We start from the raw sequence: 140,654 nt of genomic DNA, 5'->3' as shown, positions 1-140,654 counted from the left end.
GCAGTGGTTGAGAGTCCGCCTGCCGATGCAGGGGACACGGGTTCGTGCCCCGGTCAGGGAAGATCCCACATGCTGTGGAGCGGCTAGGCCTGTGAGCCATGGCCACTGAGCCTGCGCGTCCGGAGCCTGTGCTCCGCAACGGGAGAGGCCACAACAGTGAGAGGCCCACGTACCGCAAAAAAAAAAAAAAAAAAAAAAGAGGGTTGATTGACAGTTATGAGGATAATTCACTTATCTGTGTAATCTGCCTCTTTAATAAAAATGAAGGCTCTGTGAGGAGCTCTAGATAGATAGGTAGTTAGATAGGTAGATAAATTCTCCAGTGCTTAACCCAGAGCCCAGTACATAGTAGCTGTGCAAAAAATTCTTACAGAATAAATAAATGAAATGATGAAATGCAGTGCCTGGACTTCTGAGATGAAGTGTCACTTGATGACGTGCTGCCACCTTCTGGTCACTGGGTACCTTGCCAGCCATTTCCAACATTCCATTTCCCCATCTGCCTTTGGAAGGATGCACCCGTCTCTTGCCATCACCTTTCTCAGTTTACAGGGCACTTTCCTGATGGCTGATTGGTTTGGGTTTTAACAACAACCCTGATTCCTATGTTGATTCCCATTTGACCAGTAAGAACCATGAAGACCAGAGGAGTTATTTACCAGAATTATCTCTCCCTGATCTCCACATGCTCACTCCGAGCCCCGCTCAACCCTCCACAGCCTGGTGTGGCTTCCTCCACGCACTGTGGCTGTTCTGGCCAAAGTCTTCAAGGGCACCCTCGTGGAATCCAGCAACCCCTTCCCCTCCATATCTCACTCTGTACAGCACTGTACACTGTCAATCTCTTCCCTCCTCTAAGTACATCCTTCCCTCAGCATCTTCCATTAACTAACTCCTCCCCAGATTTTCCCCTGCCTCCCTGGCTGCTGCTTCTCCTCTGCTACCTCTCTACAGTCCACCTTCCCCAGGGCTGTCCTGAGCCCACTTCTCCTCACAGACTCCTGGGAGACCACCTCCCTCAAAGCCTCGATTCCCACCTGCACACAAGTGGCCCACCAGGTCTCTGTCACCAGCCCAGTCTTCTCTCCCACCTCCAGATCCGTTCATCCAGCCCCTGAAGACGGGCTCTGCCTGGAGACCCTGCACCTCATGCTCATCTTGTCCAAAGTCAAGCTGTGGTCTCCCCTCTCTGCCAACCTCCCTGCCCTTTCCCTCATGCCCATCACCCAGCCTAGGGAATGGCACCCCCACCCACTCACTTCCCCAAGACAGAAGGCTGGGGACCACCCCTGAGTGCTCCTTCTCCTCACGGCTGAGTCCACTGAATAGTTGTCAGTCTGCTCCCTCAAACCATGCACCAGGCACTCAAGCATCTTTTAGCTCTTTTAGGTCTTGTCTAGTCTACGCCCTCGGCATCCCTCCGACCAGCCCCTCCTCCCCTCCTCTCTGCCACCACTAACATCTTCATCATTCAGAACCTGGGCCACTATGACAGGCCCTCATCACCAGCCTCCTGTGACCCAAATTGCCCCTGGTTAAAACCCTTCAGGATGGGGCCTAAACTCCTTGCCTGGTATCCACAGATTAGCCGTGCCTGCCACCCAAGACCAACCTCCACCCTCTGCCCATCCACCCTGCCCTCAAGTCACACCATGCACACCTCTGTGCCTCTGCCCATTCTCTTCCTTCTGCCTGGAATACCTTTCTTTCATCTGCCTATATCTAAAACATCCCATACCCACTGTACAGACATGGAAGCTGAGGCTCAGAGCACTAACATAACTTGTCCAAGGTTGTAGAGCTGGGAAGTGGTGGAGATGAGGAACCAAAGGAGGATGGTCTGAAACCTGCTCCTTTCACTCCAAAGCATCCAGACTCTGCTGCAAGCCTCAGTTTCCCCAAGTGTAAAATACAAGCAAGGAAAGACCCTGGGCTCTTCCTGCTCTGACTTCTTCCCTAACCAGGATTTCTTGATTCGGGGATGCTCCGAAGCTCTCTGGTGGTGACCTGGGGGTACTAAGCACAGCTGCCTAGGATCCCCTAGCCAGCCACTCAGTAGAGAATGCTTGGGCCAAGCTCTGAGCTGGCTGGGCTATGTTACACATGGACAGACAGACATGGTCTCCTGCCCTCCCTCCCTCAACTGCTCCAGTTTCCATTCTCTATTAGTTTTCTGTAGCTGTGTAGCAAAATACCACAAACTGAGTGGCTTAAACAATACCCATTTGTTAGCCTAGTTTTGTAGGTCAGAAGTCTGGCACAGCAGGGCTGGCTTCTCTGCTCAGGGAATCCTAAGGCTGAAACTAGTCCTCATCTGGAAATCAAACTTCTGTTCCAAGCTCATTCAGGTTGGTGACAGAATTCAAATTAAAAAGTTCTGCTGTGTGAAAGACAATGTCAAAAGAATCAGAAGATGAGGCACAGACTGGGAGAATATATTTGCAAAAGGCATATCAGATAACAGACTGTTATCCAAAATATACAAAGAACACTTAAAACTCAACAGTAAGAAATCAAACAACCCAATTTTAAAAATGAGTCAAAGACCTTGACAGACATCTCATCAGAGAAGATACACAGATGGCAAATAAGCATATGAAAAGATGCTCCACATCATATATCATCAGGAAAATGCAAATTAAAATGAGATATCCCTACATGCCTATAGAAATGGCCGAAGTCCAGAACACTGACAACACCAAATGCTGGCAAGGATATGGAGCAACAGGAACTCTCATTCATTGCTGGTGGGAAGGCAAAACTGGTACAGCCACTTTGGAAGACAGTTTGGCTGTATCTTACAAAACTAGACATACTCTTACCATTCCATCCACCAAGCATACTCCTTGGTATTTTCCCAAAGGAGTCAAAAACAGATGTCTACACAAAAACCTACACAGAGATGTTTATTGCAAATTTATTCATAATTGTCAAAACTTGGAAGCAACTAAGACATCCTTCAGTAGGTAAATCAATAAACTGTGGTACATCCAGACAATGGAATATTATTAAGCCCTGAAAAGTCATGAAAGAACCTTAAATGCATATTACTAGGTGAAAGAAGGCAATCCAAAAAGGCTCTGTATTATACGATTCCAACTATATGACATTTTTTGAAAGACAAAACTATGGAAACAGCAAAAAGATCAGTGGTTGCCAGGGGTTAGAGGGGAGGGAGGGATGAATAGGCAGAGCACAGAGGACTTTTAGGGCAGTGAAACCACACTGAATGATTCCATAATGATGGATACACGTCATTATACATTTGTCCAAACCCACAGAATGTACAACACCAAAAATGAACTCTAATGTAAACTATGGACTTTGAGTGTCAATGATGTGTCAATGTAGGTTCATCGATGGTAACAAATGTACCATCTGGTGGGGGTGTTGATAGTGGAGGAGGCTGTGCACTGTGTGGGGGCAGGGGGATCTATGAGAACTCTGTACTTTGCTCTCAATTTCACTGCAAACCTAAAAACTGCTCCAAAAAAAACAAAGTCTATTTCAAAGGAAAAAAATATACACTGGATTTGGAAGGCTCAATTCAAAATAAAGAATGTAAAAATATCTCATTAATAATTTTTATTGATATATGTACATATGATAATGTTTTGGAAATTTGAGTCAGATAAAATATAATATTAAAATTAATGTCACTTTTTTCTTTTTGCTTTTTACAATGTGGCTACTAGAAAATTTTAAATGCCTTATGTGGCTTGCATTGTTTTTCTACCGGGCAGCACTGGTCTAAATCTTCAAAGCAACCACATGACATAGGCACATTATTATCTCACAGGTGGGAGAAGTTAATGTAGCAGACGCTGCTAGTGCCCCCAGATCCCTCACATCTCCCAGGGGTCACTTGCAGCTTCAGTGGGCAGTCCCTGTACAGGCTCACAGAGTCCTAACCTCAAACACGCGCATCCCTCTGCCTGAGGGGCAGACCAGAAGTCCAGGGTAGCTAGTGCTTCTGGGACCAGCCCTCAACCAGTGGGGTGAGGAAGGGTGGATAAATACCCCAGCTTCCTCACCCTGGGTGAGGCGTGTTCTACACCAGCTCCCAGAGGGTCCCCAGTGGTATCGAGTCCCAGCTGTCCACAGAAGTAATCTGCTTTCCTTCCCCTCCTCACTTCTTTACTCCCTCACCACCTTCCTCCCCTCCCAGTGAAATCACTTGCACCCAAATGCTCCTCTCAGGCTCTGCTATTGGAAGATCCCAAACGAAGACACTAGAATACAGAGAGCTGGAAGACTCTCAGAGGTCGTATAAATAGGAAGAGACAGGCTGGTGATTTGATACCAGCAGTCTGACACCAGATCCCACACTCAGAAACCACACCTCGCTACCCCTCATGCCACAGCCATGACATTCCTATGGGAGGAGGGTAGACACTGTGCCCTCAAATCTGTCCAGCTTTGAGCTGACCCCCAAGCAGAGCAGGAAGTGCCTTCTCTAGGTTCAGATGATTTTGTCAGGAGGCTGAGCCGACCTGTCTCCTGCAGCCCTGGAAAGGACCCAGCCTGGCCTGCCCAGAGCTGTCTCTTGACACCGTGTCTGCTTCCCAGATGGAGGGAAGCCAGGACTCCCAGCCAGTGCTCTGAAGGGCACTCGTCTTTGGACCAAAAGGACACACTGGGATCTGGGACCTGGGAAAGCTGGGGGTGGCAAGGATCCAGGGGAAGATATATGGAGCTTACTCATTAATTGAGCTTATATATGCTGGGCACTGTTGCAAATGTGCTGTGTGTGTGTGTGTGTGTGTGTGTGTGTAATAAGTGTGTATTCCTCACAGCAACCTTCTGAGGTATACACTATTATTATGCCCATTTTATAGGTGAGGAAACTGAGGAACAGAGAGGGTAAGTAACTTGCCAAGGTCACACAGCTAATAAGTATCACAGATAGGATTCAAATTTAGGCAGTCTGGCTCTTAACCATTCCTGCATTCTGACTCTCCTGAAACTTTTGGTGAGTCTACTGCCAGCTGCTCACTCTGAGCTCGGCCTGAGTACCAGTTCTCCTGGGAGACAGGCATGAACTTCTGACTAATCCCCAACTTTAGCAGAGCCCCACTCACTTAGAGGGATGGACTGACAGAGGAATGTGCCCTCAGGACTGGAAAGCAGTAAGCTCCAGAAGGGGGGCTGTAATCACTGGAAAATGACACCCTTCCCTCCTACCCCCTCCCCCAGGGCCCCTCTGCCTTTTAACAGAGATCAATTAATAAGCACAGCGATTCAACCTCAGTGTAATTATTTATACCCAGCCTCATTCCCCAAATGATTTGAGGGGGCTTAAAAAGATAAATTCCCAGCATCTCCACCAAAGATATTCTGATAAATAATGCCTGGTTCATTGCCTTAACGGCCTTGTCACTGACACCCTGATGATGTGATACTGTTAGATCATTACACATAGGGTGACCAGCTCATCCTGGTTTTCTTTGAACTTTCCCAGTTTTAAAACTGAAAGTTCCTTGTTCTGGGAAACCCCTCAGACGGGCAACAAGGACAGTTGTTTACCCTCATTACATACACAGGATACAGCCCACAAAGTCTACTTGCTAGAAGACTCAAAATTTAGCTCTGAGTTTCCTCAGAGCCAAGGCAAAGAGGGAAACACCGGGACTTCCCTGGTGGCGCAGTGGTTAAGAATCCGCCTGCCAATGCAGGGGACACGGGTTCGAGCCCTGGTCCAGGAAGATCCCACATGCCGTGGAGCAACCAAGCCCGTGCGCCACAACTACTGAGCCTGTGCTCTAGAGCCCGCGAGCCATAACTACTGAGCCCATGTGCTACAACTACTGAAGCCTGGGTGCCTAGAGCCCGTGCTCCGCAACAAGAGAAGCCACTGCAAGGAGAAGCCCGTGCACCACAACAGAGAGTAGCCCCCGCTTGACACAACTAGAGAAAGCCTGCGAGCAGCAGCAAAGACCCAATGCAACCAAAACTAAAAATAAATTTAAAAAAACCCAGAAAACAAAACAAAAAAAATCAGGTGGTCATAAAAAGCCTCTTTCTTAATATTGAGGCCTGAGAAATTTCTACCACACTTGTGGTGAGTACAAAAGTGGGTTCCCTCTAGGCACTTTTCTTACATACGTAGTAACAGCAGGCCCTTCTATAGCACATGCCATGTGCTAAGCACTCTCACAAAACCTTCTCATACGTGAATTCATTCAAGTCTCAAAACCACTCTAGAAGGCAGGCACTGAGGCTCCTCTTTCCTTGGCCTGAGAGGATGCACGTCTCCCTGCTCTTCCCAGGGAGAGCCAGGAGTCCACGGAGCAAGTGGAGGGGCAGGGAAAGCAGCAAGAGGGAAGAGGCCACGGATGGGGGCTTCCAGATGCCCCTCTCCCCGCCCCCAGGCCAACACTGCCTGCCTGACATTGACTCAATGGAAAGAGTGAGCAGTGCCTGGTGTCACTCCCTGGCACCAGAGGGCATACCGCATATCAGAAGGAAGATCCTGTTCTGCCAGGTAACAGAACGCACCTGCAGGGCCTGCAACACGGAGCCTGGGCAAAATGCCTCCTTTGCGTGTGCTCTGCATGGTCCCCTGACACCCCTTACCACACCGCCCTTCCGGACCAAAATGCCAGGATCTCTTGAGCCTACTAAGCCCCTTGGACTCTGGGCAGAAAAGGAGGCGGCAGGCGTGACCCCCTCCCTAATCCTTCTGTGACTGGGAAGCTGATGACTCCAGGGTCAGAAATAACCCCCGAGTCAGCTCCCCGTGTGCCGCCCCTCCCCTCCCCTCCCCTCCATTCCCAGAAAGCCTGGGCCCTGAGTCAGAGGCAAGAGCCTGAAAATAAACAAGGATCCAGATAATCTGCTGTGAACACCACAGAACCATGCTGTGGAATTCCCTGATAAATCAGGGACCCAGTGAAGAACTGAGGCCTGGAAACACAGATGTCTTTCCCCCAGATCCAGCTGCATGTACTCAGGGCCGAATATACCTGTGCTGTGGAGGGATGGAAGAGAGAGGGGAAATCTTTAGTGCAGAGGGAGTTGGGGAGAAGGAGGGCTGGGCTTTACTCTCAGGGGTTTCCAGGCCAGGAACTGAGGAGGAGGGCCCCAGGCCTGCCCTCAGGGGGCCTCCAGTCTCGTGGCAAGGGGGACACACAGCACATTTCAGGAATAGTCAGAGGCTGGTCTGGAGTAGGGAGGTGGGAGCTGGGCCACTCAGGTGTCAGATGCCCCTCCTTAGTCATGCCCTCAAAACGGTCTGGGACACCCGCACCCCACACCATGTCTGAGTCACTGACCCCAATCCTCAGATCGGACCAGGATGAATGAAGCTCTCCCCTCCCCACTCCTCTTCCCCTCCCCAACAGAAAGGACATGTAACTGATTCCCGGGACAGACCAGTTAACTTCCACAAGCCCTAAAAATAACGGAACCACTTCATACTCTGAACTGAGCCTCCCCCCACCCGCCCCCCCCTTGGCCCACCCCCTAACCAGCCAGATAAAGGCAGCTGCTGCGGCTGGCAGGGGACAGAGACCTGGAGCCAGGGCAGCAAGAAGGCATCTGACAGAGCCGGCAGAGCAAGACCAGCCCCAAACAACGAGAGGAACAACAGCCCCTTAGGCCATACCTGCCACAGACCCCAAACCCCCATCAGCCAAGCAGGACCCTCGGGTGAGTAACCCGCCCCTTTGTCTCTCCACGGAGGGGCTGGCTCTCCATGCTGGGACGCCCCCTGGACCCTCTCAGGGTAGCATGTATGAGGGGCAGCTCTGGGTGGGGGAAGGAGGGTGAGGGGCGTGCATCTGGAGGCAGGTGAGTGGAGGGGTCTGATAGAAAGATTCCAAGAAGAAGTTAAGAGACAGTTATCGTGAGCCCCACGGGGGCTCCCAGAGTGGCTGCCACAGGCCTGAGGCCTGCAGAGGGGCAGGTTCCAGCCAGCCTGGCATAATCCAGAAAGGCTTGCGGGAGGAAATGGCCTGGGGTTGCAGTTTTTAAAATACAGGTATGGAGCTCCTCAGGCTGCAGGGCTTCTTCCCCGGGAAGCCCCAGCTAGGCCCAGTGTCTAGAAGAAAGCATAGAGGAGGCGGGGGAGGACATGGAGGCTGGAGAGGGGTAAGTGGGCCCGACTCTGCACTGCTAGGACAAGTCCGGTGCCCAGCTGCTGCGGGTGAAAGTCTTGGCATATCTGGACCAGGAATGTCTCCCCTGGGCTGGCCTGAGCCCAGCTCCCCAAATATCATGGCCTAGGGCCTGGGGTGGGATGCAGGCCATTGACTTGCCCAGTTGGAAAGCCCTTGGGGAAGATCTGGGGCGGGGGGGGACGCAAGGTGGGGCGACCAGATCTGAGTCTGTCCAGATGTAGAGATGTGTGGAGGTGCTGGGCCAAGAAAGAGCAGACCTGGAAGCAAAAGTAGGGGTCTCCCTGAGAGGCCGGCCCAGCCCTGGGAGGCCGAGCTCAGGGACATCCACTGAGGCTCAGGCCCTGCCCTAAGTCTGGTCCCAGTTCTGAACTCTGCCCTCACCCCACCCCTGTCCCTGCCCTCAAGAAACGCGGTGGGAAGGCCTTGCTACCACCTGGCGGAGCCTCCTGGGTCACCTCCTTCCCATCTTGCGGCCTGTTTCCCCGTCTGAACAGTGAGGGGGTTGGGCTCAGTGACCTCTGTGGGTCCTCAGGTCTGCCATCTCTGGACTTTGTGATGCTGACAACTTGTGACCATAGTAGGGATTCTGGAGATTCCTGGGGGTGGGGATGGGGTGGAGCTGTTGGCCTGTACATGCCATCTGCTCAGGCCACCCGGATGACAGGACAGGGAGGAGTGGGGACAGTTGAGGTCTGCCTGTGGCAGAGGGTCCTCATGAGAACTCAGAGACTAAAGGAAGCACCCGGAGCAGGTAATGAGACTCGGGCTGCCGGCTTTAGACGTCACACTCCTTGGGGCTCGGATGCCTTTGGTGGACGTGTCGGGGTGGGGTGGGGCATGCAAGGCTCAGTTTCCCCCCTTCTGAGGCAGCCGTGAAAAGAAAGTCCTTCCCCCAGCCCCAGGTCGCTTCGGCCAGGAGAGGGTTCTAGCACTGGTCATGCTGTAGGCCAGGGGCCTGACACCAGCTCAGGAGGCAGGATCAGGGAGCCCAGGGCAGAGGAGGAGATGAGGTGGGCCCAGGCTCCCAGGGTCCCACTGGCTGAGCCTGACCTCTCCCCAGCGCAGGGCTGCTGTGCTGAGGCCAGGACCTCGGCTATATTTAGCACCGAGTGTGGAGCAGAGCAGTGGGTCAGGGGCAGTGAGAGGGGGAACGTGCTTCTCACACTTTCCCTACTGGCCTCTGGGGGCTGTTAGTACACCTGTTCACAAGACAGATAAGACACCTAGGACAGAGACCAGAGAAGGGCTTGAGCGGTGGGAGGCCATGGGGGGCAGGGATGGGAGGGGCCTTGGTGGAAGCTGATGGGCATGAAGAGGGAGAAGGAAGAGGAGCACAGGAGATTCGGGTGGCACACAACTGGGGATGAGGGTCCACGAGTGAGGGGCGGGGCTATCTCTGCAGGAAGGCCCTTGGTCGCACTGCCTCCCCTCCCTGTGGGTGTCACCCTCACACTCTCCTGGGGTGCCTTCCGGGGAACAGAGGGACACCACTGCCACTAAGAAAGCTTCACACTCCCTACCTATAGGGTCTAGGAACTCCAAGCCAGCACTGCCTGCCCCTCATTCGCCAAGATCTGACTCTGGGCCTCTTCTTTAAGTAAGAGTGGTTGGGCCAGAAGATCCTTGAGGTCGCCCTAGCTCAGATCTTCTGAGTCTTGGCACAGAAAACCCCTAACTAGGATTCAGAATCAGGCTCTGCCTAACCATGAGATACAGGATGAACCCTCACTCAACCTCGCTGCTTCCGCTGTAGCTCGGGCTGCTGGCCCCCCGCTTTGCCTCCCTGGCCTGGGAAGGGTGAGTGGAGCTGGGCAGGCCACCCGCCTTGCCCCCCTCCCCCGTGAAAGTGACAAGCGCGCCCTCTGGTGTTACAAAAGGAAACATAACTGATGACTATTTCTCTCCGTGGAAAATAGTTACCAGTTTAGGGACCTGCCTCTCCCTGACTGGGACCCCTTAAATCAGAATTCCCCCAGGCCACTCACCTGGGAGTCTGCTAAGGAAAAACTGATTTTGGCAAAGGCAGGCAAGGATGGGCATGTCCAGTTTTCCCACTGGAGGTTTGGGCATCCCTTGGCTGAAGGACAGAGCTTCAAAGCCCGCAGTGCCCTGTTTGCTCCCTAGCAAGCCAGGTGATTCTGGGGAAGCACCTTGATGGATGGCTCCATGTGCATTAAACTCAAGACTTGTCATATATCAACCACGCAGGTGGCAGGGTGAGACCCAGGTGACATCTGGAAAGGGAGGGGGTCTCTAAACACATGCCACAGCAGGGCTACTCTGCCCCTGGGCCCTGCTCCCTGCCATTTCTCCCAGCAACCAGCCCCACCCCACCTAAAGCCCCCCACCCCATCCTCATCTCTGCCCCCTCTCCTCAGAAGGATGGCCGACGCTCAGACGCAGGTGGCCCCCACCCCAAGCATCCCAGTGGCAGCTACGGAGGACCTGCCTCTCCCTCCACCATCTGCTCTGGAGGATCTGCCGCTGCCGCCACCCAAGGAGTCCTTCTCCAAGTTCCACCAGCAGCGGCAAGCCAGCGAGCTCCGCCGCCTCTACAAGCACATCCACCCCGAGCTCCGCAAGAATCTGGCTGAGGCTGTGGCTGAAGACTTGGCTGAGATCCTGGGTTCCGAAGAGCCCACTGAGGGTGATGTCCAGTGCATGCGCTGGATCTTTGAGAACTGGCGGCTGGACGCCATTGGGGACCATGAGAGGCCACCTGCCAAGGAGCCCGTGGCCGGTGGCAATGTCCAGGCCACCTCCCGCAAGTTTGAGGAAGGCTCCTTTGCCAACAGCACAGACCAGGAGCCAGCCGGACCTCAGCCATCTGGAGGGGACGTCCATGCAGCCCGCTGGCTGTTTGAGACGAAGCCACTGGATGAGCTGACGGGCCATGCTGAGGCACCAGCAGCTACAGTGAGGGAGCCTGCAGCCAGTGGAGATGTCCAGGGTACCAGGATGCTCTTTGAGACACGGCCACTGGACCACCTGGGCTCCCGCCCCTCCATCCAGGAGCAGAGCCCCTTGGAGCTGCGCTCAGAGATCCAGGAGCTGAAGGGCGATGTGAAGAAGACGGTGAAGCTGTTCCAAACAGAGCCACTGTGTGCCATCCAGGACGCAGAGGGAGCCATCCACGAGGTCAAGGCCGCCTGCCGGGAGGAGATCCAAAGCAACGCGGTGAGGTCTGCCCGTTGGCTCTTCGAAACGCAGCCTCTGGACGCCATCAACCGGGACCCCAGCCAGGTGCGGGTGATCCGGGGGATCTCTCTGGAGGAGGCGGCCAGGCCCGACGTCAGCGCAACTCGCTGGATCTTTGAGACACAGCCCCTGGATGCCATCCGGGAGATCTTGGTGGACGAGAAGGACTTCCAGCCATCCCCAGACCTTATCCCTCCTGGTCCAGACGTTCAGCAGCAGCGGCATTTGTTTGAGACCCGAGCACTAGACACTCTAAAGGGGGAAGAGGAGGCTGGAGCAGAGGCGCCACCCAAAGAGGAAGCGGTCCCCGGTGATGTCCGCTCCACCCTGTGGCTATTTGAGATGCAGCCCCTGGATACACTCAGAGACAAGGTCCAAGTGGGTCACCTGCAGCGGGTGGGACCCCAGGAGGGTGAGAGGTTCATGTACGAGCGTCTATCCAGTGATGGTTCCTCAGCACTGTCCCTCTCTCAGAGTGCCCCCCAGAGGGATGGGGTGAAGGGAGACGTGAAGACCTTCAAGAACCTTTTTGAGACCCTACCCCTGGACGGCATCAGGCAGGGTGAAGCTTCGGCCCATGGGAGCATAAGCAGAGCAGAAGGAACTGATTCTGCTGGGCAGTCCCAGGACATAGGGTCCCCGGTGTATGCCATGCAGGATGGCAAAGGCCACCTCCATGCCCTGACCTCTGTCAGCAGAGAGCAGGTAGTCGGAGGTGATGTACAGGGTTACAGGTGGATGTTTGAGACACAGCCCCTAGACCAACTAGGCCAAAACCCCAGTACCGTCGACGTCGTGCGGGGCATCACCCGGCAGGAAGTGGTGGCTGGAGACGTGGGCACTGCCCGGTGGCTCTTTGAGACCCAGCCCCTGGAGGTAATCCACCAACGGGAGCAGCAGGAACGACGGGAAGAAGAAGGAAAGCCTCAGGGAGGCCCTCAGCTTGAAGCATACCCCAAGGGCGATGTACAGACCATCCGCTGGTTGTTCGAGACATGCCCAATGAGTGAGTTGGGTGAGAAGCAGGGGTCAGAGGTCACAGATCCCACACCCAAGGCCAAGGCACAGTCCTGCACCTGGATGTTCACGCCCCAACCCCCAGACAGACCAGAAAGCTCCAGGGAGCAGCACCTTGAGGTCAGCCAGGTCCAGCCTGGGAAAAGACAGACAGACAGACACGTCTTTGAGACTGAGCCTCTGCAGGCCTCAGGCCATCCCTGCAGAAGGGGGCTTGTGCGATACTGCAGCAGAGTGGACATCCCCTCAGGGCAGGTGTCTCGTCAGAAGGAAGTTTTCCAGGCCCTGGAGGCAGCCAAGAGGGAAAACCAGGGATCCAGGGTAATCCCTGAGCCCATCCCAGCAGGCTCTGTGCACAAGTTCACCTGGCTCTTTGAGAATTGCCCCATGGGCTCCCTGGCAGCTGAGAGCATCCAAGGGGGCAACCTCCAGGAAGAGCAGCCCATGGGCCCCTCAGGCAATAGGGTGTGGGAGAGGCAACAGACTGCAGCTGAGGGGACCCTGCGGACTCTGCACGCCACGCCTGGCATCCTGCACCATGGAGGCATCGTCATGGAGGCCCGAGGGCCAGGGGAGCTCTGCCTTGCCAAGTACGTGCTCCCAGGCCCAGGGCAGGGCGGCCCCCACGTTCGGAAGGAGGAGCTGGTGCCTGGCGAGCTTCCCAGGATCGTCCGCCAAGTGCTGCGCCGGCCAGACGTGGACCAGCAGGGGCTGCTGGTGCAGGAGGACCCAGTGGGCCAGCTTCGCCTCAAGCCACTGAAGCTGCCAGCACCAGGCAGCAGCTGGAAGGTCGAAGACATGGACCCTGAGTTCCAGCAGTTGCTGGCTTGTGGCCTCGGGACCTCGGTGGCGAGGACTGGGCTAGTGATGCAGGAGACAGAGCGGGGCCTAGTGGCACTGACCGCCTACTCTCTGCAGCCCCGGCTAACCAGCAGGGCCCCCCAGAGGAGCAGTGTGCAGCTGCTGGCCAGCTGCATAGACAAAGGAGACCTGAGTGGCCTGCACAGTCTGCGGTGGGAGCCACCGGCTGACTCAAGTCCAGTGCCAGCCAGCGAGGGGGCCCAGAGGCTGCCCCTGACTGAGAGCATCATCCATGTTCCCCCACTGGACTCCAGCGTGGGCATGAGGCATCTGAGAGGGCCAGGGGCCACCCCCTGCCCCACACAGGCCATTGGAAAGGCAGTCCCTCTGGCTGGGGAAGAAAAGCAGGAAAGCAGGTGCACTGGGCAGAAAGGGATGGAAGCTTTGGGAAAGTCAGATGGAGCCACGACTGTGCCCCTGGGACCCAGGTCCCCAAACCTCCAGGCTGCCATGCAGAGTCTGCGAATGGCAACAGCCGAAGCCCAAAGCCTGCACCAGCAAGTTCTGAGCAAGCACAAGCAGGGCCCCACCCCTGGAATCGCCTCTATGCCCTCCCAGGATAGTCTTCTGCAAGTACTGGCCACAGCCACTGGGACTGCCCAGAGCAACACCAGGCCTCTGGCTGGAGGTGACCCCAGGATCCCAGCAGCCCCCAGAAAGGTCAGTGGGGAACAGAAAGCACTGCCTGGAGGGCTGCCTAGGGGGTGGGTGACTATTCAGGATGGCATTTACACTGCTCACCCCATCAGGACCTTTGACCTACCGGGGGATGTCTGGCCTTCTGAGACAGGAGCCTTGCCAAGGGGCAGGGAGACTGCGCTCCCGTCTCAGGCTCCCAGCCCACTCCTGGAAGGCCCAGGTCAGAGTCTCGGGCCTGGGCAAGAGGAGCCTGGGAGCCACACACAGAAGGCCTGGGGACCTCCAGAGAAGGTGATAGCAGGACTCGGCCCAGGGGTCCTCCAAGCTGCAGAGACCACCCTGAAGGCTGCCCCTTTAGCCCCCCACACTCTGGCCTCTGGGCCTCAGGCTGCAGGTGCCAGCCTGCACTCCCATAATGCCTCTGTTCCGCCTCCTCCTCCTCTCCCAGCTGCTGTGACGGGACCTGACTTCCCAGCCCAAGCCGGCCATGATGAGAATTCCATCCAGCAGGCCTCTGAGCCCACACAGGACCCCCTTCTCCAGTCCCACAGCAGCGCTGCTGGCCAGAGAAGCCCTGGGGATTCACAGACAAAAACCCCGAAACTGGAGCCCACTATGCACCCAAGGAAGAAGCCCCAGCTGCCCCCCAAACCTGCACACCTAAGCCAGATCCCCCCACCTCACTGGCTGCCCAAGCCCTCAGCCCTCTCTCCCAGCTCCTCTAAGGAGGTGGGGCAAGGAAAATATAGACAAGGTGAGACTGGTACAGCTGACCATGACCCTCGGCCAACCAAGGTCCCCACCACTGCAGGCCAGGGCCAAGTATCGCCAGCTGGATGCTCCACTGGACAGAGCCAGCACAGCCCCCAGCATGACTCCAGCACCGTGGCCCCCAGGCCCACCAGAAGTCAGGCTGTGGGCAGCAACGACCAGAGCCCTGAGCCCCTCAAGCTCTCGGCTCTCAGCAGTGACCCCACCTCACCACAGCAGGGCCCCAGCCCCTCAGGAGAGAAGTGCACTGACGGTTCCCAGCAAGGGGTCCCTGAGAGCTCCAAGATTCTGCAGAGAAGCCAGAAAGAGCTCCAGGGCCTCCTGAGCCAGGTGCAAGCACTGGAGAAGGAGGCCAAAAGCTCTGTGGACGTGCGGGCACTGAGGAGGCTCTTTGAAGCTGTGCCCCAGCTGAGAGGGGCCCCTCCAGCTCCCGCTGTCCCCAACAAGCCCGAGGCCTCAGTGGAGCAGGCCTTTGGGGAGCTGACAAGGGTCAGCACAGAGGTGGCCCGGCTGAAGGAACAGACCCTGGCCAGGCTGCTGGACATCGAGGAGGCCGTGCACAAGGCCCTCAGCTCCATGTCTAGCCTCCAGCCTGGGACTAACACCAGAGGCCATTCCCAGGGACCTCTAAAGGACCACAGTGCACACAAGGTCAGTGTCACAGAGAGCAGTAGAGTCAGGCCCAACTGCCCAGGCCAAGAGGTCAGGAGTCAAACTGCAGTCAAGAGCCAAACGGAGGTTACATGCCACACTGAGGTCCAGGGTCAGGCCAAGGTCAGAAATCACACTGAGGCCAGAAGTCAAGCAGCCCCAACCACCCCTTCTACTCAGAGGCTGGAGACCTTGAGAGAAGAGTCAAGCCTCCCTCGAGTGTTACCTCCCAGCAGAGATTCACCCTCCTCCCCAACCTTTACCTCCATCGAGTCAGCCACTAGGAAGCTTCTGGAGGCTCCCAGCCCCAGGTGCAGCCTCGAAGTCTCAGTGAAAAGCACACACCTCCCCCAGGATGTGGGCCAGGCTCAGCCCCACCAGAAAGATGTCTGGGACAAGGCCGGGAAGAAAGAAGCCACCCAGTGCTCCGGACAGCCCCGGCATGCCCCTGCCTCAGCCAGCCCCCCGCTCACCAGGCGGCAGAAAAGTGTTCTGGAGCTGCAGACTGGGCCCGGTGGCTCCCAGCACTATGGAGCCACAAGAACAGTGACCGAGCAATATGAGAGGGTGGACCAGTGCAGAACCTCAGTGCTCACCTCCCCCACCACGGTCACCACGCCTGCAGAGCCGCCCAGGGGCCCAGGCCCCCACCTCGGGCTCCACGCCTCTCCCCTGATGAGGCAGTTCCTGCACAGTCCAGCCGGGCTCAGCACAGGCCTGGCAGAAGCTGGGAAGGTGTGTGTGCCCTGCGGCCACTCGCAGCCAGCTGCCCAGTGAGCCTCTCCGCCTCCCACCACAGCCTCCCACCCATCCCCAGGGCCCTGGGACGGAGGTGGGTGCCTACCTCCTGCACAGATGAGGCAAGGACCAAAAAGAAAGGGCATCTTCTGAGACTTGTGGGCAGTTTCCCCTTCGTCAGTTCTTGCAAAAGGGGGGAAAGAAAAGTTGGGAAGAAGCCCCTCTGAGTAGCTCAAGCCCAAGAGCTGGATGGGGGCTCACAGCTGCTCGCAGAGGATGTAATCTGTACAGGCACACACGCTCCTCTCACGGGCCTGGCCCGCGTGCCAACACGAGTGAGTATGCACGCCACTGCCTGAGACAGAACCCCGTGAGTGACCTTCAGCCTTCATTTCTTTTAATACAAGTCAAATGTTCTCAGTCTTCTGCTCTTTAATTCCTGGCGAGGACAGGGCCAGCTGCACTGGTCTCTGTTTCAGATTGACTAGGGCCCCAGAAGGGCCCCTTCATTACCATCTCCCTCATTCAGCGAGTCATCCTGGCAGCACAAAGGTCATACAGAAAAGGTCGGCGATCACCAATGTCCCTAGAAGTCAAAGGTTCTCTCCACCCCCAATGCCCCTGACTCTGTACCCCAAATGGGAAGGATACAGTCTGAATAAACCCAAGTTTTATTCCCTCCTCTCCGTGTCTAACCGTGCATCTGTCCCAGAGTCTGGGTTGTCACTGTAGGGGGAAAACAGCCACACCTCCAGGTGCCCTGTGTTCCTGGCAACAGCAGTGTTGGAAAGCTCTGAAAAGCCACCCCTTCTTCTACCATCTTGTTTGGGAACCAGAAAGGCCTGCCCATCCCCCATTCTCCTTGCTCCCCATGCCCCAACACATACATACACTGCTGCCCTCTACCTTGGACACCACCCTGGAGTGGAATGTGAACAGAATCTTGCCCCAGAGTGGAAGAATGGCCCAGTCAGCCCTGGGAAGGAGGGAGGGCCACAGCCAGGAGAACTCCAGTGGCCAAGACGGCTGGGCCACCTTCCTCCTGGTCAGGCCAGGTGCAATGTGCAGAGCAGAGGTTCCTGGGAAGGGGAAGGCACAGATCCTGGCCTGGAAAGTCAGAATGATCCGGTGAAGGGCCCTTTTCCACACTTGCAAAAAGCACTGAGCACCTGCTGCATGCCAGGCCTGTTCTAGGCAGCTGGGACACAGAGGTGAGGTCTAATGGGGTCATACACTCAGGGAACTGACGTTCTAGAATGAGGAGGCAGAGAGGCTATGAATAAACAGGAAAACTCAGTTCAGGAATAAGGGTGATGCGCCTGACTAAGCCACTCTCCCACTCTAGGGTAGGAATCTTAAAACATGACGATGTGACAGTGACAGGTGATTACCTTAGAGAGTGTGGCCGAGGCACACCCCTCCAAGGGGAAGAACGTTTCAACTGAGGTCTGAATAACAAAAAGCCAGTTATGGGGGCTTCCCTGGTAGCGCAGTGGTTGAGAGTCCGCCCGCCGATGCAGGGGACACGGGTTCGTGCCCCGGTCCGGGAAGATCCCACATGCCGCGGAGCGGCTGGGCCAGTGAGCCATGGCCGCTGAGCCTGCGCTCCGCAACGGGAGAGGCCACAACAGTGAGAGGCCCGCGTACCGAAAAAAAAAAAAAAAAAAAAAAAAGTAAAAAGCCAGTTATGGGACAATCAGGGGGAAGTGCCAGCTAGGCAGGGGGACGAGCACATGCAAAAACCCAGAGGTGGGAGTGAGTGTAGTTCCTGGATTGCCTAAACACCCTTCCGTATAGGTGGACAACTACGATTGTCCACCCCTGCCTCCCCCGACCCCCACACACATCCTGGCCCCGATAAGGTTAGGTGGAAACTTGTCCATACTTTGCTTTTGTTGAACAGGTAGGCTCCCATCATACCACCAGCCCAGGGATCAGCCCTCCACACCCTTCCCAGCCCCATCATTGCCTGCTCCACTGACAGGGGTTCCTCTGGGGCAGCAGAGCTCTGAGCTGGAAGCAGCCTGTTCCCTGGAAGACTGGTGTGTATAAGCAATTAAGATAGCAAATCGGCCTACCTGGGCCGGCTACACATCTCGCTATTACCCCCTCGCCACGGGTCCCCCTCCCCCATCCTCTGTGGGATCTCACTTGATTACAGGGCCCAGCAACTTATGGCATGACTGTTCTCAGTGTTCTCATTTGTAAAGTGGGCACGATTATAAGTGCCTACTATTGTGCAGATTAAGTGAATTAATATATGTAAAGTGCTTGGAACTATGCCCAGCGTCTGGAACTCAAGGCTGTTCACTTCTCCTACTGTAATTATTAGTTTTAATCTATCTCTTGTTCTCACCTCCAGGTGGAGTCCCTGTCTCGTTCATCTCAGTATCCTTACTGCTTATCACAAGTGCCTAGAAGGCACTGCACGAATGTCAAATAAATGAACCCCTGGGTGAATTAAATGATTGAGTAAATTTACTGATTCATCCAACTAACATTTATTGAGCACCTACTTCATGCCAGGTTCCATCCAGGGTGCTGAGAATAGAGATGAACATGGCAGAATTTATCCCTGACCTCATGGAACTTAGAGAGGGAAAACAATATGTTATAAGCAGAGAAGGTAATTTTAGAAGGGAGCGATACTGTGAAGGAAATAAAAACGTCAGCCCACGAGAGGAGAACTGGCAGTTACTTTAGCTTGCGTGGCTGGGGAAGGCATCTCTGAATGACAAGAGGAACCAGTCCTAATAGCTGGAGGTGGCGGCCTAGGGGGAAGAGTGGGGAGAGGTTGGTGGATGGGTAGTGAGCGCACCGGAGGCAGCACGCGAGAGCAGCGGCCGCTCGGTAAGGCCTCGCTCAGTGCCCTCACAAGCTATCACACCTGCCGTCACACCTGCTGCCGAACCCCAGGCACCACCTCTCCTCCTGCCAGGGGAGTGGGCGGCATTTCCACGCGGGCCGACTGGGGGCGGAGCATGCGGCGCCCAGACCCCGCCCCTAGCCTGGAGGGGGCGTGTTCCCACCCGCCGTCGCCAAGGTGCCAATGACATCACCTCGGCCGCTGGGTTCGGAACTTTTCGGGCGGCTGTAGCCGTTGCTGGGAAACACCAGGCAGGCGCGCAGCCAGGGGCAGGCTCCGCACGGCAGACGCCGGACGCCAGTACTCGCCCTGCTCGGAGCCTCCCTCCCGGATTCCAGAAGGATGCCAGTTCCGGTCCTGACCCCTGCCGCGGCCCCATCCAGGACAGTCCTGCCGGCCGGGCGCCTCCTCCCTTCTCATTACTCTGTCACTGCCTGTGTTCCGAGCTTATCCAACAGTCCTCATCTTCACCGCCATCACCCTGTCCCAGGCCACCATCCATCCCCCCTTTCCTGGACCACTGTCATAGCCTCCCAAGTGGTCTTCCCTTTGCCCTGTCTTTACAGTCTGTCATCCACCTGGCACCCAAAGCTCTTATCAAGAGTTTACCAGACCAAGTCACTCCTTTATAATGCCCTCCACAGGCTTTCGGCTCACTCAGCCTGAAATCTAACTCTTCTCAGGGGCCTGTAAGACCAGAATGCCTTGCCTCTCAACCTTCCTCTCCAGCTTCATTGCCCCACTCTCTTCCTCACCCACATCCCCCTAGTTACACTGGCCTTCCTGATCTTCACAGAACACACCAAGCTGATTCCTGCCTCAGGGCCTTTGCACCTGCTGTACCCTATGCTAGGAAGTCTCTTCTGCAAGATCTTTAGTGGCTGGGCTCTTTCTCACTCACATTCCAGTTCAAATGTCTCTCCAAAGAACTTTCCTGATCCATACCTCCTCTGCCTCCCCCACCTATCCCGACACCCACCCACTCCCCATCTATAGCGGCCTTCCTCCAAGTTATCATGCTGTGCTATTTTTGTTTGTTTTCCTGAGAACCTATCACAGTAGAAAAGTATCTTGCTCACATATTTGCTTATTGTCAGTGTTCTGGATACTATTCCTGCATGGCAAACCACCCCAAATTTAGTGGTTTAAAAAACCATTTTATGATGCTCATGAATTCTGTGGGTCAGGAATTTGGACAGAACACAGTGGGCATGGCTTCCCTCTGTGCCATGATGTGTGAGGTCTCAGCTGGAAAGTCTCAAAGGGTGGGGGTAATATGACAGCTAGAGTCTGCAAACATCTGAAAACTCACTCACTCACTCACTCAAATGTCTGGCAGTCGATGCTGGCTACTGGCTGGGACCTCAGCTGGAATGTCAGCCAGAACACATATGTGTGGCCTCCCCGTGTTGCCTGGGCCTCCTCACATTATGGGAGTCTCAGGGTAGTTGGACTTCCTGCGTTGCATCTTGTTTCCAAAGGCGTGTGTCCCAACTAACAAGGCAGAAGCTGCATTGCCTTTTATGATCTAGTCTCAGAAGTCACACACAATCACTTCTGCTGCATTATGTTGGTTACAAGTAAGTCACAAGTCTGTGTATATTGAATGGAAGGGGTATTAGACACTACCTTTTGATGAGGAAGAGGCAACGTTCTAGAAGAATATGTGGCCAACTTTGGAAAGTGCCATCTCCACAGGCAAATCTCCCTCCACTGGAGTATCATCTCCATGCTAACCACTTCTCATTTGTTTATTGTTGCATCTCCAGTGCCTAGAATGGTACAAAAGCACATAGCAGGTGCTCAATCCATGTTTTAGAGTGAATAAATGAAGGTTTGTCTTTCAAGGAGTCATTTGAGCCCAGTTCTTCTCCCTGTAAGTATAGTTCCTGTCCCAGCCCTTGATTTTGGCCTGGTCTGCTCTGGAGGAAGCCCAGTGTTTGCGTTGGAAGGTGGGAATCACGTATAGTTTTTTGTTTGTTTTTTGTTTTCTGGCAGGGACTGCAGGTTGGGGGAGAAAAGGCAGTTATTGGGGATTGAGCAACATGTAGCCAAATGAGATTCTGGAACAGTGTTCTACTGTAAAGGGTGTTGAAAACCCAGTCTGTTTCTTCTCATTCTGAACTCTGGAAATGCCCAGGTGAGGACTGTGGTTTTGTCTTCTGGGCCATCTGGGCAAGAGGTGGCCCTGAAGCCACCCACACACCTATTAAGGTATGCAAACTCTCCCTGCTATGTGACTGGTGAAGGACCCTCCATTTGATCTTCCCGAAGTCCTGAAGCCGGTACAGTTTCTCCTCTTGTTTTCTCCTGTCCAGGAGGGATGAGCCAGAGAAGTCAACCCAGGCTTCTCCAGGCCCCACCTCCTCACATCAATCTGTGGCTTACCCTTCCCCCTCCCTTCCAACTCCACTGTGGCTCAGGAAGAGTTTGGATGTCATTACAGCAACAGCGATCCCAATGCCCTTCCCACCTCCAGTGCCACCCCCAAACTGTCAATCCTCCAGTCGAGCCCTGCAATGGCTCCTCACCACCTCCGCCATAAAATCCACACTCCTCACGTCATTCAAGGCCCTTCTTGTTCAGCTGCCGCCTGTGTTTATAGCCTCTCTCACTCCATTCCCCCAAGAGAATCAGACCTTCCAGGTCCTTTAATGTTCTATCCAGGCTTTGTCACACCACCCTGGCTTTGTCCAGGGTCAGCTTACCCACTGGGCACAGCAGGCATGGATGGAGCCTCAGGCCCACAATACTCGATGGGCCCATGAAAATATTCTTCTTTTAAAATCAACAGGAAAAAAAGAACTTTGGGGTAGAAGAAAATGGTTTAGTATATATATAACATTAGTAACCACCACAGTTATTAAATATATTCTTAAATATTTTTTTATGGAGGAAGGAGCCCATGAAAGCCCAAGTGCCTAGCGCTTACGAAAGTCATAATGCAGCCCCCCTCATTTCCCCCTCCGGTTCATTTCTGTAAGCTTGGCGTTGAAGACACAGCTCTGAGGCAACCTTTTCAAGGAAGCAGAAGCCATAGAGGGTGTCCTTCTCTGACCTCTCAACTTTATGCAGTTTTGTACCTTGGAAAACGCCGTTGTAAACTTTCGGTTTTGTACGTGTCCCCCCTCCCCCCCTACTGTTGGTATCTGCGAGTCAGCGACACACACACACTTTTTCTCCCTCACGAAGGTACCCGCTCCCCACCTGTGGCAGAGCTGCCAAGTTAGACGACTATCTAACTTCGGAAGAAAATTCTGGCAGAGTCTCAGCCTGGGGGCCCCCGGCAACTGGCCCCTGGTCCCAAACCCGTAGCGATGGGCGCCGGGACGTTAGTCCCGGGTTGGCGCGCGCACCCGGCCGCGGTGGGTATGGGGGGCGTGGGGGGCGTGCGGGGCGTGGGGGGGTGGGGCCTCGGGTCTAGCTGGCGGCCGCTCGGCCGCACGCCGCTGGCAGCTCCACCCACCCCCGACCGGAAGGAGGAAGCTGTCTCTGAGCGGAGAGCTCCGGCCCCTCCCCTGACGCACACCCTTCCTCCTCCCCTCCCGCCTCCCCCGTTAGTTTTCTTACGAAAAAGTGCTGCTGAGAATTCCCAGAAGGTCCCGGATGTGAAGTCACCGGCGTGAGGTTACCGAGCTTGGTTCCAGGAATCTGAAGCTTGTGGGGGAGGAAGGAAAGCGCCGAAAACAGGGGAGCAGGGGGGAGCAAGTGGAGCCGTGGCTATTGTTGGCGGGGGCCCCTTGGCTCCCCTGAGTCCCACGCTTGTCTCCAGCTGGGTCTTCTGACCCCAAGAGCGGTTCCAAGGAAAAAGATGCTTCACTTTTCCCGTAGTATAGAAATGCCAGTTGAAACCAGTATACTGATCCAAAAGGAGTGTTTATCCACTGCTGGGAGGCGGAGGGGTAGGAGAGAGGTGGAGAACAACCTGGCATTAGGATCAGAATTTTAAATGAACATACCCTTTGACCTAACAGTTGCGTGTACAGTAGCTCTATCACCTACTAACTAACCTTGGAAATCATACAGTATCACTTCTTGCACATTTTGTTCATTATAGGTCACTAAGGCTGGCCCATATTCAAGGGGAGAGGAATTAGATTCCCTCTTTTGATAAGTGTGAAAGAATTTGCAGCCATGTTTTTAAACCATCACAGCTGTTATTATTGTGGCCCTTAGTATACTCTAGCTTCTAGTAAGTGAATTATCTCACTTCTTACCTATCAGCTCCACGTGGGAGAGCAAGGATTCATTTGATTCGTTAAGATCTCAGCCCCTCATCGCTCCCCAGTGAACCTAGGGCCCTGTTCACTGCAGAGCTCGATAGATGGTATAGAAATGAATTTCCTCTTGCAGGAGCTGGCCGTGGATATCGTGCTCCACTTCCATTGGATGACATCCCTGTTGGCCCCATAGAAACCATCATCAGCACATGTGAGAATTGTGAGCGTAAGGGGATATGAGTGGGGCATGGCAGGGTCTGCTACAGACAAGCAATTTTGTTCACATACATTTCATAAATGTGAGATCAGTGATCATTTCCACAGAAATCCCATTACCTTTGTAATCATCATCATGGTCTTGTAGGCACACCTGTACCACGAGAAGTGAGTTGGCCAGTTCAGCTCAGTTCATACTAAAGAGAATGCCATGGAGTCTAGTTCAACTTGCTAAGAGATTTTTCACACCATTTACATGTGATTGTTTACATGTGTTATATTTCCATTTTATTGTTACTATTATATGGTAGTATGGCCCCAAATCATAAAGATGGATCAGTAGTTCAAAAGAGGTTCATTAAAGCATAAAAATAATATTGAAAATAGCAAAAAAAATATTGCAATATAAAATATGATCATATATACCAGAGTAAATGAGTGTGTAGAATGAGATAATTTTACACAAGGAGAAAAAGAAGTGTGACTCAGAAAGACAGATATGGGAATGAATATCCGAAGCTGGGATTCTATTAGCTGGTAATCATTTTCTCTAGCCCTGGAGGCATCATCTCTTCTGAAACTTTGTCAAACAGTGGCAGGAAGCCCACTGAGACTTTTGCATCCTCTTCACATCAGATCCCGTAAGCTAGTTAGAAAACCAATCAACTAAAATAATAATGTCCAGTGTGGTCAAGATACATTTTGTCACTAAAGACAGAGAAAAGATCAAAACCAGAGAGGCATCATTAAAGGTGTCCAACTTACAGTGAAAACCTACACACTTCAAACTATGACATGTAAATTGAGTCATAGGCTACTGAGGAAAAGCAGAGCAAGCTCCTGGCAAGATTACTTGATCAAACAACACTCTTTTTTTTTTAATTAAATGAGTCTTTTAATTTACTTGACTTTTTAATATTTTCATTCTTTTTTTAAAATAGTGATTCCTTTTCTTTTTTATAAATTTATTTATTTATTTTTGGCTGTGTTGGGTCTTCATTGCTGTGCACGGGCTTTCTCTAGTTGTGGCCAGTGGGGGCTACTCTTCTTTGCGGTGCGTGGGCTTCTCATTGTGGTGGCTTCTCTTGTTGCAGAGCACGGGCTATAGGTGTGCGGGCTTCAGTGGTTGTGGCACGTGGGCTCAGTAGTTGTGGCTCGCGGGCTCTAGAGCACAGGCTCAGTAGTTGTGGTACATGGGCTTAGCTGCTCCGCAGCATGTGGGATCTTTCTGGACCAGGGATCGAACCCGTGTCCCCTGCATTGGCAGGCGGATTCTTAACCACTGCACCACAAGGGAAGTCCCCAAACAATACTTTTGGATGTCACATAAAATAAATGGCACATAGTGTGAAAGAGCAATGGCTGTCCTAAGTGAGTACTAGCAGACAGTTGGCTTTGTTGTTGAATACAAACCACTTGTGACAAACCTTGTTCATTGTTGATCCAGAAATTTATTCCGTCCCTTCTTTCCTGATAAAAGATTCCTGATTTTGATCCATACACCAAGGTCTCCAATCTCAGGCAATTAATTACAAGTGGTCTAAATCAATCATGACAAGCCCATTTCCCACTTTCCCAGTCTCCCTTGCTGCTACATGAGACCCAGTTCTGGCCTATTAAATACGATGAAAAGTCTGCTGAGGGTACTTCTATGAAAATTTTTGGTTTGGTTTTTTTTTTTTTTTTCAGAAAATGGGTATACGTGCTGGTACCCCCCCTTCCCCCTTCTTCCTGACTTAACTATGGTCATGATGCCTGGACCTGGGCAGCCATCTTGCACCTATGAAGCAACCAGCACAAGGTAAAGGCTGAGAGAATTCTAGAGACACCAGCACTGACATTATTGAATGTCAGTGGCTGCCACCTTCCAGCCTTCCCGTTACAGTACAGAAGGAAACTGTAGTGAATTCTCTATTATTGGTAATTGAAAGCATTCCTAATGGGTGTGTACCACTGATGTGTCAGCTTGCCACATATTTTCCAAAAACACAGGAAGGAAATGTACCTGCTGACTTTTTGTTCTATGTATCACTGAATTCCTTTGCAAGATTAGATGAATGAGCTTCTGGCTTCCAGTTGGGTTCAGCCATGGGGAGACCCAGCAGGGACAGGAGAGGGAAGCGAATGAGATCAGGTATTTAGTCCTTTGGTTTCCTGCCTGTGAGTCTCCATGGGTTGGATGTATCCTCCAGTGGGGGGCCACTGGTCCTCCCAAGGTAGCCAGCCCACTCAGTTCTCTCCCTTCTAGTGACCTCTCCCTTCCCCCCACATTTTCCCTTCAGGTCTATTGGTGGTAACAGTTTTGCTGCTGCTCGTCCAGGTTATTGCACCATCCCTTGGGGTGCTCCTATACCTACATGTTTGTAAGTAGTACCATTGTAAATAAGCTTTCCTAAAGTGATCCTGTTTTGAGAGTGCCATTATCTGATGGTACACTGACTGTCAGATTTAAAAGAAAACACACACACACAAACACAACTTGTATCTGAACACCAACCACACACTGTATTCACAAAGACCAGCTGTCAGGCAACAATCTGGCTCCTGATCTCGATATGTGTAGAAACAAATAGCAAGAAGAGTCAATGCCCTCTATTCATGCCTCTCCGACTATGCCTTTTCAGAATACTGTGTGGAGAAATGGACAGCAAGTAAAAGACACTGTTGAACAAAGTATGCTGGCTGTTGAGGGAAAGATATTCACATGAGGTTTTGAAATAAGAGATGAGATACAGCATCCCTTTGTGGTACCGATAGCTCTTTGGCACAGGTGGCTCGCTCACTCAAGAAGCATCTCAGTGGCACGTTCAGTATCTTGGTTACCCTGAACCTTTGGCTTCAGGGCGAGACTATCACTATTTTTCATGTTGAGGATATCAAGAATTTTGTTTTGTTTTTTGGTTTTGTTTGTTTGATTCTGAGGATATCAAGAATTTGAAGACAGAACTGTGGTGCCAAGGCTCAGCCTTTGAGAATATGACTCTTTCCCTACATTTGAAGGTTTTCTTCTCTTGGCAGAGAAATAAATCAATATAAAGGCAACCACTAGAAAAATTAAAAACAGACTATAAAACTTCAAATCATCAGACAAAAATACAAACACATGTGAGCACACACATACATATCAAAGAAAACAAAAAAGTATGCATGTAAAACATAGAAAACAGAGGAAGCATTAAAATAGAAAACACAGCAGAAGATAAGATGACAACAGTAAGCATAATACATGTTATATCAAGAAATGTAAATAGAATAAACCCATATTATAACAGAAAAAAAGATTATGAGATCATAAAACAATGTTCTATTGTATGTTGTATAGAAGAGATGCATCTTTACCAGAATCACTCAGAAAAGTTAAAAATAAAATATAAACCAAGGTATACAAGAAAATACTGAGCTGAGGCTGCAATGTTACTATCAGTCAAGGTCAAATTCAATATAAAAATGCTAAATGAGAGAAAAGGAAGTTAAACAGGAAAGACAGCAGTATCCACATTAAGAATCTCGTTTTTTGAAATCTCTAGGCACCAGATAGCATAGCTTCAAAACCAAGAATAAGATATGAGAATTGAGAATAACAGTATACATACAGAAAATATAAATAGAAATTGGATGAGACATGAGTACATTTTAACTGACCTCATCAGCTCATGACCTAGTAAGAAACAAAAGATAAGGAAGAATGTGGGGAATCCAAATAGTAATTAGTAATTAAATATGATAGAACGTGAGGTGCAAAAATCTCAAATAAAATACTAGCAAATATAAATCAACAATACCTTCAAAGAATCATTCATCATATCCAAGTAAGTTCCTTCTAGTAATGCAGGTGGTCCAACATTAGGGAATTTGTAATAAAACTGACCATATTAATAGTTCAGAGAAGAACTATATAACATCTCAATACATGCCAAAAAGACCTTTGAAAAATATCCCACATCAATTCCTGCTTAAAACAAACAAAACCATAACAGAATAGCTAAATTATGCATAGATGATATGACTGAAAAATGCACAACCATTACAGACAATAAGAGAATTCAAAATGATGGCAGTTTAAAAGCTTAATATACAAAACTCAGTAGCCTTCCTCTACATAAAAAAATACAATTTACCAGAAAATATAATAGCAGTTGCACTTATAATAGCAATCAAAAAGATAAAATATTCAGAACAATATTTAAAAGACATATAAGGGCCTTTATGAATATTAAAATTATACAGGGAACATTCTATACTGACCTTTTGAATAGAAAGACCCAATATTATAAAAACATCAATGCTCAATTAATGTATCAATTCAATGTGATTCTAACTAAAATACTCACAGGATTTTTAGGTGGGGAGCTTGTCAAAAAATGATATGAAACTCAAATGGGGCATTAAATAAGGGGCCGGGAAAGCCATGAAAAAGAAAAGTAACACGATGGGGCTACACCTATCAGATGATAAAACACATTATGAAATTGTAATTTGTAAAGCAATTTGGTACCCAAAGATGAAATAGACAACCCAGTGGACCAGAGTAGAGAACTAGAAACAGACTCCAGAACACATGAGAATTCAATTTCTGTTTAAGGTGACATTTGAATTAAAAGAAAAAGGTGGTAGGAAAATAACTCATTTGGGGGAAAAAATAAAATGGAAACCCTATACCATACCTTAAGTCAAAATAAATTCCAAATGGATAAAGAATTTATATATTTAAAAATAAGACCGTAAAGGGCTTCCCTGGTGGCGCAGTGGTTGGGAGTCCCCCTGCCAATCAGAGGACACAGCTTCAAGCCCTGCTCCAGGAAGATCCCACATGCCGCGGAGCAACCAAGCCCATGCACCACAACTACTGAAGCCCGTGGGCCTAGAGCTCGTGCTCCGCAGCAAGAGAAGGCACCGCAATGAGAAGCCTGCGCACTGCAACGAAGAGTAGCCCCTGCTCGCTGAAACTAGAGAAAGCCTGTACGCAGCAACGAAGACCCAACGCATCCAAAAAAAAAAAGACAAAAAAAAAACACCATAAAACTTTAGAGAAAAGAATGGGTGAATTTATTTGTAGTATTCTGATAGGGAATGCAACACACAAACACCAGGATCCCTAAGGTAAATATTTAAGAAATTTGACTACATAAAAATTTAAAACTTCTGTATGATAGAACATACTATCCACCTGGGTAAAAAGCAAACCAGGATTAAGTGCCACATGTGTGACAGACAGAAGGGCTCATCCCCCTAATCCTCAAAGACCTAAAACAACACAAGTAAAGAATATAAACCCATGGTTTAGAGGGAAACACAAACGGCTTATGAGAGCCTCAACTTCACTCATAACTAGAGCAATGCAATTAAAACAGTAAGATCTCTTCTTAGTTTCTCCTATCAGATTGGCAGAGATCAATAAGTTTGATAACACTCAGTGCCAGGGAGGGTGTTGGGAAACAGGCATGTTCAAATACTACTGGTTGAGAGTAAAATTGGTGCAACTCTGGGAAGGGCGATTTGGCAATATCAGTCAAAATCCTTTGACCCAGAACTTAACTGCTCAGATTTTCAATCCACAGATCTACACTAAAAAGTCTTCCAGTTTAGATGAACAAGAATGTTCAGGAAATGTGCTTGAAGACGTTCCCCTCTCCTGGGTTTTGCTTTCCACAGCCTTAGCTCAGTGGGTCCCAGTCTTTGATGTGCATCAGAATCAATGGAGGGCTGGTTAGAATGCAGGTTGCTGGGGCCACGTTGCCAGAGTTTCTGATTAGTGGGGAGGACCCAATAATCTTCATTTCTAACAAGTTCTCAGGTGATGTTGACACTGCCGGCCTGGGAGCCACACCTTTCGCCTGTTTGAGGGACTAGGGTACGTGGAGGGATGGGGGGTTGGAGAGATGAGTTCCTTTGAGGGAAAGGAGGAAGAGGCAAGGTGGAGAGGAACAGGATGCTCCCCAGGACTGGGCAGAGGAGGAGGTGGTAGGGTGAGGTTATCCCCAGAGGGATGTTTGAGCCTCCTAAGGAGACAGGACTTAGTCCGAATTCCCAGTCTCACTAAAGACTCCTCCCTTCCCTTCCCACAACCAAGGTTGGCTCAGAAACAGCAGAGCCCACCTACTCTCTCTGGATCCATAGGCGTGGATAGCGGCATGCTACCCATGAGCAGAAAACATAGACTGAAGATCAGAGAGCCAGGCCATCTGGGACAGAGAAGCCATCCCCACTCCTCAGACAAACTTTGGAGGCAGCATATGGGAGAGGGTCCCTGCTGACTGAGGTTGAAGTTCTCCTTGGAACTTAGCTGCTTTGATTTGATTTTGAAAAATAATATTTTTTCAGCCAGGGTGCTGGGAAAACTGGCTATTCACATGCAAAAGAATGAAGCTGGACTCTGACCTTATACCATATACAAAAATTAACTCAAAATTGATCAAAGACGTAAATGTAAGAGCTAAAACTATAAAACCCTTAGATGCAAAAACCATGAACCTCCTTGTACCTAAGAATCATGGTGGAATAAAACTCTTATAGTAATTTAGATGGAGAGAAACCTAAACAGCTGAACCTGACCTGTGAGCCCCAGGTACCCCTCACTGGTCAGGAGGTAGACTTACTGGTGGACAGCTGAGAACAACTGCACCCCTTTCACAGTTATGGCACTATGATTGTCATCCCCTCCTCCCCTCCTTTTATCAAGGTTAGACTTACAAACAGTGACGTAAACAAATCTTAAGAGTAGACCTTGAATTTTTACATATGTATATACTTGTCCAAGCATTGTCCAGAATAAGATATAGAACATCTCCAGTACCCCAGAAGGCTCGTCACCCTTCCTAGTCAATACTCACCAAGGTAATATTATCTGTCACTGTGCTTTAGTTCTGCCTATTTTTAAACTTCATATAAATAAATGGAATCATAGTTATTCCTCTTTCGTGCTTGGTTTCTTTTACTCAACATAATGTTTTAAAGATTCATCCTTGTCATTATATGAGACAATTGTTTGTTCTTTTTCATTGCTGTGTAATATTTCATTGTATGATAAATCGTAGTTGTTTTCAGTCACCTATTGGACATTTGCGTTGTTTCTAGTTTCAGGCTGTTATGAATAAAGCTGCCATAACATTCTTGTAAGTGTCTTTCGTGGACATAAGCACCTTTTTTTCTCTTGGGAATATACAGAGTAGTAGAATTATAAGATCATAGAGTCTGGCCTTAGTAGGTACTGCCAAATTATTTTCCAAACTGTATCAGTTTACCTCCCAACAACAATGTATGATAAATCTGATGAATTCACAATCCTGCCACATTTAGTACTTAAAAAAAAGTCCTTTTAATTTTAATCTTTCGGATGGAAATGCATCATTAATTTTTAATTTAAAAAATATCTATTTAAAACTAGTAGTAATTTTTTATTTACCTAAAATTGGGTGGTCCATGGATGCTGAATGTTTGAGAAACTTGTGGGACTCTCCAAAGTATTCAAAAATTCCCTGAGGGTGTGTGGGTGTGTTTCTGCCTATGCATGTGCCATAGTCACAGATGGATGCTGCTCCAGACCCACCCTCCTTGCCTTGGAACAGACCCTTCATTTCCCTACCAACAGGAAGAGCTTACTTGTGATCCCAGAGGAAGATGTTTCTCATCACCAGCAACATCTGGGGAACATCTGGTGAGCCCATCCCAGGACAGGGGGATGCTTTTCTAGAGAAAACACATCACTTATTTGATTCTTTTTATTCTCCTATGTTTTCCCTTATTTTCTCTTTCTTTTCCTGCCTCCCAAACCCTGTCAACCACTGGGCTCCCTGCTCTAAGCCCCCATTCCAGCCCTTGCCAACTCCCTGCTCTGGTCTCTGTCCTGTCTGGTTTCCCTCATACACAGCCCAGCAGGATGCAAACTGAGACAACCTGAGAGACCCTCATTAACTAGTGCTCAACACTACCCAGTTCCCTGATCAGCAGGCAGCATCTTCTAGAAACTAGCTCAAGGAATGTTGAAGGTAGTGGAGTTCTCTGGTCTAATGCCCCCATCTTACAAATTGGAAGACTTGAGAGAGAGAGACAGAGACAGACAGACAGACACACACACACACACACACACACACACACAGAAAACTAGAACTCCACTGTAGGTCACAGAGACCTCCCTGTCTCCTGAGAACCTACCTAGAGGATTAGAGGCAGGAAGGAGGAGGCAGTGGAAGAAGTGATTCCTTGGGACCAGCAAGGTCTATCACCCAGCAGCCACAGGAGACAGTGCAGCTGAGTATTTGAGGGGGGTGGGAGTGCGTGGGTAGCCATCCGCCTCATAGCCCTAAGGGCTGAGTCACCTCTAGCAAAGGACACAGCTTTGTAGCCTTTCAACTCCCTCCAGAGCTGTCTCACCCACATCCAGGGCTTCAAGGTACCAGCTGTCTGCTGATGACCCTTCCATCCCCACTTCCAGCCCTGCCCTCTCCTTGATCCCCAGCTCCCTGTACACGTTTACTGCATAGACAATTTATTCAATATGTTCTTAATGAGCACAAGCACGAAGGATAGTCAGACATGGTCCCTGCCCTCCCAGGGCTCACAGACAACTCACATGGAAATGCACAAGGAAACCATACAACTAAGTGGGTGCAAGGCAGCTGCAGGCTGGGGAGTAGCATCTTTGGAAGTTTAAACCAGGATGAGCAGGACACACCCCAAGAACTGACTGCTGGCAATCAGGGCTGGAGTGCAGTTATCAAGGGTGTGGGGTGGAAATGCAGAGGTAAGGGTGGAAGAAGCTTATGGAGGTACAGAACAGAATACCTCGTGTGTAAATTAAAACTAGGTTGTAGCAATGTTACAAGCACAATGTGCAAGTAAAAATACGTGCACTCATTAAAGACAAAATGGAGGAGCAGGGAAGTGAGTGGGGCATGGGAGTTTGAAGAAAGAGGTGAGGTTGCAAAGGTGGGCAAGGACCTGATTATTCTGGCTTTGTAGGCCCCACAGAGTTGAGACTTCATCCTGAGGGCACTGGGAAGTCACTGAAAGGTTGGCTCCAGCTGTCCAGACACCTCCCCCCTGCAGGCCGCCCAGGTACACACATTCAAAGCATCCAGCAAGAACAGGGGCTGTAGCTTCCCCCAACCTGCGTTCCTCCTATGGTTCTTCCTTAGAAAGGTAAAGGGCAGGCAGACCCCTCCTGGTCCCCTCCACATACACACCTGTGGCTAGAGGGGCCCTTATCATCTCTACCCCAGATACCATCCAGGCAGGACAGGTCACCCCCACCCGCCACCTGGAGTGAGGTAGAAGGGAATCCTGAGGGCTGGGCTAGTCACACACAGTTCTTCTAGGACAGTCAGAGAAGAACCCAGAATGCAGCGGGAGCCAGACTGGGAGGGGGGAGGGTCAGGCTCCCACGAAGGCTCCCTGGAGGAGGCAGTGCAAGCTGAGACCTTAAAGGCGGTGGGGTTCTGGTAAGCAGCCAGAGGGCAAGAAGGCGTTCCAGGTGAGAGGAACACCTGCAGGGAAGGTGTGAGGGTAGAAACGCTCAGGGCACGCGTGGTGGGTAGGATCTGACCAGCGCTTGGGAAGAGGGGCGGAGGGTGGGTTCCTGGGCCAGAACTCACTGCCGGGGCATGCACACACTTTCCCCGGCGCAGTAATACTGGGAGAGTTGGCCCCTACCCAGGAAAGGCCTTGGCGGGAGCAGAGCGGGCAGTGGGCCATTTTAAGTGGCCAGGGTTTGGCTGAGAAGAAACCAGCCTTTTTTTTCTTCTTTTTAAAGAGAGGGATCGGGTGGCGGTGGGGATGGGGATAAGCTGGTTATAGGAACCCCTAGCTCAGGGCTTCTGCAGAGTCTCTGGCCCATGGGCAGAGGTGAAGGTCGGGACCAAGGATGACCTTCTCACCCAACCCCCTATCTCTACTCCCATCCCCCACCCGTTTCATCCCCAGAGTATACTTTCCAGGCGATCTGGCGGTGGGGGGTAGGAAGGGGGCAGAGGAGGGAACGTTTGATGGGATTATAGTAAACTGCCTCGGCTGGGTGGCGGTAAGGGCGTGTAGGAGGCCTGGGCTCTGCCACCGCCGGGTGGCCTGACGGACGCTCCGCGCTGCTCCGGGCCTCAGTGTACCAATCTGTAAACGGGGGCCGCGAGCAGAGGTGGGGATCTTCCCGACCTGCTCGGCCTGCCGGGAGTGTCGGAGACTCCCGGAACGCGTGCGGGAGAGGGCCCGGGGGAGGGCGGCGGAGGGGCGCGGGAGAGGCTGGGGGCCGAGAGCGCCCGCGGCGCTGGCGCGGGGTCAGAGTCCACAGGGAGGCCTGGGGCCGCTACGTTGGCTCGGGCCGTGGGGGTGCGGTGCCTCCGGGGCGGGGGGGGCGGTACCACCGGGGCGGGGCGGGGCGGGGCGGCGGGCGGGAGGCCCGGCGTGCGTCAGCGCCGTGAGCCCCGGAGTTTTCCACTGACGAGGAGGGCGGAGCTACGGGCGGGGCCAGGCGCAGCCAGTCTCCTGCCGCCGCCGCCGCTGCCGGACGCTCAAGCGAGGGGCTGCTGGGCCGACGGTTGCCCACCGAGCGAGCGAGCGCGCGAGCGCGGGGTCGCAGCGCAGGGGGCGTTCCCGGCCAGGACGCGGGTCGCGGCGTTGCCCTTGGCGAGCGTCCGGATCGCAGGTCAGCACCGTGGGCTCCGGGCCGGGGGACGGGACCTTGAGGAGGGGGTGTCCCACACGGGACGCGCTGCTTCCCGGACCCTGCCGTTTGCCCCCCGCCACTTTGAGCGAGTGCCGGGGCGGGGACAGCCCGGCCCCGGACGGCGCGCCACGGCCGGAGTCCGGGTCGGGAGACCGGGAGGCGACAGTCTCAGGTTTTCCGCTCCCCTCCCCCGCCCCGCCGCCGGGACCCCAAGAGGTCCCGGCGCCCCGAGCGTGGGGCGGGTGGCTGCCGAGCCGTGGTTACGCGCTGGCGGCGGGCTGGCGACGGGCGCGCGTCCGCGGGTGAGTTCCCTTTTGACCCAGTTGCCTGAGAACTTTTCAGAAGTTCCTCGCATGGCCGGAGCAGGTGACATTTGTCGCCTTCCTCCTCGGGCTCCCCCCGGGGGCGGGTGCCGGGGCTGCGGCGAGTGCCCGGCGTCAGTCAGGGAGGGAGTGGAGGGGTGAGAGTGGAGTGAGTCTCCGTGAGTCACGGACCCCGGGAGGGAGGGAGGAGGAGGGATTGTGTCGTACGCTCACCTGTTTGTCAGTCACCGTCACACGCAGAGGCCACCGCTGTGAGTCACGGGCGCAGCTATACAGGCCACCCGCGGGCACATGTAGGCTTCTCCCACGCACGGCTCCCTCCCCAGCACGTACTTCCTACAGGTCCTCAGTTTCCCCTCCCCGGGGGCCCTTACACCGGCACGGCACTGTTGAGATGCCCACACTACAGCAGCCGTCACACACTTAGTCACTCCTGCTCCCTGGCACAGTCACACACAGCCCACACTCCTGACACAAGGGGGTCCCTCCCGGGCTCCACTGCCCACTCGACACCTCCACTCAGATGTCTCACAGTCCTCTGGAGCGGAACTCATAGCTTACCCCCAAATCCTCATCATCACTGCCTTCTTTGGTCCCGACCTCCAGAGGTCACCAGGTTCCCTTCCCCTTTCTCCTAAGCCTTTGGCTTGTCATCTCTCACCTAGCTCTGGCAGCTTGGTCCAACTGGTCACACCCCCTTCTGTCCCTTGCTGAGCCATCTTTTTAAAATGCAAATCTGGTATTGTCACTCCCTACTTCAACCCTTCTGTAGCTTCCTGTGCCCTCAGCCTGCCCTGTCAGCCCTGGCTTCCTGGCTCCCTGGCTCCTGAAGCCCCCTCCCAGGCCGCCCCTTCCCCCTCATCTCTCTGCCTCTTCCTCTTCAAGTCCCTCCCGCTTCCTGTGCCCCCCTCTCTCTCTGGAACTTTTCCTACATCCCATCCTTTACTCCAAGAGATCTGTCCTCACCCCCAGCTGTACCCCTCCCACCCTCCATCCCAGCACTCAGCACGGTTTGTAACTCATTATACTCCTCCCCACTAAACTCAAAGCTTCAGGGGGGCAGCACTGGTCTGTGTCTTGCTCCCTGTATGCCCAGGTGTGTGACACAGTGCTTGGCATGTCTTAGGCACTCCATAAATATTTGTTGAAGGAATGAATGAATGAGAGTGAAGGGGGCCTCGCTTAGGTGGAGGAAGCAGTCTCTGCCAGGTGCAGTTTCCTTTCTGCAGGAGCAATTGCCTCATGTAGCCAGCAAACGTTTGGCACCTCCCCAGTGCCAGGCCCTGGAGGCCAAGGCTGAGGAACTGTCCCCTCCCCCGGAGATCACTTTTGGAGGGATGGGTGGGGGAGGAGTGTGTCAAGGCTTCCTGCCTGCCCTCTCTGGGCTCCCCTGGCTGCCTTTCTAGCCAATCCCCGTGGGGGCCTGAGGTGCTCAGAGGTGCTCTCTCCTTCTGCCAGTGAGTAGTTCCTGAGGATCCGAGGTCGTCTGACCCCAGGTACCTAGGGGGAGCTGGCCTGGCCTGGCCAAGGCCTGGGACTCTGAGGTTAAAGGACATTCTTCAAATTCCTGAAGGAGGGTGGAGGCAGCTGAAGGTGCCCCCTTCCCAATACCAGCTCTCACTGGGGGCCAGGGCATTGGGACTGCTGTGGTCGAAGAGGAGTTGATGTGACTTTTCGGAGGCCTGGGGATTCCTGCCCCCAAACAGCCTTTGTTTGTTTGCCTGGTACCCAGGGTGAGGTGGCCTTCCCTCGGCTCACATGGTGTGGCCTGAGTGTGTAGATAGTTGTGGCTAGTAGGGTGGGGAGGCGCCCCTCCTCCTCTTGGGCTGTCAGCTTCTGTGAGTGGTGATGGCAGGGCGGCCTGATTCTCAGGGCCCAGGCAGATCCCGGAAGAAGCCTGGTTCTCTTCGATTCAGGGCCTGTCTCCGGGGCTCCTTGGGGGTGTGGTATTTCTGTCTGAGCAGGCTCCTGGGAATTGCTTTTCCTTCCTCCAGGACCCTCGGAGGGGGCTGTGCTCACCCTGGGAACGGTGCCACGGTCAGGATCTTGATTCCTGGGTAGCTGCTGAGGGCCCCTCCCCCACCCTCTGACTCACTGTCTGACACTTTTCTTGGACTCTTTCACTATCTTTCATTCCTTTTCTGACTTGGCCTCTCCTGTCTCTGGCTGAGTCTTTTTGTCTCATCTGCCTCTGCCTCTCTCAGCCTCTGGATCCCTAGGTCCGGTGGCCGAGCACAAGAGCCAGGGGCTCTTCCTCCTCCCCCAGTGTCAGGGAGGAGATGATTTCCCATTTCCAGGTCTGCAGATTTTGCTGGGTGCTCATCATTAGAACCTGCACCACGGGCTGTAGCTTTCCTGTGTCCCCGTTTCCCTGTCTCCAGCCTTGGAGTTTATAACCCCCTCACCTTAAGCTCCCATTCTGTAGACATCCCTGAGGCAGAGCCAGGGTGTCTGGCTTGAACCTGCTTCCTTAACACTCCTTCTATTTGTTTACTCTTGGGGAACCTCCTGAGATGCCTGTGTTGGCACCTGCCTGCAGCCTGAGCTTCCTTTTCCTGCTCTCAGAGCTACCCCCTTCTGGGTGCTATTCTTGCTCAAACCCTCAGGCACAGGTTGGGGGATGGGCACGTCCTCCCCTCCAACTAACTGTGACAGGAGCAGGAGGAGGGCACACTGACCAGTGGGCCCCCGAGACCTCATGTACCTAAATCGTTTCTCTGTGCATACCTGATCTGCAGCGTCAGCTGCCTACCTCTGATGGTCCTCAGGAGCCTTCTCTGTGCCAGACTCTATTCCAGGCACAGGCACAGTGCCGATCAGGCCGAGAGGCCTTCAGCCTGGCATGAGGGAGATGAGCAGTGAGGCCATTGTAGGAAGGGGCCTTAAGGGCTGTGAAGGGGGAATCCCAAGAGCCCGCGGGAGCCCAGAGAGGCATGTAGTGGGGAGGAGTGAGGGTTTCAGGGAGGCCTTTTTGGAGATGACTTCTAAAGGGGAGTGAGGCTGGGTTCCAGCTTGTGCAAAGGCCAGGAAGTGAGCAGGTCATAGCCATTTGGGCAACTGCAAGTTCAGCTGGAGTATAAAGTGAGGGGGGTGGGGAGAGTCTTGCATGATGAATCTGGAGGGGAGGCAGCAGCCAGGCCTTTCTCAGCCTCTTTTGGAATTGTGGACTTGATCCTAAGTGCTCCCCTTAGGGAATGATTTTCTGCATGGGGGTGACGGTAGATAGACACGTGGTTTAGTAAGATCACTCTAGGGTAAAGAGTGGCTGCGGGCAGAGGGCAAGAACAGAGGCAGGGGACATGGGTAGTAGCAGTGGGACAGAGACATAGGGGTAACAGACTTTCAGAATTGAAGGTGACATACGTAAAATGCACAAAGTATATGAATCTTATGTGTACAGTGAGATGTTTTAGACACTATGGAACCACCACCCAGATCCACATAGAATATTTCTAGACACCCCTCTCCCCCGACCCCCCCGCCCCGGGAAAATTCCCTCATGACTGTCCCCAGTGCATGCCCTTCCCACTTGCTGGATAATCACGATTCTGAACTGTATCATCACTGACTGGGTTTGCCTTTTCTTGAACTTCATTCACATGTAATCTCGTGTCTGGCTTCTGTCACTCAACATGATATCAGTGAGATCCATCTGTATTGTGTGTATCCAGGAGCTCTTTCTTTTTTTCTCAGTGTAGAATGACACATTCACCAAGCATTTACCACTGTTCTAAGAACCTGACATGTAATGATTCACGTAAACTTCCCATCCCTGTGAGGTTGTAAGACAAAGAATTGAAGACACAGAAGTTAAGGAACTTGCCCAGGGTCACCCAGCCAACTGATAGCCAAGCCAGGGTTCAAATGTAAGCAGTCTGGTTCTGGAGCCAAGGTTTTCTTAACACTATGCTGGGTGGCCTCCGTGATACCTATCAAGTCTGTGCCTGGCCTTGTGTGGCTTAAATGAGCTAATGTGTACTTCCAGGACTGGGTGACTGGATGTGGATGGAGGGAGACAGGAAGGAATTGAGGATGACTGCAGGTTTCTGGCTTGAGTAAGTGGGTGGGTGGCAGTGCTGTTACTAAGATAGGGAACACAGGAAGAGGAACAGATGGCATGGGGGGTGGGGAACAGAGACAAGGGGTTCGATTTGGGGCCTGCAGAATTTTGTTTCTAAGGGGTGGCCAGGCAGAGAGACCAAGTGAGCCTTTGGTTCGGGGGAATCTCAGGCTTAGGCGTGTGATTAGGACGGCATTCAGCACCCTGTAGACAGCATCTGGAGTTTGGGAAAGGATGGGGCCTCCCAGCGGGATTGTGGTGGGGACAAGATGCGTGGGTTGTGGTTTGTCCTTGTGTGTTTCTGTGTCTGGGTGCCTCTGTGCTCCATCTGCTTGTGTGTATGTGTGTGTATGCCTGCCTCTGGGCCATGAGTTCCTGCATCTCCTGTGAGAGCCTTCAGGTCAGCTGAGAGCTGGGTTGTGTTTGTTTGTGGTTTGACCCGGGGGTGGGGTGGGGGGTGCCAAGCCTGAGAAATTATTTGCTGAGAAGCCCCCGGAAACACCTGTGTATCCTCCTTCCCTGGGCCCGCTGTTGTTGGAGGGTTGGCAAGTCGGGGAGCTTCTCTTGCTGCTCATGTGCCTGTGGGGAGAGGCTGTCCCTGGGATGAATTTCATCTAGCAAGTTGGTTGACGGCATACCGCCTGGGTCTGGGATCCAGAGACTTTGTGGAAGGCTAGGCAAACGGGGATAGGGGTGTTTAGAAAGGACACCTGAGTAGGGGAGATCGCCAGCCTTCTGGTTGGTTTTTCCTGTTCACTCTCATTTCCTGTGATGGCAGTGGGGGAGGGGCTCCCCAGCACTGGGGCCTCTGCATCGTTTCCCCTTCCTCCTGGTGACCTCCTGGGGCCCAGCCCTGAGTGCTCAGGAGGCACAGAGAGACAAGGTAGCTGGGCTCAGCCCTAAGGACCGAGTCATTTGGGGATTCCCAAGCAGTGGAAGGGGTTGTTATTTGCTGCAGCATTTCAGGGAAGGAACCCCAAGTGCCCTCCACTCGGTTGAGGCCAGCCAAGCTGTGGGAATCTCTGGTTGCACTCCTGTGGAGGGCTGCGATCCTTAAAGGGGAGACACAGCGAGCAGTGTATCCTGGGGTGCTCCAAGTCACCCAGCTACGGACGGGAGAGCGTCGTCTTGGCCGGTCAGTTTTACTAGAAGACGGTTTTTTTTTTTAAGGGGAGAAAATAATTTCCCTAGGAAGTTATTTCAAACAAACAGGGTTAGATATTGGAGTGGAAGGCAAGATGAAGGTGAATTTTGAAGATCAAACAGGAGATGCTAAAGAGACACAAAGCCCAGGTGGCTCTGGCCCCAGTCAGGCCTGGAGGCCGGGGACTTCTCTTGTGGGCGGGGGTTTCTAAGGGAGAGTCCGAGCAGCTCCATCACAGGGAATTTGGACGCTGGAAATCGGGGCTGGTGTCAAAGCCACCCTGTTCCCTGAGTCCTGGTCAGCCTGGCCCTGAACGAGGGCCCGTTGCCGGGGTGTGCAGGCGGCGTGTCTGTGGGTGTGCTAGGGGCAGGAGGAGGAGGAGGAAGAGCCACTGTACGAGGGCTGTGCAGGCTGTCGGCGTGCGCCCAGCCTCACACACACAAAGGCACACAGATGCAGCTGTGTGAATCACCCAGCCAGTGAGTCAGCCCCAGGATTCCTGCCGGGGAATGAGCGTGGCCAGGCTGAGGTCTGTCGGTCCATCTGTCGGTCTGGCGTGTGCGTGCGTGTAGGTGGGTTACAGGAGGTAGAGGGGAAGGTGCCCGGTGCTGTCCCAGGAAGGCTTTGGGGCAGAGGTGGCGGGAGTCTGTAAGGGCCAGAATGAGGGTTTGGATCTCAGTGCTCCGTTTGGTGCAAAGAAGCCTACTAGAGACATGGCCCTGTCACGTAGGGCTCCTCGGGGAGGGCCTGGGCTGCCTCGGAGGGTAGGTGGGAGAGGTGATGACCAGGGCTGGGTGCCCACCTCCTGCCCTCAGGCCTGCCACCTAGAGCTTTCCCCTTCCTGTTCCAGGCTGTCTGTGCCCAGACCCCAGAGTACCCCTCACCACCATGACTGGGCTGCTGAAGAGGAAGTTTGACCAGCTGGATGAGGACTCCTCCTCACTCTGCTCGTCCTCCTCCTCTTTGTCCTCCTCGGGCCGCCACTCTCCCTCCTGCTCCCCGAGCTCTTCGGCCTCTCTGTCTTGGGACTCGGATGAGGAGGGCCCCTGGGATCAGATGCCCTTGCCTGACCGCGACTTCTGTGGCCCCCGAAGTTTCACCCGTGAGTCCCTTCACCCTGGGAACCCATTACACCCCTCTTTCCTTCCTGAAGATGAAATTGGGGGGCCCTGATGAAGTCGTTCTGGCCTCTGGAGGTCGTGTCCCCATGGCTTTAGCTTCCCTACTTGACTCCCCACCTCATCCACTTCCTGTCCTACAGGGGTCACTTGGGAATGCCCCCTGTCCAGAGGCACTTGGGTCCAGCTACATTCACCTTTAACCTTGGGACTCTCCAGCTTAGAAGTCATCATGTTCAGGGCAGGGCTCCTCAGTGGCCCTGGGGCCTTCCCGCCCAGCTCTGTCCCTCAGTTCCTGTTTTGTTTCTCCAGCTGGCTCCCTATCCTCTACCAGCTGAACTGCCCGAGTCCCACACCCCACGCTTCTGTCCTGCGGGGCCTGTCAGGCCGGTCCCTCGCCTAGCAAAACGCTGTTTGGCTTTGCCTGAACGCAGTGAAAAGGTTTTTTCCCAGTTATTTTTTCAAGCTTGTGTAATTCTGATTCCAAACTGACAAAGATGGCCCTAGAGCAGTGTTTCTCAACCTTATTTTTCATTATTGCACCCCAAACCCCAAGGAGCCCATTGAGACATTTTTCCCCTGATCCTCCCCACCATGATGTCTTAATACCACAGATATGTCTATTTATGTACTATATGCATATCTGTACATTATACATGAGAAAGTATAATTTTTACCAGATAGAATCTAACAGTACATTAACTGACTAAACTACTATGGGTTTACTCTAGAAATACAAGGATGGTTTAATACTATAAAATCTAATCATTTAGTTTACCAAATGACTATGTCAGAGGAGGAAAAATATAAGAGCCGCTATAGATACTGAAAGAATATTTGATAACATGTAATATTCCTTCCAGATAAGACCCTCTGTATGATAAGAATAAGTAAATTCTACCCTAAATGATAAAAAAAATATGTCTTAATCTAAAACCTGGCATTACAATTAATGAGGAAATACTGGAAGCAGTCCCACTTAGGAACAAGATGAGGACACTGTCTGTCACCACTGTTAGTTGACATTGTTCAGGAAGTGCTAGACAATTCAGTTAGCAAAGAGAATGAGAAATATACTGGATTGGGACAGGCAAAATTGCCATGATTTGCAGGTGTTCGACTACATGATAAATTCAAGAATATGTATACAGAAAACCTATTAGAAGGGAATTCCCTCAGGTAGCTGGGTACAAAATTAATATATTAAGTTTAACTATATGGAATTGCTAAGATTTGATTATTTCATGGTAGCTTCTTATGGTTCAACCTAATAAAAATCAATAATATACCAGTATATATATCGAATATGCCAATACATAGCTTACTAATCAACATACTTAATAACTTATAAAGGGTAGACCTTTCTAAGCTTGTTGCAAAATGCAGAAGCTATAAAGGAAGAGCTCAATATACTTTTGATTACATAAACCTTAGAAATTATTTCGTAAAAGCCCAAAAGCAAAAATAAAGGACTAGCAGAAACTAACACAACATTGTAAAGCAACTATACTCCAATAAAGATGTTTAAAAAAAAAAGGACTAAAATATTTGCACAGATAGGTTAGATGATTAATGTCTAATATTGAATATATATAAAAAGCTCCTACAAATAAATTTTTTAAGAACTATAGAGGGACTTCCCTGGTGGCCCAGTGGTTAAGACTCCGTGCTTCCACTGCAGGGGGCACGGGTTCCATCCCTGGTCAGGAAACTAAGATCCCGCATGCAGCATGGCGCTCACCGCCTCCAGCTACAAAAAAAAAAAAAAAAAAAAAAACAACTATAGAAAACTGTGCAGGGGAGCTGTAAATGGCTACTAAAGATGGGAAAGATGTTTAATGCTCTCATTTGGACTGGTAAATAACAATGAGCCAGTGTTGACATAGGGTGATGTTGCATTTTACCAGCTCCAGTGGCCAGGCCGGCTCCTAGGCTCAGATCCATTTTTTTGGGGGGTGGGAGGGGTGTGAGGAGAGAGGGTTCAGCATCACCTCCTGGGGGTTAGGCCCTGCCTCACGAAGAACTAATGCTCGCCCCTCCCCTGCCTGCCTTCCAGCCCTGTCCATCCTGAAGCGGGCCCCCCGGAAGCGCCCAGGCCGGGTAGCCTTCGATGGCATCACTGTCTTCTACTTCCCTCGGTGCCAGGGCTTCACCAGTGTGCCCAGCCGCGGCGGCTGCACCCTGGGTATGGCCTCCCGCCACAGTGCCTACCGCCGCTTCTCCCTGGCCGAGTTTACGCAGGAGCAAGCCCGGGCACGGCAAGAGAAGCTGCGCCTACGCTTGAAGGAGGAGAAGCTGGAGGCGCTCAGATGGAAGGTGGGGAGACCCTCTGCATGGCCCTCGCCCCAGGAGTTGCTCTGAAGTCCTAGCCTTGGGGGGACAGGTGTCAGGGTGGATGCTGATTTGCTTGTTGTGTTTTTGGGAGGCCTGTGGGGCTGTGATTGGCCTGATCAGGGTACGCTGCCAAATTATCTGCAGGCAGATGGGTATAGAAGGTCTTCTGTTTGCTGCAGGGCTGGGGACGTGGTGCCTGAATATGCCCGACCTCACTGGGGAGGGGGAGTGGATGGGACACCAGAGGTCGGTGTTTCTGTCTGGGGGAGGGGGTTTGTCCACGAACTGGGGAATGACATGAATAGGAAACCTGTTTGCAAATGCCCTGAGGGTGTTTTCTTGGCTGTCCCATTCACTATGGCATCCACAGTGCCCAGCCCAGAGAGAGTAAGCACGTGGCAGGGGGGTATTTATCAAGTGACCGATGCTGCCAGAAACTGCATCCGTGTCTGCCTCTCACGTCCCTCCTCTCTTCTCTGGACACAGCTTTCGGAGGCCGGGGTACCCAAGACGGAGGCCGACCTGCCGCTTACAGTGGACACCATAGATGATGCCTCTGTGGAGGAGGATTTGGCAGTGGCCGTGGCAGGTGGCCAATTGGAGGAAATGACCTTCCTCCAGCCCTACCCAGCCCGGAAGCGGCGGGCTCTGCTGCGGGCCTCGGGCGTGCGGAGGATCGATCGCGAGGAGAAGCGAGAGCTGCAGGCACTGCGCCAGTCCCGGGAGGACTGTGGCTGTCGCTGTGACAGGGTCTGTGATCCTGAGACCTGCAGCTGTAGCCTGGCGGGCATCAAGTGCCAGGTACGGAGCCAGGCGGGGTTGGGAAGGCGAGCCTGAGTCAGGGGCTTCTCCGGGGTCCACCGGATCCTCACCTGCACCTCTGCTTTCTTTGCAGATGGACCACACAGCGTTCCCCTGTGGCTGCTGCAGAGAGGGCTGTGAGAACCCTAAGGGCCGTGTGGAATTTAATCAGGCACGAGTTCAGACCCATTTCATCCACACGCTCACCCGCCTGCAGCTGGAGCAGGGGGCCGAGAGCCTTGGGGAGCTGGAGGCCCCGGCCCAGGGTGCCACATTCAGCCCTAGCGAGCAGGTCCTGGCCCCCACGTTCCCGCTGGCCAAGCCCCCCGTGAGCAGCGAGCTGGGAGACAACAGCTGCAGCAGCGACATGACCGATTCGTCCACAGCATCGAGCAGTAGCGAGGCCCCCAGTGGCTCTGCCCACCCGGCCCTGCCCGGCCCCGGCTTCCAGCCTGGAGTGGACGATGACAGCCTGGCTCGGATCCTGAGCTTCAGTGACTCTGACCTGGGTGGAGAGGGGGAGGAGGAGGAGGAAGGGGGTGTGGGCAGCCTGGACAACCTCAGCTGCTTCCACCCAGCTGACATCTTTGGTACCGGTGACCCCGCTGGCCTGGCCAGCTGGACCCACAGCTATTCCAGCTCCAGCCTCACGTCAGGCATCCTGGATGAAAACGCCAACCTGGATGCCAGCTGCTTCCTCAATAGTGGCCTTGAAAGCTTGGGGGAAGGCAGCCTCCCCAGCCCCCCGGTGCCAACCATCACGGATGCCGGCCAGAGCAGCTCAGTGGACCTGAGCTTGTCCTCCTGTGACTCCTTCAAGCTGCTCCAGGCCCTGCCAGACTACAGTCTGGGGCCCCACTACACCTCCCAAAAGGTGTCTGATAGCCTGGACAACCTCGAGGCGCCCCACTTCGCCCTGCCTGCCTTTTCTCCCCCTGGGGACGCCAGCACGTGCTTCCTGGAGTCCATCATGGGCTTGTCTGAGCCAGCCGCTGAGGCCCTGGCTCCCTTCATGGACAGCCAGTTGTTTGAGGACACTGCCCCAGCATCGCTGGTAGAGCCTGTGTCTGTGTGAGGGTTAGGGTGCCTTTTCCCGGCCCCAAGAGCCCTGTTGCTGCTTTGTTGTAATTGGGGGCTCCCTGAGGTCTGTCTGTATGTAACGGTCTCCCATTGGCTGGCTCCCATGTGGGCACTCCTAATTTTCATGCAACACTCTGGATTTATTTATTTATTTTTGTAACCTGTGCTGAAGCGGGACGGGGGGGCACTTCCCCTTTCAGCTGCCTGGTCCCCCATATGCCCACACCCTCTCTTCCACTTCCATGGCCGTGCCAGGAGCAGGAAGAAATGTGGCTCCTCTGGAGCTTTGCAGACTCCTTTTCGGTCTTGTATGATGTTCCTAAGCCCAAAGACAGCCACACAGGGCTGAAATCAGCCACTTCTTAAGGCTTCTTCTGCCACCCTGAGCCCTAGACTCATGGGTGGCTGAATCCTCTGGACTGTGAAGACTATAATTTATTTCCATAATTTATTTGGAGACTAGGTGGCTGGCAGGCTATGCTAGGGTCGGGGTGGGGCACTGACCCCTGCGAGTCCCTTTGCCTTTTAGTCCTGCAGCCCTGCCCTCGCCGGGACTTTGGTGTAGACCAGGCATGGATTTGAGCCCTCCATCTAATGTGGCAGCTGCCCTGCTGCGGCTGGCTGAGCAAGCCGGGGCTGGCCTGGGACCGCATCTGGGCAGGGGGAGGGGCTGGGCTGACCAACCGTGACCAAAACCCTCTTCTGCCCCACGCATCCCCCTCTCCTTCCTGTCCTCTGCCCCATCTTCCCCCTCCCCAAAGGCTGCAGCTTTTATTCCAAGCCCGTCAATGTAGGAGGGGGAAGCCGGAGGCCCAGAGAGGGCAAGGGGCTGCCCCAGGGCCTGTAGCACGCCCCTGACCACTCAGGGCTTTCCAGGCACGCACTCCAGCCTGGTCCACCTGCCTGTACCCTAAGGCCAGTTGGCCAGGGGCGAGGGGTGGCTCCTTATGGCTTTCATGCCCTTTGTTTGCAGATGTTGAATTTCACATCATAGTTTCTGTATTGTCCCTGAGTATTAGGACTGTAATTTATTCATTTTTCTGTGTCTGTGCCAAGAAGCCCAGGCTCTGGGCCTGCCCTCTTGCCTAGGAGGCCTTGCCAGCCTGCGAGCTTGTGGGAACACCTTGTACCTGAACTTACAGGTACCAATAAAGAGGCTCTATTTTTCAGTGTGGTCTGTGTTTGTGGATCTGGGAGCACATTTGTGGGACCAGGAGCACAGGTACACCCTCAGGTGGCAGTGAGGAGGGAGGGGGAGGGGGAGACAGGCCCTGCTGGGCAGTATGGACATTGAGGCTGTGTTCGGGATAGAAGTGGGGGGCACACTGGGCCTCTTTCCATGCCAGCCAGTCAACTCAGAGACAGGAAGCCAGCGAGAAGACGCTGGCCGGGCAGATGGAGCAGTTTTCCCCTTGGATGAAGCCATCTCCATTGGTCACCTGGATGGTGGTGGAGAGCAGCAGGGCAGTCTTCTGGGACAGGGCTGTCTGCGTGGGATGGGTGTGGGCTGGCTTCTTCCCACTCACCCGCACTGAGCTGGGGCCTGGCCTCGAGGGTGAAGCAGGCAGTGGGATATGGCCGGTGCAGGCCTTATGTGGGACTGAGTGGCTGAGGTCCTTGGGGACTTGAGCACCAGAAGCTGCAGAACCTCATCCATCTGCACCAGCCAGACCTGTCTGACCTGTCCCTGGCAGCTTGGGCCAAAGGCCAGAAGAGCAGGCTGCACCCTGCCCCAGGGGGCCCCAGTCTGGGGGCTGGGGAGCAAGGTTGACCTCCCCTCTAGGAATAATAATGATTTATACAAGTGCTAGGAGGGGTCACCAAAAAGACCTGACTTGGGTCTCCGTTTTCTTGCTCTAATTCTCTGCCTGTGCTGGGAACCCCTTATTTCCTCTCTATGGCTTACTGGTTAAGAGCACAGACCCAGAGTCCCAGGGTTCGAATCCCAGCTCTTATACTAACTAGTGAGGTGACTTATGCAAATGACTTCCCCTCTCTGTGCCTGGGTGTCCCCCGTATTGTCCAAATAATAACGCTGCTTATCTCACAAGCTTGCTCAGTTCATACGCACCCAGTGCTCGGAGGAGTGCCTGGAACATGTAAGCCTCGGGTGCATGTTTGACTTCCCATTCTGTTTTCATGTGTCTGCTCTATTTCTGTATGTTTTATCCTCTTTTTTTGCCAGTTCTGTCACCCTTTAGGTATCTATCGCTTGCCTCAGGATATGTGTAGACATGGTCACGTGGTCATGTCGTCAGTGGAGTGGCCGTTAGAGAACTCATGGCTTGGAGTCTGGGCTATGGTGGGGCCGCCTGTCCCTGGTACCAGCTTAGGCAGGGACAGCCAGGTCTTAGGCGTCTCAGGTTGGAGTATTCTGGTACATCAAGTTGTCTCGTGTCCCCTCTCACTGATCCCTGGGAGCCCTATTGTAGAGATTGCTCCAGCACGCATGATCCAAAACCTGGGTCTCTCCAAGGGTCCTGAGGCTCTGCTCTGGCCAGCCTAGGGGTCTGGGTGGCAGTCCCCGACAGCTCCAATACTCTGGCTGGAAGCCCCTGCAGGCTGCTATCCCGTGGCCACATCCCATGGCTGGACTGAGCCTACCCACTCCCCATCTAGGGCCCCAGGGTCACTTGGGTTTTTTTCTCAACATAATCCACCCCAAGAAACTAGGTTGTAAGGCAGATCATAATAAAGGCAGCTGGCTTCCCATAGGAAGGATGGTGGTAACCTGGGGAAAACGTTCCAGAACACTGACGCATACCAAAAGGCCATGCACGAGGTCAGCAGTATGCTATAATGACAAGGCTCGCAGCCACCAGGGACGACTTAGGCTGTTCTAGAAGGAAGGGGCCTTTACCCGTTCACTGTTCCCAAACCTTAGTCACTGGACAACTTCTCTTGAAAACGTTGCCATATCTGCATTCTACTCATACTAAGTATTTTACTTTATATCAATTATATCAATATGCTTAAAAGTTAGAACCATTCTACGTAACAGCACCCGCAAATGCATGAGTTTGTTGTACTATTTTTTCTATAAGGATGATACTTAAACACATAGTTATTAAACTTTCAAATGTTTGCTGTATATTAGCAGGGATTTGTACCATGATTTGGGAACACAGAGATCTAGTCTAATTTCCTGCCACAGATGGGGACACATACCCAGAGGGGAAGGTCACACAGGGAGATTCTAGGCCTCCTGACTCCCAGTTCAGAGTTCCTTCCCCTGAGGTCAGACTGGCCCATTACTGCCATCCTGCAAAACAGGAAGAGAGGTATTGGGAGCACACCAAAGGTGACCTCTGTCACCCTCTTGCCAGTTACAATTAACACTATTCATCTACACAGGGACCCCTGCTTTTGTCCCCTGAGGTGTTAAAAGTGTTCCTCGAGGAAGAATTAGTTGGTCACTGTCTTTTACTAAAGATGAAGTAGGAGCTAGTTTTTCTTGGGATCTATTTTCCTGCCAGAGGCAAGAGTAATCAGGGTTTGTCCCAAACTGGTAAGGACCAGCAGACGTGGGCTGCAGACTTGGGGAGGGGGAGGCAGAATGCATGGACAGAGTGGGCCTGTTTGGGCCCCTGCCAGGGAGGACGCAGGGGGCAGCTTGGCAGAGAGGAGCAGTTGCTTCTTTAATCCAGGATTCTGGGGACCAGACAGGAGAAGAGAGGCTTGTACGGGCCAACATAAAAACATTAAAATAGCTGTAGGGTATTTTTTAAACCACCTCTTTGTTCCCCTTTGGCCTCTGAGAGTCTGGGATAAAAGTGGGGCCCATTAGAAGTTGCCCAGTGAGCTCAGTGGAAGCTAAGCTGGTTGATAGCTTTCTTCCCCAGAGCAAAATTGCTTCTTGTACCTTAAAAACATAAAGCTTTGGGACGTCCCTTAGACCAGATTAGGCATGATTCAAATAAACCATACACAATATAGAAATGGGAAGAATATGTCATTTTCTGACTCTCTTCTCCACTGACCCACTTCCCACCCCCTCCATGAAACTTCTGTAGGTTGATAGTTTCCACCCACCCTGGCTCCCACTGACCACAGCTAGGGCCTCAGAGACCCTTGGGCCTTTTCCAAAATTTCTTCTCTGATTCTGGGGTAGTTGGGGTGCTCCTTGAGGACCTGGGACCGAGAGAGAAAGGGTGTGAAGCACCAGGCAGGGCTCCCTGCCACTGCAGCAAGCCCCCCACCACTGTCGGGGGCTTACATCGTGGCAGACTTCGATGGCCTCCACGAATCTCTTGTCCTTCAAGTAGCTGAAAGCGAGTTTGAAGCCTAGCCAGGGGCAGGGAGAATGCAGACAATGGGTGGCACTCCGACGGCCTGAGAACCCCTCTGGTTCCCAGAACAGCCAGAACATAGGCCTTGTGTTGCGGGGTGAGTTTGTTGGTCCTCCGGCCCAGCACCCATGCGCGCCTGCCTGGCTGCCTTACCGCTGGCAGGGTTGCCATGATGGCTGTACTTCCAGGCCAGCTCATAGTTGGTGGCTGCGTCCTTGTACGACTGTTCTCTCTCCATGATGAAGCCCATGTACTCGTAGGCCTTGCAGCAGGACTGCAGGGAAAGCCGGTCAGAGCCTCTGCGGAGGGGAAGCCACATCCCATCCCGGTTGGGGCAAGGGATGGGCGGTGGGTGCATTCACCCAAACCACTCAGGGACTCCAGCAGCACTGCCCACTTTGGCGAGGGGTGAACTGTGTACCCTCTTCTCAGCTGTGCCCACTCTGACAGGACCCCTTCCTCCGCAGTGCTCCTGCCCTGACCTGCAAACACCCCTCCCGGCCCCACCAAACCCTCCCAGCACGCTGCCCCTCGACCCCATGAACCCTTCCCATCTCTCCTCCCCATTCCACGGTCCCCCCTCCCGGACACCGTGCGCCTCCTCTTGCCTTGCTCCGCATTCCCATCCTGCTCTGTGGTCCGTGGGAACCCTCTTGTCCTGCCTCTTCTCATCTCCCTCCTACCCCCGCATCTCTGCCCCCGAAGCCCATGTGCCCCTCCCCCACAGCCGTGCGCCCCTTGCCTTGTTGTACTGCATGCAGCGCCGCAGCAGCTCCGAGGCCAGGTCGAACTTGCCGCCCTGGCAGTAGATGTCGGCCAGCAGGAGCCAGCTCTTCTCCAGGTCCTCGGCTTCGGCTAGCGTCCATGGGGCCTTGGCCAGACGCTTCAGCTGCGTGCGTGCTTTAGGGACCTGCTTCAGCAGCGCGTAGGCCTGTGCCACGGCCAGCAGGGCGGGAATGCTGTCCTTCTGTGCGGGTGGGAAGCAGGTGTTGCCTCGCCCGGCCCTCGGCCTCCCCCCGCCGCCTGCCCACCCAGTGGGCAGCTGGTGCACCTCGGCCTGGGCCATCTCAATGAAGGTGCCCAGCGCCGCCTCCATGTTAGCCTTCTCCCTGGTGGCCAACAGGCACAGGCTCTGCAGCAGCCGCAGCTGGGTCCAGCCCCAGGCCGAGTGCGGGTAGAACTCCCGCAGCAGCTTCTCAGCAGTGCGCACGCCGTGCTGCTCCAACTCCTTCCTGTCGGTGGAGCCGCGGGCATCGGATGCCAAGCCGGAGGGCAGAGGGCGCTGGCCTGCCAGCCTGGCCCTCGCCTGGCCTTGACCCAGAGGCCGCGGGCTCTCTCCGCCTTCCCCCAGGTCCCGCCCCTGCCCTCGCCGGCCAGCCGGGCCCTCACTTGCTCTCAGTCACCAGGTTCTCGAAAGCCTCTCCACCCACGATCTCGTTGTCTGGGTTCAGACAGAGTTGCACCATGTAGTAGGTGGCGCTCTGGCCCCACGTGCTGTCCTTGCGTGCTTTGTTTAGGAACTTCAGGGCTTCGTTGGGTTGTCCTATGTGCCTATAGTGGAGGAGAGAAACACCAAGAATCAGACAGGGAAACTGAGGCCTGAGGAGTACAGGGACACACAGGGGTCACTCTGTGAATCTGCACAATGCAGGGGCAGGATCGCTGGTCTCCCTGCTTCCTGATCTGGAAGCTGAATTTCTGCTTCCCTAGCAAACGCCAGCATGTCCATTAGGGATGGCCTCCTGCACATAACTGCCAACATACCCACCCCAACCCACCAGCAGTAGATGCCTCTGCAGTAGTTGAACCCTGGCTCCAAAGACACCCGGCTGGACACCTTCTTGGCCAATTCAAAGAAGGCAGGGGCGTCCTCAAGTTTGCCACTTCTTCGTAGCAGATCGATTAGTTTGTTCAACACAGGAAAATTGTCTAAAACAAGAGAGCAGAAACCTTCAGGCTGTGATAACCAATAGCTGAATCAGGCAGGGAGAGGCAGAGAGGACCAGGAAACACTACCCGTCTGGGCTGAGCAGGGGCAACCCAGTGGCTCCAGTGTCTCCACTGAGACACAGTAAAGTAGGTACTCTTATTGTTCCCATTTACAGATGAGGAGACTGAGACACAAAGAAGTTAAGTAATCTGCCAAAGGTTACAAAGCTGGTAAATAGAAGACCAGGATTCAGACCTAGACAGTCTGGCTCCAGGACCCGAACTCCTAATAGCTGTGATTGCTGGGTGACTCTGCTGTGGGCCTGGCTTGGGCTCCACCCTGAGCCTCGTGTCTGGCCCCTTCCCCAGCAAGAAGCAGTGGTTTTATGTTGCAGTGAGTGGGAATGGAGCTACACGTCAGGGGAGAATTTCTAGCTACCTCTGGGTGGCTCTGACCTCAAAAGGGCACTTATGTTGAGCCCCAGTGTCTATGATTTGGGGATAGACAGGCTGTCTTGGGTCCAGTGCCAAGCACTGCCCTGCCTGAGACCAGGAACTGGCCCCTTGGACTCGGGAAGGGCCAGCACGTTCCACTGGGCCTTTATCAGTTTCCTGCCTCTCTGGGAACAATCAGAGAGGAGGGGGCTTCCTCTGCCCAGTCAGGAAGGAGGGGAGAGGGCCCACCCTTCTGCGGGGAGAGCAGCCCTTGCTTGGTGGGAACCGACACAGGCAGTCTCAGTGGGTAGGCTCGATGCAGGCAGTTACCTGGCGCTTTCTCCAGGACTTGGTGGTAGAGGTTGATGGCAGCTTCGTATTTCTGTTTTCTAAACATCAGGTCAGCCATCATCTGTCAGAAAACATGCGATGCTGGGACAGCAGCTTGCATGGGCATGGCAGGGAGGCTGTCGTGGGAACGGGGTGGGTAAAGAGGGAAAGTAGGAGAGGATTTCCGAGGTAGCCTCTCTGGGCGCTGGGAGAAGCTGCCACAGGAGAAGCCGAGAAGGCGGGGCAGCCTGGGACGGGGAGCGGGGGGCAAGGATGGAAGTAGGAAGGAAAGGCTGGAGGTAGACATGCGAGGAGCTAGGCCCTCCACCCCCGTCTGAGAACTACCAGCTCCAGGCAGCGAGGTGGAATGGGGGCTCCCCACCTCCGCTGGGGCAGCCCTGAAGGTGGTCTGGGTGACAGGGTGGAGAGGGGCAGGACTGGGGATGGCTCGTCCCACACACTTCCCGAAGCCCCAGGAACCTGTCCCACCCCTGCCTTCAACAGTTGGGTGTGGTTTCCCCCGGAGTGAATCAGCCTCACCACCTCCCCTCATATTGGCCCGGGAGGTCGCTGCTGCCCCCTGCTGCCAGCCCGCCCCTCCCATCCGAAGGGCAGCGGGTCCAGTGCTGAGTCCTGCTGCCCGACAGCCCCTCAGGGCCGGGTCAGCCGGGCACCTGGGGTTACGGGGTTAGGAAGCAGCCCGCATGCGGTCGCAGGGACCCTGGGGAAGGCAGAGAAGAGGGCCCGGAGCCTCTTACCATGGAGGCTGTCTCATGGTTCTTCTCGGTCTGCAGGAGGATGGCACAGTGCTGCTCGCATAAGTCCAGGTGGCCCTGCAGCAGGTAGAGCCGTGCCAGCTCCAGCACCACCTGGACAAGACCAGATACAATAACTAACCAATGCACATCATGGGAAAGCTCAGGGACCGATGCCTTGTTCTCTCACACCCAAGTTCTATCAGCTGTGCCTTCCAAATATGTCTCTGATCCCCTGGGATGGTGTCTCTGGCTTTCCCCTTCTCCCACTCAATACTCTAGTCACACCGTGCCTTTTACTAACTAACTGCTGAGAGTCAGGGCCTGGTTTACTCATACTCATCCTTCAGCTTCAGGTCCAACCTCATCTCCTCTGGGAAGCCCTCTGTGCCCCAGACACCGGGACAGGTACCCCTCTTCTGAGCTCTCGCAGTGTACTGAGCCCCATGCAGGTGTCACATGGTATGAGAACTGCATGTGTACTTGTCTGTACCCCATGCCTGAGGGGGTAGAGCCCGTGTCTTGCCCCACTGCATCTCCAGGGCCTAGCTCAGTACCTGGCTTGCACATACTGGGAATCTGTTAAATGAGACCATATTAAATAAATGAATGGGTCTGTCACTAGGCTCTTCATCTACCCTCCGCCTGTGAACTCCAGCCACCATTCCCTATCTGAAGCCACACCTCTCACAAGACTTTAAACCTCCTTGGAAGCTTAGCCTGGGCTTCATGTCCAAAGAGCCCCCAGCAGCCACACTCTCATTGTCTCTCCATCTGCAAGGGGGACCTGAAAAGGGCAGACTTGCAGCACCTTTCAGCAACACCTTCCCCGCTCCACCCTCCACAAGTGGCTGTCCAAAGCGAGGCCTCCAGGGGACTTCCCTGGTGGTCCAGTGGTTAGGGCTCCGTGCTCCCAAAGCAGGGAGCCCGGGTTCGATCCCTGGTCAGGGAACTAGATCCCACATGCATGCCACAACTAAGAACCCGCGTGTGGCAACTAAGACCTGGTGCAGCCAAGTAAAATAAATAAATATTAACAAACAAACAAACAAAAATAACAAAGTGAGGCTTCCAGTCTTGCTCCAAGGGCTGTGGTGGGTGAGGGCCCTGGGGTCAGCTGGAGCAGGCCCCCCTGGCACCAGGGGTCTGTGCCCCTTGCAGGGAGGCACAGAGAAGGAACTGGCCTCCGTCCCTAGTCAGGGAGCTCTGCGAGGCTTCGTGCCCCAAGAGAAGGAAGAGGGTCTCGCTCTTGAGGACCCACCTTATTTCAATCCCCACCTTATTGTCAATGGGTGAGTAGGAGAGGGCATCTTTGTAAGACTGCACTGCCTTGGCATACTCCTTCTCTGCCAGGTAGTACTCCCCAGAGTGGATGCAGATGGAGGCTGCCAGTTGCTTCTGGGAGGGGATCATTTCTGGTTGCTCCAGGGGAACACGCTTCAGGATCCGAGACTGGAGGTCCATGGCCTTGGGAAAGCAGTAAACTCTGCATCAGAAACCCAGAGCCTGATGTGCCAGATCTCAGGCCAATTCACAGCAAGTCCCCAAGCTCTCAACTCAGGGCCAGCTGTCTTAGCAAGGGCATCTCAAGTGCCCTTGAGCAAATCTGGGTCACTCGGGACAGGCAGGGCCACTGGCTGAGTACCCAGGAGGTGAACTGGCACTGCCTCTGGGGCAGGAGCAGAAGCAAAGGCACTCAAACAAAACACTCTATTGTACTTGACTTGTTTACCTGTTTCCATCACACCTTGGTACTCATTGTGTCTAATTTGCTTCAGGTGTCCTACAGGCTAGGACAAGCACACCGTAGGTATTCAACACAGGCTGTGTTTTGATGGGTGCATTTGTTCTGAATACTGCCCTGCTGGGAACTTGAGGCGGCCCCCACAAATGTCCATGACATACAGTGATCAAGTGAGTAACCAGAGAGCATTGAGGCAAGAGGAAATGAGGATGCCAGGGTTAAGTTTTGGGAAGTGGGCACAGATCAGCCCCGGGTTCCTTAAGGGCCAGACTGAGGAATGGAAATCCAGAGGGAAACAAGGGGATAAGTCACCTCAAGCAGTCCGAGATGTTCTACAACCACAGAATACACCCCAGGGGCAAGTGCCAGGCCATACCCTTGGGTAGAAAGAGTGAAGGAGTGGAAAGGATGGCCAGGAGTCTCCCAGCAGGAGACTTTGGGCTGGGACAAGCCAAACCTGGTTCAAATCTCAGCTCTACCACTTACTAGCAGTATGACTTTGGGTACATTTCTTAACCTCTTTGAGCTTTATCTGTTAAATAGGAATGTCACAGTGCTTAGCTCAAAGGGCTACTGTGAGAATTAAATAAGAAAGCAAAAAGCCTAGTACAGAACTCAGCACAGAGCATTCAATGCATGGGAGCCTGCTGGCGTTATCTATTATTATCACCACAAGCATCCTTGAGGACAAAGGCACTGTCTTACGCCCTGCATTCTCCAGCCCAGCCCAGGGGGCTTAGAGCACTTCCGTGCACAATCAATAAAAGAGCAAGGCTGGGGGAATAAATGCAAGGTGGAGGTCGGAGGTGTAAACTAGATCCTCTTTTGAGGACCAGGCCTGGAGCCTTCCAGGCCTGCAGTCCTATCCTATCTTCAGCTCCCATCAGGAAATGGCAGATAAAGAGCTTGAGTCTACTTGTCAATTACCTTGTTCAAAGTGTCCATCACATCTTCTTTCTTATGGCTCTTGTAAACCTTTGCCAGCAAAAGCAAGCACTTGACATCATTCATCATGGATGGGATGTCTTTGACTGCAAAATGGAAACTCAAAGTAGCGTTTTCTGGCCCCTGGGAAGCGGGGGCTGGGGGAGGATGGAGGCTGGGTTCAGCGCCCCAATCAGTGCCGGCCCCCTGCCCCATTCTGCAGGAGAAGAGGGTGCGGGCCGGGGGCAGTCTGTCTGCTCGAAGGCTAGGGGAGTGAGGATGCTGACTCACCAAAGTCATGATCCAGTGCCTGCTTCAAAACTTTTTCTGCTTTGTTGAACTTCTTTAACTTCAGGAGCAGTTCAGCCAGATCGCAGCACAGAAAGTCCTGTCCGCTAATCTTCTGGGCGGCCTCATAATAATTAATCGCCTTAGTGCACACAGGAAATATTGGCATCAAGTCTGGTTTTACTCGCAAGCACCTCACACCGTGTGCACACCACCCCACTCCCCGCCGCAGCCACCGCGCCTGTGTGCCCCTCCAGATCACAGAGGCCTCAGATGCAAAGGCCTCCCTCCTGGCTCAGGGCCCGAGCCTTAGCCTCGGCAGGTGGTGGTGGGGGGTGGGGAGTTGCTGAGTCCTCCCCTTGGCACCCTGTTCAGCGGGGTCTCCCCTCCCACCCAGCCTCCCACCCATGCACCCTCCTCCATCTTCCCTGCTGGGCCGGCCCTCCCCACCCCTTCCCACCCCAGCCCAGCCTGACCTTGGTGTACTGGTGGGTCTTCACGTAAGCTTGCCCAATCCTGCTGATCAGGGATGCGTCGTGTGGGTTCTTTCTGTAGGCCTCGTCGTAGACCTTGAGGGCCTTCTCGGGCTGGTGGGGAAAGGGTCCGCAGTCTCTCTCTTCCCTCTCACTGGAGAAGTAAGTTTGTGGGGGGGGCCACTTGGTGAGGTCATGAGACCTTCACTCACCTCCTGAATGTTCATGAAAGCATCACCCAGGAGCAGGCTGGTGTGAGGGCCAGGCAGATGTTCACAGAGCTCCCTGCAAAAGTAACCCAAACCTTAGCTCGGCCCTGTGCATCCTTCCTATTCCTGAATCCATCTCCTCTTCTTTCCCACTCATTCTGGCTGACGTTCTTTCATTTACTCATTCATTCATCACTCAGTACTTATTGGCTCAGATGAGGCATGGTGCTAGCTCCCTTAGTTCAGCCTCTCCTCATCTGTCATCTGGACCACAGCTGGCACTTCCACCCACTGCTCTGGCCTCCACCCCCAAACCCCCAGACCCCTCTTCATGAGGCAGCCTGCTCTTTCTAAACCTCCAGTGTGACCATGTCACCCCACTGCTTATTGGTTTCCCACTGTTCTTGGCATCACCTCCCCTTCCTCCTGAATTGCCTCGATAGAGTTTTGCCTGAGGAAGGGGACCAGGGAAGTGCCCTTGAAGTCCCAATGTCAAATTGTAGAGACAGTAACTTGGGGCTTCCAATCCCTGCTCTCCGTCCTCCTTCGCTCACATTGGTACATCTAAGTCACTGAACATTTCCTCAAGGACAGGCAGAGCCAGGGGCCGGGGCAGAACCATGGTTCCCACCAGGACGTGATCCATAACGGGGGGCAAGCAGGGCTCAGGGCAGATTCACCCCTGTATCCTCACAAGTCAGCCGCAAGCTGGTCTGCCGGACCTATCATACTCAAATTCTAACCCATGGGAAATTCCCTACTTTCATCAAACACACTCTGAGGACACATTCTGAAGACCCAGGGTGAAGAAGACAATCTGGAGAAAACACTCCCTGAGATGCCACTGGGGCTGGGGCTGTCAGTGCACTGCCCAGGGCTCACCGGTAGCACCCGATGTAGAGGTGGACGTCCTTGTGGGTCTGCAGGTAGATGCTGGCCATCTTCTCCTTGGCCTCCGTGTAGCAGGGCTGCTTGGGCGTGATGTCCCTCAGAATGCTCAGTGCCAGGTCCACGTTCCCCTTGCTCAGGGCCAAATCCACGTTGGCGATGGTGATGCGGATCTCCTCCGGCGTGCCACTGAACTCGTTGATAGTGTCCTGCATGACCTTAGTGGCCTCGTGCTAAGACATGGGAACCCAACAGACCCTCCATTTTCCGTCACCCACCACTCCTGGGAGCCAAGGAGAGGATGGCCCACCTCCACCTCAGAGCAGCAGGAAGGAGAGAGAGCCCCTCGGTATCCAGGGCCACTGTTCCTGGAGGGCAGGGCCAGCTGAAGGGCACAAAACCCCTGACTGTAAGAACTTGTTCCCGAGCATCTCAAAGTCTGTTGGTGATTCCTTCCTATGGGAGACCTATGGACGCCTCTCCTTGTACCTTCCTGCTTTCAGTCAAAGATATTTTAACGTTATGGTATTGGGCACATAAAGGTCTATTCGAATTATATCTTCATTGTATAGGTACCCTTGATTATTCTAACAAAGTTACTCTCTTTGCCCATTTTGGTGCTTCCTGCCTTTGCCCAGCCAGACCTTCCAAGGTCCCAGGGCTGCCTCATACAGTTGAGCAGGTTGTACACTGCAAAACTTCAAGGGGATGTAACTGGCACCTACCGGAGCTGTGCATTACCCAACCCGCACAACCACCTGTGGTGGCCCTGGTGGGCCTGTGTGCTCCACCTCCCTGAGATCCTTATAGGGACAGTGATGTAGGCAGGGGACAGATCATGCAGGACTCAGTAGGGTTTGGAGTTTATCTTGAGGGTAATGGGAGCCACTGAAGCCTTTTAGGTAAGGGAGAGGGATGCTCCCAGATGAATAAAGGCTCAAATAAAGCACAAGGAGACATCAGCCAGAATTAAAGAGCCTTGTTCCCAGGCCTACCCTGGACCTCCAGCATGCCCCAGCACCAAGGGGAGAGAGCAGTGCATTTCTTACCAGCTCCCCATTCATCCGGAGAGCATCTGCCAGTTCCAGTAAGATGGACACCCGCTCGCTGGGCCGCACAGAGGGCCCATGGAGCTTCTTGTTTTCTTCCATCTTCAGAATTGGTAATTTTATGATCGTCCTCAGTGCCTTTATGGCTTCTGGGTAGTCTCCAGACTTGTTGAGGGCCCTGGCCTTGATGAAGTGGTAGAGGGGGTGGTCTCGGACCTAGAGGAGCATAAGCAAAGTGTGGGGCTCCAGCTCCCAGGGGGGAGAAGGCCACAGGAGCCCACTGAGCCTGCTCCTGCCTCTGGGCCAGCAGAAGGGGCTGAGGGATGCAGGCAGCTCCTGAGGCTACTCTTCGGAAACAAGTGGGGGCTGACGCTAGCTGGGCTGTGGGATGCTGAGCAGGTGACAGGGCATAGGGCACCCCCACCTGGAAGTTGTAGCTGACGCCCAGCTCCAGGCAGTGGGAGCACATGGCAAAGTTGCCCTGAGCCAGGTAGATCTGAGCCATGAGGAGGCAGGCGTCCACGGAGGTGGCATCCAGCTCCAGGCAACGCTGCAGGGTGCTCTGGGCATTCTCGAATTCTCCTAGAAATAAGAAACAAATCTCTACATCCAGGGCTCCTTGGGACTCTCAGGACCCACTATGTAAAGGCAGAAGGAATTTTACATGTTCTGTTACCCAGAAATACCCAAGTTGGGTATTTTATCCAGTTCTGTTCTGCTTGACTCAGAGGTTTCTTCCTAAAATTAGAACTACGGTTTTCGCCTCGACCCAGACAAAAGCCAGGAAATTCAAACCTTGGTGTGACACCTCCCTTCTCTCTGTACCCTCAGGGAGATGGCTAAGTTACTTCACTGCTCCATCTGGAAGCTCAGGGGAACACTGAAGTCTCGATTCCCACACCTAAGAGCAGAACAAAATCTAATAATAACAGCAACCATAATAGCCACAACTTAAGAAGCACCTGCTCTGCGCCAACATAGGCAGAGCACTTGAGAAAGGCTGGTTTAATGTCTGCCCAGCCCTGCAAGGTTGGTATTATGATGCAGGACTGAAACTTCAGTGATATAGGTCACTCAGCTTGGAAGGGAAAAAGTCAGTATTTAAATCCAGGCCTATCGGCTCCCGAGACTGAGCTCTGAATGCCTTGGCACGTTGGGGCTAAGAGGCCTCCCTGCAGCCAGGCTGGCCCTAAGCAGGCGGCAGTGGCAGCCCAGGAATGGGGTACAGTGAGCTGGGGGGAGAGCCCTCCTCCCTCTGCAGCCAGGTCCCTCAACAGCTCCTGCTTGGGGGGCATCACCAGCTGGTGGGGAACACCTGCTTCTGGGTCCCAAACTCCCTGCTCCTTCCCTTGTGCTGCAGAAACGTGAAGATGTCACCATGACAACCTAAGCAGCTGGAGACCTTGCTTTGTCCCTAAGGGTGCTGGCAGCTGCCAGCACCCCTGGGTGTATGTAGGGGTGGGGGCGGTTTCTGCCCTCCCCTTGTACCCAGGAGACCTTCAATAAGTGGGTAAACCTGGCAGCCGGATGAACACTAGGAGGACCGAGGATGAAGACCGGGGAGCTCTGGACAGAGTGTAACCCACACAATGCAGAGCCAGAGGACACAGGCACACCACGGCATTCTGGAGCCTTTGGCCGATGGGGGTGAAAGGCTGCAGGGAGCAAGGACTTCGGAGAGGACAACAGACCCCCACGGAGGGTTCTCCCCCTCTTTCCCTCTCCCTCCAGAATCTCGGCCTTGAGATGGGACAGGGTGGATGGGGACTGTTCTGGCTGCTGGAGGCTCTGAAAGTCTAATGGTACAGGGTCTCCCCTCCTCACAAGGCCTTCCTGACCACCTTTTAAAAACTGCAACCCTGGGACCCCCACACGCCCTCCCCGGCTTTCATTTTCTCCATTGCACAATCGTGCCCTAACAACAATACTACATTTACTGTCCAAGTCCCCTTACTAGAACACAAACTCCACAGTGGAACTTTTGCCTGTTTTGAGTACTGCTGTCCCCCAGGATCAGAGCAGTACCAGCACGTAATCAAGTTCAGTGACTATTACCTGGCACAGATCAAGTAAGCCAGGGGTCCCCAACCCCTGGCCACGGACGCGGCCTGTTAGGAGCCAGGCCGCACAGCAGGAGGTGAGCGGCGGGCCAGTGAGCAAAGCATCCTCTGCTGCTCCCCATCGCTCGCATTACCGCCTGAACCATCCCCCCCACCCCGCTTCTTCGTGGAAGAAAAACAACTGTCTTCCACGAAACTGGTCCCTGGTGCCAAAAAGGTTGGGGACCGCTGAAGTAAGCTATCAGCAAAAGGGCGGGTTGGAGAGACCCCTGCTGGTGAGGAGTCAGGAAGGTGTCTGGGGGTTAGAGGCTGGAAAGAGTGGACCCGCCTCCTGAGGGTATGTGTGTGTGGACTACCCCCGGCAGGGAGCCTGCGGACACTCACCCAGGGGCCCTGCCGGCCATGAGGACCCACAGGCTCACCTGAGAGATACTTGACCTGGGCCATCACATACAGCGGGTCGATCAGGGCTGGTGCTGCCTTGACTACAGGATTCAAGATCACAGAGACTTGCTTAAGAAGTGGAGACACAATCTGGCCTGGCGACCGGGGCTGTAGGAACACGGGGGTCTGGCTGTGCGGTTTGCCCTATTCCAACGGAGACTCCTGGAGTGCTCAGAAAACACTCTCACAGTGTTTTACTTTTTTCCACATGTATATACCATCCACTCTGTACCACCTAGTGCAAGAGCATCAGCTCCCAAGAATAGGGACTTTCTTTTGTTCACTGTTGCATCCCCCCTACGTAGCACGGCATCTGGCACATGGTAGTGCCTTCAATAAGTATTTGTGGAATGACATTACAAGGCACTGGGGGAATATTAAGGCGTATGAGATATGATCCTTGCCCACAAGGAATCCTGACTGTCTGGGAAAGCCAGACAAACAAGAAAAGACCAACATACTTCTTAGAAGACGTCTGGCAAAAAGGGAGCCCAGTTCTTCTCTAGGATAAATGCAGACACAGGGGCCAGTGCCCTGCTCTTCCAAGTGCGGTACCTGGACCAGCAGCATCGGCATCACCTGGGAGATGCAGGGCTTGTGCCCCACTCCCTGGCTGACTGGTGTGCTGCACGTGCAAGTGTGAAAAGCACTGGGCTCCCCAACCGCCAGAGGCTCAAGCACCCTGGTGACTTGCCAGGTAGGTCCTGCCTCCGTCCAGATCTGTCCTCAGGACCAACCCCGCTCCCACCCCGCCGCCATGAAGATGCACTCTCCTCTAACCTGCTTGGGGCAGAAGACCAAGTACTCCTTGGCGATGCAGACCAGGAAGAGGGGATCAAGCCTTTCAAAGTACTCGGAGCTCAGGGGGAGGGACTGCATGCTGGAGAAGTGCAGCTCAGCCGCTTCCTTCAGCAGTGCTGTGGCCTCCTGCTCTCCCTTGTGCTTCTTGGAAGCCAGGAGGGCTTGGAGGAAAACCAGCACCTGTGGGAGGCAGGCCCAGGTCTTGGAAGCAACACCCTCTGCGCAGAGTTGCCAGAAGCCCGGGCTGTCCTGGGTGCTTTACTGGAAACTGGGGGTGGGAGGAAGGCGGGGCGGGGGGCACGATCCTGGAGCAACCCCAGCACCCAGAGAGCTCTGACCTCGGACTTCCCAAGGGACTGCTGCACCTCCTTCAGGAATTCCAGCTGGTGCTCAGCCTCTTCCAGGTGGCCGTCTAAGATCTGGCACCAGATGACCCCTGGGATGGGGCAAAACTAGGATGAGCAGCCAGCTCTGCAGCAGAGCCAGCAGTCCAGCAGGCCAGAGGCAGGGATGGGAGGGTGGATGGCAGGGGCCCTTTCCGACATCTTCACAAACTTAAGAGTGGCACATACTCACGGTAAAGAATTCAAATCATAAGGCAACGAAAACATCCCTAGCTCATGTTCTGGCTAACTGTGTCTCTCTCTAGAAAGAACCAACACGAACAGTTTGGGGTATATGCCTCCAAACATCTTTTGAAACATTTATATGTTATTAGCGTATACCATGTTTTCCCATCAGTTCATATAAATCTACCCCATTCCCTTTAATCATGACATAATATTCCACTGTGGATGTAACCGTTTATTTAACTACTGCCCTACTGAAGGACTCCTCATTTTACATTTAGTTTGTTTTCAGTGTTTAAATATTACAGTGCCATGGTCTACATTTGTGTGTGTTCTAGTTCCTGAAGTAGAGCTGATGGGTCAAAGGGCACGTATATCTAAAACATTGATAGATAAGGCCAACTTGTCCTCCAAGGATATCTGAATTAATATTCCTGCCAAGAATTTGAAAGTGTTCTTTCTTTCCTCACAACCTCACAAACATGCTTCACTCTTTACCAGGTTAAAGAGTGAATAGTAACTCATTTTAATTCACATTTAAAAAAATTTTTTAGGGAGAATGAACATCTTTTTATATATTTAATGGTCTTTTCTACTGTGAATTTCCTCCTGATAGTTTTTGCCTGTTTCTCTTTGGATGGATTTCTCTCTCTATAAGTATATATATATATATTTTTTTCTCTTTATTATTTATATTCTCTTTATATATAGACTTTGTTACATTTTCCATTAGTTTGCCTTTTACCTTTTAACTATTTTATTGTGCCTTTTGCCATCCATTAGTTATAAATTTTTACATAGTCAAATTGATCAAATATTTTCCTTTACAGCTTCTGAGTTTGTGGTTAGGCTTAGCATCCCCCAGGAAACCCAAGTCCAATTTAATTTTTATGTTGAAATACCTAACTCATCTGGAATTTATTTTTGAGGACAGTGTGAGATGGGCATTTACCTTTATTTTTTTCATAATGGAGAGTCAGGTGTCCAATCACAAGTTATTGAAACTCTATGGGTTTGAAATGTCATTTATATCATAAGACCTGTTTCTATCCCATTTATCTATTTGTTTATTCCAGTGTTAGCCTCAAACTGACTTAACTGCTTTTTTTAAAAAAAGCATTTAATATTTATTTATTTATTTATCACTACGTTGGGTCTTCGTTGCTGTGCGTGGGCTTTCTCTAATTGCGGTGAGCAGGGGCTACTCTTTGTTGCAGTGCACGGGCTTCCCATTGTGGTGGCTTCTCTTGTTGTGCAGCACGGGCTCTAGGTGCACAGGCTTCAGTAGTTACAGCATGCGGGCTCAGCAGTTGCGGCACCTGGGCCCTAGAGTGCACAGGTTTCAGTAGTTGTGGTGCGTGGGCTTAGTAGTTATGGCTCGCAGGCTCTAGAGCGCAGGCTCAGTAGTTGTGGCGCTTGGGCTTTGTTGCTCTGTGGCATGAGGGATCTTCCTGGACCAGGGCTCAAACCCGTGTCCCCTGCATTGGCAGGCGGATTCTTAACCACTGCACCACCAAGGAAGTCCAGACCTAACTACTCTTGTTTTGAGACATGTTTTGATATTGGGAGGACAAATCCCTTCTCTTTCTATTCTTCTTTTACAAGATAGTCCTTGGTCATTTTGGTGCAGTTATTTCTGTCTTCCTAATCACCAAATTTGTTTTCAATTATATCCATCCCACTATTTGGCTCATCTATGGAATTTTTTACATTGCAATAATCATATTTTAAATTTTCAGCAACTCTTTTTTGTTCTCTGTATTTTTTCCAAGTAGCATGTTCTTTACTTACTGACATAATACCCTCTAGAGCCAGGCAACATGGGAGGTGTTTGGGGGGGAAAGTCTTTTCTGTATCTGGCCTTAACTTTGCTCCTCAGAGGGGCACTACTTTGCATGTTCCACTTGGTCCCTTTTTCAAACTGCTAGTAGATTTATAAATGGACAAGCGTGATGAGTATTAGCATCTGGGGCAGATTTCCCAAATTGTTAAGGTCACTGATTTTCCCGGACAGGCCAGATAAGATGCTTGAATCCAGGACACACAAGAGTGGGCTCGGCCTGGGCTGGAGTGTGTGGATTTCCCTTTTGGCTGATCGGCTGGGGATCTCCCTTGAATGAGGAAGTGGGGAAGGACTCAGCCTGGTGGAGGAACATTTCAGGGGATTTGCCTATGTGCCAGGCATCCAAGTCTTTTGGTCCTTCATGTCCCTGATGGTGGTGGGACATCATGGGGCGGGGGGCTCTGTTTTGTTCCCTCTTACCCCACCACCTGGTAAGACCCTCCCTGATCCCATTCTCTGGCCCTCAATAACCCTCCTGTTATCTCAATGACTACCCTATGGCATGTTTTGCTCCCAGCCTCTGGGGACCCTGAGCTTATGTTTTAAAAATTTTCTTTTTCCTGGAGCCCTTTGGGGAAAGCTGATCTACTCATTTCTTTAGCTGCCCCAACCCATGTTGGCTTATGGGTTTCTAGACCTGCTTGGAGTTTCCATTTGTTGGATGCAATCTGCTTTATATCTTCTAAAAATGAGAAGTCCTTCAAAGTTCCTGGTCCACCTAAGGCACCTTTCCCTGTTTCTGGGGCTGCTACAGGGACTCATTATCTTTTTAAAAGGTCGCCCATGACTTTTGTGGGATTTGGGGAGGGAGGAAGAGGCGATGACAGATGAGTCAGCCTGACGTATTGAACCAGAAATCAAGACCAATCACTTGGATTGTTTTTTTGATTGTGCTGCACAGATGAGGAACCTGGAGTGTAGATAGAAGTGACTTGCCCACGACTCCTCAGAGCCAGGGCAAGAAGCCAGCCTGCCTGGAGCACTGGTCATGAGGCTGCCCCCACTAAAATCAAACACTGCTGCTTCAGGATTCACCAGAGACCACAGATTTGAGGGCTTTGTGTAAAAATGAAAATCGGGCTCTGGAAAATTCATTTGACATTTAGATAAAGCGGGAGGGAAGCACTGGGACAGACAGGGAAGTAAAACTCTCAAAACTGCTCACTCTGGTGGCCTTTCAGCTCAGTGGCCTGAAGAGGGAGGGTCTACAGAGGTGAGGCTAGAGGCTTTGGGGAGGGGTGCTCTGGCAGTAGAACCTTCTCCCACACTGGCCTGGTGAGGCCTGAGAGGAGGCAGGGCTGACTGAGCGTAATGGGCTGCGTATGGCTATTGGAGGTCGGCTGTAGATCAGAATGGCTTTGACCACTTTCGAGAATTCCTGTTCCTCTTACATTTATACTTGTAGATTCGTGGACAGGCACCCCATCATACAACACAGCCCCAAACTCACACACACCCTGGGGAGAATGCTTCCCAGCCCACTCTCTTCTGGACCCACAACGGCCACCCTGCTTGGCTCCCAGCCCCCGTCCTACCACCCCTCGCCCTGCCCCGCCTGCACAGACCAGTCAAGGCAGCCGTGCTGCTCTCGTCCAGTTTCATGGCCTCCGAGTACCACAGAGATGCCTCCTTCACTTGGTCCTGCAGGATGAAGAGGTAGCCCAGCTCTGTGGCCACATGGGCGTAGGAGGATGTGGCCATGAAGGTTCGCTCAAGGAAGCTACACACCAGCTGCAGAATTGCCTGGTGCCTCCCAGACTGCAAGGCACAGACACGGGAATGGGGAAATCAGTCAGGCCAGCCTGTCTGAGCATGGCCGTGTCACTTTGGTGGGACTAGGGGGTGCTCAGGAGAGCCCAAGAGGTACCCTGTGTCCAGGCAGCTGGGTCCGGGTAGCTGTCCACCTCCCAGAGAACCCCCCGCTGGCCACATCTGTGGAACCTGCCTCCAGCCGCAGGCCCTCTGAGGGACCCAGCCCCTGTCTGGCCACAGTCATTGGTCCAACGAGTCACCAGGAGGTTTTTCACAAATTGAAGTTGCATGAGAGAAACTCTTTGTGTCCCACTGATGGAAAGTGGCTCTGAAGGCTGCGAGCAGCCACTTTCCCTGCCACGCATGGAGAATAAGGCAGAGAGAATCAGACATAGATGTGGAGGACAAGAGGGTATCCCAGTGGCATTCGACTCCCCAGAGCTGCCCCTGTTCTTATGGCAATTCCTTCTAGTAAATCTGGCTCTGGGGCTCAAGGGTCTGACAGAGACAGATTATTTGGCAGCCTGGTCTGTTTGCACTTTGCCTGGCGTCAGAGAGGCCTAGGCAGGCCAGCCTCACCAGGTCTCTTCCACAGAAAGAATGTGGGAGTCCGGTGCTCCAGCACCCTGAGGCTAGAGCTGGGCGTTGCTCTGCTGTACCACAGCTGTGCCACTGCCCTCTTTCCCCAAACAAGGTGCCTCCCTCTCTGAAAGCACTTCTAGACCTCACCTCCGTGATCTTCATAGCATCTTTGAAGGACATGTAGGTGCAGGCTTCAGAGCCCACAATTCAGTGATTGGCTGGAGGCAGGCAGTGGCCCCGGGGCCTGGGCCACCAGCCTGAGAGGCCAAGTTTAAGCCAGAGGGGGAGGGGCAGGGTCCTCAGGGAGCTTCCAGGGAGCACAGGTCTCCCCCGGGGAACATAACAAGAAGCACACATTCAGAAACCAGGGAGTACCTTCTTACCAGTCTGCCCACCACAAGAATTTTTTTAAGATGGAGGCTTGGATTTTGGGGCTCTCTTGTTTCCAGCGCCTTAATCAGATTTCTAACATGCTCGACAGCCTACAAGAACAAAACACAATATCAAAGGCAGTATATAAAAGGGGAGTGGGGCAGAGGTTCTCAACTGTGGCTGCCCATGAACACCAGCTGGGAGATCTTAAAAACACCCAGGCCCCCAAGCCAGCTCCAGAGATTCAGAGTTAATTGGCCTTGGGCGGGCCCAGGCTTCAGTATTACTTCGGAGCCTTATTGGCAGAGCTTTCAGGAACATTATTCATCCCAGAGCTGGCACTGCCGCTTTGTTCATGAATCTGTGAAGAGCAGCTGCCCTTTGGGACACACCCAGGCAGGGCCAGGAGCCACCTGTCACGGTGCCCACACCACAGCCCACCAGGCTGGCGGCAAACCACCTGGGCTGGCCCAGGAGCAAATGGTCAGGGCAGGTCCCTGCCCCCAAACCCCTGCTCCATTTTGACGTGAGTCACCACATTGGCGCCTCTCTGTCATTCCAGTGAATGCTCCCAACGACCCTGTAAGTTATTGTAACTATAGATACCCGAATTTTCCAGTCCAGCAGATGAAGGGTCAGAAAGGTTAGGTCATTTGCTCAAGGTTACCCAGCCAACGAGGTGGCTGACTGAGTCCAAAGCCTGTGTTCTTTCCAGTGGACTCTTCTGCCCACTCTCTATGTGGGAGTAGGGAGTTTTTAGTCCCCAGCTGCAAAGAAGTGCCAGAAGAGAAGCCCGGGGTAGGGTGGATCTTTTCTGCAAGACAAGCACTGGACAGCCTGAGCTGGGGCGAGGGGCAGATCCCAGAGTTTGAGGTGGGAACAAAGGAGAATTAAATGCTAATTGCCCTTGGGCCTAACCTTCAGGCCAGGCCTTAGGAAGGCCTGCCCAGAGCTCTGGGGTCTCAGGGAGCGGAGGACATGCCTGTTCTCTTATTCTGACCCAGAGACAGTGGTAGAGCCCTTTTCGAGGGTTCCTCCCAAATACGAACGGTGCCCTCCACCGCACCTCACCCCACAAAATCCGTAATTTCAGAGCTGGCCAGAAGGAACCAGAAACTTCCTCTTCCCACCATGACCCCTTAGAGCCTCTTGATTTGTCACCCTCCCCACAGAGGCAATGTCTTTATTCAGAAGGCAGGGTTTTAGATGAATACACAGACTCTTTTTGAAAATAAGAAGCTGTCTGGGCATGGAGGTTTTCATTAAGAATTCTAGGTGCTTCTGATTGGATGTGAGGGCTCTTTGGGGTTTCTTTGGAAAACTACAAGGCCTAGGAGCAAGTCTGGGGCCAGGTACTGCCTGGTATTGTCAATACCTGAGCAATTCCAACCATTCCCTAAAAAAAGGCATTTCCTGAAATATGAAACACAACTGTGGGGAATTCCCTGGTGGCTCAGTGGTTAGGACTCAGCACTTTCACTGCCGCGGGCCTGGGTTCAATCCCTGGTCATGGAACTAAGATCCTGCAAGTCGTGTGGTGTGGCAAAAAAACAAACAAGAAAACGCCAAACAAACAAAAAACAAAAAAAAAACCCACCACAACCATGACTTCTATCAGGTAACATGGAGCAAATTATTGTAGTACACTGGGCACTATTCCCAGTTGTCCCATCTGTCATCTTAGTCCTTATAACAAGCTCACGGAGTGGGTGGAATTATCTCCATTTTACAGATGAGCATCCTGGGGCTCATTCAGGTGGAGACACCTGCCCAGGGTTACACAGGGAACATGTGGCAGAACCAGAGTTAGCCTCACTGCTGCCCTTTGGAACTGTGTGGCTCAAAGACCAAACCAGATCAGACTTCCCTGGCAGGGAGTATGGAGGAGGGGGCAGGGAGCTGAGACCCAGGGAGCCCCCTCCAATGCCTTGGGGGTGGGAATGCTGTGAGGGGTCCCTCCTTGGCTGTGCTGGTTTCAAGGCGTAACTTCTGAGTCTTGAAAGAACTTACTGTGGTTATGTTTCCTTTTCTTGCAAGCTCATGCACAGCTAGAATTTGGCAGGCATCAATATTGCTTTCATCTTTTTCTAGGATTCTGAAATAGGAAGAGGAGCCACGTGAATTGAGAGTGTTCAGAGGCAAGGCTAGGAAGGTGTGGTGGCAACTTCTGATTGTCTCCTAACATCCATTCTCCCTTTCTCCTTTTAATAATAGAACCCCCAAACTGTTGGGGCACGGGGCTACCGGAAAAGACTACATTTCCCAGCCCCCCTTTGCAGCTCAGGTGTGACCATGTGATTAAGTTCTGCCCAATAGGATGCAAGCGGAAGTGCCCAGGGTATATCCAGTGGTGCCCCTACAGCATGCCTTCCATTTCTTCTCTTTCCTCCTTCCTGCTGGTTGGAATGTGGATCATGTGAGCAACATCTTAGGAACAGGACAGCAATGAGAGAGAAGGGGCCTGGGACCCTACAGAGTTAAGCTGTCATCCTAGCCCTGGCCCACCACCCAAACTTTTCCCTGAGAAAGGAATAACATCTTATGTTATTTAAGTCACATATTTGGGGGTGTCTTTGTGACAGAAGCCCATTATGTCCCAAATAGCACAGGTATGACCGTGGTACCAAGGTCCGGGGGGGCCAGAGAGGTGCTTGGGGGGCAGTCTGCAGCTGTAAGATGGAAAGGAACCTTGGTTTCCATCATATGTCCTTGGGAAGATGCAGCTCCTGATCATATTGTGGACTTTTCTATATTCTGTTTCTTTTCTTTTCTTTTCTTTTTTGGCCACACCAAATGGCATGCAGGATCTTAGTTCCCCAGTCAGGGATCGAACCCATGCCCCCTGCACTGGGAGCATGGAGTCTTAAACACTGGACCACCAGGGAAGTCCCAATATTCTATTTCTTTACAGGAAATTTCATATTTTTCAGCCTGATCAGGGAATGGCCCTCCTGCTTAATTGATGGTTACTCTAATTGACATATAAAATTCCAACACGATTAGGCACAGTCAACATTCAAAGACTTCTAACCATTTATGATGATTTTGAAGGCACTGTGAACCTCATAATTTGGAAATTAAAAAAAACTTTTAAAAGACGTATGGACTAAAAAAGAATCAGAACGAATGTTAGAAAATTCTTAGAACCAAAAGATACTGAAGATACTACTGAAGTATCCAAATGTGTAGATACTGTTAAATGGTACCTCTAGGGACATTCATAGACTTAAGTGCTTATCTTCTAAAAGAAGATTGAGAATGGCCAGGCACCCAACTCAAGAGTCAGACAATAACAACAGAGTAATTCCACAGGAGGTAGTTGGCAGAAAATAATAAAGAGCAGAAATTAATAAATTAGGAAACAAAGATAATAGCATCAACGAAACTCAAAGCTGGTTCTTTAAATGAAAGAGACAAATTATTTTAGTATCAGTGGAGAAAAATAAGAGAGAAGGAAAAAAATAAACAATTTTTAGGGCTGAAAAGAGAAACACACCTACAGAGAGCAGAGATTTAAAGAGCAATGGGGGAGGGGCTTCCCTGGCAGTCCAGTGGTTAGGACTCCGCACTTCCATTGCAGGGGGCATGGTTTTGATCCCTGGTTAGGGAACTAAGATCCTGCAGGCCCCGTGTGGTGTGGCCGGAAAAAAAAAAAAAAAAATTAAAGAGCAATGGGGGAACTCTATGAGCTGGGAAACCCTCCGTGAGGGAAGGCGTCGGGTGTTGGATTCAACCCATTGGCACCAAACACCATCTCCCTGCAGGTGGATGTGGCAGGGCCTGGGCAGGGAGGCCGTACACATTCAAGGTTGAGGCCTTCAGCCAGGTGTTTCCAGGTATCCTGTGGGCCCAAGGCAGAGCCTCCAAAGCAAGCTCTTGACCTAGCTCCTGCCAGGGACCCCGGTCAGGTGTCAACTGTGAGAGAGGGCTGCTGAGGACCTGCCCAGGACTGGCACAGGCTGGAATCACTTTCAGTTTCCTACCAGTGCCTCTTTCTGAGACTCAAATTCCAGCTATCATCAGAGGAGTTATCATCCCTCCACAGGGAAGGAAGAGGTATGTTTGTGTGTGTTTTTTTTTTTTTTTCCCACACACAATTTAGTAAAAACTTGTAGTGGTGACTCACGGTCACTCAGAAAAAAATATAGTCCACTAACTCTTTTTAGGAAGAAAATTGGTACTGTAGTTTTAGGATTACTGTGATAAAAATAGTTAAAGCGTTAGAGGTTAAAGAGATAAGCTTCGGTTATCTAGAAAGTTCCATTCTACAAAACCCTCCATCAAACATCCCTCCCCTGAAGCTATCTTTATCTCTATTCACAGTGAAAGTGCTTCAGGATCACCCTATACTTGACGTCTGGCTTCCATAAATCCGCATAACTCCTGAACCCTAGGCTGTCTTCCGGATGCACTCAGCTTGCTACTAAAGTCTTCTCTCAGGCAACAATGACCTTTGTCCCCTGAAGTTTTTATTAATGCATATCACACCCACAGTTTTTAAAAGTAAATAATACAGTAGTCCCTTTCTCCCTTTACTCTCCCCTCCCCACCACTCCTCAGAGACAACTGCTGTTTACCCTGTAACTCTTGTTGCTTTGGGTTACTTTGGTAGTTCCCTCCATCTCTCTCCTAAACACTATGCTTAGACCTCTTGATAGGCCTATTTCTTGATTCTTCCACTGCAGGTCTCCGCTGCTGGCTTCCCGCTATGACAGGTAAGTGTCTAGTTCACGTCCATCCTCCCTCTCCTCCCCCACCCCCAATGTCATAATGTCACTATTCATAGTTCCTGTTGACAATACTGACTTTTGTCTTACTCCATCAAGTACACAGCATCTCCCATCTCACCTCCGTGTAAGATGGGAACGATTAGCCCCCTTGGCTAGCAAAGGAAGGAAATAGCAGGTTGGCCCCACCCCTCACCTGTGTCCTGTTTCTACCGTCCGCTCCCAGTCCTGTCGAGCCAAGAACAGCCGCATCTTTAGGACCAAGGCCGGCAGGAAACTGCCCCAGGTGACGGTGATCTGGTTCACCACCTCCAAGGCCCCCCAGTAGTTCTGCAGCATCATGAAGTACGTTGCCTGTCGAAAGCCAAAGAAAAGAGCTCCACTGGTGCCCACGAAGGATGGTGTCAGGGTCCCCACTAGGACAGGAGCAGAGCCTGACATGTGGGCAGGAGCCATCACTCAGAGTGACAAATCAGGGTCCACAGCGGTCTTGGGGTCCTTGACAGGCAAGGCAGGGGCTCCAGGAGACAGCTGAGCCCCGAGCAGGCCTGGGACAGAGCAAGGTCATGGGAGGGACCCCCTAGCGGAGAAGCTGGGGTTGCTGGGCACCTTCCAATTCCACATATGGCCCATCATTTCCCATTCACTTTCCTAAAATTCACCACTGAAAACTGCTCACTGGGCCAGTGCAGCAACTAGGAGTCGGTTAGGGTTTGCAGGTAACCCTCCCCTCCCCACGGCAAGCCTGCGGTGCTTTTTCTTTCTCAAGGCACACCGGGCTGGGGTCATGGCCTCTGCAGGCAGCCAGCCACCAGGCTCTCCTGGGTGAGTCATGACACAGATGCCTGAGGGGCAGAGGGCAATGCTCCCAAAAGGCTTGAAATTGGACTCCGAAAGGGCAGCTTCAGTTTACAGTAACCCTCCATTAAGAGACTTATTAAAAACAAGAGGAGGATTATTCTAAATAAAGATACATGCATAAACGTGTTCACTGTAGAACTCTTTGTAAGTGTATAACTAGAAACAATCTCAAAATCCAAACAATAGGAGGCGGGGTTGGCAAATTACATTAGGCCCACACAACGGGGGCCTGGCTTTATGCAGACATTCAAAATGACACGTGCTTATGATGTAACCTTACATGAAGAGAAAGACCAAACGGTAAGATGCCCTATGATTACAACTATATGAACTACCTACACTATCTCCCACCCCATGGTGGGTGCTGTGTGTGACCTCCTTCAGGAAAAGGGGAGTTGGCCGCTGACAGCTCTCGGGGGAGTCTTCCTCCTGGGATCACCCGTGGCTGCAGGGAGCTGCCTGGTACCAGGTCACACACCTTCCCGAGAGGTAGGTCACACACCTCCGCGAGAGACAGGTCACACAGTCAGCATCTTGTCAGTGAGGGAGTCAGTGAAGGGCCATCCCAGCACCATAATTCCAAGCAGAGCTGGCTGAGGCCTTCACTGGAGCTGCCTCACAGCCCAAGTTCTCCCTCCTGCTTCTTTCACTTTCTCCACAAGTGTTGGTCCCAAGGGTACAACCTGCTAAACCTCCTGTGTGATAACCTCATGGCCTCTGCTCCCCAAAAGACCACCGAAGGCACACCCCAAACCAATGCGTAGAAGAAAGACTCAGAGACATGGCCCTAAAATGTTAACATGGGTTGTTCGGGGGTGGTAGGGCTAAGGATGCCATTTTAAATCACCTTTTGACCTTCTTAGACTTCTGGTTTTTTAATGAGTAAGTATTCATTTTATAAGAAAGGATATACAAACAGAAGAGGATAAGAGGATAGTTTTTCCCTCATAGATTGATTCAACGAGGGCCTCATCAGAAAAAGGAAACAATTTAAATTAAGGTCAGAAAATACAAAACACATACCTCCCTTCTCTTATGGCCAACGAAGTGAACTTAACAGGTGAGATGAGAAAGTGTGAAAGATGCATAGAAAAGGGGCAGTGGGTGAAAACAAAAGGCAAAGAGACAAAGCCTGTCAGAGCCAAGGGAGCCTAGCCCCCAAGAAGACCCCACACAGGCAACGGAAACTCAAGACTGGGCGGGAAGCAGGGAGGAATGGAGCAGGCCTGGGGCTGTTCTGAGTCCCTGATGCTCTCCGGACCTTTGTTCCTCATCCACCAGCTGGGGGGTCTAGAGACTGAGGTCTCTGGGTGGGGACACTCTTGCCCCTCCTACCTTTCCCATCAGCCCCAGAACATCTTTGGTGTCCTGAATGCCATGCTCCAGGTACTTGATGGACTTCTTCACCGTGTGGGGTTTGTCTGAGCTGAGGTCCACCCAGCCTCTGAGCACGTAGCCCTGGCATAAGAGCAAGGGGAAAGATGAAGTGCTTGGTCCTGTATCGCCTCCATCCAGACTGCCTCTCCTGCCCACATCCCGCCCTTTGTCATTCCACTTCCTGAGGCCCTGCCGGGCACCACTGCTCCCAGATCCCAGGCGAGCCCTGCTCTCTCCCTGCAGGCCTTCGTACCTCTTGTTCCTTCGTCTGGAATGCCCTTCCCAGTACGCGCCCCCCAAACCAAGTCCCTTCATCTGATTAACCACCACCAGTCTTTAAAACTCAGCTGAGGAGGCCCCTCCTGTAGGAGGCTTTCCTTGACCTTCCAGGCTGGGTTGGGGCCCTCCGTATGACCCCCACGGTTCTCTTGTCCCTTATGGAGGCACTACCACCTGTCTTGTCATTGTGTGTTTATTTTACACTGGGGTCAGGGCCACTCCAGCTCTCTCCACTTCTTAGACCAGCACAGGGCCCAGCCTGCATGGGAAGCCGGGAATGCCCTCTGAGCGGGCAAGCGGCCATACTGAGCTCATGGGCCTTGGTGGCTCCCCTTCAGCCTTCACCCTGCCTCGCCTGGCAGATGCCACAGGCCAGGCCCAGGAGGCAAGGTTAGAGGGGTGCTTGGAAGACCCTGCCCTGAAGCATCTCTCACGGCCTAGAGCAGGTTTCTCAATTCTTTTCCATTATTGCCCTCCTAAGGAGACTTTTCAGTCATTTCTCCCCTAATCATTCCCTCCCCCTCCAAGAAATTTTAATATCACAGATATACCATTTATGTACTGTGTGTGTATCTGTGTTTTATATACAAACAGTGAGGGTTTTTTCACCCCCTCCTCCAAGAACCAATTTTCACCCCCTTGGGGGGCTGGGGGTGATATATGCCCTGCTGAGTTGCATGGCTTAGACTGAGGCTTCTAATTCTACCATGAGTACAATTCTACAGCACATGACATCCACTGCATATGAGATCTTCTGTGTGAGCCGCCACAGACACCTAGCAGATCACTGCAAGGAAGGAATACAGGTCCAGTGTAGTCAGCTCATCTAGTTTTTCAAAAGAACCAAGAAATCTGGACTTTTAGGTAAAAATCTTCTGATTTCTAAATGTCAGCAAACTAATTCAAGATTTTAAAAATATATAGTGCAGGCCATAAAACCTATCTGCAATCGGACTCTATGGACAAAGGCCAGTGTGTAGTTGTCTAAACCCTGAGCCAACATGGGTCTTGTTGGTGTCTGGGTGTGGCCCTCCCCCAGCCTCAGGGCCCTCCATGGGAGTAAGGGCCACCCTTTAGGATGTGTTTGGACGCTGCTTTCTTCGGCTGTTGCCCTCACGATGCCCAGGGCTGGTACCTCTCTGGAGCTGCTGGAGACCTTCAATGTGCGGTCAATGTATTCCTTGGCCTTGTCATGGCGACCCATGAGCCAGAGGAAGAGGCCGGCATAGTACAGGGCAGTCCCGCTGGCTGTCTTGCGGATTTCCTTCAGGCTGCTCTCAAGTTCCTGAATCGCTTCTCGGTCTGGGAATCCGAGAGAGAGGAGGAAGGGGACAAGTTAGGATGGGGAGCTCTGTCTGGCCCTGCCTCTCCACGCTCTGGGCCTCCCTCAACACACGGAGCCGACTACACGACAGCCCAGGGCCTGGGAACCAGGAACACTGACCCGTGTGATGCCACGGGAGCTGCCCAGCCCTGGAATTGGGTTTGCTGGCTGAGATTTATCTTTTCTCCTCTGTGCCCAGCAGTTTGCTGGGCAGACAGATCAAACCTGAACCCCCCACCTCAGGCCCACAATCCATTCCGGGTGGCGAAATTGTAGTTTGTACATAGTCTCTTAGAATCTCTTCCTGACTCTAGAGGGGTGGAGATGAGGGGTAGAATTTTTTATTTTGGCTTGATTTTTCTCGACAAGATCTTGGCAAAGGAAAGTAGGGTGTCTCCCCAGCTCTTGGGATGTGGAAGGAGGACCCCTCCCACTGTCATGCTTTCTGCCTGCGGCTCCCACTCAATTGGGCCTGGGCATGGGGTCTTCTTTGAGGACCCCATGGGGAGGGGAGGGGAACCACTCCTCACAGCATCTGCAGTCTCGGGTGCACACACCTCCTGCAGCCCGAGAGGGGCTATATCTCTGGAGTGGGGCTCTCTTTTCCCCGCTGGGCCAGGCCTGGCTGAGCATGGCTGCACTCACCGATGGTTTCACAGCACTTGTGAGCATAAATGAGAGCCATGACAGAGCACAGGGACACGTCTGGGTGATTCTGGATGCTCTCTAGGCTGCTGATGGCATCCTGGATGCGCTCTGTGAAGAGAGCCCAAGTGGTTATTCTCTGGGGCTCCATGCTCAGAGGGCAGGAAGCTCCATGGCAGACACAGGGCTGACCCAAGGCTTGGTACCACCTGACCCAAGACTTGGACTAACTGGTCCAAAAGGTCACTAGTGGCCCAAGTTCCCTGAAGACTGAAGCTTCCTGAAAGGGCTGCTGGGGCCATGGTCCAGGCTGCCAGGAGATGGAGGACTTGGAGCTGAGAGATGTACCTGTGAGTATTCACAAGGATTCCTGTAGGTCGGTTCTGAAGAAGGACCTCTGTGCATTCCCAGCTAGTTGCTCAGTTATATTTATCCTTCCATGTCCACTGACATTGGCCATGGGCAGCTCAGCTGGCCCCCCACCCAGGACGACCTTCTAAATGTCAGTGAGTCACACCTCCATGGGCCTCACTTCTCTCCCTGCTCCTGTCCCACACCTGCCTGTGGCCACACCTACCACTTCCTCCTTTTTCTGCACTAGTGGCTCTCAGTTTCCAAGCCTGGGATTGGTTCAATAATCTTGCAGTCATCTTTCCCCCCACTCATTTTACAGATAGGGAAACTGAGGTGCAGAGCAGGGGTAGTGAGGTCTCTGAGGTCTCAAAAGTCAACTAGATATGGATTACATTCTGTGGATTAACCTGGGAATCTAGCTACTGAGTGTAAGACTTTTTCCATGGGAACATGATTGGGGTAGAAGTAGGCATCCAGGTGGAGCCTGCACGTTAGTGCTTGGCTAGTGCCTGAGGCCAGAAGGCAACACTGACGAGTCCCTACCTTCCCTGAGGACTCCATAGGCTTTAAAGAACTGCAACACTGGGTCATTGCTGAAGTTTTCCAGGCCCACGGCCGCGGCCTGCTGCACATGGCGGAAGTACTTTTCTTGGCTGTAATAAATGATCCCAGCCTGCGAGGAGGAAGACACAGTTGCAATAGTCCCAGCCCCTTTTCTGTCTATTCTGACCTGCTCCCTCCCCTAGTCCCTGCTCCTCTTCCAGTTCTGTAAAGAGAAGAGAAAGAATATTCAGGCCTCATCCCATTCCTCCCCAGCCCCAGGAACAGCACCATACAGTTTTCTTGGGAAGGAGTTTGGAGATGTTTGTTTTGGAATTAACCACAGATTCTGGTTCAAATGTGATGGGGAGTTCAACTCAGGTTTTGCCTTAGGAAGCAAATAAGAGGGAAGAAAGTGAACCGATAATAAGAATCATGACGCCAGTACTTAGAGGTACAAGTTATTGTGGGCTAACCACCTGTGGGGAAGTGTACCAAGGGCTTTACGCCCATCATCTATGCATTATCCTCTCCATATCCTTCACAGTTAAGGAAGCCAAAGCCCATGGAGGCTGTGGCTTGACAAAGGTCACGTAGTAAGAGGCGCTGAGATTTCAAAATGAAGTCTCACTTCCCCTAAGGTTTGTGGGTGCCGGGGTTGGGGATAGATGTGGTTGGATTGTGAACAGCCTTGTGGGCCATACGAAAGAGCCCAGACACCATCCTGAGGGTAATAGGAAGCAGCTGGAACGGTTTTAACGTTGGGCATGGTGGGGGGGGGGAATGTACTCAGGTGTGTGTTTTTGCAAACACTCTGGCTTGTGTGTGTGTGTGTGTGTGTGTGTGTGTGTGTGTGTGTGTATGTTGGGGTGGTCGTGGATGTTGGTGGCGGTGGTGGCGGTGGTGGTGGTGGTGGTGGTGGTGGTGGCAGTGGAGGACTGCTGGTGAAGAGAGCCGAAGCAGAGAAACCAGTTGGGAGGGGGACTGTTGCAGGTGCCCAGAGGGGAGATGGTGGTGATCCTGGACTAGGAGATAAAAAGTGGGTGATCTCAGGAGACATTTAGGAGCTGATACTTCCTGCCGATTGACAGGATCTGGAGATGAGTATGGGAAAGAGTAAAGGCTGGGGGATCAAATGGTGGTGCGATCCACTGAGGTGAAGGACCCAGAAGAGGCACAGACAGGGGAAGGGGAGATAATGGCTAGGTGATGGAGCTGTGTTTTTATGCTTTGGTTTGGGGGAGCTCGGGGATAGGACTGGGTGGGGATGATGACTGTGGGCTCAGAGAACACTAGAGAGGATGCGCTTGCCACGGAGAGTGAGGCGAGAAGGGACGAAGACAGCCTGAAGAGGCAGGGGACAGCGAAAGGAGGGTAGCAGAGGCAGCACGAGCGGTCAGAGAGGTAACAGGAGAGCTGCAAGGCGCGAGGGTCACCAGGCCAGGGGCGGAGAGTCCCGGAGGGAGCGGCTGGGCAGTGCCCGGGCCACGCACCATAAGGGAGGAGTCATTGATGCTCATCTCCGGGCACCCGCGGCTCCGAGTCCGGGTCTGCTGGTGCCTCGCGGAGCGGGATTCCCCGAGTCAGGGTCCCGGTCGCGCTTCTCGCGGCCTGCTGTTGCAGGCGCGCGCGTCCTTGGAAACGGAGCAGCCGGCCGCTCTCTAAGGGCGTCAGAGTTAAGGGTGGGCGTGGCCAGGCAACCACGTGACAAGGCGCGGGTAGTCGAGCGCCGAGAGGGAGAGTACGCGCTGGAGGCGCCGCGGTCCCGGGCACCGGCGCACGAGCCGACCGTGGCCATGGGCCTGGGCGCCAGCGCCGAGCAGCCCGCGGGAGGCTTCGAGGGCTTCCACCTGCACGGGGTGAGTGGCACCTGCGGCACCGGTGGCCTGGGCATGGCGTCCGCACCAACGTGCGGGGGACGTCCGATCACCGGCCGGGGGCGGTAGAGGCGGGGTCCCGGCCTTAGTGTGGCCACCCGGGGGAGACTGATGCCCCTTGCCGGTAGGAGCCGCCGGCGAGAGATGGCGCCACGGCACTCCTGGGCCACGGCCCGTCTGCGGCCGCGGGTCGGCCCGGCGCCAGCCCCAAGTGCCAGCTCTGCAGGAAGCTGGAGCGTTTCCTGGTCGGGTCGTGCCGCCCCGGAATGGCACTTCTCCCGGGTGAAGAGTGAAAGCACCAGGTCCAGTCAGGACGCATTTGTGCACTTGTATGATCACATTTATGATCGCCTGTTGTGCACTGCGCTTGTTACTGGGCCAGGGGAGAGAGCCAGCTAAGCCCAGGGCCCGCCCTTGGATCCAGGGGGTCGGGGTAACAGAGTGGACGCCAGCTGCGGGGGAGCCTGCCAGCGGGCATCCTGCCTGTGGTGGGGTCGAAGACCGATGAGAACCAGCCCGGGAAAGTGGGAGCGGGAGAGCCAAGAGAATGCGGCAGAGGGCTCGGGGAGAGAGTTTGCGGGGGATGGGGGGTGGAGCAGGGCTCCCAGGTGGAACATTGCGGAGAAGCGCGGTAAGGCCGCGGCTGAGAATGTGCCTTCGGTGTCGCCACAGAGGTCTGGATGAGCAGTCCCGGGGAAAGTGGAGATGGAGTGGGTTCCTAGAGCCTGAAGGTGAGGAGAGGGGCCCGCAGCAAGATGGAGATTTGGGGTGATTTGTACTGCGGAGAAGCAGGGGCTGTAACAGAGCTGAGAGGGGCAGGAGAGTGTCCGTCCCCAGCGCGCCGCGGGGCAGGACTCCCTTGTCCCTTGTGCACGGTGGATGGCAGCAGAGATGGGGGTAGGCAGACAGGCTTGTCAGTTTGGTGCCTGGCTGTTGAGCGGTCTCTGTATTGTGATGGGAGGCTCTGTTTACAACTATGGGGGAGGGGGGCAGCTAAAGAGAGGTTTCCTAAAAGGAAAGCCAGGATGGCTTCAGGACCCAGAGGTAATAGAATCTGTGCTTGGTGGTGGGCTTTCCCTAGTGGACGTCATGGTGAGGCACCGGACAGAAAAGGTGGACAGTGAAATGCATGCAGCCAGAAGAGTCTTCCAACAGGTTTGATGGAAGGCAAATTGAGGATATCGACAGTGGGGGGTGGGGTGGTGGTGGTGATGGTGGTGATTGTAGGAGTGAAGATGGGAAAGGCCTGTTGGAGAGGGACAGAATGGAGAGACTGGGGAATTGGAGGTCTTTATTTACAAAACAGTTTGTTTGTTTGTTTGTTTTTGGCGGTACGCGGGCCTCTCACTGATGCGGCCTCTCACTGATGCGGCCTCTCCCGTTGCGGAGCACAGGCTCTGGACGCGCAGGCTCAGCGGCCATGGCTCACGGGCCCAGCCGCTCCGCGGCACGTGGGATCTTCCCCGACCAGGGCACGAACCGGTGTCCCTCGCATCGGCAGGCGGACTCTCAACCACTGTGCCACCAGTGAAGCCCCAAAACAGTTTTTTTTCCCCCGTTTCATACGTGTAGTTTTATTTAGTTGATGTACAATATTATATATGTGTACAATATAGTGATTCACAATTTTTAAAGGTTATACTCCATTTATAGTTATTATAAAATATTGGCTGTATTCCCTGCATTGTACAGTATATCCTTATAGCCAAAACAGTGATTTTGAGCACATATGCTGTGGCAGGTAGAGTTCCCGGCACTGGAGATAAAGCAGTGAGCAGAAAAGATACTGTCCCTTTTCTCATGGAGTTTACATTTGGATGCCAGCAGAGAGGGAAGGGAGACAGACAGGAAATATATGGTAGTTGGTGATCATTGCTAGCGAGAAGAAAAAGCAGTGTGAGGGGATCCAGAGTGATGAGTGGGTGCTCTTGTATACAGGGGTCAGGAAAGGCCTCTGATCAAGTCACGTTTGAACAGACACCTTGGAAGGAAGTAAGGAGTGGACAATACAGATATTTGGGGGAAGAGCGTTCTGGGCAGAGGGAGGCCCTGAGGTGGGACTGTGCTTGCTGGGCTTGAGGAGAAGCAAGGAGGTGGGGTTGGTGTGCTTGGGTGGCGTGGCCCATGTGAGGAGTGTGCTAAAGGATGAGGCCAGGTTGCTTGGGGCCTTGCCTTTTGTCCTGAGGATTTAGGATTTTATGCTGAGCTGTGGAGCCATTGGGAGGTTTTAAGTGGTTTTAAGTGGAGGTGTGACACTGCCTCCTAAACATTTAAAAAAACCGAAGAGCAAGTGTGCTGCCTTCTCTAAATATTGGCGTTCCCACTGTGTGCTGGGCATGGTGGAGAAGTCACTGTCCTCGGAAGTGGACAGGAGCAGACTCTGGGTTGGATTTCCTGGGGTCAGGCTGTTGCTGAAAAACTGAGTGCTTTTCCTCCCCTGTCAGTTGGTGTTAGTGAGACGGTTAAATGACAGGGGAAGCAGGTGGTGCAGTCTTCTGGCACCCAGCCAAGCCTCAGAAGGCGTAAACTGCCATCCTTGTTAATCACTCTAGGTGCCCTGATGGGAGATACAGGGGGCGGGGGGAGTGTTATGAAAGCAGCACTCATTGTGGGGCTGCGGGATCTGGGGTGATGGGAACGCCCAAGGGAGAGCCAGACAGAAGGGATGCTTGTTGCGGGGCCGGGGGTGCGGTGGGCAGCACCGCAGGTGATTTCCACTGTGGAGCCATAGTGGGTGATGACAAGGCCTAGGGCAAGGGGCCTTGAGAAGGCCAGACTGAGGACAAGGCCACAGGAGAGGGGAGGTGGAGGTTCTGGGTGGGCTGGGAGAGGGCCGGGCCTGTGCACTGGGGGCCCGAGCCTCTGAGCCTCATTGATGATGGAGGTTGGCAGACACAGTGTTGAGGAGGGTAGAGGGCAACCGGCCTCTGGAGTGGGGGCCTTACCCGAGGGAGGTGGAGTGGCCCAGAGTAGGGAGGAGCAGCTCCTCGCCAGCTCTCCCTGGCGAACCTGTCGTCTGATTCTCAGAAGACCCCTTGTCCCAGCTTCCCCCTGAAGGGACGGAGGGGCAGGCTCCAAGCAGCTGCCCTCTGGGCCAGGCTGCTAGGGCTGGAGTTGGGTTCTGGGCTCATTCTCACTGAAAGCCATGGCAGCTTCTGGAGGTGGCAAGGCGGGGCTCTGTCAGTTCCACTGCCTGGAGGGAGCCCTGATTCCAGGAGCGAACTGGCCTTAATCCGTAGCCTCAGCGGTGAGCTCTCCTTCAGTGTGGGGACTCCAAGACTGGAGGGGCTAGTGGGTGGCAGAAGCCATGGGGGCCTTCCCCTCAAGGAAGCATCCAGAACCTGAGGCCACATGAGCCCTGTGCCCTGTGGGCTGTGGGCCTAGCTGGTGCCTGACCAGCAGGGCATCAAGTGCTCACAGCCAAAGGCCCGAGGGTGTGGGGCCTATCTTTGGTCCAGACCTGGGGATAAAGGCTGCATTGTTTGAGCAAAGCTCTGTGAATGGGGCCTTTGAGATGGATTTCCACCATAGCTGCAAGCCTGGTTGTGGTGTTTTTGGAGACAGCAGGGAGTTCGGGAGTTGAGGGCAGGGCAGGAGCCCCTTGGGCTGGGAATGGCTCCTGGAGGAGCTGTCCTGTGTGGGGATGTTGGATGGTGAGGGGACTCTGCGCTGCTCACCAGGCTCCCTGGCTCAGGCTCATTCCAGACCTTGGGGTCTGCTCTCCTCAGCCATCCCTCCTCAACAGTTCCTATCACCCCACCTGCGGGACTGGGCTTGGATCTGTCACCACAGGGTCAGGGGCTCTCTGGGATCTGGCCACAGGCTGCCTCTGCACTCTTTCTGGGCACAGCCCTGGCTCCATCCATCCTGGGGCACTCCCTTCCTGTCCACATCTAAACATTTCTGGTAAACCCTTCTGGCTTTCCAGCAGCCCCAGCCCAGGCTTCTGGGGCAGCCATCTGTGTCACCCTGTCTCCGTGTGGCCTACTGCTCTGGGTTCTCCTATGAGGCATCTCTAGAAGCGTCTGTGGATCATAATCAGGAAAGAGTCGTTTTCCAAAAGAGGAAAACCTGTGCCCAGGAAGGTAGTGAGAGAGGATGGAGTGCACCTTGCCCATGCGCATGCGTGGCCTGCCTGGAACGGTTCATGCTGGTGTCTCTGTCCTCGCCGGGACACGGGGAGTGGTGATGGTTTCTAGAATTGACGGCTGGGGGCTTCTGGGAGAGTCCCGGGGTCGGCGCAGTGACCGAGGCCTCTGTGCAGCACAGGTGCAGGAGAACTCCCCCGCCCAGCAGGCAGGCCTGGAGCCCTACTTCGACTTCATCATCACTATCGGGCACTCAAGGCTGGTGAGGCCCCCCTCCTGCCTCTGCTTTGCTTGTGTGTGTCTCCTGCTGTCCCACAGGGGCCCCAGCCCTGCTCCTCCCTCCCTTTTCTGTTGAAGGGAGGCTGAGCCCCATCTCCCCTTCTTCCTGAGCCTGATGGGGGCCCTGCCTGGAGCTCAGCTCCCGGGCTCTCAGGGGTGGACTGGAGCAGGTAGACTCCTGGCACTGGCTGCAAGGTCTACGGGGCCTGCCCAGAGGGGCCTGAGAGGTGTGAGAGCTCTGGAAGGGGCAGCTCAGAGTGGGCAGTGCTGCAATGCTCTGGACCCCGGGGGCTCTTTGCTTCCTTTGTTGTGTTTTCCGGGGGGACTGAAGGAGGAAGGTTTAGCAGGGCTTGGGGTGCTGGGGGTCACAGTGGCTGCAGGCCCAGCCCAGCCACCAAGGCCCTTGCCCCATCTCAGACCCAGACTTGTCTGGGGGGCCCGGCCGCGTGTGTGTGGGGGGTCTGGGAGTCAGCCCCGCTGCCCCTGCAGAACAAGGAGAATGACACGCTCAAGGCCCTGCTGAAGGCCAACGTGGAGAAGCCGGTGAAGCTGGAGGTGTTCAACATGAAGACCAATAAGGTGCGCGAGGTGGAGGTGGTGCCCAGCAACATGTGGGGCGGCCAGGGCCTGCTGGGTGCCAGCGTGCGCTTCTGCAGCTTCCGAAGGGCCAGCGAGCACGTGTGGCACGTGCTGGTGAGTGGGCGGGGCGTATGGGATGGGTGTGTGGTGGGGTCCTCCCGGGAGAGGCCAGCAGGCAGTGGGTCTATTAGAGGGTCCCAAGGGCAGGGTGTGGTCTCTCCTGTCCAGTGTCCCAGAGAGGGCAACTCCTCTCAGCCCAACAGTGCCCTGTGACTTAGGGCATTTTCTTACCCTCTAGACGTGGGCTTCTTCTTTGGAAAGGTGGGGACGCCATCTGCTGGAAGCTTGGTTGTACTGCCAGAAGGCTGCTGCTGCGGCTGCTTTAGTCTTTATCTAAAAGAGTGTTTTTTCTGGTGTACCCTAGGGGAGGGGTCCCCAACCCCAGGGCCGCGGACTGGTACCGGTCCCCAGCCTGTTAGGAACCAGGCCGCACAGCAGGAGGTGAGCGGCAGGCGCGCGAGCAAAGCTTCATCTGCCGCTCCCCATCGCTCGCGTTACCGCCTGAACCGTTAACACCCCGGCCGTCCGTGGAAAAATTGTCTTCCACAAAACTGGTCCTTGGTGCCAGAAAGGTCGGGGACCGCTGCTCTAGGATATTATGGTTTTTCTTGGCAGGTCCCCTGAGAGCACCCTTGGGCACTGGACTGGTGCCTGGGGTCTGAACCTTAATGAATCTCTGTGACTGAGTTGTCACAGATGTTGCTGTTAGTGTTCGTTCACAGACACACATGCACATGTGACATGCACAGTCACCGATGGGGCCCGAGTTCTTGAATGCTCGGTCCTACGGCTTGATGGACAGAGGGTGCCCTGAGCTGGAAATTGGCTGATTTGGTTTCTAGCCCCCTCTATTGCTCACTGACTCTTCGCGGGAGCCTTCTCAACCTTTTCAGCCAGCCTCAGTTTGTTCATAAGTGCAATGGGGGTGGTGATGCAAATCCCTCTATATTTCCCGGGAGGCTGGGGGTTGGGTAGTGGAGCTTTCCAAGGGAGAAGGCAATCCTTGTACCCACTTCTCACCACCCTCTCCTTCAACCTCCCCCCACCCGCCACCCCAGGGGTCTTCAGTTCTGTGCCTGCAGCCGTAACAGCAATGCAGTTGGGCACTTACTGTGGGCCAAGGTGTGGTTTTCATTCTGTGCATATATTATTTTTTTTAATCTTCTCAGCAACTCTTGAGTGAGTACTACATATCCCACTTGTAACTGTGGGGAAACTGTGGCCGAGGGGTTAAGTGTTTGTCCACAGTGCCCCAGCTAGCCGCTGGTGGAGCCGGGAGTTGGACCTAGGTGGTCAGATGCGGGAGCTCCTGCCTGTGGCACGGTGCTGCCCTCTGCTGGACAGGCTGTGGACCATGGGAAGCAGGGGAACCAGGGGCTGGGCTGGGAGAGTCTGGTCTTGAGGTCCTGGCCTGGGGACAGAGGACAGGTGGAGAGGCAGCTCCTGGAGAGGCAGCTTCCCACCCGCCGCCCCCCAGTAGCAAGGCCGATAGTTGGATGGTTCGGTGATTCTTTCCTCAGGATGTAGAACCCTGTTCCCCTGCCTCTCTCGCTGGCCTGCGCCCCTACACCGACTACGTGGTCGGCTCAGACCAGATCCTCCAGGAGGTAAGGAACCACAGCCTTCCCCCCGGCCCCCTGGATGGGGTGTGGAGAGGTGGGTGCTGTCCATGAGAAGCGTCTTGTCTTGTGAGGCTTCCCATCCCAGGGTGGGAGCAGGGCTCAGGTGCCATGTGTCTGTTGTAGTCCGAGGACTTCTTCTCGCTCATCGAGTCCCATGAGGGGAAGCCCTTGAAGCTGATGGTTTATAACTCCGAGTCCGACTCCTGCCGGGAGGTGACTGTCACTCCCAATGCAGCCTGGGGAGGAGAGGGCAGGTATTTCCTGGGGTTGCAGGGCTGCAGGGTGGGGCCCTGGTGGGGCCGTGGGGGACCCTGGCCATTGGGCATGGACCTGGAGTCCCATGGTGGGGATGGAGGGCTGGGCCCTGGCCCCAGGGGTCCTGAGGCTGACAGTTGGTCCATGAGGCCCCCTCATTGCTGGTGGATGGGGGTGGCAGGGATAGGAAGGGCTGTGGGACAAGCCCTGGAGTGAATGTTTCTGGTCTTCGGCAGCCTGGGCTGTGGTATCGGCTACGGGTATCTGCACCGGATCCCAACCCAGCCTCCCAGCCACCACAAGAAGCCATCTGGTGTCCCACCACCTGGTGTCCCGCCGCCTGGTGTCCCGCCGCCTGGTGCCCCACCACCTGGACCCATCCCCCAGGACTCTCCTGCCCCTTCTGGCCTGGAGACAGGCTCCAGGCAGGGTGACTACGTGGAGGTACATGGGGAGCACTTGCCAGCTGTGGAGAGAGGGAGCTTCATGTGGGCAGAAGGGCCTGCAGCTGGGAAGAGGAGACTGGGGACTGTCCTCACTGGGGGCCTGCCTGCAGAGCCCTTGGGAGGCCCATCTGCTTGTGGGACCCAGTGGGAGAAGATGGGCTCATCCTGGGACAGTGGAACCTACTTTGGTTCTCCTGCCACTTGGGTCTGGAGGTGAGGGTAGTGTGAGGCACTGGTTGTCATTTTCATTTCATGACTGGGAAACTGAGGCTCAGAGGTGGGCAGAGCCTTGTTCTGTGCCTCCGTGAGTCTGTGGTAAAGTTAGGCCAGGGGCTGGGTGTCTGTCTGGGTCTGCAGCCAGATCGTGGCTATTGAGAGGTCCCCCAAGTGCCTCTGGGCATCGGGTTGGTGCCTGGGGTCTGCATGGGGGCCCTTGGGGACTGCTCTCCGGGCATGGACTCTTCCTGTGGGTCATGGATGGGGCTCCGTCAGGTGGGCCCTTGGGGCTGCTCAGCAGAGTGGGAAGGGTGCCCCGAGTCCATGTCCGCACTGCACGGGAGGCCAGCCAGGCCCCTCTTGCCTGACTTCACATCTGCTGTAGAGGAAGCGGCAGACGCCCAGGGCTGTTTGCTCCCTCGGGCTGAGTGGTGCTCCCGGTGGGTGTGAGCTGGCGGTTGGGTTGGACTACCCTGTCCAACAGGCCCTTCCTGTTCCTTTTTTCCCCTGGCTCCCTGTAGGCCCTGCTGCAGGCACCTGGCTCCTCCAAGGAGGAACAGCTCCCTGGGCCTGAGAGTCCTGGCCATGGCACTCCGGACCTTGGCGACCTTCCCCGTTCCATGGAGATTCCTCTTCATCCTCCGCCTCCACTGCAGCGAGTCATGGACCCAGGTACCGAGCAGGCTGAGAGGAAGCTGAGGGCCTGCAAGCCCTGTGCCGGAGCGGGTCCCGGGCTCTGGGCTGGACTTCGGCAGACCCACTGAGCCCTCCTATCTGATATCTGCCAAGATAAACTGCAGGTGATCCAATCAGTATACGGATGGCAAGACTGCCGTCCAGAGGAGAGAGGGGGCCTGCTCAAGGTCACACAGCACACTGGGCACAGAGCAGGGTCTGGGCCCTCTGCCACTGGGCTATTCCCATGATACCCAACCCCAGGCCCCCCCCTTTCCTCAGAAACCAGCAGTGGGGAACCTCTGGGGTTGGCTGGGGGCATTGCCACCGGCTGAGGAGGTTACAGTCTCTGGCCGGGCCAGATGCCCCAGGAACAGGGCGCCGTGAGCCCAGGGCGCTGGCCTTCCAGCGGTCAGGGTTTTGTTCTGGCAGAGAACTGTGCACCTTCCCCTAGGCTTCCTGGACGTGTCCGGCATCTCCCTCTTGGACAGCAGCAATGCCAGCGCCTGGTCTGGGCTGCCCTCCTCCACAGAGCTGACCTCCACTGCGGTCTCAGCCTCAGGGCCGGAGGACGTCTGCTCCAGCAGGGGTTCTCGTGAGCGTGGCGGTGAGTGGCCGTCCGGCACCTTTAGAGGCCTTCTGGGAAGGACCCCGGGTTGTGGGGAAGGCGGCCCTGAGTCTCTCAGCTGGGTTAGAGGCTGGCCTACAGGTGGAATGCAGCTGCATCACGGCATTTGTATGCTAAAGCGCCCATCCCCCATCAACGCTGGGGGTGGGAGTTGAGGGTCAGCGGGGTTACTGCCCCAGGCCACACTGGCCCTGGTCTGTGGGCCTCCTCAGCTCCACCCCGTGTGTTTCAGGTGAGGCCACCTGGTCTGGGTCAGAGTTTGAGGTCTCCTTCCCAGACAGCCCAGGCACCCAGGCCGACCACCTGCCTCAGCTGACACTTCCCGACAGCCTCACCTCTGCAGCCTCACCAGAAGATGGGCTGTCCGCTGAGCTGCTCGAAGCCCAGGCTGAGGAGGAGCCAGCAAGCACAGAGAGCCCAGATTTCAGGGCAGAGGCTGAGGGGGCAGCCAGCCAGGCACAGCTCTCCACCCCAGAATAACACCCCAGGCTCTAAGAAGGGCCTCTGATGGCATTTCATGAGGCCCAGAAGTGGGAGGCAGCTCAGGCCACACTGCGTGGCCAAACCCCCTGCATTATGCTTCCTAGGCTGCTGCTGACAGGGGGTGGGGGTGGTGGTGTGGCTTGTGTCCACTCAGACCCTACTGGTCTCCAAGAGGTGACCTCCCAGCATTCATTCTGCCTGATGGTCCTGCCTTTGGGGAATTTGGCCACTTGTTTGAGAATCTCAAGTACTTCTGGGGTAGCAGGGGGCTGGGAGTAGCACCCAGGTTAAATAAGTTTTCCAGGAGCTAGGGTCGGAGAGCAAAGGATTCTTTGCCACTCGGGTAGGGCGTGGAACTTCAGTGGCCGCGGGCCTTGGGGAAGGGCATCTTTTGGCCACGTACCCACTGCTTGCTCCTGCTCTGGTCACTGTGGCTGCACAGAAGGTAGCAGAGTCCAGGCACCATCAGGTGTGAAGATGGGGTGAGGGACGAAGGGGTTGGTGTGGAGTGTTTGCCTAATCGCTCTGTAGGGCTTGCAGTGATTCCACAGAGCTCAGCCAGCTCTATCTGTAATGGAAGGCACCCCCAAGCCCTGGGGACCCCTGCCGCTCCAATTACTGTCTCACTCTGTGCTACACTGCACAGTTGGCTCATGCTGACCACATATTCCAGCCATGGTTGGAGGAGAGGCAGTGAACTTGCCCACCTCTTCTGAGGGAGGATGGTTGGAAATTCTAGGCCCTTCAGCACACTCACCTGTGCTTGGACCACGATGCTTCTTCCCCACCGTCTACACCCCACAGACCTAGTGTCCCCAGTTGTGACTCCTCTCAGCTCCCAAACTTTTACAACCATCTCTTCTAAATATACAGGTCATCCAGCCAGCCCCAGTGGTGAGTAAAAGTTACAAATTTAATTTCACCATCCTAAGCAGACTCTCAGAGCCAGTCCTCCCGACTGGAGTTCTTTACACACAGCTCCCACTCCAAGGGGAGATGAGGGGCCTGGACAAGATTGGGTAAGGGCCCTTCTGTTCTCTCCTGTAGTACGGGAGAGGGCTGTTCCCCTCACCTCCAGTGCCTTGGGAGGCTAAGACTAGGTTGGGTCTTTTGCTCTGCCTGGTTCCTGCAGGAAGAGGAGGGCTCCATCCAGGGATGGCCCCTCATCACTTGAAGTCCTCTCCTCTTTGGCTAGAGTCCCTCACCTTCCCACAGCCCTCACTGAGTACCATGAAAGCTTCCTCTGGCCTGGCCTTCTAGCCTCGGCCCAGTCGAAAGTCCCACCTTTACCATTTGATTTGGAATGTGTACACTTACAGGGAATTCAGAGCTCTCTTAGGCTCAAAGGACAAGGACTGTCTGCTCTGGGGGGCACAGACCAAGTATATGGAAGGAGGGCCCCAAACCAGCAAACACTTCGCTTCTAGCACCGTGACTACATTTAAAAAGCAAGTCTTTGTCAAGTCTACCAGAGCAGCTGATAAGCCCACAGAACAGGGAGGCATTGTGTCCAAAGCCAGTGCTGGAGCCTGGTTCCTGGATTGTCTGGGAGCCCAGTGCAGCAATCCAGGAAGTAGAAAAGAATCACCATGGGCCTGTTCTGAGGCCAGCTTCCCTTCACTGTAGCCTGGCAGTCCGACCCAGAGTCACCCTCACCCAAGGGACCTGGTTCTTCCCTCCCTCACTTTCACACACTTCCCTCCTTAAATTGGGGGATAAAATGGATATCAATGCTAATTATTTCCACGGTAAACACAAAACCAGAAGTTTCTTCTTTTCTCTGTAATCTGCTATGAAGGAAAATGACAAGTGAAAATAAATGGGTACTACACTTTGAAATATTGTAACTAAAGCCTTTATTCTATACAACTGTGAAATACAGATTTTTACCCTTTTGGCATTGCAGACTGTCAGGATTTTCTGGAAACTATTACTGGTTTGACTGGAACAACAAAAAAACCCACAACCATGCTGGGGGGTGAGATCTATGACGGGAAGGGAGCACAGCCGCCCCTCGAGGCTCGGCACACAGGGCAGCATGGCCCAGCGAGGCCCATTCCTTCAGCCCAAGGGCCCCTTGTGCAAACACAACTGAGGGCTGGTAAATGAGTTTTTTTTTTTTTTTTTTTTTGCCATTAATTCACAACTATTGCTAAAAAATGTGCACCAAAAGTGCACTGTTGTATTCAACAGATAGAAAGGATTTTTAAAAACAGCCGGTTGCTCTCTGCGTAAGGGAGACAGGCTCACTGGAGATGTGGCGTGTCTTTGCGCACTTCTTCAAAGTGTGGCGGCAGTGACCAGCCCACTTTCCAAAGGAGGCTGACCAGCAGTGAGGAAACCCTGTCTCTACGGTTGTGCCCGTCGGAGTATCTCAGATAGTGAGGTCTGGACTCAGGCCACCAGCTGCCTCCAGCTGAACCTGTGAAGGCGTAGAAAAGAAAAAACCTTCCCCACCCCCTCCCCAGTCCCTGCTGTTGTGGGGACGGGCCATGCTGGGGAGACAACTGGACTGGAATAAACTGCCCTCTGAAGGCACTTGTGCTTCTGGCTTCATCCAGGAGGCTTGTCTTACGTAGTTTTATGGGGGTGGACCATTGTTCTATTCCAAATACAAATGACCTTGGGGAGAATCCAAAGTATTTTTTTCTGCCAAAAGTTGAAGTATTTATCCCCAATAAGTTATATTCTGTACAAGATCCAAAGGATTCTATGAAAGCTTTAGATTGTTAGAAAGAACAGTGAAAAGAAATCTGGATACAGGTACAACAACAACAAAAACCTGCATATAAAACTGGAAAAAACAAACATGTATACTTCCAGGACGTGAATATCAAATTAACTCACTATGATACCCTTTTACTCTGACACCATAAATATTAGGTAGCATTTAAATGAAGTTAAAATCTCATCACAGTCTTAAGTTTTGATGGTGTCACGCTGCTCACCCAGAGCAAGAACCTGTGGTGTCACCTGGCTTTGCCCATAAATAAAACGACACAGTGGAGGAAGGAGTAAGAGAGCTGCACCTCCCTGTGGCCGCCAAACAGTCCGGGCACCGTGGGGGTATCACCGCTGGGCACAGGCTGGGCGTACTCTAGGCTGGCAGTCCCAGTGCTGTGATCCAGCACCTGGAATTTCAACAGGTCTTCCTACAAGAACACATCTGAGATGCAATATTAAAAACAAGCCCAACAATAATCATTTATTATGAAATGGGCTGGCTCTCGAATTGTGCAGCAGCAAATTCCTATTAAAAGTAACTGTCTTAAATGGTGAAAACAACTTGTTTTTTTTTAATGACAAACTTGGAAAAAGCCTTCATAGGTACTGCATGAATGGAATGTACTCTTAGCAAAGCTCAAGAGTGTGGGTTTGGAGCTGAAACACAGTGACAGATGTGGCCCTACCGATGTGTTTCTAACAAGTGCTAACAGATCAAGATAGGGTCCTCTGAAACAAAAGGAGGAAGCAAAGTCTGCGCTGGCCTGTCGTTAATTCTCTGTACACCTCTCAAGACACAGTCTGCTCGGGGCTCTTCTGCTCTGGCGCTCTGCCTTCCTGGGGACAGCTTAATCTACACACGGAGACTGGTTTCTATATTACATCTCAATTAGTCACTTCAATTGAAAGAGAATCTCAGTCCATACCAAATCGGCCGTTAGAAGTCTTGTTCCCGTTGGGGCTCAGTGGGCTTCCTAGGACTACTCTTAGGGCCATAGAGGAAGGTCAGTAAATGAATACCCAGGAGCATTCGCCCACCCTTCACGTGGACTTCTGACGGTAATGGAGGGTGAGGTCACCACCACTCTTCCATATGAAGTGTTTCACTGTTCGAAGGTCCATATTTGGATCCAAAACCTGAACAGCAAAAAATGAATAATAAAAAAGGTATATCTAAGGCTTTTATCGTTAACTCTGGGACTCTCCTCGCCCATACCTGGTGGCCTGTTCTTGCTGACACAGCTGCCTTGCAAGCAGGCACGGATCTGGGCATGGTAAGATGTGCAGCTTGTGTGGCTAGGCCAGACAGGCCATGTTCAGCCATTCCTCTGAAGAAATACCTTGAGTGCATCTTCATTTACAACATCTCCACCAATGCTCCACCCACCTCCACTTCAAATCTTAAACTAACGTGGCAGATGCTGCCCTGCAAATAAAGACGAGCATGTATCTTTCTTGTCAGAAAAACAAAGCCACCAGCACAACCACATTTGTCTGTGTGTGCATTTAAGTCTCTGTCCCTTTCCTGAAAACTGCCCCAGGGATAAATGGAAGCTTTAAGGTGGGCTATAGAGCCCTTCAGAAGGGGCCTCACAAATAGGTGGGAGAGACCCAGTGCTCCTAAAAGCAAAAGCCCCCCAAAGGCAACAGACTTGGAAACTACAATCCCACCACATGATGAAATTCTGAGCACCAGCACTGGAAAAAATGGGGCTGTGTCCTCAAGTCCACTTACCTGGTCCTGGCACAAAAGTTCAATTTTCTCCTCTGCCAGCACAGCAATATCCTCTTCTTTTTCCTGTTCTCCTGGTTTTTCATTATTAGAAGAGCTAGTGGTTTGAGACTCATTATCCAAGTTGATGATTTTCTCATAGACGTGTTCCATTACTTTCCGGACTTGAAGCATGTCACTAGCGGAGAGCCTATCTCTGTAAAAAGCAAGGGCAGATTGTGACATCAGGAAATCACTGGATATTTCTCTTCCATATTTTTTGGTGTTAACATTTGACAAAGATAAAACATACCACAGAAACATAAACCAATAAATGTTCTTAGTCACTGCCATAATCCATTTTTAGAATCGCCAATAGATTTTCTATAGTGTCCTCCCCTAAGACAGATTATGGGCAAATAAATGAGATTAAATACATATTCTTAAACCTTCTATATACATAAGGAATAGCCTTCTGGGTTTTATTCCCTTAAAGACTTTCCCAGAGCATGGGCAAACTAAATGCTCCTGGAAGGGAAGGCAGCCCCTGGTGCTTACCAGCCTCCAATAATATATGTGCTCATTTCTCTGAAGGCTTCCTCCTCCTGTAGCCAAGCCCTTGAGTTTCAACTGCCTGTCTGATCTCCAGACCTACCAACACAACAGCTGGCTAGGCAGCTCCAGCTGGATGTCCCAAAGGCACCTCAAACTCTACGTGTCCAAAACTAGATTCAGCAATTTCCTTACCCCCAAACCTACTTCTGTATCTCTGACATCAGTTAATAATGGTTAAACCAAGTAACTAAGGCTCATACTCTGAAAGCCATCCTGAACTTTAGTCATTAAACCTAGTTGAAGTGATATCTAGAACTTGCTTTAAAATAATCGTGTGTGTGTGTGTATGTGTGTGTGTGTGTGTGTGTGTGTGTGTGTGTGTGTAGGCAGGTGGGTTCAGTGGGAGGGAGGGCAGGTAGAGGTATAGATGAAACAAAATGTTTAGCCATATGTTGAGAATTATTTAAGCTGTGTGATGGGATAATGGGGGTTCATTCTCCTCTTTTTTTGCATATGTTTGGAAATCTCTCTAACAAAAGGCTTTAAAGTCCTGCTGATTCTACTTGCTGGGATACACATCAGTGAAACCCTGAATGTTCTTTCTGACTTCCCTCCTAGCATCTCCTGGCCACCCCTCCATCCTATGCTGCAGCTACATAGGTCCTTGACAATTTCAATATCTTATGCAGGCTCCTACTTCCACATCCCTGATCGAACCATTTTCTGGACCTGGAATATCTCTCTTTTGAAGTTCTATCCATCCTTACATGTCCAGCTCAAATTCCATGTCCTTCAAGAAAGCTTCTGGAAAGCTACAGCCAAAAATTCATTTCTTTCCCCTACACTCATCATTCCCTAAGTATCCATAAAAGCAGTTACTATACACAGATTGTGTCCTAAACTATGAGAGACAAAATCCATGTTTTACTAATTTTGAACATGTGCAGCTGGCCACAGTAGGTACTTGGTATATGGTTAAATTATATAAACTTTCAATATTATGAAATTAGCCTTAGATCTAGTACTTGCCTCCTGTGCTATAAAAGCAATTATAAGGAATTTAAAAAAATCTCTGGCAATAAATTAGATCAAAGTATCACACGACACTCCATTTACTTACTTTTTTAAGGTTTTTGCTCCTGAAGATGCATGAGGTTGGAGGTAGAAAGGAATTTTGTTGAATTTGGGCATATTTTTCTGAAACATGAAAAGTGAAAAAAGGTAAAATAGTTTCTATTAGCTGATAAACTAAAATGATGTCAACAGGAAAACTATCCACAAGTTAACAGTTATTTTACAATTAAAAGTGACCGTCTATGAAATTTATAAGCTATCAAATTATCTACGTCAGCCTTAGTGAAAAGGTATCAGAAAAGTATAATGTTTCATTTTGTAATAAAAGATAAAGACAAATTATATGCAGTGTCAGTGGCAATATGAAATTGCAGCATGGATCTTCTCAATTAACAATTCAAGGAATGAAAAGGAAACACATTTTAATTCTTCAAGCCATACAAACCAAAATCTGAATTCTACATTAAAATGCCCAAACAAAAAATTAAGTGTCTCGGGCTTCCCTGGTGGCGCAGTGGTTGAGAGTCCGCCTGGCGATGCAGGGGACACGGGTTCGTGCCCCGGTCTGGGAAGATCCCACATGCCGCGGAGCGGCTGGGCCCGTGAGCCATGGCCGTTGAGCCTGAGTGTCCGGAGCCTGTGCTCCGCAACGGGAGAGGCCACAACAGTGAGAGGCCCGCGTAATGCAAAAAAAAAAAAAAAAAAAAAAAAAATTAAGTGTCTTGAGAGAAACCCACAACATTCATCTTTGAGCAAAACCATACGCTCTACGCTGGTGAGGCCCATTATCCAACTGAAAAGGCCAATCAAAGTCCTCCCACTTTCTTTTCCTCTGACATCAGAGTGAGGTCTGAGGTTTTAAATGAGTGGAAACTTCAGCCAAGCACGTAGATGTCCACCATGAGGTAAACCACATACTTAGATGAAGGATAAAATTAATTGGTCATCTTTTCCCTGGGGATTAATCCTCTCCGAGCCTCCATGTCATGTCCTGTCTGGATGTCTCCTCTGAGGAATAAGCCACAGGCCTAAAGTCAGCAATGCATCCAGGTGAGTTTAACACTCAAAGGAAGTTGTGGTTTATGGGGAGCTCGGATTTAGAGAAGACCACAGAATATCTATCGGGTATCAGACTGGTTTTAAGTTCTTGGAGGTATATCTGGGACAGAAAATGAATTTTCTGCAGGTTCTAGAGATTAAATCTCTTTTCATATGTCTTTAGAAATATAGGTCAACAGCACGTAAAAGAGTCTAGACCCATGTGTGTATAGAAATTTAGTATATGATAAAGATAGCATTTCAAATTAGTAGGAAAAGTTTATTCAATAAATTGTGTTGGCACACTGGCTATCCATTTGGAGAAAGTTAGCATTCTACTTCACACCAAACAGAATAAATTCTAATAGATTGAAGATCTAGACACAAACCATTATCATAAACATACTAGAAGAGAATACAAGAGAACATTTTTGCTACCTTGAAGTGGGAAATACCTAAGCAAGACATGAAACTCAGAGCCAAAAAGGATCAATCTGGTCATATAAAAAAAAACTTTTTGCCTGCCAAAAGACATCATGAACAAAGTAAAATTCAATTGAGAGGCAAGATAATAGTCAAAGGGTTAATATTGAATATGAACAACTCCTACAAGTCAGTAAGAAAGACAAATAACCCAATAGAAAACTGAGTAAAGAATACAAACAGGCAATTCACAAAATAAGAAATAAAAATGGCCAACGTGAAAAGATGCTTAACCTCACCACAAATTAAAACAAAACAAAAAAACATTAAAACAATGAGATAATATCTGCCTATAAAAAAAAATCTGCCTATCTTTCAGCAAAGATTATAAGTATCCAGCACTGGTGAGGGTGTGCGGTACTGGGCACTCATACACTGTTGGTAAGAGTGTAAACTGGTACAGCCTTTGTGGAGGGCAATTTGGCAATATCTATCAAAATTTAAAATGTGTATACCCTTTGATCCAGCAATTCCACCTCTAGGAATTTATCCTAAAAAGTACACAAAGATATATGTACAAGGATGTTCACTGAAGTATTGTTTGTAATAGAAAACACTGGGTACAACCTAAATGTCCATTTATAGGGACTGGCTAAATAGATCTTGGTACATTTATACAATGGAATACCTTGCAGTCATTAAAAAGGAATGATCCATATACAGACATGAAAAAATGTCCAGGATATATTTTTAAGTGAGGGAAAAAAAAAAAGTCAAGTTGCAGCACAGTATATATAGTAGGAGATTTTGTGCAAAATAAAATGATCTATACACACACATATATACACAAATAATATATGCTTGTGTATGCATAGAAAAAACTACTGAAGGCTATGCATTAAACTATTAATATTTACTACCTCTGGGAAGAAGAATAGGGAGTGAATAAAAGAGAAACAGTGATAGGGAAAGGGATGGGAATTTCACCTTATTCATTTATTATTTTCTTTGATAAGCATATATTATTTATATAATTTAAAGACATAAAGAGATATATAAATAATTATTAATACTTCTTCTGAAACTTTGGAAATGCAGGGAAGCAGAAGAGGATTCCACTTGGTAGTCTAGTTTTAATTAAAGATTACACAGTCTAACATAGTTCTTAATTGTCTTCATGATTTGGAAAAAAATAAAAGGACAAAGTGGGAATGGAGGATACTTACATCCACAGTGATGTCAATTACCCATTGTGGCACTGTCTCATTCAGAAGCATGGACTCAGTCTCACCCCCAGAGTCTCGGCAGAGCAGCCTAAACATAATCCATCAGGTAGTAAGTGACAAAACAAGCACAGATCCCAAAATCATTGTCAATAAATGTTAGGGGGAGGGACCGTTATAGAGTTCATTTAGGATAACCCTCACTTGACAGCTGAGGAAATAAAGTGAAGGCAGGCAGAATGACTCACTCTGCTAAGAGGGAGAGCAAGCCCTAAAACTCGGGTCCCCAGATTTTGAGGCCAGACATATACTACAGCTGCCTGATTCCCTGGGTGAGGATAGGAACCTGGGTGTAGGCAAAGCACTTGAGAAAGGTCGTCTGCCAGTGCTATAGAGTGTGGTACTCCACACACAATGGGGGTCAGGTTTATTTTTGGTAACCACACTCTCAGGAAACCATCATAAAGGAAGAAAATTCTGCCCTCAAGGGCAAGACAAACATTTTTCTTACTTCCGGCCCTACAGAAGACTCTAGTAGGCTTTCCCCCATGACTCTCCCTGGGCCTTGGCTGGCAACTTGGAGATGAAGCCAGTCTAGCTCTTGCGTGCAGGGCCTCATGAAGGACAGCCTCACGCCTCAGGTCGGGCCACTGTTGGGCACAACAGTTCCCAAGAGCAGCCCAGTCCATCTCCCCTGGCCCAGCCTGAGGGAAGTTATCTACTCTGATGCTGTCCTGTGGGCAGGGACTTCTGGTGATGGTTTCCTGCAGAAACCACTAAGCTGCTGCCTCAAGGCGAGGTATCAACCTCATTTGAACACTAGAGGCTCAGCTCGCAATTAGAATGGGGTCTAATAGCACCAGACACTTAACTATGTCATGGAGATGAAGAAGCTTCCAAACCCCTGACACCCCTACAAGTTAAAAATAAACATGTGCTTGAATGAATACTTCTTGGCAAACAGGATGCCTTCTTAGCCCTTCTTACCCATACCTGAACAAGGTGCGACCTCCAGCTTCACCAAAGATCACAGGAGTGTGTGGGGGCACCTGGAAATAGCCATTTCCCTTTTGTACTCGGTTCTCCTGCTCCCCATTTACTAGGAAAAGGTACAGATGGTGTCAGGATCCAGAGTTAGTGCTAAAAACACAGACTCTAAACATTTCATTTCCACAGAGCCCAACCACTGCAAGATTTTTTAAGTCAAAATCCTGTACATCAGTCAGAGACAAAAATAAAGGTAAAAAAACAAAGTTAAATTCTTGAAAATAAGAAATATGGCAACTTGGGATGTACCTCATGAGAAATGACTACATTTTAGAGGATTTTATCAGAAGAGATTAATGTCTGAGATTTGCAACAAAAACATAACCATCTATTTCAGCCACAGTTAAGTACAGGACAGCCTCTTTATAAATGATGATCTGCTCTTTTTTTGTTGCGGGGATGGGATGGGGCCGGTAAAATGCCGAGCTCAGAAAAATTTCTGTCAGAAAAAAGTTTATGGTTAACGGTAGCCACAACTAATGGCAGAGGTATTAGTGAAAAACAAAACCTCAAAGAGGTCATAATCTCATTTTTACTGCTCTCTGCAGACTTCATTTCACTCTGCTTTCTTTGTAATCTTTTGAACGGAGTGCCGTCGACCCCCACTCAAGTGCTAGCTTGTGCATAAACACTTCCCTGATGAATCTGGAAGCAGTCTTGCCCTCTGCAACCTTACAGCACTCTCAGAACCTCTCTCACAGCACCTACTCTCTGATCTTATAATGCTGATATAAGCGGCCCTTTGCCCAACCAGAATGCCAGTCCCTGAAGGGCAGGGTCCACGCCCATTTATCTTTATTACCCCCACCTGCAACACAATACAGGCCTCAGAATACTCGAGCTGCTCCCCAAGTATAATCTAAGCAGCTCTTGAGTATCCACTGAGCATGGTGCAGGTGTAGCAGATTACCAGACACGTGGAGTGTGCAGTGTCCTGAGCTCTGGCTGGGTCCTGCCCTGCCTTTACTATGCCAGTTTGATTTTAAGGATGATTTGGGGTTTCCTGTGACTTTTTCTTTATTCCCCAACCAAAGCCTGGATCCAAGAGGTGCTGATTGTGCCACTGTTTTTTTTTTTTTTTTTTTTTAATTTTGTTTTCTTTTATTTTTATACAGCAGGTTCTTATTAGTCATCTATTTTATACATATTAGCGAATATATGTCAATCCCAATCCCCCAATTCATCACACCACCCCTACTCTGTGCCACTGTTTTTTTGTTTTGTTTTTAAAGATTTTTTTGATTTTTTTAAAGTCTTTATTGAATTTGTTACAATATTGCTTCTGTTTTATGTTTTGGTGTTTTGGCTGCGAGGCATGTGGGATTTTAGGTCACCGACCAGGGATCGAACCCGCAACTCCTGCATTGGAAGGCAAAGTCTTAACCACTGGACCACCAGGGAAGTCCCTGTACCACTGTTTTTTCATTACTTAATATTTATTATTGCTACTTGGGCCTCTGAGGGCACCCTGTCATGTTACAGATGGAGAAAGACAAGCCAAGAACAGGAAATGACATGCCCATAGCTACATGGCTGATAAATGGCAGAGCCCATACCAGAACCTAGCTTGCTCAACCCTCTGGGAAGAGAAATGTCCACTGAATTTCTCTGGCTCACAGCCCACTGTACAATTCTAAAGGGGAATGAAGTGGGCCAGGTGACAAAAGAAATGACATCATGGGTGGGGTCAGTGCCCTCTCTATGACAGGGACATCAGGAGACTGGCTTTCAGACAGAGAGGTATGTCAGCCTCGCAAAACAGATTTAAACTCCAAAAATCATTCTGGATGAATCAGTCAGCCAGAACAAAGTCTCTGACAGGAGCTCCTCGTCACTGGTGACCACCGTAAGTGGGCAGTCTTCAGAGAATCTTCAGCAGATAAGTCCTCAGTGGGTGGGACTCAAGGTTACATATGAGTTGTGAAATTTTAAGGTTTTTTTCCCCCTTTCTTTAATGAAATTGAGCCAAATTCTCCTCTGCTTCCCAGAGAAAGTTACTGCCACTGCCTGTGGCACACAAAGCTTTTCAATGCCCTCAATGACATTAATTCTTTACACATACTCATTCACTTACCCTGACACTTCTGAGTTGGGATTTGATTTTCTGAGCCAAGATCAGGTAGATCATCAGACTAGGTAATATCTACATTTCAAGCCAACGTGAAGTTTGACTACACAAGGACAAACCTGGCTTTCTGATGTTAATTAGCGAGCACTGGGGGTAAATCCAGCACGTCTACGGATACCCTAAGAAATATCTTTGGAATAACCCTGCTAAGCTGCCTACGTTTAAGGACAAAGGTCATTTGAATTCACAGGGTTTATTCTGTATATCTTGTGTACAGAATCTCACTGATTAAAAGCTCTCTTGGAATCTCAGTTAAGACTGGATGGATGTTCTCTAGGATGTGGAAGGGAGGGCAGTAAATTGGGCACATCACATATATTTATTATGTCACACGTTAGCAAATGCTTAAAATAACTTTTTAAAGAAAACATTCTCAGGATAACACACAATCTAAGTATCCTTAACTTCTGAGTAATTTTTAAATCAATTATCCTGATATAAAAACACGAACCATGGTTTACTTCATTTTCTTCTTCATCTATTGGATTCACATGTGTCCTAGGCCAATATTCTAGGAGGGCCTGGAGTAAAAGTCCTCCTAAGTTCACTGCAAAAGAGTTAATATAAAAAAGAAAAGAAATGGAAAAGAGAATCATTAGCTTTAACCTAAAAACAGAGGGAAAGAAGTAAAAATTAAAAGTTTCCACAAACGCTGATGTTACATTCTTAACCCAATGCCAAGGATGTTTAAAAGCGAGATTTAGAGATTTCACGAAGTCTATTAAAATTTTATCTTAGAATGTTTAAAGCTGTGATAATATGGAGCAAACACATATTCTATTTGGTTGTTCAGATACAGCCATTCTTTAAAAATGAACAAACAAAAACAGCAACTGTAGTCTTTAAAGGGCTATTTCCATACAAAGCCAAGTACACTATATTTATATATATCAGGTATTTCTACATGCTACATTCTTAGGAGAATACTGATCAAAAATATAATCAACAAAATAGATGAGTCTCTTCTCACCATACACAAGAATTAACTCAATATGGATTAAAGACTTCATGTAAGACCTGAAACCATAAAACTCCTAGAAGAAAACACAGGCAGTAAGCTCGCTGACAATGGTCTTGGCAATGTTTTTTTGGATCTTACACCAAAAGCAAGGGCAATGAAGGCAAAAATAAACAAGTGGGACTACATCAAACTAAAAAGCTTCTGCAGAGCAAAGGAAATCATCAACAAAATGAAAAGGCAACCTAGTGAATGGGAGAAAATATTTGCAAATCATGTATATGAAAGGGGTTAATATCCAAAATATATAAAAAATTCATACAACTCAACAGCAAAAAAACTGAACAATCTGATTAAAAAATGGGCAGAAGATCTGAATAGACATTTTTCCAAAGAAGACACACAGACAGTCAACAGGTACATGAAAAGATGCTCAACATCATTAATCACCAGGGAAATGCAAATCAAAACCACAATGAGATATCACCTCACACCTGTCAGAATGGCTATTATCAAAAAGACCACAAATAACAAATGTTTGAGAGTATGTGGAGATATAGGAATCCTTGTGCACTACTGATGGGAATGTAAATTGGTGAAGCCACTGTGGACAACGGTATGGCAGTTCCTCAAAAATAAAACTATCATATCTAGTAATTCCACTTCTGACTATTTATCCAAAGAAAAGGAAACCACTAATTCAAAAAGATATATGCACCCCCATGTTCACTGCAGCACTATTTACAATAGCCAAGATATTAGAAACAACCTCATTGTCCACTGATGGCTGAATGCGTAAAGAAAATGTGATACACACACACACACACACACACACACAGAGAGAGAAATATTATTCAGTCATAAAAAAGAATGAAGTCTTGCCATTTGCGACAAGGATGAACCATGAAGGCATTATGGTTAAGTGAAATATGTCAGACACAGAAAGACAAATACCACTTATATGTGGAATCTAAAAACAAAAAAGCCAAAAAACAAAGCTCACAGATACAGAGAACAGATTGGTGGTTGCCAGATGTGGGGAGTAATGGAATGGGCAAAATGGGTGAAGGGGGTCAAAAGGTACAATCTTCCAGTTATAAAATAAATAAGTCATGGGGATGTAATTAATATACAGCATGGCAACTGTAGTTACTAATACTGTATTGCATATTTGAAAGTTGCTAAGAGAGTAGATCTTAAAAATTCTCATTAAGAAAAAAAAATTTGCTGTGTATGGTGATGGATGTTAACTAGACTTATTGTGGTGATTATTTTATAATATATACAAATATTGAATCATTATATTGTACAACTGAAACTAATACATTATATGTCAATTATACTTCAATAAATTTTTTTTTTTAGTTGGGGGGGAAAAACCGTTTCCTAGATTCACTTTCCTAACCTAACAGACTTCCCGAATGGTTTAAGGGTAGAGAGTGTGCTGCATGTTTAATTGTTAAAGCTAAGCCATAGATTGTGAGAAAAATCAAGATCCCCAAAACACTTAAAATGAATAGTATTTTCCATTTTCATATGAGAGAATATACAGATTTCTTGAAAAATGATTTTAAAAAAACCCAAATATTGTTTAAAAAAAGAAGATGAGCACATAAAAAAATAGCACAGATCCACCTTCTCTTTTGGAAGGAGAAAGGGAAAGAAGGACACTTAAACTCACGTTTTGGATCTGACCCATCAGGGCTGCTAAAGCCAGCATCTTTTGCAGAAACCCAAGCAGCAAAACAGTCACTCTCATCCAAAGTAATTGTCAACATCTGTCAAAAGAAAAAAATTGTTAGTGACATTCCATGTGAATACATTCTCCAAATAAGTCTCTAAACCATTACTTATTTGTACTATTTAACTAAAGTGCTAAGCCACAGATTCAGAACCAAAATGTGTTTCTGCATGATTCAATGCAACTACAATTTAATATACTGGGATATGAAAAGGCATTTAAACTGCATAAAATTTTTTCCTTTCATACATAAAAACACAGGACTCTGTAACTAATAATACTTAATTTTGAGCTATATTAGGAATTTTCAACTATCCCAAATCACACAAATATCAATTGCTAACTTACCCCTGTTTTTAAGTCTACTGAGAACCAATTTGGTACATATACCATCTTAAATCTTTTCTTAATTTCATCTTCAAAATCCACTTTGCCCAGATCTTCAACTTTACATGCCTATACATCAAAAATAAAGTATGATAATTATCAATGTTAAGTGGTCAACTGATTTGATTCTGACTTAGCTACTAAAAATTTTACACATTTGCCTAAATATAATGGAGTCTTAAATACATTCCAAAAAGAACATGGTCAAATATTTTTATCTTAAAGCATTTACCATTAAGTAACTACGTCCTATTAAAATTTTAAATTAAAAAACCACAAACTGTTCTTTTTTGGGAAACTGTAACCTAAGTTTGCTCATATTGATATAGTATACCACCACACTTATCAGGAAGCAATGTCAAATGAAGCAAAAAAAATCTTCAAGGAACAAATAACAGTTTCTAAGCACTTTAAGAGAACTGTGAAGCTATCAATACCTTCAGACAACCGCTATAATACAGGCAGCAATTTTAAGTTTCTCTTTCTTGACCATTACAATCTTTCTTATTCATTCCCTAAGTATCTATGCTCCCCAAAAGTATGTCCTGAACTTCCCCTCGTGCCATGGAGCATTTCCAATCACAGTTCATCTCAATCCTGAACAATATCACAGAATGTTCCCTCTACCTATTCTTCCTAACAGCAAACTGGCTCTTTCCTGAGGGTCCCATCTCATCAACTGTCTTCTCAAAGGGTGACTCTGCATCTCCTACATCCCATAACTCTCTAATGGCATACAGAGACCATCATTCCACCATCACTATGTAAAAACTCCTATTTCTTTGAGCCCGTATCATTTAGCTGCAGTAAACCGTACCCCTTTTCCTCACAGCCATCTAGCAACCTCTGTGCTCACTCTCCCTCATCTCCCTCATTCAATGGCAACCTGAGCCTGGCTTAATGTCTTAAAACCATCTTGAGATCTTGCTTGCATCCTGGACAATATGAACATCCACATGGACAACACACAGGACAAGATGGCCTCTCAAATCCTTGACAGTATTCCCACTATAAATACACAGTCATTAATGCTACCTGGAACTTGTTTCCAAAGTCAGTTCTCCACAACATCTTTGTCAAATCTCTACTCTCCTCATACCCCTGACCTTGCTGCCACCACCTCCTTCACTACCCCCAGAACATGACTCTGACCTCTACTTCTCAAAAACAGAGAAGCCTTGACAGAATCCCCTTAACTTTCTGCTACTGTTCTTCCTTGGTGCAAGGAAAAAGGTGTCCCTCCTTGCTGTGCTCTGGATCCCCTCACCTCTTGCTTCTTGGGGACCTTGTACCATCATTTACCTTCTCATGTCTCTACGGGCTTCTCCTCATGAACAGTGAACCACGATCAAATTTCTCCCATCTTAAAAATGCCTAAACACCAAAACAAAACCTTCCCTTGACCTTCTCATGCCTAAATCTTCTCCAGCTACTGCCTTTCCTGCCCATCTCACCAAAGTCAAATTTCATCTAAGATTGTCTCCCTTCAAATTCTGTTTCTTCACCTCCCAAACACTATTCAACCCACTCTATCTGGCTTTTGCCCTTAGGTCTCCCTAGAAACTGCTCTCCCCAGACACCATCCTCTTTATTGGCTAGATCCATGTGCACGTTCCATTCCACTGTCTCACACAAACTCTCAGCAGGCCAATGCAGCTAACCACAAGCTCCTTTCTGAAACGCTTAATTAGTCCTTGAGCTCTTCATTTTCTTACCCCTTTTTATTACACACCTTTGTGGCTTCCTCTTTTTCTAAAAATTATTGAAAGGGAGGTGACTTGGTTTCTTCTATTTTCAGTATAGATGTATCCCTTAGAAACTCTGATCTTTCTCATGGCTCCAATTATAATCCACAGCTGAAGACGGCTGAACCAATTTCTCCAGCCCAGTTCTTTCATGCGTGCATTAGGTTGTATAGCTCTCTGCCCAGCAAACACCTCTACCCAGATCTCTCACATAAATTCAAATCTGTTGTCTTTCTCAGCATGTCCCTTTCACCCAACAATGCTTTCTCCTCTTATGTTCCCTATATCACTTCCACTCACCAAACTAATCCCGGAACCTAGGACTAATCTCTGCTCCTTCCTTTTCTTCATACTCCCTTTTATTCTAGCATCACTCTTATCTATAGGCTTAAATATCTTTCTAATCATTCTGTTTTTTTCCCCTTGTTCCCACCCCACTCCAGAGGAATATCCGATATTTAGCCTGTATTAGTACAACAGCCTCCTAACTATTGTGTGTCAGTCACTACAGTAAATACTTCTCAAACACCCCCTTAACATTACCAAGAAATATGGACCATCCAGATTTTAGGAATAAAGACAAAGGTAAGCATATTCTGGAGATCACTTGGCTAGTAGCTGGCACAGCCAAGGTCAGAATGCAGCTCTAACTCTGAGCCTATGGTCCTAAATACTCCTGACTTCCATATTTCTGTATAATGCCATGTCTATTTGGCCTGATCACTTGATCTTAAAACCTCAAGGTCTAGTGTCTGGATATGGGAAGCTGCCAGGGACACAAAAATGCCAATGATGGTGCATGCCAGCTGAGCGCCCCATCTAAGTAGAACTACCTCCCATTCAGACAGCAGGACTCTACTCAGACTTCAGCTAATTAGACCAAGAGAGGACATCAGACTCACAGGCAGAAAATCAAAGGGGAACGGGCTCGATTTGACTTTGTTAGATATTCTGGAGAACATCAGATGCTGCGCAGCATGAGGTAAAGCCTAGCCACAGGGCAGAGCTGGGGCCACATTAGTGGTGAAGCAGCCAAATTCCTACTGATGAGGTCCTTAGGGCTACTCTGGATCCTCTCTGTCTTCACAGAACCCCTCTCTGAAACAAACGTGAGTTTCTGGTCCCCTGACAAGCACATCTCTACTGTAGGAAAAAAACCAATCGGAATTTTTGGAGCCTACTGCAATTAAATTTTCCACTCAACTGAGGTCTCTTGTTCTGAAGCCATGTTCACCAAGCAACTGTTCTGTAATGTGATTTCCCACAGAGCTGCGCCACAGTGGGGGAATGTGTTAGTCAGGCCAAGGTTTCCATTCAGAGACAGTCCCCTTTTCCGAGAAAGAAATGTGTTTATTCTTTGGATCCAGAAGTTAACTTAAGTGAACCTCTGTTCCTTATAACCAGGAACCTAACCAAAATACCAGATCTTTTCAATTCTTCCTTTAAAATATACCCAATATCTGTCTCTTCTTTTATTTTTGGATCAAACCATCTTATTGAGGGACTCCAGGAGAGGGTGGAAGGCCTGGAGGACAATGAGATCTGATGTCTTTGGCCTGGCCAAGATCTCTCCAAGGCTTCAGAGTGGTCAAAAGTCATCCATCTCTTTCTTCAGATTCCCAAGTCATTATGCTTAAGACAACTGACTTCCTGACTTCCAGCTTCTTTCCCATTATACATACTGCTACTGCTCTGAACATAGAGTTTTCCTGCTCTAAAATCATCTACGATTAAGAATCTTTAGGAAGTACCAAAGAAAGGGCAGGTCTGGAGCCTGAAATTCACGACTTTTTGGTAAATGATGTGAATCTCATCTTTCATCCTTACACACCCCTACTACTCTTATACTTACTCTGGTCTCCAGCTATACAAAACTGTTCACCTGGTCCTGAATAAGTATGTTTTGGTTACCTTCCTCTTCTGTGCCTTTGTCATTCACTCCCTCTTCCTAAAATGCCCTCCCATAATCCACCTGCTGGAATCCTTTAAGGCCCTGTTCAAATGATTTCTCCACTGTGAGGTTCTCCTGATTTCTCCAGTTGTAAGTAATCACCCTTGTCCATAAGCTATCTTGTGCTCTGTTGTCCCTCGTACCAGAAGGGATCATGAAATAAAAATTTTCATCATTTGTGGCCCTCAGCACAGTTCTTTGCACTCAGTATTCATTCATTCCAGAAATTTTATTTTATTTATTTATTTTTTTGCGGTACGCGGGCCTCTCACTGTTGTGGTCTCTCCCGTTGCGGAGCACAGGCTCCGGACGCACAGGCTCAGCGGCCACGGCTCATGGGCCTAGCCGCTCCGTGGCATGTGGGATCTTCCCAGACCGGGGCACGAACCTGTGTCCCCTGCATCGGCAGGCGGACTCTCAACCACTGTGCCACCAGGGAAGCCCCAGAAATATTTTTTGAACAAATATAACAACAACACTAAGAAGGGACATTTGTCAGGATTCTAAAAGCAAACTTTTCAATCTGTCTATAAATTCTTCAGTGCTATTTATAATGTGGTTGAACAGCTTAATACATCTCAATTATCCAAGGAGTCACTGTAACATGACCCAAAGTAGTAACTGCTGCTCACAGTGATGGCTATAAATCCTAAGAAATGGCCAAACTTATCTTGTGTACTCCAGTGGTTCTCAACCCAGGGTGATTTTGCATCCTTCTTCTTCCTTCCTCCCCCTAAACATTTGGCAATATCTAGAGACATTTTTGGTTGTTATAACTGAAGTGGGGGATAGGGATGAAGGTGGTTACTGGCATCTTCTGGGTAGAGGCTAAAGGGTGCTCCTAAACATCCTACAATGCACAGGACAGATCCTATCCCGCCCCCCTCCAAATGTCAACAGTTTCAAGGACGAGGGACTCTGATGTTTTCATTTTAAGGGAAGGCAGCACAACACAGTTTGTAATACACTAAACAGAGAAAACGGTTTCATTCAAATTCTGGGTACTTAAAAAGATAAACTATGGCCTTATCTAATATTCACATAAGAATATATATATATCCACCCCAAAATAAGGCTGCAATTAAATCTTTATTTATATAATAATTATCTTGGTTATTTTATACACACACACATATAACACATATACACACACAGACTATAATAAAAATAAAGGGATACATAATCCAATAACCTATATTTAATTACAAAAAGATACTTACCTTTAATACATCCCAATATGCCACATTATTATTGGTATCTTTGGTTAATATATGTCTCTTATCATTAAGAATGTGACACTGAATAATACTAGCACCCCCTAAAGGAAAAAAATCCACACAATTAGGGAAACAATCCTACATTTAAATTCACAGTACAGCAATAATGTTAACTGGCATGTACTGTAACAGAATGTAAATCATACTAGCCCCCAGAAAGGAGAAGGTAAATCAGAAGACCATATAGTTATATCTAAGGCAATTTAAGGCTAACCAAAGAAAAACTGTCTGATTTTAATAACAGATTAAAAGACTCTCCATTCACTTCAAGGGTCTACTAGTGGAAAATTATTAAGAGCAAACCCCTTAATATTTTTTTTTACCCACTAGGAAAAGTCCACATGATGACAGGAAATCTCTGAATTAGTCCTATCTCTCATTAACTCTTGTTTCCTATCTTCCTTCTCCTGAATGGACATTCTATCCTAAAGGTCACAGCATGGACATCTAACTATAGATAAACACACCATTCAATACTCTAATCCCCTTGAAGTCAGAGCTGTCACTCGCAGTTTTAGCATGCAGAATTCAGGGGCCAGATCTGACCATTCTGGCTTGTGCCAAAAGACAACATTAAATCTTGTATCTTTTACAAAGTGGTTGCTGGCTTTACCAAGTCCATGATTATTCTAATGTTGGGCAAAACGATTAACTCAAGAAAGCTCAATTTTTAAAGTCACTAAAAAGCACTTAAAAAATATTTTTCTTCTATTAAAAACAAACCAATATACTATTAGTCTTTTGTTGACATCAGGATTACATTTAAAGGAAGGTCATCTCCTTTATTTTTGTCAATTTCTTAGTAAGTCTAATTAACTTCAGTAAAACAGACAATACTTTCCAATATCCTTACTTACCTTTAATAACCTGGTCGGGTTGTGTACAAAGGGGTGTTATAGGATTTGTACAGTCATTGTCATAATCTCCAGAGGCTCTAAAATTATGAATTCCTTTCAATGTCTAAAGGAACAAAATTCATTATTTAATCATTTTATGCCAATTGGTTTAAAGTGGCAAGAAAAACAAGAACAAAAAAAAACAACAACAAAGAACAAATGAGAAAAACCGACAATAACAATATCAACCAAAAAATACTTAGTCACAAGATACAATTACCTACCATGATTAAAAAAATACAAAACAAAAATTAAGAAGGGAATGTTGTCTTTTTGGAGAGAAGACTAGGCACTCTTCCAGGTAAAGCTATGTTGATCTCAAATTGGCACAATGAAATTTAAACAAGTTATATAACATTTTTTTTACAAGTACAGAGAAAGACCACTTGATCTACATATAAACAGGAATAAATGCAAACACTTTCTCTTTTGTTATCCACAAACAGTCTGGTAAGCAAGAAAACTTAAATCTTCTTTAATTAAGACTTAAGAACTAATAGTACTTTTGTGACTTCTCTCTGCTTACTCTTTATTTCTATACCTGTTCTTCATGCTATAAAGAAAAAGGAAATGAATTTGAAAAAACAACTTTCTGCTTTCTCTTACGTTTAGAAAAATAGAATCCTAGAGTTTCCCTGCTGTGTTGGTACTTGGGCTGCCTCTTTTCAAATACAGCTTCATGAGTTCAGAAGCTGTACTACTTTAAAGCTGTACTTTACTAGTTTTATCAGGGAACAGTGCTTATTCTAAGCACATCAAATGTGTACCTTGGCTCCTGACAAAGAAGTCAGAAGCTGCATTTTGACTATGACCTTAATTTTTGTACAATCCTTAGGATCGCACCTGCATTCATAGGGGCTTTCAGATTTTTGTCACTGTCCAAAAGCATGCTGAGAGTCAGGCTCATACTGAGCATTTGCTACTGGTACCTGGGAGGTCCGTGATAACAAACCACATGTTTATAAACGTTTGCCAGATATACAGTGGCTCACTTACCCATTTGTTTACTGTAGACTTCGTTGTTGCAACCCAGATTGCAGGAGGGGGATCAGCTGACCTGTCAAGCTCCATCTGAAATAAAGCACAAAAATATTGCTTTGTGGAATGTTGACTCTTCTGAACTGCCAGGACCAGCTATACACTATTAAATATCAACTCCTTCATTCAACATCTGTGTGCTGATGATACCACAGCGTGTGTTAAAAGCTAGGGATGCACAGAAGAATGAGTCTCTTTGCTAAAGGAATTCGTAGCCCTATAAAAGTGTAATAGGGGTGACTACTTACCAAAAACAGTGGCTTAAAGTTTTAAGTGTGGTTAATTTAAGGGTTCTAGATGGGTACAGTCAAAAGGATGACTTACCATAACTTTCTGGTTTTGTCACTCCTGTGTTTTGTCTTCATGTTCTTAGTAACAAGGAAATACGTTTTTTTCTTGGAAAATGTTTGTAGCAAAAACCAAAACAACCATTCTAACAACACAGCAAAAGGAAAAGTACCCACATAATGTACCCCCCCACCACTTGCTTAAGGAGTACAACTGTACTTTGTGAACAGTTTACTGTGTCCTCCTATATTTTTAAAATACCATACATATAAAAATACACATATACCCATGTATACATCATGCAAATGGAATGACTCTACATTTGCCCACTATTCTTTCTGCACCAGGAAATTGCAGGTTTTTAGACCTGGGGACAGGGCTCAACCACTAGCAAGTAGGAATCCTCTTCAGTTCAAAGTGATGCTCATTACAACATGGTTATGCCTGTGCTAAACACTTCTAGTCTTTTTCTCCACAGCCAAGAGATCCTGGCAGCTGCGGGACTCGCAGCGCAGTTTCTCCTCCACACGTGACTCTCCCCATCAGTATGCTTCCTGCACACATGCTGTGTCTGTATTTTAGCCTCCACTCTCTTGCTTCTCTAAAGGATTATTGCTTTTGTCCATTAGGCTGTGCCATCTGTTTTAAAAAACTGTAACTGGCCAGTATTATGTGAGCTCTTAGACCACAGGCATCCTCTCAAGTGTCTCATTTGACCTCTATTCCCTTTTTCAGTCCTTCCTCCTATACTGTGGTTTCAGATGTCACTTAGTTTCGAAGACGATGGGTATTTACAATTCTGTTTCCTGCTTTCCTTGTTGTTTTCAGATGATTTCTGAGAAGGGGTGGGGGGGGGAGTGCTGCCTTTATGCCTCCATTTTAAACCTGGAAATCTCCTCACCGTTGTCTTAATGTGCAATTCTGTGAACATTGGTGAGACTGAACATCTTGTCAATGATGACTGGCCATTTTCTAGACTTCACTTTTAGCAGGTGTCAATATGGATGGCTTCTCAAGTACCCTTTTACCCACCACCCAGGACTATTTTGAGGCAGTGATGGTTTGGAATATGAACCAGCTTCCGCTCTTCTTCAGGAACACTATTCCACATCCTCCTCTTGAGGCAGTGGACAAATTTCTGCTTTGCTGTCCACTCTCAGATACCTGAACTCCTCACATTCCTCCTCTAAGGACAGGTTAGGAGAGCCAGGAGAGCTCAGGAGCACTTTGGGGCCAGCTCACTAGGATTCGCCAGTGCGAGAGCCATCCATCCCTGATGTATCCATGAAGTCGCCATTTCTTCTATGGGTGACTAACAAGTATCTTTACAACCTCACAGTTGACTTGTGTTTTAATATTGATTTTGCTGTATTTGGCTAGCACATGTAACAATCTTAATCATAAAACTAAAACGTATGACATACCTTGAGAACTGGTGCTTTTTCTTCACAAATTAGCAACCGAATGTCAGGGTTTCTTAGGTCTGTACAATAAATCTTCCTGTCCCTTCCTCCAGAGTACACATGTGTGAAGGTGTCATTGACCTGTAGAGCCCAAACACCTTCATCATGCACTCGGTACGTTGCTATACATCTCTGCTGGCCAAGGGACCAAAGGCGAATTGTCCCATCAGAACTGCCGGAAAGGCACTGAGAACAAAGAAAGCTAAGGTTAGAAACCTGCCAAAAAGTTCCTGCTTTCTTCTGCTTTGCACTTGTCTTCGCTCCTGACTCCACAATGTCAAACACACACCTCTAACAACCTGTATTCCTGACTCTGATAAAGACTTCTGACAAGCATACGCCACAGCCTGAAACGACCAAAGGCAACCGTATGGGCTCAAGCAGGGGAACCCTCTGAGCAAAACTTCCTCTGTCCTGTGTACCTGGCCACTTGCTGCATCACCATCCCTTGGGAACATGTTAAAAATGTAAATTCCCCGTTCCCATTCCAGACTTAATGAGGCAGAAACTCTGGTGGGGCTCAGCAATCTGTTTCGGCAGGCTCTCCAGGTCATTCTGGTATGCCAAGTTTGACAAGCATTGCACTAGGCAAGGAAGCCTTCTGGAGCCCTGGGTCACACATCTGTTTTGTCCCCCACCTCACAGCTCTGGATTCCTGATGGCCTGCCAGGTCTCCTGGATTCTACTGACAGGAGCCAAAAGCAAAATCCAGGCTTGCCACTCCCTCTGTGAGCTTGGATACTTCCTATATGAGCTTCAAGTTCAACACCCATTAATACAAAATGTAGACCCTCAGCATTCAGAGTTAACATTGGCAATTCTGACAATTTCTAAAGGCTCAGGAGTGTCAACTACATAGAAGTTGCAGGTACACAAATCAGGGCTGAGCACACAGACAGTGTGACAGAAACAGGCAGAATCAGCCACCCGACATTCACATTCAGCATGCCTGGTGTTCTCTACTAGTTACTGTGGTGACCTGAGGAAAGGGATAAAAACTTATTTCTTGGGGAAAAAATCACCCTGAGGGGAAAGGAACTGCTGGTGCTGGTGTACGAAATTAAGCAGGCAAAGAGCTTCAAAGAAGAGAAGATAGTTGTGGGCTTGGAGACCTGGACAGTGTTTGAACAGATGAGGCCTTCTGGAATATTAAGGATTTACTGGCCTGCTCTGACTTGAAGGGGCCTTCAGACATGTTTAATTAAACAAACATCATACTAACAGACTCCCCCATAAGCTGTCAGGAGCATCAGTGCTTTAGTCACCAATTCCAACTAGTTCACAAGGGAACCAAGAGACTAACCAATAAAGAAACTGTCAGGAGTAAGGTGGCAAGCAGACCTTCATCATGTGTGTAGGAGCACTGTGGCAGTCTGATGGGGACAAGGCAGGGAGGAGTTCTCCATTCCAGGAAGAGATGCTACTCTGTGGTGGAAAAGCTGTTAGTAAAGCTTTGATCACTCAGATTCTAGACCATGTATCTGCAGGGAATAAGGTCTGACAACTTTAGGAAAAGGAAGGCAAAGATGATGGGTTGAAAGTCCTCACAGGCTGGGTGACTTATAGCAGTAAAGAGATGAGTTCCAAACCCAGAATGCACAGGTGAAAGTGGATGAGGAAACAGAGTATATTAGAGTTCTATATCAACCCTGATATAGAATACAAAATAATCTTTGATGGTAGTCAGTATTCTAAGACTGCTAAAAAGCAGGCTCCCAAATAGACAGCAATCACTTTTAAAGTACTACACAGGCAAACATCTTTGCAGCATTTGGTAGTATGGTTGAAGGACGTGCCCATTTTATAGGAATTCTAGTGCTTGATATCCTACAGGAGCTAGAGGAGTCATCAAAACATTTCCCACTGCCTCCACCCTTCCACTGGATAAAAATGAAGACCCCTTCATTATGAGGTGGCCTCTGGGATTAGGACAGAATGCCCCAAATGGTTCTGCTAAGTCAGACTTAGGGGAACAGATTCTATAGCCTGATCAGGTGCTCTGTGCTTCTGCCAATGGACATGAGAGGTACCAGTGTATTGGGGCCAGGCTGCTGTTGACCAACACAAAGTGCTTCTGGGATGGTCGCTTACACACAATTGTAACTGCCAATAGAGAGCAGCCCAGTGAGCAAGTCAGGGGCAAGGAGTGACCTAATGCTCAGAGATAGCCCCGACCCATGAGCTAGGTTCAGCAGGACTTGTATTACCAAGGAAAACCCTGTGAGTGATACACAAGGATGTGACTGACTCAGAGCAAGATGGCAGGTTGTCCCAGATCCTCAAGCAATTGCCTGAGCGAGTACAAGGACTGAAAAGTCAGCTGGCTTGGCCCACGAATGTTGGCACAATCAGAACAACTGCCACGGTGACAGACCTCAGATAGTAAGATTTGCTAAGTATCTTACTATCAATACAACGAAGGAAGTGAGGCAATAGGCTGACATCGATGGGATTCTTTGGCCTATTATACATATCTTATCATAAGTCCCTCACTTACAACGTCAGTAGAGACCCTACATTAGAAGCTTGCAGGGCAGCTCTGCAAGATGCAGTATATACTCTGGTCCAGTAACCGATGGTTACTTCTTCCATGTTGCAAGAGTTTGTGAAACAGTATGTAAAGGTTTCTTTTTTCCTCCTCTCTTTTCTCAGCTGAGTAGTTATTACAGATGTTTTCTTGATCAATTCCCTAATGTAAGGATGCCATGTTGTTGGTGGCTAAATCTACATTTAGTCTCTCGTTGCCAATAAGGAAAATGGATGAAGGAGGAACTAGAGAAGAAATGGTATCTGCTTAATTATTTACTCTAAGGCTGACAGGCAGCTTTTAAAGTAGTACTACATCACCTTCTCTGCTTTCAGTAAGTGGAACTGACTACAGGTGAAGTGCATTTGTAAGTAAATGTGCTACCTAAATCTTCTTAAGTAAAAGCACATTCATAATTGTCTATATAGGAAACAAGGCATGGAGTGTAGTAGACAGGAGGAGATTTACGAAAGTAGGCCAGGCCCACAGCCCATTTCTGGAAACCATATTGTTTATAGCCTCTAGTTAAGTGCAGTCCCATGGAGACCATATGATCTAGTTCAATCCTGGACAAAGCTAACAGAACTAGGCATGGACAACCATCTCAAGTGTAGTCTGACAGCTACTCCAACAGTGAGGAGGAGCTAACGGTACTGGGCTTTTTTTGGCCACGCCTCACGGCTTGTGGGATCTTAGTTCCCTGACCAGGGATTGAATCTGGGCCCTGGCAGTAAAAGCATGGAGTCCTAACCACTGGGATGCCAGAGAATTCCCCTGTACTGGGCTTTTTAGACTCACATGAAAATGCTGCTATGAAGAAACTCAAGAGCTCTAGAAAATGCCATGGCTTACAGACAAGAATATACTTATTATTTCTACTCTTCTCACCAATTACACTAACTAAATATTATGACTCCCACTTTGCAGATAAGCAAACTAGGGACCAGTAGATTCCTCTCCTCAAGGTCACACAATACTTTAATATCAAGATCCTTCCACATCTCCAAAGACCTCCATGGGAATATTCAAGCTTCTCTGCTTGGTTCTGAAAAAATAATTTCTTTCCTTTGGCTAGTTTTTCAAACCTTCCTTTCACCTCTGGAGACAAAGGCTTCTCTAATTCATGTGTGAGGCAACTTCCATGACATAATTTCCACAGGAGTAACAGACCAATGGTGTTTCTCATCTCATCACATTCATACTCTCCTTCTTCTAAACCAATCACAGTCAATTCCAATGACCCCTGCCCTATGCAAAAAATGGCAGCAGGACATGGTAGAGGTATGTCATAACATAAAATGGTGCTCAGTTTTTGTTTTTTATTATCTACACTGGTGAAAGATCATTTTTCTACTGCTACAGGACAGAACTGTGATATATAATTCACAAATTATGTGGCCAACAGAGTATTAATACATGTTCAAACATTACCAAAATGTTTTTCTTTGAAATGCTGACTCTAAGTACTATGTTAGATAACTAAATCTATACACTGTACCTACATAGTCAACTGACAAGATTTGCTTGGAAAATAGACCCACTGTGAGGAAATTTTCCATTTACTACACTGCCAGAAAGCATTCAATACCAAAGCTTCCTTCTGCTTTACACAAGGGAACATTTTAAATTATTTCAGCTATACATTATCATAACTGCATATACTCACCTGCATTAAAATTATTCTTAGGAAATCCTTTGTTTGGCCTTTATTTAAAAGTTAGGCAAACAGAAATTTTGAAATGTGGATTACTGTATGTGCAACTGAGTATTTTAAGGATTTAAAAATTAGACCACAGTTTCTAATATGTGTGGCTTTTGGTTCAAACCAACTATGCAACAATATACAAAGTGGGGGAGCTTCTGCTGTATGAAATTTTGACAAGGTCAGTAGGTAAATGTTCATGTGAACTGCATACCTGTGTGCCATCTCTGTTCAACAGCAATGCTTTAACATTATCCGTGTGCCCTTTAAGCTTCATTAGTTTTGCACATGTTCTTGGATCCCATACTCTTAAAACCTGTGAATTTTAACAAAGTATCATACAAATGATCACATTTAAATAACAGATGACTTTTATAAATCAAATGACAACTATTAAATTCTGAGAGGGAAGTACTACTTCTGCCAATAGACAGTGTCCAAAGCTCCCAACTTTTTTAAGTAGGAGGAAGTCTTTTTAACGTCAAAAAAAGCACAGGCTTCCCCCACTCCACCCTCCGCCTCTGTTACCACACACAACAGTAATTATACAGTTATACTCTCACTTGTTCAAATAAAACCTTATTTTAGTATCCACCAGGCAAAACCGCTGTCTATGTATTTTGTAATTACACAGATCAAATTATTTTGGTTTCTTTACTTTCTAGTGTTAAAATATACCCTTTAAGTTTCCCCTTACCTTCTCAGTGGACCCTGATACAATGATTGTTCCCAGTTGATTCATTGCCAGGCTATAAATGGAATCTTTGTTCCCACTTAAAGAAGAAGCTAGTAAGGATAAATGGAGCTATGTTAAAATCATCAGCTGTTTAATAACTAGTTAGCACAAATTGCAAGTTTAATTATTCAATTTAGAAAATCTTATCTTTATGAGTACTCTAAGGAAAAGAAATCCTTATAATGGAAATAATTCTAAATCATAATATTGTTAACAAAATTTACATCTCTTCTGGATTTGAGCATACACAAGTGCTCAATAAGTATTTGCTAAATTGAATTGCACTGCCATTTAAGAAACTATCTGCATAAGTAATGTATTTTCAAAGATGCACATGTGCCAATAAAAATGAAAACTATGGCTAAACTCATTATTTACAAGAAAACACAAATCAAAACAAAAATACAGTTTTCACCTACCAAATAGATAAAAAACAAGGCAATACTTAATTCTCAAAAAATATAGTTAAAATGGCACCCTCATACATTACTTGTGGAATGATAATTTGGTACAACTCTTCTAGAAGGAAATTAGACAATGTGTAGCAAGAATCATATTCATGCCCTTTGATTCAGAACTCAATACCACTGAAGTATGTATATAAAATTGTCTATACAGTATGATTCCAACTGTACAACGAAGAATAAATTTAAACAAACACTGAGATGCTGTGAGTAAAGGAGTAAATACATGTAAAGTATTTAGAAAAGTAACTGCTTGTATTAAATGCTCAATAAATATTAGCTATTATTATTACCTCCATAATTATAAAAAAAGTATTTGATATCCTCTCTAAACAATTCTAAGCAAGACATATCTGTTGCAGAATCTATAACCACTAAGCCTTGTCTCTGACCTTGGGACAATCCTGCTTTTTTTGCTTCATTCCTTCTTGTTAGTGTCTCTTTCAGGCAGGCCTTACATCTAGAGAGAGCTAAATGATGTATTATGACAGCCCCCAGGAGGGACCAGCTGCTGAATCCCTGAGATTGTGTACAGGTGAAAAATCACGGAAAACAAGGGAAGAATAGTGTTTAGACCTTCACATATTTCCTGAGAAAAAGGGCAAAATAATATTTAAGAAATTATAAACACCAGTCTCCCAACCTACCCTTCTTGGCACACACTAGATTATATTAGAACTGTTAGTTATATCAACATGAGTATTCCACAGTCATGACAAACTGGACCTGTTATGTAGGAATCTAGATAGTTCGGGCCCATATCCTGAACACAGACCTTCTAGGCCAGGCTTAGCCGTAAATGTGCTCTCAAGAATCCCTACTGACACCTGGCCTAGAGAACTCTTATTGGTTGGGCCAAGTGTGAGCTGAGTTTCAAGTCTAGACCTGTCTGGATCTGACTGGGTAACTGAGATCTCTTAGTTGATGAGGCATACGTGCTACTAACCTGCTGTGAATCTCTCTGAATTGCCTCTAAATGCTAGGTTAGCCTTCCTGAACTCTTCTGCTCAGGAAGAGTTGGCTGGATTCTTTAGGGCTGCTCTGAAAGGGTCCCACAATATTGGCACTAAAAACCTTTCTTTCCTTTGAGTATTTTCCAAGTTGGCCATTAACTCAAAGGCTCTTAGTATATAGTAACACCTTTTTTTTTGCGGTACGTGGGCCTCTCACTGTTGTGGCCTCTCCCGTTGCGGAGCACAGGCTCCGGACACGCAGGCTCAGAGGCCATGGCTCACGGGCCCAGCCGCTCCGCGGCATGTGGGATCTTCCCAGACCAGGGCACAGACCCGTGTCCCCTGCATCGGCAGGCGGACTCTCAACCACTGCGCCACCAGGGAAGCCCTATAGTAACACTTTTAAACGTCAAAAACTGCCTACTTTTTGCCAGGTAATCACGACCTCCATCAATAATATCTGCCTAGAGTGTGGCTTTGGGCCAGGCACAGCTGGGATATACAAAGTAATAAGACAGGTACTTCTGCCCTGTGGAAGCTTACACTTCAGCTAGGGAGCTAACACATGCACATGTACAAAAATAACCAGGTTACACCTGGAGAAGTTACCATTTTTATTTTTATTTTTTTATTTTTTTTTCTTTTTGCGGTATGCGGGCCTCTCACTCTTGTGGCCTCTCCCGTTGCGGAGCACAGGCTCCGGATGCGCAGGCCCAGCGGCCATGGCTCACGGGCCCAGCCGCTCCGCGGCATATGGGATCCTCCCAGACCGGGGCACGAACCCGTATCCCCTGCATCGGCAGGCGGACTCTCAACCACTGCGCCACCAGGGAGGCCCAAGTTACCATTTTTAGATTGCAGTGAGAAACCGGTTCCCTGTTTAATCATACTCTTGGGGGCTAGAACGCTGCAGGTAGTACCACTCTCTCGATGCAAACTTATCAAACTTGTTTTATAAACCATTCTTTATTTATGTCAATTTGGATCACTTTCAAAGAAATTTTTTTCAAACACCTTACTTGTGACAGTGTTATTTGAGGCAGTCAATGCTGTTAGAGTATTCACATCCCAAAGGAATATCTGTCGGTCCAACCCAGCCGATGCTACCAGTTCTTTATCCTTGGCATATGCTAAGGCTTTTACATAATCCTGCAACAAAATACACATACTCTGATCTACTCTGTAGATCAATAAGCAAATGAGCCACATGAAGTACTGAGATCTCAGTATTACACTAAAGACATTGAAAATTGTGTTGTTTTACCTTATGTGTCCTTAATGTTGACATGCAAAATCCCTTATGTGCATTCCATACTTTTACTGTTGTATCAGAAGAAGCAGATATTACTAGAAGAGGCAAAGAATTAAACCCCTTAGTAATGTGACTTAACACCATTTTAAAGAATTAACGTAAAACAATGTAACATTGTCTCAAACTTTCACACATACATACAAAATGTTCATACATAAATATTTGAATATTTATGTATACTGAATATTTATAATATCCCGAACATTAATTCAAACATCTTAATATTCATACACACATACACACATACATATATATCTGAAAGTTCTTTCTAGAACCTATTGTATTTTGTCTCAAATATTTTTTTAGATAGGCAAGACAAACTTTTTTAATGTTTCAGTTGAAGGCACAACTAATTTGATTATGAAAAGTTTCTCTAACACAGATTGCAAAACCAAGAAATGGATCTTACCATAATGAAAACAAAAAGAAATATTAATAAGGTTAAAAGAAGAATACATGTTATATGAGTCTATTTATATACAATGACAATGCAGGCAAACTAATCAATAGTGCTTATAAGACATGAGAGCGGTTACCTTGGGACAAGGGGTAGTGACTGAAAGGGTGGCATAAGGGGGCTTCTGGTAATATGTTTCTTGATATGGATGTTCACCTTGTGAAATTTTAATGAGCTATACTCTCAAGGTGTGTGTGCTTTTCTGTATGTATGTTATACTTCAATAAAAAGGCTTACATAAAAAAAAAGAAAAATATATCAAATTGAATTAAAATCTTCCAGCAGCCCAAAAATTCAAAGAAATACTTACACGTTTTCCCATTACAACAGAGTACAATGTCATTTACCCAATCGGTATGGTGTTCCATAGATGCTATATATGGATCTTGCTGAAATTAAAAGAAAAATCATAAAAATGTCTTTAGTCTATATTAGAGGATAAAATATATCACAAATTATAGATATGTTTATATTCTTCAATTAATGTGACACACTGCTCTAAGGTCTTAAAATTGACAACTGAATTCAGAGTAGAATTTTATCAAACAATTGATGCTTCCATATGACAGGTATAAACAGAAGTTTTGTTTCAGGACAGTTTTATTACTGATGAAAATCTAGGTTTCCAGGAAAAATGCTTAATTTGTATGCCCTGAGTTAGTGAAGGCAACAAGATCTGGGCTAGGCACTGTGGGTGACACGAGTGCAATAGGAAGGGGTTCACTAGGAAGGACAGGACATAAACAAATCTGTAGGCTGGGGGATCTGACTCAGTAGTGGTGAAGGCTCAAAGCAGACAGCAGGGACAGAAAGAAAGCTGATGAGAGTGGTGAGAAGCGTAGCCAGACTGCAGAGGGGGATGCACGCTTCTGCTCTTAGCTTCCTACTGCTGTTTTTACCTGTGAACTAAACATTTTGTCACAGTATCTACAGTCCTTCAGAGAAGAAATGGAAGCCAAGGGCTAAAGGATCATCATTTCAATTCAGTAACTCAAGATTTTTCTATTCTTCTCACTTGGTTTAATCACCAGAAGAGGCCTTTTAAAGAAGAGTATTTGGTTATATCCTACACCTAAGACAGGCAAGTTCAAGATGATTCATGGGCAAAAAGAATAGCTCTCTACAAGTCTAGTTGAGAAATGATGCTATTCAATCTTGTCATAAAAATGAGGACCAGAAAGAGATGTCTGAGGGCAGGATAGGCAGCTTTCTAATTCTTCCAGGCTAGTTTTTGTGTTTTCCTTAATTTGTTTGAAATACTGTAAATTTCCAGGAAAGTGACATTCCAATTCAAATATAAGTTCCAAAAAGCATTTCAGAGCCATAGTTTTCTTACTTTCCATGTTTTTAACATTGGGCCACCACTGTTTCCACTGGTTAAAGAATTCAAAGCCCACTGGACCAAAGTCCATTTAAAGAAACTATCCAGGAACCGTGCAAAGTAGTGGTTCCTTTTCAGATGGAACATCAGACTTGTAGAGCTTGCTAAAAGACACTGACTTTTAAAATGACAAGGTCTAACATCAGGGTTTCAGGGTTAGACTGGGTTCTAACTCTGTCATGAACTAGCTACTTAACCATGGGTTTCTCTGAGTCCGTTTTCCCACCTATGAAAATGGATCTTAATATCTGCCTTGAAGGATTATTAAAACCATATTGGATACGAAAGTGCTAAGTGTCTGGTACATAGCTAGGAGTTCAAGAAATGCTCCTTCTTCTTCCCTGAATCTTCCTTTCTATGTCATTCACAATACAGGCATTCAAACAAAATACAAAAAGAGCTCCTTTCCATTTGACTGGGGATTTATCTTCACATACCATTAAGTCCTGCTCCTGTTTTCATATTTTTACACCAACTTTATACTATATAATAAGGCCCTATGGGTTTTTAAAAAATTTTTTTTATTAGTTTCTGCTTTATAACAAAGTGTATCAGTCATACATATATATCTGTTCCCACACCCCTTCCCTCATGCATCTCCCTCCCTCCCACCCTCCCCATCCCACCCCTCCAGGCAGTCACAAAGCACCGAGCTGATCTCCCTGTGCTATGCGGCTGCTTCCCACTAGCTATCTACCTTACGTTTGGTAGTGTATATATGTCCATGCCTCTCTTTCGCTTTGTCACAGCTTACCCTTCCCCCTCCCCATATCCTCAAGTCCATTCTCAAGTAGGTCTGTGTCTTTATTCCCGTTTTACCCCTAGGTTCTTCATGACATTTTTTTAAAATTCCATATATATGTGTTAGCATACGGTATTTGTCCTTCTCTTTCTGACTTACTTCACTCTGTATGACTGACTCTAGGTCTATCCACCTCATTACAAATAGCTCAGTTTCGTTTCTTTTTATGGCTGAGTAATATTCCATTGTGTATATGTGCCACATCTTCTTTATCCATTCATCCGATGATGGACACTTAGGTTGTTTCCATCTCCGGGCTATTGTGAATAGAGCTGCAATGAACATTTTGGTACATGTCTCTTTTTGAATTATGGTTTTCTCAGGGTATATGCCCAGTAGTGGGATTGATGGGTCATATGGTAGTTCTATTTTTCGTTTTTTAAGGAACCTCCATACTGTTCTCCATAGTGGCTGTACCAATCCACATTCCCAACAGCAGTGCAAGAGTGTTCCCTTTTCTCCACACCCTCTCCAGCATTTATTGTTTCTAGATTTCTTGATGATGGCCATTCTGACTGGTGTGAGATGATATCTCATTGTAGTTTTGATTTGCATTTCTCTAATGATTAATGATGTTGAGCATTCTTTCATGTGTTTGTTGGCAGTCTGTATATCTTCTTTGGAGAAATGCCTATTTAAGTCTTCTGCCCATTTTTGGATTGGGTTGTTTGTTTTTTTGCTATTGAGCTGCATGAGCTGTTTATAAATTTTGGAGATTAATCCTTTGTCAGTTGCTTCATTTGCAAATATTTTCTCCCATTCTGAGGGTTGTCTTTTGGTCTTGTTTATGGTTTCCTTTGCTGTGCAAAAGCTTTGAAGTTTCATTAGGTCCCATTTGTTTATCTTTGTTTTTATTTCCATTTCTCTAGGAGGTGGGTCCAAAAGGATCTTGCTGTGATTTATGTCATAGAGTGTTCTGCCTATGTTTTCCTCTAAGAGTTTGATAGTTTCTGGCCTTACATTTAGGTCTTTAATCCATTTTGAGCTTATTTTTGTGTATGGTGTTAGGGAGTGTTCTAATCTCATACTTTTACATGTCCCTATCCAGTTTTCCCAGCACCACTTATTGAAGAGGCTGTCCTTTCTCCACTGTACATTCCTGCCTCCTTTATCAAAGATAAGTTGACCATATGTGCATGGGTTTATCTCTGGGCTTTCTATCCTGTTCCATTGATCTATCTTTCTGTTTTTGTGCCAGTACCACACTGTCTTGATTACTGTAGCTTTGTAGTATAGTCTGAAGTCAGGGAGCCTGATTCCTCCAGCTCCGTTTTTCGTTCTCAAGATTGCTTTGGCTATTCGGGGTCTTTTGTTTTTCCAAACAAATTTTGAAATTTTTTGTTCTAGTTCTGTGAAAAATGCCAGTGGTAGTTTGATAGTGATTGCATTGAATCTGTAGATTGCTTTGGGTAGTAGAGTCATTTTCACAATATTGATTCTTCCAATCCAGGAGCATGGTATATCTCCCCATCTATTTGTATCATCTTTAATTTCTTTCATCAGTGTCTTATAATTTTCTGCATACAGGTCTTTTGTCTCCTTAGGTAGGTTTATTCCTAGATATTTTATTCTTTTTGTTGCAATGGTAAATGGGAGTGTTTTCTTGATTTCATTTTCAGATTTTTCATCATTAGTGTACAGGAATGCCAGAGATTTCTGTGCATTAATTTTGTATCCTGCTACTTTACCAAATTCATTGATTAGCTCTAGTAGTTTTCTGGTAGCATCTTTAGGATTCTCTATGTATAGTATCATGTCATCTGCAAACAGTGACAGCTTTACTTCTTCTTTTCCAATTTGGATTCCTTTTATTTCCTTTTCTTCTCTGATTGCCATGGCTAGGACTTCCAAAACTAGGTTGAATAAGAGTGGTGAGAGTGGGCAGCCTTGTCTTGTTCCTGATCTTAGTGGAAATGGTTTCAGTTTTTCACCATTGAGGACAATGTTGGCTGTGGGTTTGTCATATATGGCCTTTATTATGTTGAGGAAAGTTCTCTCTATGCCTACTTTCTGCAGGGTTTTTATTATAAATGGGTGTTGAATTTTGTCGAAAGCTTTCTCTGCATCTACTGAGATGATCATATGTTTTTTTTTTTTTTTTTTTTGCGGTATGTGGGCCTCTCATTGTTGTGGTCTCTCCCATTGCGAAGCACAGGCTCCGGACGCGCAGGCTCAGCAGCCATGGCTCACGGGCCCAGCCGCTCCGCGGCATGTGGGATCTTCCCGGACTGGGGCACGAACCCGTGTCCCCTGCATCGGCAGGCGGACTCTCAACCACTGCGCCACCAGGGAAGCCCGATCATATGGTTTTTCTTCTTCAATTTGTTAATATGGTGTATCACATTGATTGATTTGCGTATATTGAAGAATCCTTGCATGCCTGGAATAAACCCCACTTGATCATGGTGTATGATCCTTTTAATGTGCTGTTGCATACTAGCAAACAGAATCCAACAGCACATTAAAAGGCCCTATGGGTTTTGTGGGCACCCTAATCACTTTTAAATGAAGAGATCAAATACTTGTTCAAGGTTAATTATAAATGTAAAAGCATATTCAATCTTTTTTTAGTAACACTGAAAAGGGATGCAAGAAAGCTTTTTGGGAACATATTTAAAACAGAAAAGTAAATTGTTGCCAAGAAGCTCCCTACCAGACAAACCTCTGTTCCTTTGCAGCAAAGGGCTCTTACCACAAACCTAGTTTATAGAGTCCCTGCCTTAGCTAAAACACTTCTGAAACTCCCCTGGGGTGTTTTTCTCAGAAGCTTACTGAATTTTGGTTGCAGTGTCTTTATTTATAGAGTGTACCAAATAACTCAGTGCTCAAAGAGATTAAATCTGAAACTGTGAAAGGCACCTTATTAGACAGACCAAAACTTATTGAGTATAGATTTAAAGTATAAACTCAATCCCTGACTTACCTTGTGCTGATTGACACTCCATATTCTTATGATGGAGTCTCGACCTGCCGTGAAAAGTCTGTTTAGTGCTGGGTCCAGCTGCAGGGCATTTACCCCATTTCGGTTGTACTTCTCCACTTCATCTCGAATAACATAGGAAACCTGACAAATATGTCAAGATTGGCTGTTTATGAAGTTACAAAACATGTGATAATAAAATGTAGCCTTCTAGTGGCCAATCTGAAATTCAAAATCCCATGTTTTCTAATATAAAACTTATTTCCCAATCCGCTAAAAACTTTATTTTACTCTATAGAGACTGAAGGGCTGAGGAAAGAAGAGTGACATTAATAATAGCCTAGACCAAGATAAGCAAGTTTGAGGCTAAACCACTGCAAATATCTCCTAACTGGACTTTCTCTCCTACCCTTGTTTGTCTTTAATCCATTTTCCACAAAGCAGCTGGATGAATCTTTAAAACATGAATAGAAATATCTTTTAAAAATGTAAATAGGAATATCGCTCCCTGTTCAAAAACCCCTCTGGCTGCTTACTCCACTAGACTCAGGATTGGATCTGGACTCCTCAAGCACCTCTCCTGCCCCTCATCCTTGCTCACTGCTCCCACTCCTTGCACGCACTGTGCCTCCAGACGGGCACATGTGCTGGTACCCTCTGTCTAGAAGCTCTTCCTCCCACTCTGTCTGGCTAAGCTCTTCCTCCCACTCTGGCTAATTCCTACTGCAGTCTTTAGATTTCTGTTGAAATGATGCTTCCTCCAAAAGACCTTCTCTGACCTGCTAAGCAAAATGAGGTTTTGCTCTCCAATAACACACTAAACTTTTCTTTCAGAGAACTTTTCCCTACTCTGTTATGGTTGATAACCTCTGTCTGCTCCATGAGAAAACTCAAGAGAATCAACCAAAAGCAATTACAATTAAGAAAACTCAACAAGCTGGCTGGCAGCCAAAAGCAAAACTTTTCTATTCTAATGAAATAACCAGTTAAGATATAACAGGGGGAAGGGGACCCTATTTACAATAGCAACAAAAATAAATACCTAGAAATTCATTTTGCAAAGAAGATACATAATCAACAGGACAAGGTACGTAAAAGAAAACTTGAATAAAGGAGACATACCATATTAGTACAGGAAGTACTACAGGAAGTAGTACAGGAAGATTCAAAATAAACAATTTTTCTTAACTTTGTGATTTTAACCCAACTGTGGTCAGAGTCTCACTGGATTTCTTTCTAGAAGTTGACAAAATATATACCAATAGTACAATGTTTTGAGGGGACTACCCAGTCACTTTTTTAAATGAAAGGATATTCTTTAAAGATCTTAAAAGGTATTATAAAGCTACCAGAATTACAAAGGAGGACCACAATAGGAATATATAAAAGGATCAATGAAATAAAACAAAATTCAGAAACATATTTTCCCATTATACATTTTTTATTTTGATATAAACAGATTTTGAAACAATGAGGGCATGATAAATTATTTAATAAATTATCTAGGAACATCTAGTGATTCTATTGCAAAAAATAATATCCTCTCTCCAAATCTTAAACCAAAATGAATTTTCATATGGACTAAAGATTGAAATTTAATAACCTAATCATGAAAATACTTGCAAGTATTTACATAGTCTCTACATAGAGAAGGCTCTGGTAACATGACAAGAAAGACCACAATCTTTGCAAAAGAAAAGGGCAACGCTGATCTGACCAAACACAAGCCAAAACTTTCTATACATACACAAATGTTCACAGCAGCATTAATCACAATAGCCAAAAAACGGAAACAACTCAAATGTCCATCAACTGAAAAATCCACAGACAGTAGATTAATGGTTTCCAGGGGCTTGGGGAAGAGGAGAATGGGGAATGACTACTATGGTGTACAGGATTTCTTTTTGGGGGTGATGAAGATGTTCTGGAATTAGGTGGTCAAGGCACTTTGCGAATATATTAAGAATCACTGAGTTGTATACTTTAAAAAGGTAAATTTATGTGAATTTTATCTCATTAAAGCTGTTATTTAAAACAAAGCAAACTTCTGAATGTCAAAAAAATAACATGAGCAAGGTTACAAGGCAAACACCTAAATGGGGAAAAAATGAATACAAAAGACAAAAGTTTACTCTTGACAACATACAAAGATTCCTTAGATAACAATAAGAAAAAGTCAACCTCTCCAACAGAAAGAGGAACAGAGATCACGAAGAGGAAATTTTTTTAAAAGAAAAGAAAATGGCCAACAAACACATAAATAATAAAAGATGTGAAAAGGGCCAGGGTTGTATACAAAAGGACAAGGATGTTGTTTTAACCCGGCCTTTCGGTGCAAGTAACTGTAACTGAAATCTACTCAAACAAGCTTAAATTTTTTTAAAAATGAAGAATTTAAGATGAGAATTTAACAAGGATATCTAACAGAGCTCAAGGGCAGGAAATTCAATCATGACTCAGACATTTAAAAATAAAATCATGGCACTTCTCTACTGAAGCTTTTCACTGCATTTAAAGTCAAGTCCAAATTCCTCACATGCTTTGGTTCTACCCTGCAAACTCACACTCACCTCAAACTAACTTCCCCTATGCTCTTTGATGACAGTCGCACTAAACTCCTTCCTGTTCCTCAAACACATCAAGTTCTTTCCCATCCTAGGGCCTTCAGATTTACTTTTCCCTGTGCCAAGAAGATTCCTCACCTCTCCAATCCCCACAAGAATACTATTCTCCAGCTTTCATTTTGGCTGACTCACCCTCACCCTCACCCTCCAGGTCTTAGCAGAAAAGTAACCTCCTCTAAAAGGCCTTCCCTGATCTCCTTCCCCTAACACCTCCCCTACTCCATTTCTTCTACAGTTCTTACCACGCTGCATATTTATCTTTTTTGCTATATCTTCTCCATTAGAATAAAAGCTGCAAGAGGGCAAGGAACTTGTCTGCCTTGTTCCTCCTAACATAGTATCCTTATTATAGTGTCTGGCATACAAAAGACATCTCATAAATATTTTTTGCATGAATCAGATACTGAAAAACCATCAGGAAACAAGCTGGCTTCAATGTTAGTTTCAGTCTCTCTTAATGCCTCTTCCTCTGGGGCTTCAAGGCTCCTTATCAGCTTTTCTCAGTACATTTCCTATTTAACGAAGATGAGGTAGCATATATGAATCTTGATTTTCAAATTTCTGGGAGATGATCTGATTGGCCCAGTGGGAAAGGGTCAGAGAATAACAACATGATTGTCAGTCCTCATTCCAGGTGGCAAGGAATTCTCAGCAAAACAAGTTTGGACCAACCTCTTTAAGGGCATCTATTACAGATGTCAGATTAAAAACAGCAAATAGGGCTTCCCTGGTGGCGCAGTGGTTGAGAGTCCGTCTGCCGATGCAGGGGACACGGGTCCGTGCCCCGGTCCGGGAAGATCCCACATGCCGCGTTGCGGCTGGGCCCATGAGCCATGGCCGATGAGCCTGCGCGTCAGGAGTCTGTGCTCCGCAACGGGAGAGGCCACAACAGTGAGAGGCCCGCGTACCGCAAAAAACAAAACAAAACAAAATAAAAAACAAAAAACCCCAGCAAATAACTAGAAGTATCCTACCTAGTTGGGTAAATTTTGGCACACACATCTATAAAAGAGAATACTATTTAATCATTAAAAATGTTGGTGTAACTCTAGACTGATTAATATCGGAAGAAACCCAGGGTATATTTAAGTGAAGTATGCATGGTCTAACACAGTAGTGTATAATAATCATTACTGGAAACATGTTGCATAATATTAAATAAAGATATATTTAAAAATAAACCACAAGTTTAGAAGGATATACATGTATAAAACTACCAGTAGTTATTCCTGAGTGATGGAATTATGGTGACTGTCACTCACTCATGCCTTTTTAATACAGTATGAATGTTTTATAATAGGCATATATTACTTAGTTTTTTGAATTTATAATTTAATTCTTTTTTTTTTTTTTTTTTTGCAGTACGCAGGCTCTCACTGTTGTGGCCTCTCCTGTTGCGGAGCACAGGCTCCAGACGCACAGGCTCAGCGGCCATGGCTCACAGGCCCAGCCGCTCAGCGGCATGTGAGATCTTCCCGGACAGGGGCGCGAACCCTTGTCCCCTGCATCGACAGGCGGACTCTCAACCACTGTGCCACCAGGGAAGCCCTATAATTTAATTCTTATCCAACTAATTCTTGCCTGTATTCAGAAAATCAAATAGTACTGAAAGACAATAATGAAAAACCATCTTCCTACTGTCTGGTTAAGACTCCCCATACACAGTCTTAATCCTTAGAGGTAATTAATTTCAACTCTTGGTTGTTTCTATTAGATAGCTACCGCATTTCTCGAAATATTGTGCTTATCCTTATCCATTTTAGACATCGCCTATTTACTCAAGCTATGGTAGGTTAGGATGTAGCTCTGAAACTTCCCTCAGTAATTCTTCCCTCTACTCTTCTGATATCGATAGATCTATCACTGTTTTTGGTTGATTAAATAATCAGTGCTACACTGTTGGACTGTAATTGCTATCTACTGACTAGCCAAGTACTATATTATGAATACATTTCCTTCCTCAGAGAGCTCTTCATTTTCCCTAGGGTTCCTTCTTTCCTTCTACTAAAGTCCCTCTACTTTAACTTCGATTTTCTTGAATTACTGCGGCATATTAGATAGTCCAGCAAGAACCCACCTCCAACCCCCACTTTCCCACAAGGCTTCCCCCTCAGAATCTCCCACATTCTCACTCTAATCTGGGCTGGCTGCCCTCTTGGTCTGCTGGCACAGTTGTCACCTTCGGTGCTTCCCTTTACTGCTTTTCTGGGTTAGAGCCATTGTTTCCTGAATTCCAATTTTTCCTTGCTCACTTCCCAGTATGGCAGAAGTACATCCCCAGGACCTTAAGAAACTAACATAGAAGAAGGTACATGGGAGGTGACTTAGCCCTTGCATGTCTGAAAAGGTCATTACCTTTACACTTGATTTGGCAGGATAAAGAAGTCCATGTAGGAAAAAATTCAGCTTTTGAAAGCACTACTCTAACTTCCTCTAGCATCCAGTGCTGCCACTGAATTCAATGCCAATTCTGTTTCACTCAGCTTTAAGGTGATCCCATATTCATTCTCTCCCGCACCACCACCTATACAGCCCAAGATTTTAGGATCTTCTCTTTTTACTTGGTGGGGTATTTTTTGTGGGGGTTCTTTATCATGATAATTTTTGGTCATTTTATCATTGATTTTGCTGTGCACTTTGAAAGCCCTTTCAATCTAGAAACTTTCAGCTCTGGGAAATCTTACATCAATTCATTAATAACTATCTCTGTTTTCTTTGCTCCTTCTTAAACTCTCATCAGTCAGATGTTGGAATTTTCAAACTGATCCTTCATCTTTTATGCATTCTATACTATCTATCTCTGTCTTTTTGCCTACTTTTGTAAGACTTCCTTTACTATTTCATAACTCTGCTATTAATTTTTTTTGTAAATTTTAGTATGATGGACAAAACAGGAACAATAACTTCAATAAGAAAATGGCTAGGTCAATTATGGTCCATACATTCTATGTAGTCATTAAAGAATAAATTACATACAATGATATATTCCAAGACATATCACATTAAAAACTTGTTAAAGAAAAAAAAATTGGCTGTAGACAGAAGAAAAATAGGATTCAAGTCTTTCAACAAATACTGATTAAGCATCCACCAGTTGCCAGGCTCTATTCTAAATGCTGAGGATACAGTAGTGAGCACAGAAGCCCTCCTGGAGCTTTCATTCTAGTGGGGGAAAGACAGTAAGTGAAGTTTTTTTTCTCAAGATATAGGCAAGCTTTGCAGGCAGAAGAGATCGAAGTAAAAGAAAAAGAAGAGTAGAAGGTGCTGGACACAGAAGCAATAAATGAGTGAACAAAGTCCTGGAAAAACTTCATTTAGGCAAAGTCAAGAGTACAGGCAAAGGCAGAGAAGATGAGGACTCATTTCTGCCTTGATTTGTTTAAAAAAAAAAGGGCGGGGGGAAGGAAGAGAAGGTACTATAAGGACTCTGCAAGGGATGGGAAGCCAGAAGCCAGACCTTCAGTAGGAAGTATGCATTTGGAAGAGACAATTAAAGGGACTCTGACAGGGAGAAAAATGACAGACTATTCCCCCAGCAGCAATATCCAGTTAGGTTACGCTAGGAAAGACTGCTCCCAAGCTCATTCAGGTTGGTGGCTGAATTCAGCTCCCTGTAGTTGTAGGCCGGAGGGCCCTGTTTCCTTGCTGGCTTTCAGCCAGGGATTCATCCTTGCTCCTGGAGGCTGCCTGCAATCCTCATGCTTTCTATGTGCCTTCTCCGGCAACAGGAGGGCCCCCCTCATGCCTCACATTTTTCTGACTTGGTCCTCCAGCGGAGAAAGGTCTCTGCTTTTTAAGGGCTCACATGATTAGATTGGGCCTACTGGGATAATCCAGGATAATCCTCCTATTTCAAGGTCTGTAACATTAATTACAGCTGCAAAATCCTTTTTATCATGTAACCATAACATATGCATAAATTCCAGGGATTAGGGCATGAACATTTGGCAGTGGTGGGGGGCGGGCATTCCACCTACCACAGTAACAATTTTTTGTATGAAAACAAATATGGATATATTACAGAATGAGTACAAAATCACAATATTTTTAAGAAAAGAAAGGAGACTTAAAAGCATTTCAGGCTCACAAAGAGGACACTCTGGGCTATTCCCCCAGGCTTCCCCAAGGTGTGCATTAACTCATTTCCACTTGGATGTCTAATAGACATCTGAATCACGGCATGTCCCGAACAGAGCTCCTGACAGTCCTCTCAAAATGAGCTTTTCCTGTCTTCCTCAGTGATGACGTTAATGGCAACTCCATTCTTACAGTTGCTCAGGCCCAAAACCTTAGTGCCAGCCTCACTTCAAGTTCTCTCATCTCAAATCCTGTCAGCAAGTTTTGTCATCCAGAATTCAACCAATTTTCACCACCTTGGGTGGAGCCACTATCACATAGCACCTGGATTTCTTAAATAGCTACTGGTCTCTCTGCTCTGCCCTTGCTCACCTGCAGTCAGGTGATCCTGAGAAAACACATCTCTTCTGCACAAAATCCACCAAATGCTTCCCACCTCACTCAGGAGTAAAAGCCAAAGCCCTATTATGGCCTGTAGTGCTCTACATGATTTGGCCTGCAGTTACCTCTCTGATTTCAGCTCCTACTCCCTTCCCCTCACTCACTCCATGGCAACCACAATGGCAACTTTATTATTCCACAAATAGGCCAGGTACATTGCCACCTCAGGACCTTTGCATTTGGTATTCTCACTGGAATGCTCTTCCCCCAAGTAGCAATCTCATTTCTCTTAGATTCTTATTCAAAAGTCAGCTTCTGAGCAAGGCTTTCTCGGACCACCACAAAAAATTTTCACTTTCCCTCCTCTGCTGCTTATCATTAATCATTTTTTTGACATTTAAAGGTTATTTTTCCCCCAACATTGTATTATGAAAAATTTAGAGAACATATAAACGTTGGAAGAATTACACAGCAAACATCCATATATCCATATGGATATATTCTACAATGAACATTTTCTATCCATTTGAACATACCCATCCATTTGATCCATATCATTTTTCAATGGCTTTCAAATTAAGTTGCCCATCATTAATAATATTTCCTCCTATGTACTTCAGCATGTATATCATTGACCAGAGTTCATTATTCATTTATGGCTCCTTTTTCAAAGGTAAGATTTACATTCAGTGAAATGTACACATCTTAAGTATACATAGATACGTCTGACAAATTAATACACCTGTGTAATACAAAATTCTACCAAGATATATACATCACCACCCTAGAAAGTTCCCTCATCCTCTTCCCAACCTCTACACCCCACCCCCAGAAAATCTAGAACTGACCCTTTTCACCATAGATTACTTTTGCCTGTTCTGTAACACCTTATAAAGGGAACCACACAGCTCTTTTGTGTAAGGCTACTTCTAGCTCTCAGGCTACATCAGGCTAAATTTGGCCAAGAAAAATTGGCCAAATATGAATAATTCTTACATGTGTTTTTCCTGTTCAATCTCGTGGACCATGACTTTCTGCTTGTACCTATGTTTCGAGAGCGCTGATTTTAAAAAGTATTCTAAAAAGCAGTCTTGCAAATAAAAATAGGACACTTTCTAGCCTGACTTCTCTTAGTCAGGGGTTAGTAAAAAACTTCTACAGAGGTTAGTAAAAAGCCACCCAAGGGCCAAATCCAGGCCAAAGTCTGTTTTGTAAACAAAGTTTTAATGGAACACAGCCACACCTATTCATTTGGGTATTGTCCTATTGTTGGTTCCACATTATAATGGCAGAGTTGAGTGGTTACCAAACAGGAGAATGGCCTGCAAAGCCTAAAATATTCACACCTGGCCCTTTAGAGAAAAAGTTTACTGAGCCCTATTCTACTGGATATCATATTGGCACCGAATTTTTTTTTTTGCGGTACGCGGGCCTCCCACTGCTGCACTCCCCCCACCTTGGTACAAGAAACAGACAGCCAAGAGGCAAAATAAATTTCTGTAGCCATATATATTTTTTCCAAAATGGAAAGATTTTTTTTTAATTTATGAGAGCAAAGAATGTTGTAAAAAGTTAAAAAATATAAAGGTTCATATGTTTTAAAGTAAAAGATATTCTGTTTCCCACCTTACCAATAATCACATAATGTAATACTCCAGAGACAATCACTGTTGATATCCTTCCAGACTTTGAAAATGCCTTATTTCCTTTGTGGAAATGGGACCATGCTATGTTGATTTCCTATTTTGACTTCTGGACACCTTTCCTTTTTAATAATATACATCTAGCTTATCTTTTTTTTTTTTTTTTTTTTTGTGGTACGCGGGCCTCTCACTGTTGTGGCCTCTCCCGTTGCGGAGCACAGGCTCCGGATGCGCAGGCTCAGCGGCCATGGCTCATAGGCCTAGCCACTCCGCGGCATGGGGGAACTTCTCGGACTGGGGCACGAACCCGTGTCCCCTGCATCGGCAGGCGGACTCTCAACCACTGCGCCACCAGGGAAGCCCTAGCTTATCTTTTAATTGCAAACTAATCTACTATATGAATGTACCTAACTTATCTGCCAATTGACTACTGTTAAACATTTAGATTGTTGTTTTTCACAATGGCAGCATTCCTAAAATAAACACCCTTGCATAACGAGAAAGATATATGCATATGTACTTTTGTAAAACAATTTTTTAGACAAGGAATTGCTGGGTCAAAGGAAATGTGTATTTAAAAATCTGACAAACAGGAAGACATGAAACAGTGAATACCATGACTCCACTTAGAGTAAAAAAGTCACCTAAGTCGGGTACACACACACGAAGAAGTATAGCACATTAGTTTTCAACCAGCAACGACTCTGCCCTCCAGGGGACATCTGAAAATGTCTAGAGTCAATTTTCGTTGTCACAACTGGGAAGGTGCCAGTGTCTAGTGGGAAGGCAGGATGATGGAAAACAACAGTCCTCCCCCAATTAAGAATTATCCAGCCCAAGATGTCAATAGGGCTCTCAGTGAAAAACCCTTAGCTAGGATTATATCTCACAGTCTTCAAAGCAGTTTTCTTTAAAGAGTGGAAGACAATTATCATTTACACTTTTTTTTTTTTTTTTTTAATTTATTTATTTATGGCTGTGTTGGGTCTTTGTTTCTGTGCGAGGGCTTTCTCTAGTTGTGGCAAGCGGGGGCCACTCTTCATCGCGGTGCGCGGGCCTCCCACTATCGCGCCCTTTCTTGTTGGGGAGCACAGGCTCCAGACGTGCAGGCTCAGTAATTGTGGCTCACGGGCCCAGTTGCCCCGCGGCATGTGGGATCTTCCCAGACCAGGGCTCAAACCCGTGTCCCCTGCATTGGCAGGCAGATTCTCAACCACTGCGCCACCAGGGAAGCCCATCATTTACACTTTTTTTGTGGGTTTTTTTTTTCAATGAACATGCACTAGTTTAAAAAACACTTCCATAAACAAAAGCTCTCCCTTGTGTTGAGATAAAATCAATCTCTGTGGCTTCTTATACTGGTTCTACACCTTAAAGACAAATTCTGAAAGTAGCTAACAAGACTCATTGAATCTTCTCTTCAGTAGACTGATCTTAGATAGTTCTTCTGAATGCTCTTCCTAGGAAATAGCTTCAAGTCACTTCACCAATCTGATTGCTATACCTATTAAGAACAAGGTGCTAAGTGCTGATCCCCAAACTCTAGTTTTGTACTCTGATCAGTGAAGAGTGAAATGATAATCTTCCTCATTCTGCATACAATGATTCATATTCAGCTTATTAAAACATTCAGTTTTTCCACACATGCTGCAGCTAATTTACATTTTCCCCATCCAGTACTTTTATATTGCCTTTTAAGTCTAAATGCAAGAAACTAAGACACTTGATTAACTCTCCTTACTACCCTAAGGAATGTACCTACCACTCTAGAATATAATCAAGTTACAATTTTGAGTTACATTTTAGTCAGGAACAGACATTCTCACCACCTCACTTGGATGCTGGGGTTACTTAAATCCCATCACTGATGCACTTAAAAATCACCAACAAGGTATGCTATTTTAGATTCTTATTAATGTCACTCAATTCAACAAACATCTAAGTGAGTGCCTAGGACACTGTACTGATCAATGAGATCAATAAAACATAGAAGTGAACTGGCCAGAAGACTTTATGGCCTACAGCCATTTCCTCAATGAAGGAACCCCTTGTCCGGACTACCTATTAAACACTCACTGATTTCAACCTGTAGAACTATATATAATGCTGTGTTTTATAAAGAAAGCTTGGGTGTTACTTATTTCTGTACTCTCTCAATTCTTTGCACATTTTGGGGCCTAAACTAAGTACTCAGTAAATGTTTAATAAGTGTACCGTACTGTCACCACTACATACAACATACCTGCAGGTAAACACCTGTAATAGGGCTTTTACTCCTCAGATCGTTGAAAATAATAGATAGCAATAACGCTTAAACGTACCCAAAACAAAACTGGATTCACGAAGGCATAAAGCACACACGGGCGGGTTAGGTAACTCTTTACCCTTGAATAATACATTAGAGAAACAGAAAGAAAGATTCAAGGATGCACTCTGAAGAAGAAATGGTGAAGACGAAATTAAATTCCAAAACAATGAAAATTATAATTCCCCCACTAACATCAGCATACTCCCACGTCATTTCCACCTTGGGGGTGGGGGGAAGCTCCCGCATAAAAGGAGGCAGGGGTCTCCCACATGCAGACCCCTGCTCAAAAACCCTGCAGGGCTCCGCAGCCCAGCCGCAGCCCCGCCACGCCCCCGCACGGGCCCACTCACTCCGCTGCCCGCCCCGCGGAGAAGCTCCCGCAGGCCTCCGCTCCGACGCCGCTGGGCACAGCGCTTGGGAGGCAAGGGAACGGAGGCAGATGGGCGGGGAACGAGCCCAGCTCGACCACGCAAGCCCAAGCCTACGAAACAGTGGACAACCGGCAACCCCAGGCTCCCAACCGCGCGCCCAAGCGTCCCGGGACGGGGCCCCGGCGGGTTCAATCTGCCGCCCCCCCGCCCCTTCCTCAAGCCTTTAGAACCGCAGCCCCACCCCTAGCCGCCGGCCGCGCCCCGTCCCGCTCGCCCCAAGCCGCTACCCCGGCCGACCGCGGCCCGAGGTATCTGCTCGCTGGAGGTGAGCCCGGGGATGCCAGCCACGCCCGGGAGGTCGAGGAGCTAGGGTCCACTACCTGCACTTTCCTCCGCCCTGCCGTGTTCTGCCGGTGATGGGCCGCCATCTTGCATGTTGACACTCCTACGTCATTTCCGGAAGTGGCTTGGACAGGGCGGATGTCCCGCCTCTTCCCCTTTGGCCGAGGCATGGTGGAGCTCACCTCAGGGAATCTTTGTCGCTGTGGCCGGTGACCCTGTGGTGCGGCAGAAGCACTTAAAAACCGTTGCGTGCATATAATGCTGGCGGAGAGAGAGCCACTTTGTGACCCAAGGGAGCAATCTGTATCCAGCTCTGTGTGGGCCTGGACCCTGGCTTGCGCAGTTCGCAGAGGCCCAAGTAGGCATAAGAATAGCGCTGAAAGAATTAATACTGGAGATGGGCGCCTTGGACTCCACCTCCACTCCCTCAAACATTCGTGGGCAGCCAAGGGAACCGGCATATTTGCCATGAAGTACGTAAAAAAGGCGGAGGATTATAAACTGGCCTGGAAGGAGGAGAAATAGAAAGGTTTGCAAAGGAGGTGGCCCCATCTTAAGGAGGCGCACAGTGTTCGTTTAAATAAGAGATGGGGAATTCCCTGGTGGTCCTGGTTAGGACTCAGCGGCCAAAAAGAAATTGATGTTATAAGAAGGCAAAAAATACACACTAGTTAAAATTGTTTACAGCCGGACTTACTTGGTGATCCAGTGGTTAAGACTTTGAGCTTCCACTGCAGGGGGCATGGTTTTGATCTCCTGTCGGGGGGAAATAAGATCCCGCATGACCCACGGCAAAAAAAAAAAAAAAAAAATGTTGACAGAGACAACTAAATTCCAAATCCTGAAGGAGTTGGGGCTCACTCTAGTATCTGGTTTAAATCATCTCTTATACTGGGACAGGTAAACCTTTCTGGATGAAGGTTTGACCTGAGGAAATTTTCCTGACACTAATTATAAGTATTGATGGTCCAAGGCTAATTATTTGGCCAGTTGGTCAAGGACATGGAAAGAGCACGATTGGAGAACTGGTGACAAGGAAGCCTTGGGAAGGGATATGGTGATGGACTTTGCAGAATGAATCTTAAGAATCATATGTATGAAATGAACAGCTTTGTGGATTAAACCCAGCCTCCTTTTCCAGGCTCAATGATTGCTCAGTGGACTCATGAATGAAATGGTGATGATAACAAGGTTGGAGCTGTGCGTGGGATCACCAAGCCACTGCTGAGCGTTCAGGTTGCTAGCAGCAGTGAGCAGTCCTGAGTTGGTGATATGCCTCATGCTCCAGGAGGACCAGCCAACCACTTGGAGGCAAGCGGATTCCATTGGCCCTCCCCATCATCTAGGAAGTGGTAGTTATTTGTCCTCTCTGAAATACACTAAGTTTAAATTTGCTTTCCTTGATGGCTGTGCTCTGTCAGCACCACCATCTAGGAACTTCCTGAATGCTTTATGCACTGTCATTGTGTCTGACACCATATTGCTTCTGATCAAGAAATTCACTCTGTAATGAAAGAAGCAATGCAATATGCTGTTGCCCATAGAATTCATTGGTCTAATTGTATAGTCTATCACCAAGAAGCACCTGGTCTTATTGAAGTCTTAGTTATGGTGCTTTCTGGAAAATAACCCTTTTTGATGCTGTTTTATAGGATGCAGTATATGCTTTGAACTAGTGTCCAATATTTGGCATTCTTTCTTCCTGTTTCTGTTATCTACTGCTGTATAACCACCCCAAAACTTAGTCATTTAAAGCAACTTCAACATTTACTTTGCCTACAAATCTGTAATTTATGCAGGGCTCAGTGGGGACAGCTTATCTCTGTTCCACTTTCCACTTGATGCCAGTTGGGGCAGCTAAAAAGTTGGCAACTGGAATCATCTAAAGCCCCACTCCTTTACATGTCTGGTGACTGATGCTGCATCTGTGGGCAGAACACCTACTCATGGCCTTTCCACAGTGCTGTTTGGCTCCTCACAACATAGTAGCTGGGTTCCAAGGGCAATCATGCCAGGAGAGAGAAATCCAGGTGGGAACTGTAATGCCTTTTCTAAACTAACAGTAGAAGTCCTGCAGTGTCACTTCAACCATATTCAGTTCATAGAATTTAGTTACTAAGGCTGCTTATATCTAAGGAGACTCCTTTTTTTAAAATGGGAGAAATGTCAAAGAATTTGTGGATATGTTTTAAAACCACTACATTTCCAAAGGTAAAATTAGTGGATTTAGGAACAAAGGGATATTATACCTAATGTCCCCCAATTACAATTTTTTAAACTGCCATTCTCTGAGATTCTGGACTTTGCTGGTTTAGAGGTTTGTTACCAAAGAAGGGAATTCCTCCAACAAGGCTGAACAATGGTTCTACTGATTTGGAGCTGGGACTGCCACCTCACCATTTTGTATGTCTTGTGTCACTGAATAGGCAAGAGAAGGAGAAGAGCAAGGTTATGGTTTTGGTGGAAGTAATTAACCCTGATCATGAAGCAGAAATAGGTTTGCTGATATAGCTTTAAACATATAGGTCCATCAAACACTCAGATCCCTTAGAAATGAAGGTATTGGTTGAAGGTAAAGGGACAACAGAATAGCTGGTGGAATAAAGAAGTCATAAAGGGAAGTGAAATTCTCATGATCAGGGGAAGAAATGAGAACAGTCATGTTTCCTTTCCTTTCCTGATGTATCATGTATACTTTTAAGTGTTTTAGCTTTTATTTTCTTTCTTTACCCTTTACTTCACTATTATATGTGGGGTGTGCTATTGTTGGTAAACTTCATTATTTAGTAAGTTGCAGAGGAAAAGATAGCAACTAGAGGTTGTAGACTTAGAAATGGATGATGGATGTGGTAATTGATGAAACATTGGGTTGACTCTTTTGGAGGGTGACAGAGTGAGTGCATCTTTGACTGTGTAAAGGATAGTTGCAGTATTTTAAGTGACAACCTTTTTATTTTTTAATTTTTTTATTTTTTTGCTTTATAACAAATTTAATCAGTTATACATATACATATGTTTCCATATCCCCTCCCTTTTGCGTCTCCCTCCCACACTCCCTATCCCACCCCTCCAGGTGGTCACAAAGCACCGAGCTGATCTCCCTGTGCTATGCGGCTGCTTCCCACTAGCTATCTACCTTACGTTTGGTAGTGTATATATGTCCATGCCGCTCTTTCACTTTGTCACAGCTTACCCTTCCCCCTCCCCATATCCTCAAGTCCATTCTCTAGTAGGTCTGTGTCTTTATTCCTGTCTTACCCCTATGTTCTTCATGACATTTTTTTTCTTAAATTCCATATATATGTGTTAGCATACAGTATTTGTCTTTCTCTTTCTGACTTACTTCACTCTGTATGACAGACTCTAGGTCTATCCACCTCATTACAAATAGCTCAGTTTCGTTTCTTTTTATGGCTGAGTAATATTCCATTGTATATATGTGCCACATCTTCTTTATCCATTCATCCGATGATGGACACTTAGGTTGTTTCCATCTCCGGGCTATTGTAAATAGGGCTGCTATGAACATTTTGGTACATGTCTCTTTTTGAATTATGGTTTTCTCAGGGTATATGCCTAGTAGTGGGATTGCTGGGTCATATGGTAGTTCTATTTGTAGTTTTTTAAGGAACCTCCATACCGTTCTCCATAGCGGCTGTACCAATTCACATTCCCACCAGCAGTGCAAGAGTGTTCCCTTTTTTCCACACCCTCTGCAGCATTTATTGTTTCTAGATTTTTTGATGATGGCCATTCTGACTGGTGTGAGATGATATCTCATTGTAGTTTTGATTTGCATTTCTCTAATGAGTAAAGATGTTGAGCATCCTTTCATGTGTTTGTTGGCAGTCTGTATATCTTCTGTGGAGAAATGTCTATTTAGGTCTTCTGCCCATTTTTGGATTGGATTGTTTGTTTTTTTGTAATTGAGCTGCATGAGCTGCTTATAAATTTTGGAGATTAATCCTTTGTCAGTTGCTTCATTTGCAAATATTTTCTCCCATTCTGAGGGTTGTCTTTTGGTCTTGTTTATGGTTTCCTTTGCTGTGCAAAAGCTTTTAAGTTTCATTAGGTCCCATGTGTTTATTTTTGTCTTTATTTCCATTTCTCTAGGAGGTGGGTCAA

General features: G+C 48.7%; 5 protein-coding genes across 14 annotated transcripts; 3 read left to right on the top strand and 2 right to left on the bottom strand.

Annotated features, from left to right (window-relative positions):
* Positions 1–7,539: 7,539 nt before the first annotated feature.
* XIRP1 (xin actin binding repeat containing 1) lies at positions 7,540–16,034 on the top strand (the record flags this gene model as incomplete). Its single annotated transcript, XM_081247011.1, has 2 exons — positions 7,540–7,650; positions 10,499–16,034. Exon 2 carries the CDS (start codon positions 10,503–10,505, stop codon positions 16,032–16,034), a length of 5,532 nt encoding a protein of 1,843 aa, XP_081103137.1. The 5' UTR covers positions 7,540–7,650; positions 10,499–10,502.
* A 17,749-nt stretch (positions 16,035–33,783) lies between these two features.
* CSRNP1 (cysteine and serine rich nuclear protein 1) lies at positions 33,784–45,980 on the top strand. 3 transcript variants are annotated; one of them, XM_081245617.1, is made up of 5 exons: positions 33,784–33,930; positions 40,329–40,580; positions 42,653–42,912; positions 43,417–43,731; positions 43,826–45,980. In XM_081245617.1, exons 2-5 carry the CDS (start codon positions 40,367–40,369, stop codon positions 44,804–44,806), a joined length of 1,770 nt encoding a protein of 589 aa, XP_081101743.1. In that variant the 5' UTR covers positions 33,784–33,930; positions 40,329–40,366; the 3' UTR covers positions 44,807–45,980. The 3 variants fall into 3 exon arrangements, with proteins under 3 accessions (XP_081101743.1, XP_081101745.1, XP_081101744.1); XM_081245619.1 differs by lacking the exon at positions 33,784–33,930 and adding an exon at positions 33,963–35,770; XM_081245618.1 differs by lacking the exon at positions 33,784–33,930 and adding an exon at positions 35,800–39,469.
* A 1,605-nt stretch (positions 45,981–47,585) lies between these two features.
* On the bottom strand, positions 47,586–78,365 carry TTC21A (tetratricopeptide repeat domain 21A). 4 transcript variants are annotated; one of them, XM_081247700.1, is made up of 30 exons: positions 78,148–78,357; positions 76,658–76,787; positions 75,761–75,871; positions 74,927–75,093; positions 73,471–73,593; positions 71,471–71,628; positions 68,558–68,642; positions 66,559–66,657; positions 65,407–65,599; positions 61,768–61,865; positions 61,409–61,609; positions 60,607–60,736; positions 58,549–58,706; positions 58,125–58,340; positions 57,070–57,308; positions 56,191–56,263; positions 55,982–56,092; positions 55,509–55,647; positions 55,221–55,324; positions 53,828–54,016; positions 52,553–52,663; positions 51,795–51,876; positions 50,879–51,029; positions 50,490–50,651; positions 50,152–50,332; positions 49,843–50,067; positions 49,254–49,374; positions 49,028–49,095; positions 48,844–48,942; positions 47,586–48,073 (listed from the first exon to the last, which is right to left on the bottom strand). In XM_081247700.1, exons 1-29 carry the CDS (start codon positions 78,172–78,174, stop codon positions 48,865–48,867), a joined length of 3,930 nt encoding a protein of 1,309 aa, XP_081103826.1. In that variant the 5' UTR covers positions 78,175–78,357; the 3' UTR covers positions 47,586–48,073; positions 48,844–48,864. The 4 variants fall into 4 exon arrangements, with proteins under 4 accessions (XP_081103826.1, XP_081103824.1, XP_081103827.1 ...); XM_081247699.1 differs by lacking the exons at positions 47,586–48,073; positions 48,844–48,942 and having other exon boundaries at positions 49,036–49,374; positions 78,148–78,360; XM_081247698.1 differs by lacking the exons at positions 47,586–48,073; positions 48,844–48,942 and having other exon boundaries at positions 49,035–49,374; positions 49,843–50,332; positions 78,148–78,361.
* On the top strand, positions 78,359–89,701 carry GORASP1 (golgi reassembly stacking protein 1). Of its 4 annotated transcripts, none has more exons than XM_081247707.1 (9): positions 78,359–78,513; positions 82,801–82,881; positions 83,316–83,477; positions 85,058–85,144; positions 85,283–85,413; positions 85,651–85,858; positions 86,598–86,748; positions 87,206–87,358; positions 87,612–89,701. In XM_081247707.1, exons 1-9 carry the CDS (start codon positions 78,451–78,453, stop codon positions 87,857–87,859), a joined length of 1,284 nt encoding a protein of 427 aa, XP_081103833.1. In that variant the 5' UTR covers positions 78,359–78,450; the 3' UTR covers positions 87,860–89,701. The 4 variants fall into 4 exon arrangements, with proteins under 4 accessions (XP_081103833.1, XP_081103831.1, XP_081103832.1 ...); XM_081247705.1 differs by having other exon boundaries at positions 78,360–78,513; positions 83,316–83,591; XM_081247706.1 differs by having other exon boundaries at positions 78,361–78,513; positions 83,388–83,591.
* Positions 89,702–89,703: 2 nt separating this feature from the next.
* On the bottom strand, positions 89,704–136,631 carry WDR48 (WD repeat domain 48). Of its 2 annotated transcripts, none has more exons than XM_081247703.1 (19): positions 136,568–136,631; positions 124,787–124,927; positions 119,991–120,069; positions 119,176–119,258; positions 118,931–119,060; positions 116,456–116,544; positions 115,973–116,074; positions 111,491–111,715; positions 109,737–109,811; positions 108,702–108,804; positions 107,788–107,885; positions 102,833–102,940; positions 102,425–102,521; positions 100,237–100,332; positions 97,604–97,709; positions 96,614–96,701; positions 93,973–94,049; positions 92,322–92,514; positions 89,704–91,723 (listed from the first exon to the last, which is right to left on the bottom strand). In XM_081247703.1, exons 1-19 carry the CDS (start codon positions 136,613–136,615, stop codon positions 91,628–91,630), a joined length of 2,034 nt encoding a protein of 677 aa, XP_081103829.1. In that variant the 5' UTR covers positions 136,616–136,631; the 3' UTR covers positions 89,704–91,627. The 2 variants fall into 2 exon arrangements, with proteins under 2 accessions (XP_081103829.1, XP_081103828.1); XM_081247702.1 differs by lacking the exon at positions 136,568–136,631 and adding an exon at positions 135,830–135,931.
* Positions 136,632–140,654: the final 4,023 nt, after the last annotated feature.

This window comes from Mesoplodon bidens, assembly GCF_964165515.1.
Source record: "Mesoplodon bidens genome assembly, chromosome: 10".
Lineage (NCBI taxonomy): Eukaryota > Metazoa > Chordata > Mammalia > Artiodactyla > Ziphiidae > Mesoplodon > Mesoplodon bidens.
Note: the sequence above shows the minus strand (reverse complement) of the source record. Positions and strands in the feature narration are given on the sequence as shown.

What these genes read in the sequence shown, in the direction of transcription:
- GORASP1 (XM_081247704.1), top strand. Translation starts at nt 82,630, where the DNA reads ATGGAGTGCACCTTGCCCATGCGCATGCGTGGCCTGCCTGGAACGGTT. An exon ending in GCCTGGGGAGGAGAGGGCAG is followed by an intron (nt 85,414 to 85,650) that starts GTATTTCCTGGG and finishes GGTCTTCGGCAG; the next exon opens with CCTGGGCTGTGGTATCGGCT. An exon ending in GCAGCGAGTCATGGACCCAG is followed by an intron (nt 86,749 to 87,205) that starts GTACCGAGCAGG and finishes ACCTTCCCCTAG; the next exon opens with GCTTCCTGGACGTGTCCGGC.
- WDR48 (XM_081247702.1), bottom strand. Translation starts at nt 135,907, where the DNA reads ATGTATTATTCAAGGGTAAAGAGTTACCTAACCCGCCCGTGTGTGCTT. An exon ending in TGAATCCAGTTTTGTTTTGG is followed by an intron (nt 124,928 to 135,829) that starts GTACGTTTAAGC and finishes CATATTTGTCAG; the next exon opens with GTTTCCTATGTTATTCGAGA. An exon ending in CATATTGGGATGTATTAAAG is followed by an intron (nt 102,941 to 107,787) that starts GTAAGTATCTTT and finishes TTTGATGTATAG; the next exon opens with GCATGTAAAGTTGAAGATCT.
- TTC21A (XM_081247698.1), bottom strand. Translation starts at nt 78,174, where the DNA reads ATGAGCATCAATGACTCCTCCCTTATG. An exon ending in CTATGGAGTCCTCAGGGAAG is followed by an intron (nt 75,872 to 76,657) that starts GTAGGGACTCGT and finishes CTCTCTTCACAG; the next exon opens with AGCGCATCCAGGATGCCATC. An exon ending in GCGTCAGCTACAACTTCCAG is followed by an intron (nt 58,341 to 58,548) that starts GTGGGGGTGCCC and finishes ATGCTCCTCTAG; the next exon opens with GTCCGAGACCACCCCCTCTA.
- CSRNP1 (XM_081245617.1), top strand. Translation starts at nt 40,367, where the DNA reads ATGACTGGGCTGCTGAAGAGGAAGTTTGACCAGCTGGATGAGGACTCC. An exon ending in TGGCCCCCGAAGTTTCACCC is followed by an intron (nt 40,581 to 42,652) that starts GTGAGTCCCTTC and finishes CCTGCCTTCCAG; the next exon opens with CCCTGTCCATCCTGAAGCGG. An exon ending in TGGCGGGCATCAAGTGCCAG is followed by an intron (nt 43,732 to 43,825) that starts GTACGGAGCCAG and finishes CTTTCTTTGCAG; the next exon opens with ATGGACCACACAGCGTTCCC.